The sequence below is a fragment of the Hyla sarda genome, chromosome 5 (assembly GCF_029499605.1).
Source record: "Hyla sarda isolate aHylSar1 chromosome 5, aHylSar1.hap1, whole genome shotgun sequence".
NCBI classification, from domain to species: Eukaryota; Metazoa; Chordata; class Amphibia; order Anura; family Hylidae; genus Hyla; species Hyla sarda.
In genome coordinates, this window is record NC_079193.1 from 263,842,084 (window position 1) to 263,986,262 (window position 144,179).

General features: G+C 42.3%; 1 protein-coding gene across 5 annotated transcripts; it reads left to right on the plus strand.

Annotated features, from left to right (window-relative positions):
• The first annotated feature begins 11,617 nt into the window (after positions 1-11,617).
• On the plus strand, positions 11,618-110,759 carry LPIN2 (lipin 2). Of its 5 annotated transcripts, none has more exons than XM_056521650.1 (20): positions 11,618-11,791; positions 54,772-54,972; positions 55,058-55,153; positions 58,195-58,481; positions 71,984-72,094; positions 72,320-72,443; positions 72,809-73,130; positions 77,851-77,950; positions 80,346-80,533; positions 81,151-81,244; positions 84,753-84,822; positions 85,083-85,172; positions 85,311-85,390; positions 87,764-87,905; positions 96,474-96,622; positions 101,538-101,624; positions 103,907-104,059; positions 104,445-104,559; positions 108,008-108,111; positions 109,091-110,758. In XM_056521650.1, exons 2-20 carry the CDS (start codon positions 54,781-54,783, stop codon positions 109,233-109,235), a joined length of 2,649 nt encoding a protein of 882 aa, XP_056377625.1. In that variant the 5' UTR covers positions 11,618-11,791; positions 54,772-54,780; the 3' UTR covers positions 109,236-110,758. The 5 variants fall into 5 exon arrangements, with proteins under 5 accessions (XP_056377625.1, XP_056377626.1, XP_056377627.1 ...); XM_056521651.1 differs by lacking the exon at positions 11,618-11,791 and adding an exon at positions 11,935-12,074 and having other exon boundaries at positions 109,091-110,759; XM_056521652.1 differs by lacking the exon at positions 11,618-11,791 and adding an exon at positions 12,217-12,236 and having other exon boundaries at positions 109,091-110,759.
• The last annotated feature ends 33,420 nt before the right edge of the window (positions 110,760-144,179 follow it).

The following is a 144,179-nucleotide window of genomic DNA, read 5'->3' on the forward strand; positions in this document are numbered from 1 at the left end:
GTGGGGCCAGACAACTGCCAAAACTGTGTGCCTGCCTCCTGAGGGTCTATTCACAGGGCAGAATTTCCCCTTGCCGAATTCCGCCTCAAATTAAAGCCCATAGACTTCTATGGGATTCCGCACTCTCATTCACACTTCTAAATTTCCACTTGCGGAATTCTATGGGCTTTAATTTAAGGCGTAATTCCGCCATGTAAATAGACCCTGACAAGATGACGTTGGGGGTGAGACGGGTTAGGCCATGTTCACACAGCATTCTCCACAGACATTCTGCAAAATTAATTGGACATTAGCATCAATAGGGATTCCACTGTCCCATTTACACAGCAGAAATTCCGCATTATAAACCTCATTGAAGTTAATGGGACTTTGAATACGAGCCGAATCTGTGTTTTTAAAGCATAAAATTTCCTCCTGAATTTTCCGCCCAAATTCCCCAAAACTGTGAAAAATCTGCTGTCTGCTTTTCTGAGCGGAATAGCTGAAATTTCACTGTGAAAACATAACCTAAGGGTACGTTCACACGAGCGGATTTACAGCGTATCTTATGCTTCGGATCCGCTGGTGAAGGCCCGCTCTATGCTGTCTTCACATGTGCCTGCTCGTAGCGGCGTATTGCAGTATAGTATAGTCGCAGTATACTCGCACATCACGGGAGCTCTCTGCCTAGCTCAGAGCAGGGAGAGTGGCCGCGCACATCGCTGCAGTGTGTCTGATCGTTGTGGCATATTGCCGCTATGAGCAGGCACATGTAAAGACAGCATAGAGCGATCCTTCACCAGCGGATCCGCAGCGTAAAATACGCTGTAAATCCGCTCATGTGAACGTACCCCTAAGACATGTTTTACTGCCTGACCCTATTGTTCTGGGAGAGATGGCTGCCACCATAGTCATCTGACTGAGGCTTTCCTCTCCCCTTTCTATAGAGGACACTTGAACGATCTGCCATGCCAATTGTTCATGTGAATGGAGAAGTCGGGAAAGATAGACGTTGGCTGAACAAACATTTGGCCAACCGCTGATAAGCCGAATTGGCTGGTTGGTTGTTTATTGGTTTCAATGGGATTTTGCTGTATTTTTTACATGGCAGAATTATCGTGGCAGACGTTTCTGTCGTTGTAATCCTGATTCCAGCATCTGCAGAAAGAATAGAACAGACATTCTTGCTGCGGAATCTGCTTGGAAACACATTACTGTCTATGAGAATGAGCATTTCCGAGCGGTTCTAGCGCCCGCCAGATTATACAAATGTGTGGAATGTCCGCCTGTGTTTTCCAGGTGGACATTCCACCAGGTGAACCTGGCCTTAGGGTATGTAGACACACCTACAAAAAGCCCTAAACATATCCCCCCAACCCCGTAAAATGTCAGAAAGCTTCAAAAAAAAAGTCCTAATAACGCGTGGTCTTCAGGTTCTGTTGACTTTCTCAAAAAGGAGGTGCTAAATCAATGCTAATGCATAGCTGGTTTATGAAAAAAGCTTTTTTTAAACCATGTGAATATACCCTTAGGCTACGTTCACACGCCAGAATGTCCAAACGGAAAATCTCTGTGTGGACATTCTGCAGACTGCAGGCTCGGGAATGCACCGTCTCTCAGATGGCAAAGTAATCCGTGCAGAGTCCACAGAAAGAATGGACATGTTCAGTTTGAATTTCCACACCAGATGTTTCTGCTATGTGCATAACACAGAAGAATCCAATTGAAATCAATGGGACTCTGCTGCTGCGGAATCTCCGTCCGGTATTCCGCATGGAAATACTGGCATGTGACCATAGCCTAACATGTGCACTTTGCCAAGCCAGGTGTGCAGGTGCATCGAGGGATCTGGAGAGAGAGCTTGTTCAGCAGACAGATATCTTATTAATATAACCTCCAGCTCTGAGAGACACAGAGGGAACGGCTTAAAGGGGTATTCTGCCCCTAGACATCTTATCTTCTATCCAAAGTACAGGGGATAAGATGTCTGAGTGAAGGTGCCCCGCCGCTGGGGACCCCTCGATCAGACATCTTATTCCCTATCCTTTGGATAGGAGATAAGATGTCGAGGGGCTGAGTACCCCTTTAAGGGGAACCTGTCTTTCATGCTGCCTGAACCATTAGTCATTGGGCGGCCCCTGGTGGCTTCCAGCCACCCTTCCAGTTTCATAGATTTCTCCCTATACCTAAGCAAAAAATGATCTTTCAATAAATGCTGGAGAGAATCCACCGGGGACCACCACAATGACTAATGGCTCTGGCAGTATAAAAGGGATGACAGGTTCCCTTTAATTCAGCAATTGCGGACAGAAACTGACAATTAAAACCCGATGATCGTGGAGAACGTTTTACAGATTATATGAACATGGTTGGATTTTTTTCCAGCATGGGCTCATTCACACCTCATTTAGTAAAAATAGATCGATATTAATTCAGTTTTTGTCTCTAGAAAAAACATGGGCAATGCATTAAATTTATTGACATTTCCATTTTTATAGGCACTGCTTTAAGCGGTACATATCAAAGCCTGTGTAGGGGAAGAGTGGTGCAGTAACCCATAGCCAGGGCTGGAATAAGAGCATTATGAGCCTGATGCTGAAGATTTTGGTGGGCCTAAAGTTAACATGACCCGACAGTTGGGTTGTGGCCATTTGTGGGTCACAGTGTGACACCATTTACTTACATTATGTGCGGACAGCATGTTACACAGAGTGTGATGTAGGAAGGTAACCAAATAGGTTGTTAGCTAGCTAGGTAGGCATCTAGGTAGGTTGAATGCTTGCTGGGTAAGTAATCAGGTAGGTAGGTAGCTAGTTAGGTATGAAGATAGGTAGGTAGATAGCCAAGGAGTTAGCTAGCCAGGTACGTAGATAGGTAGGTAGATATAGGTAGCTATAGTCCCTATCAGGGACATTTTTACATATTGGTGGGCTCAGTGCAAGACTGTGTAGAGGAAAAGTGGTGCAGTTGCCCATAGCAACCATCAGATTTCTTCTTTCATTTTTCAGAGGCCTGTTGAAAAGGACCAATCTGATTGGTTGCTATGGACAACTACACCCCTCTTCCTCTACACAGGTTTTGAGAAATCTTCTCCAGAGTGTTGTGGAATAGGTTTTATACCCATTCAAGAGGCATGTAAAATGTTTGCATCTTGATCAATGATAATGATTAGCAATGTTCAAGCAATGTGTTTTCTGAAAAACACACACATTTATACATGCATGCTACAAAGATGCTACATGTAAAAGCTCCCACATTGGGAAAGGTTTGGACTCACAGGAGACGTCTTCTCTGATCAGAGTCGTCCTCTTTTCTTTTCCATCTGGCTCAGACCGCTATGGGGATTTCTTCCAGCCATGACTTCTTTCTGCAGAATTGGCAGGCAAACATTTTAAAAGCAGCAGTTTTTCAGCAACCTTGGCATCTCCATAGAAAAACTCCATCTATAGTGCCCAGAATAGTAATAATGCCCCCTTTTGTACCTCCATACAGTAGGTAGGCAGACCACCACATAGTAAATAGACCCCCATTGGGTAGGCAAGTAGGAAAAGCCTTAATTATTGATCCCATTGTGCCAATAATTCTTCCATTAAGTATTTCCTTCCTCCACCTTGATAGTGCCCCCTTTGCAATACCACTTTTCCCCACAATAGACAGATAGGTAGATCTACACAATGGGGGACATTTATCAAAGTTTGCGTGAAGTAGAAAAGATTTTACCTGTGTTAGCTTGGTGTAAAAATATGCATACAAAAGCTGCACTTTTGGCAATTGCGCAAAATTTAGCGCTGAGTTAACTCCTTCCTGATTCATAACGTACTGGTGCATTATGGGTTAGGTGAAGGGAATATGGCACAGTCCCACATCGTAAGCAACATCCAAACCAGATGGCTTAGGATAACCAGTAGGAACAAAAAATAAAACACTGTATAAAATTATTAAACATATGTATAAAATATTGTATATGTATAAAACACTAGGTTGCAGTTGCCCCACATTAAGTAGTCAGTATAGTTCCCCCATACTAGGTTGTAGTTCCCCCACATTAGGTAGGCAGTATAGTTCCCCCACATTAGGTTGGCAGTATAGTTCCCCCACATTAGGTTGGCAGAAAGTTCCCCCAGATTAGGTTGTAGTTCTCCCACATTAGGTTGACAGTATGTTCCCCCACATTAGGTTGCAGTTCCCCCACATTAGGTTGGCAGTATAGTTCCCCCACATTAGGTTGGCAGTATGTTCCCCCACATTAGGTTGGCAGTATAGTTCCCTCCACATTAGGTTGGCAGTATAGTTCCCCCACATTAGGTTGGCAGTATAGTTCCCCCACATTAGGTTGGCAGTATAGTTGCCCCCACATTAGGTTGGCAGTATGTTCCCCCACATTAGGTTGGCAGTATAGTTCCCCCACATTAGGTTGTAGTTCCTCCACATTAGGTTGGCAGTATAGTTCCCCCACATTAGGTTGGCAGTATGTTCCCCCACATTAGGTTGGCAGTATAGTTCCCCCCACATTAGGTTGGCAGTATGTTCCCCCACATTAGGTTGGCAGTATGTTCCCCCACATTAGGTTGCAGTTCCCCCACATTAGGTTGTAGTTCCCCCACATTAGGTTGGCAGTATAGTCCCCCCACATTAGGTTGGCATTATAGTTCCCCCCACATTAGGTTGGCAGTATGTTCCCCCACATTAGGTTGGCAGTATAGTTCCCCCCACATTAGTTTGGCAGTATGTTTCCCCACATTAGGTTGGCAGTATGTTCCCCCACACTAGGTTGACAGTATTTTCCCCCACATTAGGTTGGCAGTATGTTCCTCCACATTAGCCACAGACATACAGCCTTCAGCCATGTACAGTGTATGGCTGGAGGCTGTATGTCTGTGTATTGCCTCAGAGTGCTCCTTCCATCGCTCCTCTGGTTAGGGGTCACGAACTACTGTAGCAGTAGGTCCCGGGACCAAAGGAGCGGTGGTCGGAGCACTGAAGATGACATGCAGGTAACTTACCATGCCTGTGCGTCCTCCTCCTCGATGCTCTGATGCTCCGCTCCTCCATTCCTATGGGCGCACGCAGGGACGTCAGTGAGGTCCCTGCTTGCGCTACCTACCGGCGGCCCCTGTGTTTTTAAAGTTAACGCGGGGCCGCAAAAAGGTAACCTGACATTCTTGTGTCACGAAAAGATCTTTCGGGACAGAGGGATGTCCCGGTTTGCCCCCCCCCCTGGCGAATTATGGCCACATGCCCACAGAGGGGGATCAGTGTTCCACCTGTGGCACGCGTGCCATAGGTTCGCCATCACTGTTATAGGGGTCAGAACATGGCATTGAACATTTGTTTTCTTTTCTATGTTTTCAATTTTCTTTTACCATATAGAAAACTAAAATTACTCAAGTTTGGTAATATTTGAATGGTACTGAATCGTACCATAGTGGCACTGCTATAAAGAAGATATGGCATTCAGGAGCATGTAATTCCCACCTAGCTTCACACCCTGCTTTCCCATGCTCCTGAATTACATATATTTTTTTCAATCTTTTTATTTGTTTATAATAGCTGATCTTTTACAAGCAGATATGCCATTCAGGAACTTGGAAAGGCTAGGTGAGAAATTTTTGCCTAGTTTCTCTATGCTCATGAATGACATATTGTTAGGATTCGGCTAGCTGGATGTGGATCCTCTGTGTCAGCGAGGGATTGGCGTGGACCGCGTCGGTGGGCCGGTTCTAGGGTTGCTACTAGTATTCACCAGAGCCCGCCGCAAAGCGGGATGGTCTTGCTGCGGCGGTAGCAACCAGGTCGTATCCACCGGCAACGGCTCAACCTCGCTGACTGCTGAGAAGGCGTGGGACAGAAGGACTAGGCAGAGGCAAGGTCAGACGTAGCAGAAGGTCGGGGCAGGCGGCAAGGTTCGTAGTCAAAGAGGATAGCAGGAGATCTGGAACACAGGCTTTGGACAACACTAAACGCTTTCTCTGGCACAAGGCAACAAGATCCGGCCAGGAAGTGCAGGGGAAGTGAGGTAATATACACAGGGAGCAGGTGGAAGCTAATTAGACTGATTGGGCCAGGCACCAATCACTGGTGCACTGGCCCTTTAAATCTTAGAGAGCTGGCGCGCGCGCGCGCCCTAGAGAGCGGAGCCGCACGCCAGAACATGACAGCCGGGGACCGGGACGGGCAAGTGGCTTGGGATACGATTCGCGGGCGAGTCCCGCTATGCGAATCGCATCCCCATCGCGAATGTCAGTGCAGCGCTCCCGGTCAGCGGGTCTGACCGGGGCGCTGCAGAGAGGAGAACGCCGCGAGCGCTCCGGGGAGGAGCAGGGACCCGGAGCGCTCGGCGTAACACATATCTGTTAATAGAAACTTAAATAAGCAGATGTGCCATTAAGAAGTGTGGGTGCATATCTGCCTATAGGCATATGTTTATAATAGCTGATTTATTATAAGTTATAATAGATCAGCTATTGTAAATATTTGCCTATAAGCAAATATGCCATTCAGGAGCATGGAAAAGCTAGATGAGAAACCATCACCTAGCTTTTCCATACTCCTGGATGGCGGCAAGTTAATATCAGCTGAGCTGACTAACCTCTTTAGGAGTTTTTTGGGCAGTATCCTGTATCACAGAAGCAGGCACGTTCAAGGCTCACCGCCGGCAGCACCGCACCTCTCCCAGTAACCATTTGAATTTCCGTGCGGCAGCAGATGTAAAGGGCCAGCCTCTGAGATCTCTTCTTGAGGCGTTGTCCCTTTTGTGATGTGACCATCAGATCTCTGTTCGGGGGTGCTGCACTGAGGCGGCCTATGCTGGGCTGGCGTTGGCCTATTTTCACGTAGGGGCCTGGAGCCGTAGCTCCATCCGCCCCTACGTTAATCTGGCCCTGCCCATAGCAACCAATTAGATTGCTTCTTTAATTTAAAAAGGCCTCTTAAAAAAAAAAGCGATCTGCCCCACTCTTCCTCTATACGGGTTTTGATAAATTTCCCCTAGTGTTGTTGTAAAGTGTTCTTGTTGGTGCAGTTTTTAGCTCATAGACATCAATGGATTTATTTTAAAAATGCACGTTTGTTTTTTGTATCGTTCACATGGACGGGGCTTCATGCAGTGGATGACACAGCTATGTGCACTGAGCAGTGCATGAGAAGAGCCAAGTCGTCAGGCAGGAGATAGCTTGGGGGTCCCAGTGGTCAAACCCCCCACCATCAGACACTTATCTCCTATCGTGTGGATAGGGGGATAAATACAGTACTGTACATGTTTATTAAAGAATCTTAAAATCGCTGAAAGATCTGATATTAAAAAAGAAAAGAATGCACAGCTCCAGATACAAGACTGGGATATTAAGAAACTAGGATCTATAGGGTCCATTCAGTTCCACTTGGCATATTCTTCCGGATGATGAATTTCATAACCAGCACGATTCCTTATTAGAATAAGGATCTGCAGGGCCCTATACGTTTTATGTTAGCGGTTCACATGTCCTTTTACAGAATAAACCCTCAGTTAGTAGTAGAGCAGCCTGTAAAGGGAGACTTATTAAATACAATGCACATTCAATGCACAGATGGTTCAAAGTAAATAAACTATCTGCAAACAAAAGTGAACTTTCACCCTAGCCCCGCCAGTGCGCCAGAAGCACAAACAATAGTCAGCTCATGTGTTTTAATAAGGTTTAGTCCAGACTAACAAAATAAAAAAATAATTGTCTATGGTATGTGCAGTGGCGTAGTGGGTTGTCCTGAGTGCAAAATTCTTATGGTCTATTTACACGTATAGTATTCTGCGCAGATTTGATGCGCAGGATTTTCTGCTCCAGATTTCAATGTAAACTGAATGACTGAATACAGCTTCTAATCCTGCACATCAAATCTGCGCAGAATACTATACGTGTGAATAGACCCTTTTTACCCTTAAAGGGGTACTCCGCTGTTCCGAACGCTGGAGCTGTCCCCGCCCCATCATGACGTCACGCCCCACCCCCTCAATTCAAGTCTATGGTAGGGGGTGTCACGCCCCCTTCCATAGACTTGCATTGAGGGGGCGGGGCTATGACGTCACGAGCTCCCGTCAATGGCTCCAGCGTTTGGAACAGTTTGTTCCAAACGCTGAGCAGCAGAATACCCCTTTAAGCTATGTTCAGACAGGCGAATGTCTGCACGGAAAATTGAAATTGGGATTTTCACAGCTGACACAATTGCTGCGGAAATTCTGCCATGTGCACAGTGCAGCAGGATGGCATTGAAATCAGAAGGACTCTGATTCCCATGCAGAATTCAACACGGAAATTCTAGAAAACCCCTCTAGGCAATAATAGCCCACAATATAGTGCCTTTACAATGGTGCCATAATACCACCATGCTGGGAACAAAGCTTGAGTCACACAGGTGCGCACGGCTACATTATTCCAATATTAGGATTCGATCACATGCTCTTTGTTTTTGCGGGTTTTCTGCTGCGTATTTGAAAGTGGGCGGGCTCTTCTCGGCTGTCCGCAGCAGATTTTCCACGGAGGAATTTATGCTGCGGAAAATCCGCCGCAAGCCCCATTGAAGTCAGTAGGGACTGCGGCGGATTTTCAGCTATGGATAGAAGAGAAGAGCCCGCCCCTTTCAAATACGCAGCGGAAAACCCGCAAAAACAAAGTGCGTGTGAACTCACCCTTAATCCCAGTTACAGATCTCTAGTGATCTGCAACCAATAATGCTTTGTCCAACAAATTGCTATATAAAGGTATAAAGACCTCTGATCTTTCACTGAAAATTACTTTTTTAAGCATTGATACCTCTGCCAGCTTCATATGGGTGTTCACAAGCAATGTTCTGCGACTATGACTAATGTGTCATTTATTTATTTACAAATGACTTCATAGGAGTCAATGACAATACGTGCAATAGCTCAGCGCCGTTCAGTGTGACAAAACACTAGGTCATGTGTAATATCCCTAACCCTACCACATACCAGCATTTTCTTTTTTTACTGATCTTCTTTCTCCATATCTTTGGTGTCTGTATTTCCAGCTAATAAAATAGCCCGGCACCATAGCTTCCTGTCTGTATCATGGATTCATTCTCTGTGATACAAGGAATAACTATAAGCAGCCATGAAAAACACTGATATTGTCTATTGTAATGGGGGTAGACTTATTAAAGGAAATCTGTCACCAGTGTCACCTGCACTTACCTATTGGTACAGACAGGTAGTGCATGTGACACTGATGACAACCATACGTACCTGATCTGGTTCCGTATAGAGATGAGCGAACTTACAGTAAATTCGATTCGGCACGAACTTCTCGGCTCGGCAGTTGATGACTTTTCCTGCATAAATTAGTTCAGCTTTCCGGTGCTCCGGTGGGCTGGAAAAGGTGGATACATTCCTAGGAAAGAGTCTCCGAGGACTGTATCCACCTTTTCCAGCCCACCGGAGCACCTGAAAGCTGAACTAATTTATGCAGGAAAAGTCATCGACTGCCGAGCCGAGAAGTTCGTGACGAATCGAATTTACTGTAAGTTCGCTCATCTCTAGTTCCCCCTATAAGGGTATGTTCAGACTGCGGAATCTGCACTCGCAGAACACCACGAGCGTAGATTCCGTCTGGCGGCTGCTGCTGAAAATACTTTGGCGGTAGGACCACACGGCACTGCGCTGTCACCATTAACAGCTATGCAGTGCTCGCAGGGCTCCACGCAATGAATGGACATGTTAATTCTCTGTGCAGAACAATTTCAGCTGTGGAATTGTTCGCCACTGAAATTCCTCAGTGTGAACGGATCTCGCGCAAAACCCATTCACACTGATGGTAATGTTCACTCGCTGAGTTCCCCTCACAGAATTCCACGGGAATTCTGCAGTGTAAATGTACCCTAATGGGAATAACATTTAGAATTGGAAATATACCTTAAAGGGGTACTCCACTGGAAAACATTTTTTACCTAACTCAACTGGTGCCAGAAAGTTAGGGTATGTTCACACTGAGGAATTTCCATGAGTAATTCTGCTCGCTTTTTCCTCTCCAACTTCCTCAAAACCTGACAAAACTGTATCAAAACGTGTACAAATTTCAACCCGTATACAGTTAAAAACCGTATACTGTTTGAAAAATAATGTCCGGTTGCATCCGTTTTTTAAGGAAAAACATATAGGTTTTTACTTTTCACTCCATTTTGAATAAAGTTTCACTTGTTTGAATTTCCAAGAAAAAAAAACTGTGCAAAGTCAAAAACCGTATGGTGAAAACTAGATGGAACCGTACGCACATACGGTTCTGTACTGTTCCCATTGACTCCCATGTTAAAAAAAACGTATACGGTTTAATACGGTTTTTCACCCGGACCAAAAAACGTGGTAGACTACGGTTTTGGGTACGGGAAAAAAAAACGGACAAAACAGTATAAGACGGAAAACGGACTAAACCGGATGATGCGTTTGACATACGGTTTACAATGTTAAGTCAATGCATATGGTTTTCTATACGGTTCCCTTATGGTTTTTAACTTGAAACCGTATACGGGAACTGTATAGCAAAAACGTGGTGTGCATGCACCCTAACTTTCTGGCACCAGGTGATTTAAAAAAAAAAATCCCCTGGGGAGTACCCCTTTAAAGGTAGGGTCACACGATTTCATGCTGCGGATTCGCCAGTCACTATAGCGAGCTCCCTGTGGTGCCCGGGTAGCCCTGTGTGTCTGCTCGTAGCAGATCTACAGTGCGAAATCCACTGCTACATGCAGACACACAGGGCTACCCGGGCACCGCAGGGAGCTCGCTATAGTGACTGGCGTTGGGTCAACCGCCATGTGAAATATGCTGCAGATGCGCTACGTGCAAACCTGCTGCCCCCATAAAAGGGGGTTTGCCATCACGAACACTTATTCCCTGTCTACAGGATTGGGCATACCTGTATTATCATGGGACTCCTATAATCTTGAGAACTGGACAGATCTCTATGAGAAAATTCTGCCGCTTGTTGAATCGCCCTAATAGGGTGTATACAGTGCAGAGCAGTGGCTATGGCCCTGCCGGGGTCCAATGCTCTATGGGGGAGATTTATCAAAACCTGCGCAGAGGAAAACTTACCCAGTTGCCCATAGCAACCAATCAGCTTGCTTCTTTCATTTTCATGAAGCCCTGTGGAAAATGAAAGAAGCGATCTGATTGGTTGCTATGGGCAACTGGACAACTTTTCCTCTGCACAGGTTTTGATAAATCTCCCCATATATCTGCAACAGCTGGAGGCACACTGGTTGAGAAACACTGCTCTATACATATATATATATATATATATATATATATATATATATATATATATATGACTGACATCACTGCAAACGTCACTGCCCTCATCAACCAATCAGCTCACGTGTGACATTTCACAACTGACCCAGGTTAATTACAGCTAAATTCTGATTGGTTGCTATGGGCGACTGCTCCCTTTCCTGCCCGCTCTGGTTACATTAGGCCCCGCCTTCTCCTAAAATAGTCGTCTCTTTATTTCACAGAAATAACCGTCCGACACCTGACGTGTGACGTCACCGCAGCTCCGTCAGCCAACTTCCCCCCTCCCCCGGCTTCTGTGTGAGCACGTAAGGAGGGGGCAGGCTCCCCGGGCACAAGTAGAAGGGGCGTGGCCTTGATGTCATTCAGCGGCTGCCCCGCCCCCTCCAGTCCTGGATCACGGCTGCTCCTCGGTAATAAGGCAGCTCCGGGCTGAGGATACCGGGTGTGAGGAGGAAGCGGGGAGACTGCGAGCACGTCCCGTTCATTCACCGAGCGCTGCGGAAGCCTGTCCGTCCCGAAGAGACGTGTGACTAGGTGAGAGGTCACCGGCGTGTGCTGTGGTGGCAGCAGACTGGTACTGTGACTGCGCCTGCTCATAGCGTCATTCCTATGGGCATAGTAGAGCAGCGGGCACTGTCACATTGCCAGGCATAGGGTCCTGCTGGGGGGTTGTATACAGGTGATGATGGCTGATAAGGCTGGGCTCACTGTACATGCCCCTTGGCACCCTCTATGAAGATCAGGGCAAAGTACATCTGGCATCTCACCCCTGGATGGCACCGACAGCTGCTGGTGTGGGGACTGTCTCTTTCTTTAGGTTGGCACATATTGGTGTGAGGCCATTATTATCCTGCCCATTGGGATTAGTCGTGGCGGCTGGTCTGTATGGCACTGTCTGTGTGGCGATGATCTGATGGGGGTTGTAGTCCTACCAGATGTGGGAAGTGACAACACAATTCCCTGAGAGGTTCTGATCCTGGTAAAACCGTTTTGTTTACTTTTATTTATGTGAAATTTTATTTTACTGTTCTTTTTATAAGGGAATTATGTGAGCGACGATTCCCCAGTACAGATTGTACACTAGGATCCCTTTTATCAACCTGCGGACCTCCAGATGTTTCAAAACTACAACTCCCAGCATGCCCGGACAGCCGTTGGCTGTCCTGGCATGCTGGGTGTTGTAGTTTTGCAACATCTGGAGGTTCGCAGGTTGAAGATAACCGCTTTAGGGTGCGTTCACACGCTCTTTGATTTTTGCCGGTTTTTCGCTGCGCATTTGAAAGTGGGTGGGCTCTTCTCGGCTGTCCGCAGCAGACTTTCCACGGAGGAATTTACGCTGCGGAAAATCCGCCGCAAGCCCCATTGAAGTCAGTAGGGACTGCTGTATGTATTTCTTTCTGGAGTTCTTTCCAGTCTGACCACAGTGCTCTCTGCTGACACCTCTGTCCATGTCAGGAACTGTCTGGAGCAGGATAGGTTTTCTATGGGGATTTTCTCCTGCTCTGGACAGTTCCTGACACTGACAGAGGTGTCAGCAGAGAGCACTGTGGTCAGACTGGAAAGAACTACACAACTTCCTCTGGAGCATACAGCAGCTGATAAGTACTGGAAGGATTAAGATTTTTTGTATAGAAGTAATTTACAAATCTGTTTAACTTTCTGCCACCAGTTGATTAAAAAAAAAAAATGTTTTCCACTGGATTACCCCTTTAAAGTAATGGTAGATTCTCCAGGAGATGGCCCCTGTCACATTGTAAGCCTGTGTTCTCCAAACAACTACAACTCTCAGCATGCAGCCTGCAGGAGATTGCATGACTAGAGGGCAAACCATGTTGTAGTGTCCCGGGCACCACTCTCAAAAGTGCCCAGAAGGCGGAGACTTCTTGCCGCCGAGTGGAGGGTTTTTGCCCATTGGTTGTGGTCTCGGCACACAGACCCCACTAATTTGACAATAATAATAACCACATCACTGTGATATGACCGAAAAGTTTTTAGAACTCTAGGTGCCCTTTAAAGAGAATCTGTCATTTGTCACCCGCACTTACCTGTTGGTACAGACTTGTAGTGCAGGCCACGCTAATGAAAATGGTACTTACCTGTGTCACCAATCTTCGGTACTCCCTAGTTATACAGTAACCCCCCGACCTGCGATGGCCCCGACATATGATAAAATCGACATACGATGCTTTTATATGTCGGGGCCATTGCATTAACTGTTATCCGACAGCGCCAAATGCTTAAGCTGCTGTCGGATAGCAGTTTAAGCATCCCTGTCAGGTTCGCTCACCTATTCCCGCTGCTCCGGGTCCACTTCGCGATCCTCTGGTGTCTTGCGCATCTTCTCCAGGGTCCGGGCCTCGCTTTCCGGCGTCGTTATTACGTCACTACGCACGCCGCTCCGGCACAGCAGCGTAATAACGTCACCAGAAAGCGAGGCCCGGACCCTGCAGAAGATGCGGAAGAAGCCGGAGGATCGCGAAGAAGACACCGGAGCAGCGGGACAGCATCGGGAGCCCCTGGGACAGGATCGGGAGCGGTGAGGACCTGGTCTGGAGCGGCGGGGACAGGTGAGTATAACTTCCTATACTTTACATTGCACAGATCCCTCAACATACGATGGATTCGACAAATGTTGGGTCGTTTGGAACGAATTACCATCGTATGTTGAGGGACCACTGTATTAATGATCGTTCTTGGTGTACGAGGCGATAAACTATGACATCCATCTTCATTGTGATGCCTCCTCCCGTGGAGTGGAGAAGGCTCAGCACATTGGAGGAGGCGTCACAATGAAGATGCCTACCGGATGTCACGGTTCATCCCGGGCATGGGAATGCACCAAGCAGGATCAAAAGCATCTCCAGAACACATGGAGCGAGGCACATTAAAGGGGTACTCCACTGGAAAACTTTTTTTTTTTTTATCAACTGGTGCCAGAAAGTCAAACAGACTTGTAAATTACTTCTATTAAAAAATCTTAATCCTTCCAGTACTAATCAGCTGCTGTATGCTCCACAGGAAGTTCTTTTCTTTTGAATTTCTTTTCTGTCTGACCACAGTGCCCTCTTCTGACGTTTTAGGAACTGTCCAGAGCAGGACAGGTTTGCTATGGGGCTTTGCTCCTACTCTGGACAGTTCCTAAAATGGACAAAGTCGTCAGACAGAAAAGAACAACTCAACTTTCTCTGGAGCATACAGCATCTGATAAGTACTGGAAGGATTAAGATTTTTTAATAGAAGTAATTTACAAATTACAGATTAAGCCCTGTAAAGGGCGAAACGAGTCAGACATCTTTATCTGTATGTATCCTGCAGTGGAATAAATAAAGACAAGCCTTTTTTACCTCATACCTTGGTGCCGAACGGAGTTCTTTCTAGCATAAGGAGTTGCCAGAGGCGGTGCCGACAGTCCGCAGCACAGGTGTAAGAGGTGTCCGGCGCTGGTGAGAGCGGTATCCACATTCCTTTAATTTACAAATCTGTTTAACTTTCTGGTACCAGTTGATTTAAAATATATATTCCAGCGGCGTACCCTTTTTAAGTGAATTTTATTAGTGTCATCCGCACTACAAGGCTGTACAGGGGCGTGCAGGTGGTACATATGGGAGTCCCTTTTAAACAATAGGAAATAGTGACCTGTCTAATGGATTAGGGATGCAGTTACGTGGCATCACATAGGCATGCTGTTGGATACCTTTAGGCCGCAATCATGTCATCTATAGGGATGTAATGATCTTTTGTCAATCTTGGGCATCATACACACAGGGAGTCCTAATGTGCCAGGGCCGTCATTCCAGTCAATGTGCTGTCTGTTACATAAAGGTTTTTCTCTATAGGTTCTGTATTTATCCAGTAGAACATAAAGGTTGTGTCTTCATCAGGTGTTAATTCTCCTCTTTAAAAGGGGTACTCCACTGGAAAACATTTTAAACAGATTTGTAAATGACTTCTGTTAAAAAATCTTAATCCTTCCAGTACTTATCAGCTGCTGCATGCTCCACAGGAAGTTCTTTTCTTTTATAGTGTGCGTTCGCATTCAGTAATTCAAGAGGAATTTACTCGAGTAATTCCTCTTGAATTCTCCGCTTAGAAATAATTAACATCTGCTTTGCCATTGACTTCAATGTATTTTACTCTGCGCTGTTCACACTGCATAAATTCCGCCATGGAATTCCGTTCCGCTAGAAGAAAGTACATGTTCATTCTTCTTGCGAAATACGTGAGAAGAAGTCCATTGAGGTCAATGGTAAAAATTCTGCACGAAAAAAAATAAAATAAAAAGGGAAATTCCAATTGGTGGTTGTAGTCCAGCAAAAAAAACAAAAAACTGTTTCCTCCTATATTCCGCACGGAATTCCGTGCGGGAAAAAAAAAGTAAATTCTGCAACGGAATTTTTACGCGAGGATTCCTCTCCTATTCCTCAGTGTGAATCTCTTTTCTGTCTGACTACAGTGCTCTCTGCTGACACCTCTGTCCATGTCAGGAACTGTCCAGAGCAGGAGAGGTTTGCTATGGGGATTTGCTCAGTTGTTGGACAGTTCCTGACATGGACAGAGGTGTCAGCAGAGAGCATTGTGATCAGACTGAAAATAAATTAATAAAAGAAAATAACGTCCTGTGGAGTATACAGCAGCTGATACGTACTGGAAGGATTAAGATTTTTTTTAACAGAAGTAATTTACAAATCTGTGTAACTTTCTGGCGCCAGTTGATTTAAAAACATATTTTGTTCAGCGGAGTACCTCTTCAAAGCTCTGGTTCAATCCCTGTTGCTGTCTGGGTATGTCAACAGAATTCTGTCTGCCATTTATGCCCTTGTGTACTGTGCCCATGGAGCAGCGGGCGCTGGTAGTCTTAAGAGACTGTGATTCCAGAAGTAATAAATAAGGAACTAGAGGGGATCTCCAGTGTTATGTAAGTCCAGCTTGGTGGTTGGATACATGGAAACCTTCTAGTCTGATGTCTGTTTCACTCCATCACCATTGCCCTAATGTTTGTTAGAGATTGAGAACATCCCTGTGTACCATTATTTTCCAAACAGTGTGTCTCCAGCTGTTGCAAAACTACAAGGCTGTCCGGACATGCTGGGAGTTGTAGTTTTGCAACAGCTGGAGACACACTGTTTGAAAAACACTGCTGCAAATATTTAACCTGTTCTCTGCTAAGGTTAGCTTCACAATATATGCCCCTGAGGCAGGGATATGACTTGGATGCATTCGGAAAATGACCTGAATGTAGTCACTAGCTGACTACACTCGGGCCATTGAACTTAGGCTAGGCTCACACGGCCATTTGCATCCGACCCATTAAGGGTCCGATCGGCTCAGATGCAAACGGCTACTACCGGTTCATGACGGACCCCATTCACTTTCATGGGGTCTGTCGGTTACCCGGTAATTTTTACAGGACTTTAGCGGAGAAAAAAATAAATAGAACTTGCACTATTTTTTTTCTCTGCTAAACTCCAGTCTTTCTGGCCAGATTGCCGACTGAACTCCAAATAGCAGAGTCCAACAGCGATGTGAACGAGGCCTTAAAGGGGTACTTAGGTGAAATTATTATTATTATTTTTTTAATCAACTGGTACCAGAAAGTTATACAGATTTGTAAATGACTTCTATTTAAAAATCTTAACCCTTCCAGTACTTATCAGCTGCTGTATACTACAGAGGAAGTTCTTTTCTTTTAAAATTTCTTTTCAGTCTGGCCCTCAGTGCTCTCTGCTGACACCTCTGTCTGTCTCAGGAACTGTCCCGAGCAGGAGAGGTTTGCTATTAGCATTTGCTCCTACTCTGGACAGTTCCTGACATGGACAGAGATGTCAGCAGAAAGCACTGTGATCAGACAGAAAGGAAATTTAAAAAGAAAAGAACTTCCTCTGTAGCATGCAACAGCTGATAAGTTCTGGAAGGATTAAGATTTTTAAATAGAAGTAATTTACAAATCTGTATAACTTTCTGGCACCAGTTGATTTAAGAAAAATGTTCCACCGAAGTACCCATTTAATGGGACCCGTCCCTGTCCAAGCACCGAGACGTCTACATGTCATTTTGACAATTTTTCGGCGCATTCCTGCCTCGGATGCACAAATTGTAATGTGAACAAAGCCTGAGATGCACGTACCATTATCTCAGCAGTAGTGTTCTGTGGTCCACGTTGTTTAGCTCACAGAGCATTATCTCATCTATCTACCTGTTCGTGGTGCCATGCATCAGCAAACTTGCCAAATGGTATGCCAGTGTATACCACAATGTACCCATTCTGGATCTATTGATTCCATTGGACTGAATCTTGTCTAAAAAGTGACTGGTTCAAATCTAAACTTTTGAGCCTCGGCGCAAAAAAAAAAAAAAAAAAAAAAAGCAATAAACCAAACAGTCACTTTTAGACAATGTTTAGTCCACTGAAATAAATATTGGAATATCTGGAGTAGCTATATTGTGGGATATGTTGTTAAGCCAGTTTGCTGCTGTATATGTGACCGTACCCAAAGAACAGGCCCAGATCTGTACGTGTTCCCCATTGAGTGTTCCCATTCACTGACAATACACAAAAATAACTTGAAGCCTGGAAACCTAATGTATATTAGAAAATGTTTCATGTATTCAGTTAATACATTTTGTTTGCATAGGACTGAAAACCCTCCCTGCAGTGTAATGGCTGGCTGTAGGAGTGAATGAGCACGTCATCCGGAATACTATACAGGACAAATACACTGCCCAAAAAAATAAAGGGAACACTTAAAGGGGTACTCCGGTGGAAAACATATTTTTTATTTTAATTTTTTTTATCAACTAGTGACAGAAAGTTAAACAAATTTGTAAATTACTTCTATTAAAAAAAAATCTTAATCCTTCCAGTACTTATTAACTGCTGAATACTACAGAGGAAATTCTTTTCTTTTTGGAACCCAGAGCTCTCTGCTGACATCATGACCACAGTGCTCTCTGCTGACATCTCTGTCCATTATAGGAACTATGGGGATTTCTCCTACTCAGACAGTTCTTAAAATGGACAGAGGTGTCAGCAGAGAGCTCTGGGTTCCAAAATGAAAATAATTTTCCTCTGTAGTATTCAGCAGCTAATAAGTACTGGAAGGATTAAAACATTTTTAATAGAAGTAATTTATAAATCTGTTTTTAACTTTCTGGCACCAGTTGATAAAAAAATAATAAAAATAAAAAAGTTTTCCACCAGAGTACCCCTTTAAACAACACAACCATGTGCTTGCCAGAGTTAGCCTGACTGCCATTAGGCACCGAGATGAGATCCTCAGACCCCTTGTGAGACCATATGCTTGTGCGGTTGGCCCTGGGTTCCTCCTAATACAAGACAATACCAGACCTCATGTGGCTGGAGTGTCAGCAGTTACTGTAAGAGGAAGGCATTGATGCTATGGACTGGCCCGCCCGTTCCCCAGACCTGAATCCGATTGAGCACATCTGGGACTTCATGTCTCGCTCCATCCAACAACACCATGTTGCACCACAGACTGTCCAGGAGTTGGCGGATGCTTTAGTCCAGGTCTGGGACATCCCTCAGGAGACCATCCGCCCCCTCATCAGGAGCATGCCCAGGCATTGTAGGGAGGTCATACGGGCCCGTGGAGGCCACACACACTACTGAGCCTCATTGTGACTTGTTTTGAGGACATTACATAAAGTTGGATCAGCCTGTAGTGTGGTTTTCCACTTTGATTTTGAGTGTGACTCCATATCCAGACCTCCATGGGTTGATACATTAGATTTCCTTTGATAATTTTTGTGTGGTTTTCTTGTCAGCACATTCAATGTGAAGACGAAAGTATTTCATACGATTAGTTCATTCATTCAGATCTAGCATGTGTTATCTTAGTGTTCCCTTTATTTTTTCAGCAGTGTATAAACCTTAGGCACACAGCACATAGTCCTGTGAATCACTGTAGGAGTCTGTATGCTGCCATAGTGTTCCTCAGGCTGGGTTCACACAAAACATAGAATATCTGGAATGCCTGGACCTCTGCGTGTAATGGACAGAACTTAGGTGGCTGTAGAATTGGCTTGTAAATCTTCCCCCATTTCCTTTGTGTCTTGCCGCTGTGATGTCTTACCACGTAGGTTACATTGTAGTGCAGTGTTTCCCAACCAGGGTGCCTCCAGCTGTTGCAAAACTACAACTCCCAGCATACCCGGACAGCCGAAGGCTGGGGAAGATTCACAAGCCAAGTTATGCAACAGCTGGAGGCACCCTGTTTGGGAAACACTGTTGTAGTGAATAGAGAAGACGTTTGGTAGGTTCTCTGATAGCGGGTATTATACACATTCTTCCCATTATAATAAATGTACAATGTGACTGGGATTTAATTTAATTAGTGCTGTGCCCGTGGTGCCAAATCCTTCACAGTCCTAGAGTGGCAGCCAAGGTCTTTACCACATGCTGGCACAGGAGGGCCGAGTCTGGCAGGATCACTCTGGAGCAGGATCAGGTCAGATGAATGGGTTTCTCTTCTACCAACTGCGATTATACCCATTTTGTTTTGCAAGGAAAGTGTCGGGAAAGCTCCTTGGCTGCAGCCATTCTATCCTGTGGGCTCTGTTAAGCCCTATAAAGCAACACTGGCTCACTACAATGGGCTGGGGATATAGAACAGCATTGGTAGCCTCTATCTGTAACAAAGCAGGAAATTCTGGCTTGCCATTTTATTTATCACCTTCTTGTTGCTGGGGTATCGGTCAGATACTGTGACACAGCCAAATCCGGTATGAGAAAATTCTATTTAAGTTAAACTTTTACCCCAAGATGTATAACTTCCTATATAGTGTTATCCCAAATTGTACTGACTTCAGCATGATTTTGTTTAATTCACCACAAAGGCTGCGTTCACACGGCCATCAAGACCCGTCCCGTTCTTCTCCCATAAAAAAACAAAACGGACTTTAAAAAAAAACAGTAACTAATGCAAAGGCATGTTATCCGTTTGTATCTGTTATTGTTCAGTTAATAAACCAAAATATATATATATATTTTTTTTTTGTTCTGAGCATGCTCAAAAGTAAAAATAGATCAAAAAAAGGATTGAAAAAAACGGATGCAAATGGATGACATTAAAGGCTCATCTGTTTTACATAGACTTCAATGTTAAATTTACTGTATCCGTTTTCTCTTCCTTTCTTTTGACGGAAGAAAAAAATGCAGCATGTTCCGTTTTTTCTGCCGTTAAAAAAAAAAAACGGAAATGATTGGCAGATGGGTACAAACAGATGAAACGGATTGTGAAAAAATCCCATGAACATAAATGGGATTTTTGTAAATCCGTTTTCAGTCTGAAAGAACGGAACTGAAACAGGAATAAAAAAAAAGCGGGGACAGATGGGCGTGTGAATGCACCCTTACAAGAAGTTGTGTAGTCCTGTCATTGCCAGGAGTGTGGTGTTTTCCCTGGGCTGGTTAGATGTGATGTCGCCACCTCTTACCAGACCCTACTGCCTACATCACCATCTCCTTGTCATATACACATATACATCTATATTGGGGCATTTACGGAAGAATGAAGTGTGTTTTACAGAATGTTGCCTTGAGCTGAACACTCCCACAGGCAGAGGAGCTGACGGAATGAATGCAGCAGTTTCTTCAAATTTACTGACTGCCAATAAATAGTCTGCTGTGTACTGAAATGTTTTGAAACGGCTTGAGACAAAGGAACTGGCAGGAGTGCTGTAGGAGCAGAGTAGGCAGGGTGTGAGGCCTGTGATGGACAGCTGAGAAAAAGCAATGCATTCTGGGACAAATGAGAGGATTACATAACTTTCTGCCAGGGGTGAATAACACAAAAGCACCCTTTAAAGGAAAGGAAACTTTTATTTATTTTTATTTATTTATTATTATTTTTTTTTATAAACTGGTGCCAGAAAGTTAAACAAATTTGTAAACTACTTTTTATTAAAAAATCTTAATCCTTCTAGTACTTATCAGCTGCTATATTCTCCACAGGAAGTTCTTTTTCTTTTTGAATTTCCTTTCTGTCTGACCACATTGCTCTCTGCTGACACCTCTGTCCATGTCAGGAACTGTCCAGACTAAGAGCAAATCCCCATAGCAAACCTATCCTGCTCTGGACAGTTCCTGACACGGACAGAGGTGTCGGCAGAGAGCACTGTGGTCAGACTGAAAAGAAATTAAAAGAGGGGAAAAGAACGTCTTGTGAAGCATACAGCAGCTGCTAAGTACTGGAAGGATTAAGATTTTAATAGAAGTAATTTACGTGGAGTACCCCTTTAAGCCGGTACAATTTTTCATAACACACTATTAGAGTGATGTATGTTTCTTGGGGTGATTTATTTAAATCCAGTTTTTGGATACATGAATACTGGATATTGCAGTACCGCTGATATAAGAATCCTCACTTCAGGTCGATTTCTGTGCGGAAATTATTGGTTTATACCCCATCCACATGGCCTCTGTAATACAAATGTGCACAAAGGATCTCAAGCATTGCTGCTCTGTATGTCTTTACCCTAAATGTCAAACCACTTTCCCCACCTACTGTTGTTACACATAGACAGTGTTAGTTCCTTATTCTGGTTGTGGATGGTCAGGTCAGATGGTTTTGTTTGTTTTCCTCCTAGGACTGCAATTGTGTAGTGAGACTGTGTGTCTTATTTCACAAGATTTTCTGTAAGGTTGTTTTGTTCCTCTACAGCAATGTTTTCCAACCAGGGTGCCTCCAGCTGTTGCAAAACTACAACTCCCAGCATGCCTGGACAGCCTTCGGCTGTCCAGGCATGCTGGGAGTTGTAGTTTTGCAACAGCTGGAGGCACCCTGGTTGGAAAACACTGCTGTAGAGCATTGTTTTTCCAAGTGTGGTCCTCAAGTACCCCCAACAGGTCATATTTTTATTATTCCCTTCGTCTTTCAGAGGTGATATGATTGTGGTCAGTGCATCACGTATCTGTATGGGATATCCTTATACCAGTCTTTCCCAACCAGGGTGCCTCCAGGTGTTGCAAAACTACAACTCCCAGCATGCCTGGACAGCCTTTGGCAGTCCAGGCATTCTGGGAGTTGTAGTTTTGCAACATCTGGAGGCACCCTGGTTGGGAAACACAGCCTTATACAGTATGACCTATTTGGGACAGCAGGTACAGTGTTTATAGGCCAGGATACCAAGGTAAAACCGATGATAAATTCCCCCCCATTGTGTCTATTTAAAACTGAAGCTTTGTCAAAAATAAGAAGAAAAAAAAATTATATATATATATATATATATATATATATATGTGGAAGTAGCCCTCTTATCTGCTATACACAAGGTAGAGGAAGTTGCGTTTATTTTTACAGCATGTGTCCAGTTCAGGTCTGGTGGATTTCATTATCACACAAGTGTGTGATCTACCCCAGTGTCCCTACTGATGTGGGCCGGATCATTCTTCAATGTAACACTGACCACAGTGCTGCTCCATGTGGCTGTATCTGGTACTACAGCCCAGCACCAAAAGTGCCTCTAAGGTCTACTGATCAGCCAGGCCCCTTATTCATAATGATTAAAGGGGTATTCCGCCCCTAGACATCTTATCCCCTATCCAAAGGGGGATAAGATGTTTGATCGCGGGGGGTCCCGCCACTGGAGACCCTCATGATCTCAGCTGTGGCACTCTAAACATCCTGTGCATTGAGCGAACGTCGCTCCATGCTGGATGACTGGGGTTGCGGGGCACAGGCTCATGACGTCACGGTCACGGCCGGTGGACACCTCAATGCAAATCTATGGTAGGGGGCGTGATGTGACGAGCCTCCGACGCTCTAAATGAATGCCGGGTGCAGCAGGGAGATCCCCAGTGATGGGACCCCCACGATCAGACATCTTTTCCCCTTTCCTTTGGATCGGGGATAAGATGTCTAGGGGCGGAGTACCCCTTTATGCAGGGGCTGTATATGAAGCTGCTTGAATGAGCATCATTGTCTGAAATAACTCTCCCAAATAACATCTAATACAACATTGCTGCCTAAGTGTGTGGTTGCCCACAGTTCTGCCAGTGATACCAGTAGGTCGCTGTGGAGGTCACCAGTCTGACCCATCCAGGGCAATGTACGGACGCACTTGTGTCATTCCAGATTACCACTCGGCCATTGAGGTTTAGTTAGGTCACATTTGTTGTTCGCGTTACATCCCGTCCAGACAGGAATGGTTTCTATCATTTACATGGATGTATGTTGTGAATAAGAATCTGCCCCCGACATTGGTATTACCAGCGCCAGCAGCATGCACTGCACTTGGCAGACGGATTACTGTACTGGTTATGGACACTTGTCTAACACCCGGTTCACACATTCCCTCACTGCTCATATAGCGCCTATTTCTATTCCATGGTTACAGTCGCTCTCATCTAGGGCTGGGCGGTATGACCAAATGTGTGTATCACGGTATTTTTTAAACTTTTGGTGGTTCTGCAGTATATAACGGCTTCTTACACAACAGTGGGCTCAGCCTGTCGCCGAGGCGGAACATCGCTGCGGCCGGTGATAGGCTGACGACTGTCCGACGTTCCCCAGGAAACAAGTGAGGCCGGTACCGAACCAACGGGAGGTGAGTTAAAGTTTATTTTTTGCTGCCCGGGCATAGGGATACCGCACAGTATAGAGCAGTGGTCTCCAACCTGCGGACCTCCAGATGTTGCAAAACTACAACTCCCAGCATGCCCGGACAGCCAACGGCTGTCCGGGCATGCTGGGAGTTGTAGTTTTGCAACATCTGGAGGTCCGCAGGTTGGAGACCACTGGTATAGAGTGTCAGCGGCGGCGGCCGCAACAAGCAGGACGAGGAGGGCAGCGCATGCGGGTGACGTGTGAGTAGTACCCTGATGGGGACAGCACTGGGCTGATAATTAATTGGGGGGCAGAACAGCGCTGGGCTGATTCATTCATTCATTCCCGAGGGGTAGGGGCCAAACCGGTATTGCGGTATGGATTAAAATTCATATCGTGCAGCACAAAAATTTCGGTATTCAGTATGAACTGGTATACCGCCCAGCCCTACTCTCATCTGTCTTGTCTGTGGTGGAGCTTACAGTCTGATTTACCTTAAAGGGGTACTCTGCCCCAAGACATCTTATCCCCTATCCAAAGGATAGGGAATAAGATGTCTGATCACTGGGGTCCCACCGCTGGAGACCCCCACAATCTTAGCTGTGGCACCCCAGATATCCGGTGCATGGAGCAAACTTCGCTCCATGCCGGATGACTGGCAGTTCAGGTAATTCTTATTACATTTTCAAATAAACAAACACAGATATTAGGCGTGTCGATGCGGGGCAGATGCTCATGACGTCGTCTTGGTGTGTGGTCGCCAGTGACAGGATGACGGTAATTACCTCATATAACAGGTGAGGCCTCGCAGCCATAGCTGCACTTTCTGCACTACTTCTAGTTCTCTTCATTGCTTTTATGGTGTGTGAGTTGTCAGGAGATTTAGAATGTCTGTGCTGTGAGAACAGATCTCTTGCCAGAGCAGCAGCCGTCCTTTCTTGTAGTAGTTTCTTACAATAGTAACAAAGACTTGCTTGTTGTAGCGTGGAGGATCCATGTGTAGTGTCCAGTGTTCAGCAGCAGTGGGAAATGTAAACGAAGAAATCCCACCACACCAAGATAGCAACAGACAACCCCCCCGAAAGTTCATATGTCCTGTAAATGTCACCACAGAGCCCAGGAAATGGCATAGACAGCTCTGTGTGACAAGACTGGGGAGGGCAATGCGTCCTTATATTTAGACGTCTCTTCTCTTTATGGCAAAGATTAAGGGTCTATTCACACGTACAGTATTCTGCGCAGATTTGATGCGCAGATTTTCTGCTGCAGATCTCAATGTAGACTGAACACAGCTTGAAATCCTGCGCATCAAATCTGTGCAGAATACTGTACGTGTGAATAGACCCTAAGGGGGAGATTTATCAAACCCCCCAAGAGTTTCCTTTTCTGCATCAGACTGTGATTTCTTATATCACAACTAATAAAAGTGAATGTGGTGACATGGAGGTCTGGAGGTGATCACCACCTGAAATGCGTCCTGGATGGATTCTCTGGGGACTAGGTCGTTGCAGTTCACAGAGCAATCATTCACTTTTATTGGCTGTGATTCATTCACAATTCAGGTGGTGTGATGTCCACCTTTTAAAGGGCTATTCCGCCCCTAGACATTTTTTTTTTCCCTTATCCAAAGCACAGGGGATAAGATGTGGCAGGACCCCGCGATCTCTCCTGCAGCACCCTGTGTCATCTGCTGCTTGGAGCGAACTTCGCTCTGTGCCTGATGACGGGCGATTCAGGGGCCTGTATCAAGTATCGTGACATCACAGCCTGCCCCCTCAATGCAAATCTATGGGAGGGGGCGTGGTGTTTCATAGACTTGCATTGAGGGAGCGTGACGTCACAAGGGGTGGGAGGAGGCCAGGTTGAGCTGACATCACGGTACTCTAGCCCCTGTATCGCCCGTCATCATCCACAGAGCGAAGTTTGCTCCGTGCAGCAGATGACGGGGTGCTGCAGGATACGGGCATCAGGTGTCAGCAGAGAGCACTGTGGACAAGACAAAAAAAAAAAAAAAAAATTTAAAAAAAGTGAATTTCTTCTGTAGCATAGAGCTGCTAAAAAGTACTGGAAGGGTAAATATTTTTAATAGAAGTAATTTACAAATCTGTTTAAGACTGGGTTCACATCACATTTTGTCCCCCACGGGACTGCATACGGCAGGGGCAGCTGAAAACATGCGCTCCCGTATGCCTTCGTATGCAGTCCCGTATGTAATTCATTTCAATGAGCCGACCGTAGTGAAACGCTGACTCCGGTTGGCTCATTTTTGCCCCGTATGCAGTTTTCCACCGGACCTAAAATCGTAGTAGACCACGATTTTAGGTGCGGTGGGAAAACCGCATAAGGGGCAAAAATGAGCCAACCGGAGTCAGCGTTTCACTACGGTCGGCTCATTGAAATGAATTACATACGGGACCGCATACAAAGGCATACGGGAGCGCAAGTCTTCAGCTGCCCCTGCCGTATGCAGTCCCGTATGGGACAAAACGTGATGTGAACCCAGCCTAACTTTCTGGAGCCAGTTGATTAAAAAAAAAAAAACACTTTTCCACCTGAGTACCAGTTTTGCAGTCTGTCACTGTGTAGCCCTAGCTATCTTTTAATAGTGTGTTTTTTAAAAGCACTCCTGCATTTTCCCCCCCTAAATAAAGCAGTATTGGTTAGGCTATGGTTGTCTCCGGCAGTTTAAAGTGCTTGCACTGTCTTTTTCTCCGGCTTTTCTCTCCGAAAATAATGGCGGCTATTGAATACAATGGGGGTATTTGCTGGTATGCTCCGGCAAACTGCAAAAAAAAGTTTCACGCCCAAATTTGCTGGAGCATACCGGCAGATTGAAAGGGGCCTTAAAGGGGTACAAATAGATATCAGGGAGCTCTGGTCTCTGCAACACTGCTGGGTTTATAGATGTGACATAATGTGCCCACTTAGCCAAGTAGCCTCCTCAGGCACGACATCATGTCTACAGAACAGAAGGCATTGCAAACACTGGAGCTCCAGGATGGTGGATTAGCAAGAAAGCTAAGTAAGGTGACATTGGCAGCAGAGAGCTCCATTCTGGCTTTTACCACTGTCACTCAGGCGGTAACAAGCTGGCGTTATTTTTGGGGAGGACCGGTAGCAATGGTCCTCGCCCATCCTGGTAATGTCAGGCTGTTGCTGCTTGGTTGGTATCTGGCTGATACTGAAAATAGGGGGAACCCTATGCATTTTTTTTTATTATTTATTTAAAATTCAAATAGGAATCCCCCTATTTTCAGTATCAGCCAGATACCACCCAAGCAGCAACAGCCTGACATTACCAGGGTGGGCGAGGTCCATTGTTACTGGCCCTCCCCAGCCTAAATAAATGCAGCCTGTTACTGCCTAGGCCCAGGAGTGCCAATTTTAGACGCTCAGGGCCTGTTGGTAGCGGCTCTTCCTGACACCCCTGGGGCGGTGGGTACTGGGGTAATAATTGGAGGTTAGCGTTAGCTGATTTGGGGGTTAACGCTAAGCCCCCGCTTAGTAGTGGATTCGGTCTACAAGACGGCTTCCACTACTAAGCCTGAAAATTCAATTATAAAAAACATGACACATTGAAAAAAAATTTATAAAACAAAAAACACTACGCGCGCACCCCCCCCCCCGCCAGCCCTCGTAAACCATTTTATTGAAATAAAAAAATAAAAAAAACCCTGGTCATCGTCGCAGTCCACCGAATCTGACTTAGTCCTCTTCATTCAGGTATCTGAAATGAGAGGAAAAGAAAAACAAGAAATATGGGTTAGTACATTTTTTACGCTCTCCTCCTCGTGCATCAGTGAGCCTTGGGTCTTTGGTTCTGCAGTTGTTCTTTCTATGACTGCACTCCATCAATATCCTCCGGTCTGGGGGTGCATTCACACCATGTTTCCAAGATCCAGCTGGGAAATCTCAAAACCGGGTGCTCCCGTATACCAGCCGAACCAGCACTGAATCTCATTCATTTAAATGCGCCGGTCCGCTCATTTTTACCCTGTATCCAGTTTTGTGGCCGGACTGAAAACAGTAGCATACCATAAAAACTATCTGACTGCGTTTGGCGCATTTGTAAATGAATGTGATTCGGCGCAGGACCAGCTTGAATACGGGAGCACCTGGTTTTGAAATTTCACAGCCAGATCCGACAGCCAAATCTCGGAAATGTGGTGTGAATGCACCCTAAGGCCTCTTTTACACTACCGTTGTCACACGGTAGTGTAACAGCGTCGGGGCCGCCGAGGAAAATTGTGGGAGAAAAAAAAAAAACAGCTTGTGCTGTCTTTTTCTCACACTACTCACGCTTAAAAACAGCACCCTATGACTATATAATGGGGTCCATCAGCACCCACCGTTGCGCCCTGTTCTTGACGGGGCACAACGGCAGTATGAAAGAAGCCTAACAAATGTTCTCACCCAGTCATATCAGAAATGTAAATTTGCCCATTTCTTTTTTCTTCCTTCTATAGACGTGTGTGTGTGTATGTATGTATGTATGTATGTGTATATGTATATGTATATATATATATATATATATATATATATATATATATATATATATATATCTATCTATATATATATATCACTATTTATTTATTCATTCTCTCTCTAATAAATGATATATATATTTATTAGAGAGAGAATGACTAAATAAATAGTGAGCAGTAAATTCTTGTCTGTTATCACTGCATTTTTCATATATCTGAAGCACCCCACATTGTCATAGTGATTTTTCCACAACACTATATATACTGCATTTGTTCTGTGACTTCTTAGTGTGTAGCCTGAAGGCTTTGTCTTCTTCATTAGGCCTGTAAGTGGATCTCCGTGGATCTCCCTGAGTCTCCGGTTACTGCCCAGACATTCCACCTGTCTTCATTTATCAGGGTCTCAGGGGAAACCGCTGCAGTAGGAAATCCTTGGGGAAATGGAGTTCTTGCTTTTTAGATGAAGTAACAATTCCGATTATTATACACTGTAAGATCTTGCCTTGTAGAGTTTTGGCTAGAAGATCTACATGTAGCTAAATATAGGAATTGACTGTGAAATCTAGTGCCAGGGGGTGATGAGAACTAGCCTTATGCATAGGGCACCATTGAGAGGGGGCAGAGTACCGGCAGGACATTTTTTTAATTTTTTTTTTTAAAGATTTTCAGCTTTTTTTTTTCATTCAGTTCTTGCACTGCCACAGTACAAAATTGGGTGGGGGGGTGGGGGGTGGGGGGTGGAGGGACACAGTTCCCACACCACCCTGTACTATTATGCTGTGCAGATAGCATGGGCTTCAAGGGCTGTGCCCTTGTCACCTCTACTCCTTGCTGTTTAACTCCTCAGATGCTGTGACCAATACTGACAGGAGCTCATATACTGTCCTTTAGCTCATACCATGGTGGAATGGTTCACACTGTAACCAGATGGTATACTAAGAACCTTTTTTATTTTTCTCTATAGCAGTATTGCAATTTATGTCTTCTGTTACATATACCTAGCAGTGTGCCGCTGTCATTTTCTTGTTTACATTTGTGTTTTAGCCACAGCGGCGTGCACCTGTATACGTATAACATCTATAATAGTTGTGTGGGATGTGCTGACCAGCTTTTGACATGTCTGGGCAACATGTCAATCCAATGGAGGGCGTCCAATTCCAACTTTCATTTTTCTGAGGCCTTTTTAAAAAGGAAAGCTGGAATCTGGTTGCTATGGGCAACTGTTCCCCTGTTCGTTTGCATGAGGTTTGTTCCCCAAGAATCCCCAAGTTTGGAGTAGTGACACTCTTCTGCAGTAACTTGGTTCTGAGCTCTTCTATATAGTGAGTGTAATGTGTATCAGGCATTTTTGATGAGGTGGTGAGGTGTGACATACCAGAATATCCCTTCCTCCTCTCGTCTGACATCACAGCGTGTTATTAGTCCCCGATACATATACTACTTCCTCTCCTGAGTAATGTCACTTGTTTATGTACCATTCCTGCAAGAAAACAGGTGACTCAGTGCTGGATGTGCTGTGAATCAGCAGGAGCGGCCACAGCCAGGTAGATTCCTGCGTGTGTCATCCATTCATTTATAGGAATGGTACATTTTATCGTGGGCCAATGATATCCAGTCCCATATTACACAAACACCCAAAGGCAACATGCTGTGTGGAGGTTAAAGGGGTACTCCGCTGCTCAGGTTTGGAACAAACTGTTCTGAATGCTGGAGTTGGCGCCGGGAGCTCGTAAAGTCATAGCCCTGCCCCCTCATGATGTCCTGCCCCGCTCCCTCAATGCAAATCTATGGGAGGGGGTGTGACTGATTTCACGCCCCCTCCCATAGACTTGCATTGAGGAAGCGGGGCTATGACATTACGAGCTCCCGGCTCCAGCGTTCAGAACAGTTTGTGCCAAACCTGAGCAGTGGAGTACCCCTTTAAGATAGATGGTGGATAATAAAAGCTAGCCAAGCATGGGATAGAATAATGTGCATTGCCATGTGGGGAACAGTCACCTTAATAAAAGTGAGATAGGAACAAGCAGCCCTGTTGGCGGTAGTCTTATTTGTATTCTGTACAGTATAGCATTTGCTTTGGATGAAAATCTTTTGACTACCAAGGGTTGACAGTGTATTTCCCCTTGTGGCCAAAGCTGGAAAAAGTTTATCATCATATATTACATTTTATTTAGGTATATTAGAAAATTGTAGGACTAAATATTTCCTTATACAGTTACAAAATGAATTGGTTCCAGGATGACCTTTGTATGTTGAAGATATTGTAACCTGAGGCCATTATAAGTTGAGGGACCACTTTATATATAAAAAGTTTTTGCAAATGTCTGGGACCACTTAAGGTGACCATTCACTTTCAATGTTCACCCTTCTCTCCATCAACCTCATATGGGACCTTAGAGACTTGAGTATAAGGTACATGGGCACCTTCACGTTTATACACAGAACCCAGACGAAGGGGGAGAGCTGCAGCCTGAAACCATGATGAGGTAGGAGGTGTACCTCAGACTACCACAGACTCCCTGTAGATATTTCATCTAAACAGTAGTCACAGATCACAGCTCTGCCCTAACAAAGCTGAGCTAAAATGCAGCCAAGTAGAATGATCCGATGGCAACAAATAGCAGATAACTATACTATGGACTGACTGTAGACAATGGCCAAAAAAAGTCTGCAGTAACAGAGGGAGCTTGGCATTCAGAGGGGTCTATGCACAGCAGAAGATACATTGATTTACTACTCGAACAAGTGCTGCACTTTGGTGAGTAAACAGTAGGGGGCGCTAACAGAGCATCAGTGATCCTAACAGATAACTCGTGGAACATATGGATGATGGACCATACACGCCATTTGTGGATATTGACAACCTTGTTAAAGTACCGTTCCCGAATGAATGGGAAATGACCTCTCCTCCTCATATTGCTTGAAGCACATTTACCTCACTTGCAAAGTACATATTCACTCTGTGATGATTATGACAAGACGCCATAGATGCACTTTAAAGCCCAGTATTGTGTTATTGATAGCAGTGGTTCCTAGAAAGCTTAAGTGCTTCACTGATCTTATAAAATGTGGTTAATAGTGGGACACTAAAAAAAAATTGATATTGGTTGTTTGGCTAAAATCGCACATTTGAAAAAAATGAAGACCAAAACCAATGAAAAAGACCCCCACATGTGACACCTGCTCAGCTACAGGAGCACAGGTCTTAGAACATCACCACACATGTTTGGATAGTGCTCCATCACTTAAGCAGCTGGGCCACGTCTCCTTGACACTTAGTCCGCTCAGATAAAGGACTTTTTGTAAGTTGGCAATTCACCTAGCGCGGCAGTGCCGTATATGGTACACTTGTACTGTTGTCTATGGGGGAGATCTGCCAGTATGGTGTACATGAGTGCCATACCCTACATGAGAACTACAGTAAGGGCTCCTGCACACTATGGAAATTCCACGTAGATTCCGCTTGCAGCAAAAAGTATTTCAATCTTCTGGTAGAATCCACCAGAGAAGTCCTGTCTGTTAATAGAACAGAGATTATGTCTGCAGCATGTTGCACCAAGTCTGGATCATTTCTGCCCTGTTCAGAAGATTGCGGGTCCACAGACCCCCAAGACCTACATAAGCAAAGCAATGGAGGAGACCTTTTTTGGGGGCAATAACTGTGTATAACCGTCCAGGCTTGTCTGTTCCTCAGGATTTGTTGCAGGCGGGTTGTGGACCCCTTTAGAAAAACATACCAATTACTTTTTTAGAAGTATCTAAATGATTTTGGTGATCGCAGGACTTCATGGTAGACAACAGTTCAAGGATTTTATTGATACATATATTTACATAGTTATTTAGGTTGAAACAAGACAGGAGTGCTATGTGTTTCTGGGAGTACAATAGACTGTTCCTAAATAAGTTGTGTCTGATATTTTCCTGGCACTGTTAGGCTACATTCGCACTACTGTTGCGCCCCGTCAATTATGGCCGTCAAACTTTTTTTACATATTTTTTGAGTTTGGAGGCTGTCATTTTGACGGGACGCAACTGGCAATAACTGGTCCCGATGGACCCCATTATAGTCAATGGGGACTGGAGGGTGCCACTATTTTCAGAGAGAATAGCAGGAGAAAAAGACTGTGCGAACACAATTTTCTCTCCCACTATTCCCCCCCCCCCCCCCCCCCCAAGCGGTCCTGACCTGGTCATAACGGTAGTGTGAAAGGGGCCTTTAGATATTATAAAGCATTTTTGTCTATAGTTATTGTTTTACATCATTGCACTTTTGAATCCTTCATCTTGACTATTTGGGCTTTGCTGTGACTTGTCGGATGCATCATGCCAATAATATACCTTGTAGTAACCCAGCAGCTGAGGATAGTATACCAGTGACCATACTAAATAATAGTGCAATGACTTTGTTTGTTGTGTCATTGTATTAGTAGGGAAACAAATAGTGCCAAGAAGTATGAAAGAATCATTAACCTAATCTGAGGCTTTCATAGAAGTGCAAGAACACAGCGTGTGACTGAGTACAAGGCCGTGCCCTTTACCTAAGAGAGCACGTTCAGGTTATTGTATCTACATACATGAAGGAGGATCTGCTGTAAACTGAAACTATTGGTCTCTTTGTCTCTGATAATAATGTGCTTAAATACGAAAGTTCTTTCCTTCACAAGCCACAGTGAGAGCTCACAGGGCTGTATCCGCAGAGTTCAGAGCAGAACAAGTGTATGGGGGAGTGAGAGAGCCCCTCCAATACAGATATACATAGAAGTGTATAGTACTCCAGTCTAGTGCTGGCTAGTATGTACCATGCTACGGTTAGATAGTGACCTTGAGTCGGAAGATACCGAGCTTTCTGAGGATGATCAAGATGACCAAGTGGGGAACTCCTCTAGTTTGCTGGTAAGTTCTGTGTCTGTTACCTATTCAGCAGCAGCCGGGTAGCCTCTCCGCCTATAGGTTTCCTAGTGATGCATATTGGATTTATTTGTATTGATGTCTGTGAAAGTTCAGCCGGTATAAGTTTCTCTACAGAAAATCTCAGAATAATCCTAGAAAATCTGGCTCCTATCCTACGGTATATTGTTTACTTCTATTCCACGAGTGGGCACTACATATACAAGCTATAATACAATTATGGAGAAATGCTTCTCTTAACCTGTATAATATAGCAAGTATGTGGATTACAAAACTTCCTATGGGCTCGGTCTGGCATTTGTGGAGGTCACAGACACTTCTGTGACTTGACAACACCTCTTTTACTCCTCATGTTGGCAATAAAACATATTTTTTTTGAGGATAGCATAGACAAGCTAAAGGTGATGTTACTCTTACTGTTACCATACCTTTTATTATCCTGTCCTCTTCCAAGAAACAGGCTCCCAATACACATTTGATTAAAGTTGGTGGATCTTGTATTAATCTAACGTGTATGGGAGTATCTTGACTATACCCTTATGATAAGGGCTATGGGCACAAGATTAGACATGTTGGATTTTTAGGGCAGAAACAACTAAATCATTTTAATAATTGTCAATGTTTGGTAGGTTGAGTAGTAGGTCCACCCTTAATGGAATGTTGGTCGACCCGTTGACATTTTCACAACAACCCATGACATTTCTTTTTATCATGGTGCTCTTAGGGGAATGTGGAGAGGGCTTGTAATTCAGGCATCTGTTGGCTATTAACAATTTGGATGCTACTGTTAAAGTTGACAGCGGCATCTAAATGGTCATTAGAAAAAAAAATCCTTCCCATAATTTCTACTATTGGTACCAATAAAAACTACAGATCACAACACAAAAATTTTATAATAAAATAAACCCTGTCACTCAATATGCTCAAACCTTTAATTCTCCCTTGTAGAGACATGAGTGGACTGACCAGACCTCTTTATGTAGAAGCTGGTGGGAGATAGCTGTCAGACAAAGGAGTGCTTTGCAGGTGGACAACTTATGATGTCCAGTTTACTACTTTTATAATGAAAGGTTAGGTTATGTAACTTTGTTTACCTCAGTGCAATATAATCCACTTATGATGGAACCAAGGTGTATTTCCATATCTATCATATCATAGATACCAACCAGACCCGACAAATCCAAAACCTACAGAGGTGTTTCAGGGTTCTGAGGTTTTAAGAACCAGTAGATTTCTAAATGCTGCACTATATAGTCATGGCCGTAAATGTTGGCCTGAAATTTTTCAAGAAAATTAAGTATTTCTCACAGAAATGGATTGCAGTAACACATGTTTTGCTATAAACATGTTCATTCATCCCCCAAAAAAAGGAGGAAAAAAAAGCAAAATGGACACCAAACTCCAAAAATGGACTGGACAAAATTATTGGCACCCTTTCAAAATTGTGGAAAAATTAGATTGTTTCAAGCATGTGATGCTCCTTTAAACTCACCTGGGGCAAGTAACAGTTATGGGCAATAAAAAAAAACTCACACCTGAAAGTAGGGGGGAAAAAGTGAGAGAAGTTCACTTAGTCTTTGCATTGTGTGTTTATGTATGCCACACTAAGCATGGACAACAGACAGAGGAGAAGAGAACTGTCTGAGGACTTGAGAATAAAAATTCTGGGAAAATATCAACAATCTCAAGGTTACAAGTCCATCTCCAGAGATCTAGATTTGCCTTTGTCCACAGTGCGCAACATTATCAAGAAGTTTGCAACCCATGGCACTGTAGCTAATTTTTCCGGGGGCGTGGATGGAAGAGAGAAATTTTATGAAAGGTGTCAATGCAGGATAGTCCGGATGGCGGATAAGCAGCCCCAAACAAGTTCCAAAGATATTCAAGCTCTCCTGCAGGCTCAGGGACCATTAGTGTTAGCTCAAACTATCTGTCGACATTTAAATGAAATGAAACGCTATGGCAGGAGACTCAGGAGGACCCCACTGCTGACACAGAGACATAAAAAGCAAGACTACATTTTGCCGAGATGACCTTGAGTAAGCCAAAATCCTTCTGGGAAAAAGTCTTGTGGACAGATGAGACCAAGATAGAGCATTTTGGTAAAGCACATCATTCTACTGTTTACAAAAAATGGAATGAGGCCTACAAAGAAAAGAACACGGGTTATTTATCAATAATGGTCTTGGCTAGATCATTTCTGTGGTTTGTCTAGATGCGTTGTTTTTTTGGTGGTGCTGCACCAAATTTATCATATTGTCGCAGTGACCATGATAAATTTTGCGCAGATCTGCACCCAGATCATTTTCTACCCTGCTTTCAGATCATGTCTATCCTGCTTCTAAAGAGCTTGTTTGTCAGTGTGTTTTGACTTTGTTTTAGTTTTAATGTGTGTGTCTTAGGCAAAATTTCTACTTTTTATTTATTTATTTATTTTTTTTGTGGCCCAAAAAAAAAAAAAAAAAAAAAAAAAAGCCACAGCATTTTCTTCTGTTTGGCGTTTTTTTTTTTCTTGCGGTTTTTTTCTGGGGTTTTTGTCTTTTTGAGTGGAAATTGCATTTTTGGCCCCTTTTTGACATTGTTCCATGATGGGAGTAGTAGTTCCTGTACCAATAGACAGATTGCCCCGGGTGTCACTCCTGACACCCGTGGCGATCGTCCATAATAAAGCAGAGATGTGGAGTGGCTCTATACAGTGCTCGCATCTCTGCACTATACTCCGGGACGGCCAGTGATGTGAATAGAAATTTGCATCACTCATTCATATATTCTGCCCAGAGTGGGGATTGGCCGGATGGTGGAAGCCAATCACAGCTCTCAGCGGGAAATATGAATGGTGAGTGGCCGGACGGAGTACAGAGCAGAGATAGGAGTGCAGGAGAAAGCCGCTCCGCATCTCAGGGATGAAGGATGATCGCAGCGGGTGTCAGGAGTGATACCTGCTATGATCTGTCCTTAACTGCAGGTACTACTGCTCCCAAAATGGAGCACACTCTTCTCCATGCTGGGAGCTATAGTACCTGCATTAAAAGACAGATCGCAGCGAGTGTCACTTCTGGCACCCGCTGTGATCCTCCTGTATAATGTATAGATGCAGCCGGCCGCTCTTCTATGGTCCCCTGCACTGATATATAGATATATACACATATTCATATTTCCCACAAAGAGCTTTGATTGGCTGGAACCATCTGTACAATTACAGCTCTCTGCGGGAAATATGAATAGGTGTGTATATATAGGTCAGTGCAGGGGACCATAGAAGAGCGGCCGGCCACATCTATAAATTTATACAGAAGGATCGCAACAGACCTGGGTGATCTGTCAATTAGTACAGGTACTACTACTCCCATCATGGAACAGTGTGTTCCATGCTGGGAGTAGTAGTACTACCTAAAAATGTAAAAAATTAAGAAAAAAGTGAAAAACACATGCCCACTACATTTTTTTTATTATTGTCGGCTACATTTTTAGTGCCCTGCCCGCACACACAAATTGATTCCTTTTTAAAAATTAATACACATTTTGTTGTAAAAAAAGATACATTTCGTTAAATACAATTTTTTTTTCCATCACTACTGTATCTTTTATTATTTTTAAATGGTGCCCTACGAAATGTTATTAAAAAAAGGGATCTCCATCACTTTTTTTGGGGATAAAAAAAAAAAACACCTGCAAAAATGCCAAAGGAGTAGTAATTTATTTTAATTTTTTCGACCTGGTCAGGAGGTGGTCTAGATTTACGGGTTTTTATGCACAATTTGCGGAAAAATTAAACGCATGCAGATAATTTGTGACCACTGCATCCGTTACTTAAAAAAATGCTCTAGCAACACCAAAACATCAAAACGCAATTAGCGCGAAATTGAATAAAATCTGCAGATTTAGACCATAAAAAGGAATAGAACACACTGATAAATAACCCCCACAGTACCTACAGTGAAATATGTTGGAGGTATAATTATGTTTTGGGGTTGTTTTGCTGCTTCTGGCACTGGGTGCTTTGAATGTGTGCAAGGAATCATGAAATCTGAGGATTACCAACGGATTTTGGGTCGCACTGTACAGCCCAGTGTCAGAAAACTGGGTTTGCTTCCGGGATCTTGGGTCTTCCAGTAGGAAAATGACCACAAACAAAGCCCCCAGAAATGGATGGCAACAAAGCACTGGAGAGTTCTGAAGTGGCAGCAATGAGTCCAGATCTAAATCCCATTGATCACCTGTGGAGAGATCTTAAAATTGCTGTTGGGAAAAGGCGCCCTTCCAATAAGAGACCTGGAGCAGTTTGCAAAGGAAGAGTGGTCCAACATTCCGTCTGAGAGGTGTAAGAAGCTTATTGATGGTTATAGGAAGCGACTGATTTCAGTTTTTTTCCAAAGGGTGTGCAACCAAGTATTAAATTAGGGGTGCCAATAACTTTGTCCAGCCCATTTTTTGGAGTTTGGTGTGACATTATGTCCAATTTACTTTTTTCCCCCTCCCTTTTCTGGTTTAGTTCCAATACACACAAAGGGAATAAACATGTGTATAGCAAAACATGTGTTACTGCAATCCTTTTCTGTGAGAAATACTAAATTTTCTTGAAAAATTTCAGGGGTGCGAACTAGAGATGAGCGAACTTGCAGTAAATTCGATTTGTCACGAACTTCTCGGCTCGGCAGTTGATGACTTATCCTGCATAAATTCAGCCTTCATGTGCTCCGGTGGGCTGGAAAAGGTGGATACATTCCTAGGAAAGAGTCTCCTAGGACTGTATCCACCTTTTCCAGCCCATTGGAGCACCTGAAAGCTGAACTAATTTATGCAGGAAAAGTCATCAACTGCCGAGCCGAGAAGTTTGTGACTAATCGAATTTACTGTAAGTTCGCTCATCTCTAGTGCCACATTTACGGCCATGACTGTATTGCACTACAAAGTGTAGGAATGAAGCCTCTGGTAGTGGTGTGTGTATACACAATACAGTTTGCGGTTGGTGAATAAAAAAACGTAATTTCTTTGTGTTTACGGACGTAAAAAAATGCATTTCCTGTCCTAAAAGCAGCTGCCTTTTTTTTTTTTTCCCTAATGGATCTGTATTTTTATCAAACAGTTGGTCACTAGAGCACTGTTTCCCAACCGGGGTGCCTCCAGCTGTTGCAAAACTACAACTCCCAGCATGCCCGGACAGCCAAAGGCTGTCCGGGCATGCTGGGAGTTGTAGTTTTGCAACAGCTGGAGGCACCCCGGTTGGGAAACAGTGCCCTAGAAATTAGTGGCCCCGGTAGCAAATCCTGCTTTTATACATGCATACATACACAATATGCTGCATACAGTTATCAGTATTCCCTACAGATATCCCTCGGGAACAGTAAAAGGCAGTAAAAAATAAATAAATAAATAAATCCATATACTGTAGAATATTAACGTAAGGCGGCAGAGTTGCCATAAATCTTCACAGAGAAGGGCAGGGTTCACTTTATTCTGTAGTGAAGGAATGGAAGAGTTCATCTCTCCTGTTATGTAGTATGACACTGCTTATTGGACATGAATAGGGTTAATCCTCTAGGGTCACGTAGCCCTGGCCACCATACTCATTCCGAAACTAAGCACATGTCTACTTTTACTTTCACATTATCATGCAGCAGTCTGGGTTGTTTTTGTAATTCTTCGACCATAGGGCTGCACGCTGGAAGCTTTGGGAAAACCACAAATACGGATAAAATACTGGTGGTATTTCATCTATAGTACATCTGTATAACAGATCTGTATTATGGACTTATTTCCATGCATTTTTTTTGAAGCCGGCCTTTTGGGTCATGTTTTTTTTCTAAGGCTGCATAATATATTGTAAATGCAAACAAATTGCAATAATAGCCCATGGTGAATACTTTATTACCTTGCCTTGCAGTGGCCCAGCTCCGTTCCCCTGCATGTCCTTTGCCATTGAAATTTAAAGGGGAATTCTAGGAAAAAAACTTCTTCTTTTTTTTTTTATATCAACTGGCTCCAGAAAGCTACAGATTTGTAAATTATTTCTATAAAAAAAAATCTTAATCCTTTCAATAATTATCAGCTGCTGAAGTTGAGTTGTTTTTCTCTGTCTGGCAACAGTGCTCTCTGCTGACATCTCTGCTTGTCTCGGGAACTGCACAGAGTAGAATAGGTTTGCTATGGGGATTTGCTTCTAAACTGGGCGGTTCCCGAGACAGGTGTCGTCAGAGAGCACTTAGACGGAAAAGAACAACTCAACTTCAGCAGCTCATAAGTACTGAAAGATTAAAGGGGTAGTCTAGTGGTGAAAAACGTATCCCCTATCCTAAGGATAGGGGATAAGTTTGAGATCGCGGGGGGTTCTACCGCTGGGGCCCCCTGCGATCTCTCTGTACGGGGCCCAGGCTCTCCAGCCAGATAGCGGGTGCCGACCTCCGCACGAAGCGGCGGCCGACACGCCCCCTCAATATACCTCTATGGCAGAGCCGGAGATTGCGGAAGGCAGCGCTTCGGCTCTGCCATAGAGTTGTATTGAGGGGGCATGTCAGCCGCCGCTTCGTGTGGAGGTCGACACGCCCCCTTCCCGCGGGCTGTCGGGGCTCCGTACAGGAGATCGCAGGGGGCCCCAGCGGTCGGACCCCCCACGATCTCAAACTTATCCCCTATCCTTAGGATAGGGGATAAGTTGTTCACCACTGGACTACTCCTTTTAAGATTTTTTTTATAGAAGTAATTTACAAATCTGTTTAACTTTCTGGAGCCAGTTGATATATAAAAAAAAGTTTTTTTCCTGGATAACCCCTTTAACTTGCAGTCACTTCCTTCCAGCCTTCTATGGCAGGGTTTTCCAAACAGTGTGTCTCCAGCTGTTGCCTTTGGCTGTCTAGGCATGCTGGGAGTTGAAGTTTTGCAACAGCTGGAGACACACTGTTTGGAAAACACAGCTCTAATGTATATGCAGCGCAGGGAACAACACTGCAGAGAAGCTCCTGGAATTAATTGGACATGAACTAGGGAGGAATACAGTTTATTCCTCTCCATTTTATATCCAATCCCCTTTTTCATGTTCATTCAGTGAACACGAAATGGAGTTGATCGGATATGAAATGGGGGGGGGGGGGGGGGAATTTACCCATAATTTTTTTTGTTCTATCAAACTTGCAATATTTACCTCCATAATCCCAATATGATAGTTTTCCCAAATCTTGCAGCCCTAATATTTAACCACAACCTGCAACCTGTTTTTTGGGAAACAGTGGCCCAGATTTATCAGTCTCTCGGAGGCTGGGTTCACAGCACGTTTTTGCAATACAGTTCCTGTATACGTTCTCAATTTGAAAACCATATGGAAATGCAGTGAAAACTTTATGCCAAAAGATGCATCCGGTCGTGGCCGTTTTGCATCTTCTACGGTTTTGTCTTTTTTTTTTTTTTCCCTGTACCCAAAACCGTAGCCTACCACAGTTTTTGGTCTGGGTGAAAAACCGTATTGAAATGTATCCTTTTGAGTCAATGGGATCTGTGTGTGCGTATGGTTCCATCTGGTTTTTGACTTTGCACAGTTTTTTTTTCTTGGAATTTCAATCAAACAAGTGAAACTTTATTCATAATGGAATGAAAAGTTAAAAACGTATACGCTTTTTTCTTAAACGGATGCAACTGGAAATCATTTTTCGAATCCTGTAAGGTTTTGAGGAATCAGTTTTTTTAATATCAAAAACCTGATGCGGGAACTGTAGTGCAAAAATGTGGTGTGAACCCAGCCTGAGATAAAAACTCTGGTTTTCCAACATCAACCAATTTATAGCTCAGCTTTAAAGGGAAAGTTATTCCCTATCCACAGGACAGGTCAAAGTGTCTGATTGTGGGGGATCCGATTGCGTGGATTCCCTGCAATCTTCTGCCCGGCACCCTGGCTCTCTTCATGCAAGGAGCAACCTCTGCTGAAAGTGAGGATTGCTATTGACCATGGCATGAAGCGTTGGCCGACACCCTCTTTGTTTCTCTATGAAAAAGCTGAAGATACACGAGAGCTACATGGAGAGACGTGTTGGCCACCGCTTTCTGCTATGGTTGACAGTAATCTGTGCCCAGAGCGGAGGTCGCTCTCTGCATGAGCAGAGCAAGGAGATCACGGGGTCTGATCAGACACTTATCACCTATGCTGTGGATAGGGGATAAGAACTTATGTACCGGTGTTTCCCTTTAATATATTAATCAGCTCTGGTAAAATGAAAGATGATCCTTGATTGGTTGTTATGGACAAAACCAGATAGTTTTTGTCAGAAAGATTGATAAATGTGCCATCCCAACCTTACTGTATATAGTCTATAATAAGACACATTCTTATGGTAGAGACATCCTATGGATCTCTATTGTATATGTGCATACAGAGTCTGGGTGCACCTTTGCCTCATTATCTTATCTTATGCCTAGCTTTCCCTTTTCTCCATTAATAACACTTTATCAGCAAACTGCGTATTATTACTGCTGGGTCTATTATACCTGTATCACTTGTCCGTGTCTCAGTACATCACTGTTTGGTTTCCCTAGGAGCGTTTTATATATGTTATAAGGAGTTTGTTTTATAGAGTCTTAAAGGAGTAGTCCAGTGGTGAACAACTTATCCCCTATCGGAAGGATAGGGCATAAGTTTGAGATCGCAAGGGGTCCGACCACTGGGGCCCCCTGCGATCTCCTGTACGGAGCCCCGACAGCCCGCGGGAAGGGGGCGTGTCGACCTCCACACGAAGCGGCGGCCGACACTCCCCCTCAATACAACTCTATGGCAGAGCCGAAGCGCTGCCTTCGGCAATCTCCGGCTCTGCCATAAAGATGTATTGAGGGGGTGTGCCGGCCGCAGCTTCGTGCGGAGGTCAACACCCGCTATCTGGCTGGAGAGCCTGGCCCCCGTACAGAGAGATCGCAGGGGGCCCCAGCGGTCGGACCCCCCGCGATCTCAAACTTATCCCCTATCCTTAGGATAGGGAATAAGGTTTTTCACCACTGGACTACACCTTTTTTAAAGGGGTACTCCAGTGGAAAACAAATGTTTTCAAATCAACTGGTGCCAGAATGTTAAACATACTTGTTACTTCTATAGAAAAATCCTAATCCTTCCAGTATTTATCAGCTGCTGTATGACTTAGAAGAAGTGGTGTGCCGAACGGACCCTGAACAGTCAGAGCATGAATAACACGCTGGATCCCAACAATTCCTATTGACTTGAATCAAGTCTGTAGGGTGTCTGTTATTTTAGGGGAGTTGAGCGAGAAAGTGCTCCCTTCAGCAGAGCTTGGCAGTGATGTGAATGGCGGCTTACTTTGATTTTAAGCTGATACTGGAATGTAGAAATACAGCTGTATAGTAGAAAATGTACAGATCCATGGCTTTCAGTTGTCATTGTGTTACTGACGGGAGTGTGTGGTCATTGGGTTCATGTTTATCCATTGTGTTACTGACTGGAGTGTGGTCATTGGGTTCATGTTCATTCATTGTGTTACTGACGGGAGTATGTGGTCATTGGGTTCATGTTTATTCATTGTGTTACTGACTGGAGTATGTGGTCATTGGGTTCATGTTTATTCATTGTGTTACTGACTGGAGTGTGGTCATTGGGTTCATGTTCATTCATTGTTGACATATGCCGAGCTGAGATATTTTGCAGCACTCCAAGGAGCCTCAGGGCAGTGTTCATAGATCAGTTATCATCATTACACTAATATATAGGTAGTGACAAATCACTGAGAGAACTTCCTTAAAGGTTTTAGCATAAACACATACCTAAATAGTCTCAAATATTTTAGGCTGGAAATTCCACCTGTGAGCAGTCCACAGGCTGGACTTCAATGACTACAATACTAGTCATAAGGTAGGTTCTTGTAGTTGTTTAACCTCTTGCTTTTTCTATTGTGCTAATGGTTTGGGGAGTCAGATCTATATAAATACATACAGTATGTTCTGTGGCAGGGCTGTTCAAATAACTGTAGCACTGTGGCGCTGCCTAGACAACAATTTTACGGTATATCCTTTTTTTTTTTTTTTTTTTTTAGTGGCTTTTCACCTGGCTTTGATCTATTTTTTTTTTCTCCATCAAAGTCAATAGAATACAACCCAAACAAGTTGGAAGCCAGCTGCATCTTTCTATGCACATTCATGGGGATAAACCAAAACAGTCTGGTTTTTCCATAACAACCAATCACAGCTCAGATTTTATACCTTTTAAAAAGAGCTGTGGTAAAGTGAAAGTTGATTGGTTTTCCCATAGAGACCAATCAGCTTTCACTTTACCACAGCTCTTTTTAAGGTATAAAATCTGAGCTGTGATTGGCTATGAAAAGACCAGACTGTTTTGGTTGTCACATTTTTTATTTGTTCCCACCATTAACTACCAGTTTCCAGAGATTTGACCAGCCTCTTGTTGCTGTTGAAAATAATACGCAATGATAAATCTATGAGAATCTATTTGTTTGATCCGATACATTCTGGGATATGCTTTATAGTATATTGAAATATCATCAATGTACCTCCCCCAAAACAAAATGTGCTGCGTGAACAAACCAAATTCATCACCTAAAACAACTCTGCTCTCCCACCACCCTGAAAAAAAGATTTGCATAAGTTGGTGCACAGGAGGTCCCCATGGCGGTGCCCTTCACCTGATGGTAAAAGGCACCGCCAAAGAGAAAGTAGTTTGAGTGACAAAGGAATTGTGCTTCGTAAAGTGTCTACTCTTAGTTTCAAGAATGTTAATCGCTGTCAAACCAAATTTGTATTGATTGCTATAAAGACTCTCAACGTAAAGACTCATGAGTGAAGTGTTCTCTGTAACTAATAAATCATTTTAGAAACAGTGCCCTTAGTGTCTTTTAAATAAGAATAAAAGGAAGGTTCAAAGGGGGCCAAAAGTTCTATGTACTGACTAGTTCCTTGGGTCAAATTGTTGTTCCCTGAGACTATGGGATGCCCCTTAGCCAACCTTCTTTTTTTTGGGGGGGGGGGGGGGGGATGGGCCACTTACATTATTTGAAGAATTTGCTATAGTATATTGAGAATAGAACATAATACAGTAGTGAATATTTACGCTCCTCTTCCCATGCATATACATTTATTGAGGGGCTCAAAAGGGATTGCTGCACTTCTGAGTCCTTCAAAGGAAATCTATCCTTGTGGGAAATGGAGTCACTAGGCTATGACTATATTTAGTGGACCCACTGCCAGTGTACCATGGTATATGTTGGCATAATTTATTGACAGGTTATTGCCAATGTATACCTCCAGCCTACCAGAGAACACAATGTAATTCCAGCCTCAGTACATTATATTACCAAATGTAGGTGCACACTTTTTTAGTTATTGAATTCAAGGCTTTCAGTCTGACACATTGCAAATAGTCATGCACATAGCTATACAATTTCCATAGATAACTGTGTAGTTACCAGTTAGGGTTGTGGGTAGTAATTAGAGATGAGCAAACTTACAGTAAATTCGATTCGTCACGAACTTCTCAGCTCGGCGGTTGATGCCTTTTCCTGCATAAATTAGTTCAGCTTTCTGGTGCTCCGGTGGGCTGGAAAAGGTGGATACAGTCCTAGGAAAGAGTCTCCTAGGACTATATCCACCTTTTCCAGCCTACGGGAGCACCGGAAAGCTGAAAAAATTTATGCAGGAAAAGTAATCAACTGCCGAGCTGAGAAGTTCGTGACGAATCGAATTTACTGTAAGTTCGCTCATCCCTAGTAGTAATGAAGGGCTCCGTGGCTTTAAAGGCCTTTAAAGTGAAAGACAATACTGGATATCTAATACAATATAAATGTAAAATACACCTTTCCTGGAGCTGATAATTGTTGGAAAACAAAACCAAAAAATATATATAAATATATTATATAAACAATAAAAAAAAAAGGAGCAGAACATCCAATATGTCATATGTAGGGGGTGCACAAACGTGGTGAGTCAATCCTAGGCAATATAAGTCACAAAAATGTGCTGCGTTTATCTGACTTATATAATAATTCTATATATAATTTATTAAAAAAAATAAAATTCTCAGCTAAGTGTCAGGGAGGCGGGCCAAGTTGTTCAAGTGCCACAGCCTGGCATGCCTCCCTGCTTACTGTCCAGTCCCGGCCCCTCTCAGATTGATGTACAGGGCTCTGTATGCCAATCAAGAAGGAGCAAAGGAGGAGATGTGGCAGGCTGTGACACTTGAGAAACATAGCATTGCATCCTTGAGAAAATGAGATTTTATAAGCTTGACAACGTCCATCTGATCCATGAACAGGTACAGTTTTCTTTTATACCTTAAGAGGTATCTTGTGTTGTCTGCAGCTCTTAGTGACAAATAGTGTACATTAAAATCTGCAGCATAAAATGTGCAGCTTAAAATCCTGAACATAGAAACATGCGCAACATCTGAATATACCCTTAGGGTCGATTAGTGGATATGTATGTGATCTTCTAGGTCTCCCCTGGTCAAGAATGTTACCATTTTTATTATGAACAGGAAGTGTCTAGGAGTGACACCAACTCAGCCAGGAAGCGGTAGACCACTTGACCTCACAGAGCAGGGCCACCTGTCTGCTGCTGTATTACTCACTACAGAGTTGTTTGCTTCCAGAAGTAACCTAAGCACAAGAACTTGCGTTAGAAGGTTTCTCATACAGGTTTCCTGAGCAGTTATAGATGACCCAAGATCATGACGTACAATGCTTGGTGTTGACTATGGTGATGTGAACACATTTCACTATCTGGTGTATTCTTGGCGAAACATACCTACCTGAATGTTTGATGGAGGATGGGCAAGGGTATAGGTCTGGTCTATGCCCTTAGTTACAGTAAAATGTTAATGCAACAAGAGATTTTAAACAATTGTTTGCTTCCAACTTCATGATAACAGTTTGGGAAAGGTCCTCTCCTGTTCAGTTATGACTGTATGTGTGTATGTATATACTGTATATATTGTATATAATATAGCATAAGCATGGTCTACACAGTATTATGAGCTTGTTTTGGTGTTCAGTCTAAATGCTTTTTATACAGTTTCTTTGTATCCACTTCTGTGTTTGTCATATACACAACACAAGTGATTCTAGCTTAAGTGTTGACTGTTTTCATACTGGTCCTTGTCAATATCGTAGAAGGAAATTATTTGCTATAGCTGTGATTGCCGTTTACATAGGATAATCTGATAAAAAAAGAGCTGACCTTTGTGTTTACTGAATAATGCACGCTAAGAGGTGGGGCGTTGTGTAACTTAAAGATAATGTAGCACATGCTTGACTTGTATGACCTGCCGGTGTACCGGCACATATCCCAGGTTCCTTGACTGATCGTTTGACACTCTTCTACGGTCAGTAATAATTCTATGTGGCTAAAATGGCATTCATTGTAGTCACAATCTGACATGGCCCACTGTAACTTAGCTGGTTCTACACTGCGTAAAAAATAAATAAAGAGAACACTAAGATAACACATCCTAGATCTGAATGAATGAACTAATCGTATGAAATATTTTCGTCTTTACATGGTTGAATGTGCTGACAACAAAATCACACAAAAATTATCAATGGAAATCAAATTTATCAACCCATGGAGGTCTGGATATGGAGTTACACTCAAAATAAAAGTGTAAAACCACACTACAGGCTGATCCAACTTTGATATAATGTCCTTTAAAACAAGTCAAAATAAGGCTCAGTAGTGTGTGTGTGTGTGTGTGTGTGTCCTCCACGTGCCCGTATGACCACCCTACAATGCCTGGGCATGCTCCTGATGAGGTGGCGGATGGTCTCCTGAGGGATGTCCTCCCAGACCTGGACTAAAGCATCCGCCAACTCCTGGACAGTCTGTGGTGCAACGTGGTTTTGGTGGATGGAGCGAGACATGATGTCCCAGATGTGCTCAATCTGATTCAGGTCTGGGGAACGGGCGGGCCAGTCCATAGCATCAATGCCTTCCTCTTGCAGGAACTGCTGACACACTCCAGCCACATGAGGTCTAGCATTGTCTTGCATTAGGAGCAACCCAGGGCCAACCGCACAAGCATATAGTCTCACAAGGGGTCTGAGGATCTCATCTCGGTACCTAATGGCAGTCAGGCTACCTCTGGCAAGCACATGGAGGGCTGAGCGGCCCCCCAAAGAAATGCCACCCCACACCATTACTGACCCACCGCCAAACCGGTCATGCTGGAGGAAGTTGCAGGCAGCAGAACGTTCTCCACGGCATCTCCAGACTCTGTCATGTCTGTCACATGTGCTCAGTGTGAACCTGCTTTCATCTGTGAAGAGCACAGGGCACCAGTAGCGAATTTGCCAATCTCTGTGTTCTCTGGCAAATGTCAAACATCCTGCACGGTGTTGTAAGCACAACCCCAACCTGTGGATGTCTGGCCCTCATACCACCCTCATGGAGTCTGTTTCTGACCGTTGGACACATGCACATTTGTGGCCTGCTGGAGGTTATTTTGCAGAGCTCTGGCAATGCTCCTCCTGTTCCTCCTGCTCCTCCTTGCACAAAGGCAGAGGTTGCGGTCCTGCTGCTGGGTTGTTGCCCTCCTACGGCCTCCTCCACTTCTCCTGATGTACTGGCCTGTCTCCTGGTAGTGCCTCCATGCTCTGGACACTACACTGACAGACACAGCAAACCACCTTGCCACAGCTCGCATTGATGTGCCATCCTGGATGAGCTGCTCTACCTGAGCCACTTGGGTGGGTTGTAGACTCAGTCTCATGTTACCACTAGAGTGAAAGCACTGCCAGCATTCAAATGTGACCAAAACATCAGTCAGGAAGCATAGGAACTGAGAAGTGGTCTGTGGTCACCGCCTGCAGAACCACTCCTTTATTGGGGGTATTTTGCTAATTGCCTATTGTCTGTTCCATTTGCACAACAGCATGTGAAATTGATTGTCAATCAGTGTTGCTTCCTGAGTGGACAGTGTGATTTCACAGAAGTGTGATTGACTTGGAGTTACATTGTGTTGTAAGTGTTCCCTTTTATTTTATTTTTGAGCAGTATATATATCCCGTACATTTTGTATGGGCTGGCAGCACTCGTGCTCTATCAACTTGTGATTGTGTAAGAAAATGCCTTTAAAACTATTTTTTATAAGGAAGGTGTAAAATAAATGCTGTAGTTATTTTGTCTTCATTCCAAAATTTTTTTTTTCAAGTGTCAAATGACCTATTTAAAGGGGTTATCCATGTTTAAATAATATATTACAATAATAAACAGATACTTTCCACACAGATCCCATGCTGGCCCCCTGTTCAGCCCCCATTCTTACTTTCATCACAGCCGATCAGCAGCCTCGGCAGTCAGGCTTCTACTCCTGGCATCATCACTTAGTAATGGTAGCGTGATCGCTGAGGTCGGTGATGCTGTCTGCTCCTAAAGTAAGACAGGATCCTGATCAGGGGACCAGCATGGGAGCAGAGAGGTAAGTATCGGTTAGCTTGGACATTTAATGCGTTTGAGGCCTTTAGAAAAGAAAAAACATTTAAAACATGCATAGCCCTTTTGAAGGCAACGTCCAACAGGTCCTGTTCTCTTTGGATACTAAAACCAAAAGCCTTAAGATATTATCGACTGTCCAGGAGAAAGATTATAGGTCGCACTCACCATGCTTTTCAAATGTGCTTTATTCCATCAGGAACACGTGTTTCACTCTAGTTAGCTCTATAGAGCCAAACGATGCGCGACTGAAACGCGTGTCGCTCCACTACTGCAACTGCTTGTACATACCCCCCTGTTCCTGATGGAATAAAGCACATTTGAGCAGCATGGGGAGTGCAACCTTTTCTTTCTCCTGGATTTTTCTGCAACGAAGTTGGACATTATTAGGTCAGCACCTCCATATAGAATGGTGAAGGGAAGGCCTGCTGTCTTGTTTTCTTATTTATGGATGCACGTACATGTTTGCGTAATGCCATTATCTCTTGCATAACCATTTTGTACCTCACTACACTTTCCTGTGTTTTTCCACACTACAGATCTATTGATATATATATTTTCTTGTACCCGTATCATAATGTCAAGGGCTACAAAAAAGCTGCTGCAAAAAAAATGTTCAGAATTGTGAGATATTTCTGCTCCCTACCTCTACAGCTTCTGGGAATGGTTCTACACTTTCTAGACTTTCAAGCTATGTAGTAAATGAAGAAAAGTTAAAGGGGTACTCCACCCCTAGACATGTTATCCCATATCCAAAGGATAGTACACAGTCATCACTCCCATAGACTTGAATGGAGGGGCATGTTGGCTATTATTTCCAGTCATCCGTCACGGAGCGGAGTTTGCTCCATACACCGGATTACTTGGGTGCCACATTGGAGATCGAATCGGGGTAACCTGTCTAGTGGCAGAGTACCCCTTTAATGAGTTGTGATGAAGATATTGTAAGCCAAAAAAAGAAGAGAACGCGCTTTTGGAGTAGTGGGCGTGATTTTCAAGTCAGACCAATGCACAAAAAAGGGTAGAAAATAAAAGGGGTGTGGCCTAAAGGGTGGATGTGTCTTTGTAAGATGGGTGTGTCATGTGGGAAGGGTGTGGCTTGCAAGCTGGACTGACTCATTCACCAGGAGATGCAGAGCGGAGCTTGTGGAGTAGGGTACAGGAACCCCATCCTTCACATAAGGGGGGATATGTTAGGTTTAATTTAACTATCCTATATTTTTATTTGACATAAAATGAAGATGAGTCCAGATCTAAATCCCATTGAACACCTGTGGAGAGATCTTAAAATTGCTGTTGGGAAAAGGCACCTTCCAATAAGAGAGACATGGAGCATTTTGCAAAGGAAGAGTGGCCCAACATTCCAGCTGAGAGGTGTAAGAAGCTTATTGATGGTTATAGGAAGCAACTGATTTCAGTTTTTTTCCAAATGGTGTGCAACCAAATATTAAGTTAAGGGTGCCAATAATTTTGTCCAGACCATTTTTGGAGTTTGGGGTGACATTATGTCCAATTTGCTTTTTTTTTCCTCCCTTTTTTTGTTTAGTTCCAATACACACAAAGGGAATAAACAAGTGTATAGCAAAACATGTGTTACTGCAATCCTTTTCTGTGAGAAATACCGTATTTATTGGCGTATAACACGCACTTTTTAAACTTAAATTTAAGGCAAAAAGCCTGCCTGCGTGTTATACGCCGATAAATCTTCTGGTCTGGTATTAGCAGCACGGCAGCGGCCACTTTAAATCAGTGACCAGCGGCGTCTCCTCCCCGCTCTGTAAAACTGTCACTTGTTTTCTCCCGCACTATCCACAGGTACTGAATGAGCCCTACCTTGTCCGAATCTGCCCGGCCTTTTAATCAGCGTCTCCCGCACTATCCACCAGTACCTGTGGATAGAGCGGGAGAAAACAAGTGACAGTTACCTCCCCCCTCCCTCATCATTCCCACTTTTCCCTGCTTTTCATAGATTTGTTTATTTTCCTTACCTGGCTGCGCTTCAGCAGGTCAGGCGGCGGGTCTTGCGGGCTGCGGTCAGTGAAGCAGATGAGTGACGTCCTCTGCCGGCTTCATTTCCTGTAGTCGCCGCCGAAAAGTGACAACCCTGATGCCGCGCAAAGAGCCGGGAGAGGACGTCACTCATCTGCTCACTGACCGCAGCCTGCAAGACAGCGGAAGCGCAGCCAGGTAAGGAAAGTGGAAGAGTAATCTTCAACCTGCGGACCTCCAGATGTTGCTAAACTACAACTCCCAGCATGCCCGGACAGCAGTTGGCTGTCCGGGCATGCTGGGAGTTGTAGTTTTGCAACATCTGGAGGTCCGCAGGTTAAAGACCACTCATAGGAGGAACATGATGGGGGGGATGATGGGGGGGATGATGAGACTGGTTGGGGGGATGATGAGGGGGACATGATGAGACAGGGTGGGAGGATGATGAGACAGGGGGAAATGATGGTTGGGGGGGGAGGCACTAAATGCTTAACCCCTTAAGGACTCAGCCCATTTTGGCCTTAAGGACTCAGACAATTTAATTTTTACGTTTTCATTTTTTCCTCCTAAAAATCATAACTCTTTTATATTTTCATCCACAGACTAGTATGAGGGCTTATTTTTTGCGCGACCAGTTGTCCTTTGTAATGACATAACTCATTATATCATAAAATGTATGGCGCAACAAAAAAACACTATTTTTGTGGGGAAATTAAAACGAAAAACGCAATTTTGCTAATTTTGGAAGGTTTCGTTTTCACGCCGTACAATTTATGGTAAAAATGATGTGTGTTCTTTATTCTGAGGGTCAATACGATTAAAATGATACCAATTATTACATACTTTTCTATTGTTGCGGTTAAAAAAAAAAAATCACAAACTTTTTAACCAAATTAGTACGTTTATAATCCCTTTATTTTGATGACCTCTAACTTTTTTATTTTTCCGTATAAGCGGCGGTATGGGGGCTCATTTTTTGTGCCATGATCTGTACTTTTTTTTGATACCACATTTGCATATAAAAAACTTTTAATACATTTTTTTTATTTTTTTTAAATAAAGTGTATTAAAGTAGCAATTTTGGACTTTTTTTTTTCCGCTCACGCCGTTCACCGTACGGGATTATTAAAATTTTATTTTAATAGTTCGGACATTTACGCACGCGGCGATACCAAATATGTCTATAAAATAAATTTTTTACGCTTTTTGGGGGTAAAATAGGAAAAAACGGACGTTTTACTTTTTTATTGGGGGAGGGGAGTTTTCACTTTTTTTTTTACTTTTACTTTTACATTTTTTTACATTTTTTTTTTTACATTTGAATAGTCCCCATAGGGGACTATTCATAGCAATACCATGATTGCTAATACTGATCTGTTCTATGTATAGGACATAGAACAGATCAGTGTTTTCAGTCATCTTCTGCTCTGGTCTGCTCGATCTCAGACCAGAGCAGGAGACGCCGGGAGCCGGACGGAGGAAGGAGAGGGGACCTCCGTGCGGCGTTATGAATGATCGGATCCCCGCAGCAGCGCTGTGGGCGATCCGATCATTCATTCAAATCGCGCACTGCCGCAGATGCCGGGATCTGTATTGATCCCGGCACCTGAGGGGTTAATGGCGGACGCCCGCGAGATCGCGGGCGTCGGCCATTGCCGGCGGGTCCCTGGCTGCGATCAGCAGCCGGGATCAGCCGCGCATGACACGGGCATCGCTCCGATGCCCGCGGTTATGCACAGGACGTAAATGTACGTCCTGGTGCGTTAAGTACCACCGCACCAGGACGTACATTTACGTCCTGCGTCCTTAAGGAGTTAATGTCTGTATGGCTAGTGGTGGTCTATGTTAGGGGGAAATGATGAGACATGGGGGGGGATGATGAGACATGGGGGGTGGCGATGAGAGGGGTAAATGTGGCACAGGGACTGATAAAAGGGAAGGAATGATGTGGCACTGGAGGGGACAGGACCAAACTGAGGTGCAGAAGAAAACGAAGTTGGGTAGATGATGTGGCATTTTACTTAAATTTCCCTATTAAAATGGGGGTGCGTGTTATACGCCGATAAATACGGTACTTCATTTTCTAGAAAAATGTCAGGGGTGCCAACATTTATGGCCATGACTGTATAACATTGCATACACTGATCTTTTACATAGATCATTGTTATCCCATAGGATAACATTGATCAATGATTCTGCCGCTTGACTGCTCCTGCCTGGATCTCAGGCATGGAGCAGTCATTCGGCAATCTGACATGCAGGCGGAAGGTTGGGGACCCTCCTCGTGTCCTCTGATTAGCTTTCACTTCAGACACTGCACTGATTAGCTTTCACTTCAGACACGGCAATGAACTTTGAACGCCGCATCTATAGGATTAATAGTGCGCGGCACTATTAGCAACGGGTTCCGGACGTTGCTAGGTCCTGTGCCCAACCCGCTATGACGCGGGGCCACGGCTTGGCCCAGAGTTATAGGAAGGGAGTCGGCCGAGGGTGTACCCTCCCTCCTCAACAGGGTATACACTCGCCGGTATTGCCGTATATAAAAAATTCAGATCATAAAAAAAAACACACTGGTAATCGGTATGAAGTGGTATACCGCCCAACACGAACACTGCAACTTGCGAGTTGCCATGCGCATGCGCAGTATGCTCACACATCGTGGCTGACACAAATGCAGCAGTGTGTCTGCTCATAGCGGCGTAGGGCCGCTCTGAGCAGGCACATCTAAAAATAAAATTATAAGAATTTAAGATAAAGTTTGTCTAAAACATGTTTTTAATGGTGTTATTCTCTGGTGATACATTTCCTTTATGATCCATGTCTCTGGGTTTTTGTTTTTGAGCATGTTGTCGGTGGAGCCTCACTTTCTCCAGCTGTCTTGTCTTGGTCAGGAACTGGAGTTTTAAGATAAGCAGCTAAAAATTTGTGGCTCCACGATGAGATGGCGCACAGGAAATGTCTGATGGGTGAAGTCCCGGAGGAGCTGCTCCTGAGTTAGCACTTACTGTACTTTATCTGAAAACCCAGAGAGGGCAGGATGTGAACTGCAGATGGAGAAAGTCCTTTTTTTCATATTCAAAATCGTTTATGAATTATCAACCTGTATTTTTACAGAACCAGTTGTAAAGGAAACCAAATATATAAAAATGTCATATGAAAAAGTGGTGAGGGGGTTTAGCGGTGTCTGCTAGTAAAAGCATGTCTAAGCTTTCTGTCCTATAACACCTTAAAGGGATACTCCACTGGCCAGCGTTCGGAAGTAAATGTCCCGAACACTGTTTTCACGGTGCGGGGGTCAGCCACACCCCTTGTGACATCACCACCACACCACCTCAATGTAAGTCTATGGGAGGGAACGTGACGGCCGTCACGCCCCCTCCCATAGACTTGCATTGAGGGGACGTGGCCGTGATTTCACAAGGGGCTTGGTCGACCCCCGCAGCGTGAAAACAGTGTTCGGGACATTTACTTCCGAACGCTGGCCAGTGGAGTACCCCTTTTAAAGGGGTATTCCAATGGAGCAGCGTCTCACTTGCATGTGTTCAGCTATCTTCGGCAGCTCCACACGTGCAGGTGAGACTCCTTTCTCGAGATTGCAGGGTCCCAGCAGTTGATGCGCCTGCGAACTGATACTAATCCTAACTAAGGAAATGGGGATATGTATGTTAAGTTGGAAAACCCCTTTAAGTGTAAATTCATATGTACAACAGGATCTGCTGCAGCTATTAATGTGTCTGCATAATTAATGGATAGCAGTCACTTGTATATGGTGTGCACTGTTCAGTTATAATTTTTATATACTATATATATAATTTTTTTTTTTTTTTTTTAAGCTCTGTGCAGGAATTAATAGGGTATAGGAGATCAGTGTCAGAACATTGTTTTTCTCATCTGCCAGGTCCTTAGGACAGTGTTTGGGGCACCATGGACCTAACAGATTCTCTTGGTTATAGGGCTGAGATTTCTTCAGTGGAATAGCATCACTTGTGAACCTTTCCTACTACACACCAGATAAATGAGAAAAAGGTTGTCTTTATTAGAAATGCATGTTGTACATCCAGCCACAATTTTACAAAACTGCAGAGTCTGATATTTCACCTACTTTAGCCATTAATATTCTAATATATTGCCTTCTTCTTCGTAGTCTCAAACAATGAACTATGTTGGACAGCTTGCTGGGCAGGTCCTGGTTACTGTAAAGGAGCTCTACAAGGGGATCAACCAGGCTACACTCTCTGGCTGCATCGATGTCATTGTTGTCCGTCAGCAAGATGGCACTTACCTGTGCTCACCTTTCCATGTCCGCTTTGGGAAACTGGGAGTCCTTCGGTCAAAAGAAAAAGTGGTATGTTAACATAGGAAAAGCCCAGTTTGAATCCTTAATAAATGGTTTTACAATCTATAAAGTGTCAATTTCCTTTCTTCTGTAGATCGACATTGAAATCAATGGAGAACCTGTAGATTTGCACATGAAACTTGGTGACAACGGTGAAGCTTTTTTTGTACAAGAAACTGAAGAAGAAAATGTAAGTAGCTATTAATGTTGTCAGAAAGATCCCATAATGATGCTTGCCGTCATTGCCATAAATGTAAAGGTTTGTAGTTTTTATAGGATTCTACTTATTGGTCTGTTTTATTGTTATGTGGTGTACGTTTTATGGTTATGTTTAAAGAGTACCTGTCACCAAACTAAACTTTTAATATATTGCTCCTTATGTAATTATAAGAATCTTTGCTATTTTCTTGCTGTTAAAATTCTCAACCTTTTTTATGTTTTTAATGTGATTTGAAAGACAGCCACTAGGTGGCTCTGTTCTGTTCCCTGTCGCAAGTCAAACAGTTAGTTTTGTCTCCTCCTGGCCTGGCAGGAGACCAAGATCAGGAAGTGCATGCGGGGTATGGCGAGTCACAGCTCTCGCTTCCTTCAGTGACCTCACGCCTGCTGGGGAATGCCCACTTTCTCCTGCCAGGAGCTCACACAATATGAGCAAGGGGAAAGGTATGATACAGAGCTTTTTAAAGCTCAGAATTTTTTTTAAGGGCAGGAAGGGTGTTAGGAGTAGTAGTTAGGGAATATAATCTGAGTTACTGTGTATACTCGAGTATAAACTGAGTTTTCAGCACGATTTTTCATGCTGAAAACGCCCACACGAGCTGGGCCATCCGTCTTCGCTGCAGGGACCGTCCACATTCTGGTGGAAAAGGTGAGCTGGTCCGGGCTGTCCATCTTCACCAGGAGGCCCTCTTCTCCGCTCTGGGCCGGCCCCGGACTAGTGATGCTGCATTGATGCCACTGCGCAGGGACGTCCGTGTGCAGCAGACATCTGTGACGTCGGGCGTCCCTGCGCTCGGACGTCTGCTGCACAGCGGTTTCAATGCAGCATCACTAGTACGGGGCCGGTCTGGAGAGGAGAAAAGGGCCTCCCAGTGAAGATGGACAGCCCGAACCAGCTCACCCTCCTCACCGGTATGTGAACGGTCCCTGCAGCGTAGATGGGTGGAGATGGAAGTCAACAGGAAAGGACCGAGAGAGCAACAACTGAGGAGGTGAGTAGACAACAAGATAGGGGGGTCTGTATGATGACGGGGGGGGGGGTGTCCTGGATGATAAGGGCGGCCTGGATGATGACAGGGGAAATTGACTGGATAATGATTGGGGAAATTGACCGGGGGTGATGATGACTGGGGGGGGGGGGAATGGGAGATGATGGATGAAGACAGCAGGGGGGGGGGGGGGGGGGTTGTTATTTCCCGCCCTGGCCTTATAGTCAAGTCAGTAAGTTTTCTCAGATTTTTGGGGTGAAATTAGGGGCCTCTGCTTATATTCAGGACGGCTAATGCTCGATTATATACAGTAGTTTAGAAAATATGGTTTGATGACAGGTACTCTTTAACCCCTTAAGGACCAGGGAGCTTTCCGTTTTTGCACTTTCATTTTTTCCTCCTTACCTTTAAAAAATCATAACCTTTTAAATTTTGCACCTAAAAATCCATATTATAGCTTATTTTTTGCGCCACCAATTCTACTTTGCAGTGACATCAGTCATTTTACCCAAAAATCTACGGCGAAACGGAAAAAAAATCATTGTGAGACAAAATTGGAAAAAAAAAACGCCATTTTGGGGGCTTCTGTTTCTACGCAGTAAATTTTTCGGTAAAAATTCTCTTTATTCTGTAGGTCCATACGATTAAAATGATATCCTACTTATATAGGTTTGATTTTGTCGTACTTCTGAAAAAAAGCATAACTACATTCAGTAAAATTTATAAGTTTAAAATTGTCATCTTCTGACCTCTATAACTTTTTTATTTTACCGCGTATGGGTCGGTATGAGGACTCATTTTTTGCGTCGTAATCTGAAGTTTTTGGCGGTACCATTTTTGTATTGATCGGACTTGTTGATCACTTTTTATTCATTTTTTCATGATATAAAAAGTGACCAAAAATACACTATTTTGGACTTGACGATATATTTTTATAATTTCCGCACGCGACGATACACATATTTTTATTTACAGGTTTTTTTTTTTTAAATGGGAAAAGGGGGGTGATTCAAACTTTTAATAGGGGAGGTGTTAAATGATCTTTATTCACTTTTTTTTCTTTTCACTTTTTTTTTTTGCAGTGTTATAGCTCCCATAGGGAGCTTTTACATTGATCACTGGTTTCTCATAGGAAACCAGTGATCGATGATTCTGCCGCTTGACTGCTCATGCCTGGATCTCAGGCACTAAGCAGTCATTCGGCGATCGGACACCAGGAGGCAAGGTAGGAGATCCTCCTCGTGTCTAACAGCTGTTCGGGACGCCGCGATTTCGCTGTGGCGATCCCGAACAGCTCCCTGAGCTAACCGGCATGGTTTCACTTTCACTTTAGACGCAGCGTTCAACTTTGAACACCACGTCTAAAGGGTTAATAGCGCGCGGCACCGCAATCACTACCGTGCGCTATTAGCCACGGGTCCCGACCGTTGTTAGAGGCCGGGCCCGACCCGCTATGACGCGGGACCACGTCGTGGCCCCGCGTTATAGAAAGGGAAAGGACTCAGGACGTACCAGTACGTCCTTAGTCCTTAAGGGGTTAATATTAAATCTGACCAGTGGTGTGCAGACTGTAAAAGCTTCAAGTTCATAAAAAGCTGCAAGTTTTAAGGAACATTGGGGAGATTTAACAAAACCTGTGCAGGGGAGACATTGACCAGTTGTCCATAGCAACCAATCAGATCATTTGTTTTATTTTTCAGAGGCCTTGTTAAAAATGAAAGAAGCAATCTGATTGGTTGTTATGGGCAACTTTGTGCTCTGCACAGGTTTTGATAAATCCTCTCCTCTGTTCTTAAGAAATGAAAGCTGTGCTGCCATTGGTTGCTATGGGGAACAAAGGCAGCCTTTCAATGTCTTTTTACAACGGATTAGGTCTTAAATTATGAGTGAGTGTTATCATCCTTCAGGCTGTATTCACATTCATTCAGAGCCTCTGTTGCAGATTCTCTGGTGTTTGACAGGGGAAATGTAAACATGGCTGTAGCTGTCTGTCTATGTAATCCATTTGTTCTTATGTCTTCAGGATCCAGTCCCCGCATACTTGGCTACCTCACCTATTCCTACAGAGACTCACTTTTTTAAGAATGTACACAGCCACGTGCCAAACTCTGCAGAAGAGCTGAAGGCTACCCCCCCAGGTTATGCTTTTGAGATGGAGAATGTTCCAACTGGATCTGTAAAGAAGAAAAAAAGGAAGAGGCGGCGAATAAAACATGAAAAAAAGGAAGATGTTCCCACGCCTTCAGGAATAGAGGAAGTCTTTGAAATTGAAATAAGCTCTGATGAAGAAAGTCCAGTTCATCCTCAGAGGTACAGATCCAATTCTATTACATACCTGCACATAACACATTAACCTTAGTAGAACAGTGGGGGCTTTTGGCTGCCAAGCCGTAGGGTTGGGTCATCTATGTATGGCAGTGTCTCCCAACCAGGGTGCCTCCAGCTATTGCAAAACTACAACTCCCAGCATGCTCGGACAGCCGTTGGCTGTCCGGGCATGCTGGGAGTTGTAGTTTTGCAATAGCTGGAGGCACCCTGATTGGGAAACACTGATGTATGGTATGGTCCATTTGATTTTCATGCAGTCTATTTGAGCCAGAACCAGGAGTGGATTCAAAAATGTAAATGTAAAGTAAGGACATTATTTTAAAGGAGATGTCCGGCGCAGACTTTTTCTATTCCATCCTGCCCAAGCTGCCAAAAAAAAAGGTTACACAAACTTTCACTTACCTCCATATGTTACCCCGGAGCTCAGCAACAGCTGATCGGTCGGCCGGGCTGTCTGCTTCCTACTTCCTTTAGCCCGGTACGTCACACGGCGCTTCAGCCTATCACCGGCCGCAGCGATGTCCCGCCTTGGCCGGTGATAGGCTGAAGCGCAGTGTGACGTACCGGGCTAAAGGGAGTAGGAAGCAGACAGCCCGGCCGACCGATCAGCTGTTGTGGAGCTCCAGGGAAACATATGGAGGTAAGTGGAAGTTTGTTTCGTCTTTTTTTGCAGCCCGGGCAGGATTGAATAGAAAGTCTGCGCCGGACATCTCCTTTAACTCTGTTTAGATCCTTGGGTTATACCATATAACCCATACTCTCTCAAAATGAAACCGCATCTTCTGTGTGGACTGAACATCAGTCATTTTTATGAGATGCTAAATGTGAGTCTAAGAATCATCCAGAAGTCAGTCTCTATGTACTCCAAGAGTCCGAGTGCAAGTCACGTGGTTTATGGTGACTCAGGCGGAGCTAATGCTTCAGGAATAGTCCTCACTGTCTACCTGATTTACATTAGAAATGTGGCAGAAGCCAACAACTCTGCTATGTAAGTTCTATCCGTATCAGTCCCATAACAGTGAATGGAGTAATTCCAACCCACTACTAGTCACTTTACAAGGAGCACTGGGGTACTACCATTCACATAATCATGGTGGTCGGTATCTCCCCCCCCCCCCCCTTTCCCCCAGCAATCACACCTTTATTACCTACCCTGGTGACAAATGCCATCAGTCAGACAACCCTTCTGAGCACCAACACTATATCAACAAATGATAAAGGGGAAGGTGCCTAAAATTTAACTTTTTAATAACACCAAATATGACCACTTGACTTCGCACTCCGTCTGTTCTTAAAATGTGGGAAGCAGAGGCTACCAGTACATCTCTAAAATTTCTACACATCCTGTTAGAGGAGGAAAAGGGTAATCTTGCTATTGCTGAAACTAAATTGAAAGAACAGAAGGAGATTGTCCTCAGATTTAAAGGGGTACTCCGGTGCTTACACATCTTATCCCCTATCCAAAGGATATGGGATAAGATTCCTGATCGCGGGAGTCCCGCAGCTGGGGACGTCCGTGATCTTGCACGCGGCACCCCGATTGTAATCAGTCCCCGGAACGTGTTGGCTCCGGGTCTGATTACGGTCGACCGCAGGGTCGGCGGCGTGTGACGTCACACGCCGCCGACCCTGTGGTCGCCGGTAATCAGTCCCGGAGCGAACACGCTCCGGGGGGACTGATTACAAACGGGGTTCTGCATGCATGATCATGGGCGTCCCCAGCGGCGGGACTCCCGCGATCAGGCATCTTTTCCCCTATCCTTTGGATAGGGGATAAGATGTGTAAGCACCGGAGAACCCCTTTAAGGATGACCCTGATTTTGCAGCAAAAGAGACTCAGGCCCATAACTCCATAGAGAGGTTTCAGTATCAACTGAAGGAGCGCAAGCACTCTCAGTTTATTAGAGATCTCCTGGACTTTCATGAGAACAGGGCATACAACGTGCTGACCAGAGTTCCCCAGCCGCGGGATACCGAAACGGAAATCTCAGACACTGAGCCCGGTGACGGTGACAGAGTTAGTTTACAGAGTAAACGAGGAAGGGGGAACTACCATGGGTTATAGAGGATGGGGTTCAAATAGTGGTCGAGGAGATACAAGGAAATATCCCACAACAAACCTTTAGGAGAGGTCGGAACATTGGAGATATCGTTACCCATAGCCAGCGATCACCTGACAAATTCTTGGGTCAAACTTAGCTCGTTCGAGTCCCACTATCTAAGGGGTGTTTTCCTTGTGGGCGCTGTAGAGCGTGCCCTAACATCTGGAGAACCAAGTTTTTCCTGAGTGATGTTACAGACAAAAGGTATCATATAAGAGTTTATCAATAGTTACACCTCTTCTGTAATCTATATGGCTGAATGCTCCTGCCAAATGAGAGATATTGGCAAGACCCTCAGGGCGTTCAAGAAAGGCATGGTAGAACATTTGGGGGACATCAGAAATAATCATGACACGTCACTTGCTAGGCACATTAATGAGACACGGCGGGAACCTGAGAGAAAAGATTATATCCTTCAGCAAGAGGAGGGCACTTTGACCGCCTTTTGTTAACAAAAGAATGTCGCTGGATACATGATATGGGTACTATGTCCCCCAAAGGACTTAATGATCAACTTAATTTTTCATGTGCCCTTTAAATAGGTGTCTCTCCCCATCCACATCCCACCTAATCTAGATGCCCCCTTTGTTGATGTGGCTCCCTATTACGGTGGTGTTGGAGGTAGGGAGTGGAGACCATGGGTTGTCTGGAGTAAGATCCACCACCTAGTGTAGTCTCATATAAGCCAAGTAGGAGGTTGGCGAACAGGACGGGTACCCCCCCAACCCCCCCCCCCCCCCCCCCCGCCTAGGGTCCAGAGATAGTTTAGGGTAAGGAGTAGGTTCTGTAGGCCCATGCTAAACCTCCCCTCTCTTCCCCTGTTAGTTTATCTCCCTGGGGAGTCACACCTTTAGGACATCGTCTAGTGTATCCACAGTATATGCTATAACTGTCTGACTGATTCGAGTGTCCCCTCTGGGACCTGCACCTCTCTAAAGATCGAGTGCTCCTGTTCCTATCTGGGCTGCAGTAGCAGAAAGTGGTCAGAAAGCAGCAGTGGGAAGTGGTTGAGCCGGCTGTTTTATGAAGTTTGTGTAACTCACTGGCATGAGCTACATACACTATTTCTGTAACTTCCAAGTGTTACTCGCATCTGTCAGATATATATCCACATTAACCTGTGGATATGCCATAAATGTCTCAGCTGGGAATATCCCTTTAAAAAAAACAAAAACAAACAAACACACACGGTACATATATTTTTAAATACATAATAAGTAGACCATTTAAAGGGGTACTCCTGCATTTGAGACCTTATCCCCCATCTAACCCCCACGGTCTGCAGAATGGGGCCTGAACATTTTTACGAGTACCGATACTTTCTTTGAAGTACTCGCCGATACCAATTACCGATACTTTTTTTCTATGACATGTGACGTTTTTTTTTTTTTTTTTATTGGGGAAAGGGTGTTTATTGTTTACATTTTTTTTTTTTTTGTTTTTATTAGAGGAAGGGCTTTTTTTAATAATTAAAAAAAATATTTTATTTAATTTAAAAGTGTTTGTGTGGGGGGGGGTCCATTCAGATTTTTAATAGGGAAGAGGATGTTTTCACATTTAATATTTACTTTTTTATTTTATTTTTTACAGTTTTTTGTTAATTTTTTTTTACTGTTTTTTAGTCCCCATAGGGCAGTATTACATGCAATCTGTAGATTGCATACGCTGATCAATAATATGCCATAGCATAGCATTGATCAATGTTATTGGCGCTCCTTTACCTGCCATGGCTAGCAGGAGTAAAGGAGGGACAATTGGACATCGCAGAGCACAGTAACGGACCACCGACCGTCCTCACAGCTGATAGGGACACCTCGATTTCACTGCGGTGATCCCGATCAGCATCCCTGGTCTAACCGGCAGTTAACATCAGGACTTTTAGATGCCGTGATCAACTTTGGACATTACCGCGATCGGCGATGTTTGGCATTAGCCACAGGTCCCTGCAATGACGCTCAGTACGCTCAGCTGCGGGGCATGCTGCATAGTTAGGCACTTCCGTGATACCTGCAGACGGGGTCCTGCTTGCGAGTATTGGATTAGTTATTGAGGACATTTGCACCAGTACAAGTACTCATGCAAATGTCCAGTATCGATACAGATACCAGTGTTTGTATCCGGACATCCCTACCCCAAATGCATCTTAAGGTTAACACCAGCGATACACGAGTACAGCCTTGTGTATCTCCAGTGATCGCATTGAGATGCATTAGGTGGCGTGTCGACCCAGTCCATGGAAACATTTGGCCCGTCGTTCTGGAGATCGCCTGTGACTAAGGTGTCGAATGCTGGAGTACCTCTTTCACGGTTCATGTCATTTAATCTTACACGTCATTTTGTAGGTGTAAAAAGAGACCTGATTCTGATTTTTGTGTATTGTAAGTAGGGATCGACTGATTATTGGTTTGACCGATATTATTGGCCGATATTCACGATTTTGGACGTTATCGGTATCTGCAATTACCTTGCCGAATATCGGTATAAGTTATCGGCTATCGGCCTGAAAGGTCACAGATTATTGGTATCGGCCCTAAAAAATCGATATCGGTCGATCCCTAATTGTAAGTATCAGTCTGCAAATCACTCTAAAAACACAAACCTAAGCTTACAAATGAAAAAAAACACGCAAATCACGTGTATTTTAAGTGTTTTGCGCCTTTAACTACACCTTTTATGATGCTGCTTTAGCATAGCGTTAAATACATATGTGTAAATGAGATCATCTTAGGTTATTGCCTAAATCCTGGATTATCTATTCGTTTCTTTTAGAACACTGCAGCTTCAGTTCAACTGTTTGCCCACATGAGGGCGCTCTCTCCATATTTATAAGCACAGTTCTAGCCAAGCTGTGTGCTGGGTCTTCTTTCTGCAATCATATTTTTCGTGATGAAACTTTTACACAGAAGACTTTTTATATTCAAGTCTTCCATTGTAATTTCTCACTTTAAATAAAAAAAAAAATTTAAATAAAATTTAAGGATGCTAGTACATAGCCCCTCTCCATTACTGTCAGTGTTGGATTCTGCAATGTAGATTCATTCTGTATGAACAGCAATCAAAATTGTGCATAGGCTTTCATACACTTTCCCTATCTATAGGACTGGTTTTAGTTGTGCACATCTGGTCTCATTGGATTAGTGTTGTGTGTGTGTGTGTGTGTGTGTGTGTGTGTGTGTGTGTGTGTGTGTGTATGTATATATATATATATATATATAATATATATATATATATATATATATATATATATATATATATATATATATATATATATAATGTATGTGTGTGTGTGTAATAGGGATGTCCTGATACCATTTTCTTAACCCCATTAGTCAGTTTACCCAAAAATCCACGAAGAAATGTAAAAAAAATTAATTGTGCAACAAAATTGAAGAAAAAATTTAATTTTGTAACTTTTGGGGGCTTCCGTTTCTATGCAGTGCATTCTTTGGTAAAAATTACACCATATCTTTATTCTGTAGGTCCATACGATTAATATGATACCCTACTTATATAGGTTGGATATTGTCGTACTTCGGAAAAAAATCATAACTACATGCAGGAAAATTTCTATGTTAAAAATTCTCATCTTCTAACCCCTATAACTTTTTTTATTTTTCCGCATATGGGGCGATATGAGGGCTCATTTTTTGCGCCACGTTCTGAAGTTTTTATCGGTACCATTTTTGTATTGATTGGACCTTTTGATCGCTTTTTATTAATTTTTTCATGATATAAAAAGTGACCAAAAATATGCTATTTTGGACTTTGGAATTTTTTTTGCACGTACGTGAGACTGCATCAGGGTTCGACCTCTGTGCCTGTGTTTACCCAGGCCGCCAGCCCAGGAAAATTGTACACAAAATCCAAGGAACACAGCACCAGTCAGGTCACGGATCTTTAAAAAGCTGGGTTGTCTTTATTATCCCAAAATCAGAGCAACGTTTCGGCAGTAGTAGCCTTTATCAACCATGCTTGATAAAGGCTACTACTGCTGAAACGTTGCTCTGATTTTGGGATAATAAAGACAACCCAGCTTTTTAAAGATCCGTGACCTGACTGGTGCTGTGTTCCTTGGATTTTGTGTGTGTATATATATATATTACAAAAAGGAAGGCAGCACATCCAAAATGAAAGTAGGTGCAAGCTGGTCCAAGGGGCCCCGGTCCCAGGGTCCAAGTAAGGTTATCAACAAAAAGTTGACCGCAGCACACAAGGGTATTAAAGCATTATTTTGCTTTAATACCCTTGTGTGCTGCGGTCAACTTTTTGTGATATATGTATATATTATAAATAATATATTATATACTTTATTATATATAGTAAGGAGTAGCCGTATTAGTCATAGGATGCTGCAGTACCTTGTAATACCTTTTTTATGGCACGAACAGTATTTTGTAGGGGCAAGCTTTTAGGATTCCAATTCCTTAGATAGGATGAGAAGGGGGGGCGGGCGGTCAGGGGTGAGAATGGTGATTAGGCTGGACATGGGGAGAAAAGACAATCCAGCTACAGAACTATAGACTACATAGATAAGGGGGAGACAGGGAAGCAGGGGTGAGATGGGGATACAGCAGGACATGCAGGGGTGAGATGGGGATACAGCAGGACATGCAGGGGTGAGATGGGGATACAGCAGGACATGCAGGGGTGAGATGGTGATATAGCAGGACATGCAGGGGTGAGATGGGGATACAGCAGGACATGCAGGGGTGAGATGGGGATACAGCAGGACATGCAGGGGTGAGATGGGGATACAGCAGGACATGCAGGGGCGAGATGGGGATACAGCAGGACATGCAGGGGTGAGATGGGGATACAGCAGGACATGCAGGGGTGAGATGGGGATACAGCAGGACATGCAGGGGTGAGATGGGGATACAGCAGGACATGCAGGGGTGAGATGGGGATACAGCAGGACATGCAGGGGTGAGATGGGGATACAGCACGACATGCAGGGGTGAGATGGGGATACAGCAGGACATGCAGGGGTGAGATGGTGATATAGCAGGACATGCAGGGGTGAGATGGGGATACAGCAGGACATGCAGGGGTGAGATGGGGATACAGCAGGACATGCAGGGGTGAGATGGGGATACAGCAGGACATGCAGGGGTGAGATGGGGATACAGCAGGACATGCAGGGGTGAGATGGGGATACAGCAGGACATGCAGGGGTGAGATGGGGATACAGCAGGACATGCAGGGGTGAGATGGGGATACAGCAGGACATGCAGGGGTGAGATGGGGATACAGCAGGACATGCAGGGGTGAGATGGGGATACAGCAGGACATGCAGGGGTGAGATGGGGATACAGCAGGACATGCAGGGGTGAGATGGGGATACAGCAGGACATGCAGGGGTGAGATGGGGATACAGCAGGACATGCAGGGGTGAGATGGGGATACAGCAGGACATGCAGGGGTGAGATGGGGATACAGCAGGACATGCAGGGGTGAGATGGGGATACAGCAGGACATGCAGGGGTGAGATGGGGATACAGCAGGACATGCAGGGGTGAGATGGGGATACAGCAGGACATGCAGGGGTGAGATGGGGATACAGCAGGACATGCAGGGGTGAGATGGGGATACAGCAGGACATGCAGGGGTGAGATGGGGATACAGCAGGACATGCAGGGGTGAGATGGGGATACAGCAGGACATGCAGGGGTGAGATGGGGATACAGCAGGACATGCAGGGGTGAGATGGGGATACAGCAGGACATGCAGGGGTGAGATGGGGATACAGCAGGACATGCAGGGGTGAGATGGGGATACAGCAGGACATGCAGGGGTGAGATGGGGATACAGCACAGTTTATATGAACTTCAAAACTTCTTATAAACTGTGCTGTATTATTTTAACTCTGTATGTCCTGCTGTATCACCATCTCCCCCCTTCTCATCCTTATCTATGTAGTCTATCGTCCTATAGCTATACAATTTATGGCCCAACTTAGTGTGAATTCTCCACATATGATGTTTTAACCCCTGCATATTTGTGAGATGGAACCTATGTGTTTTCTTCTTGCGAGCTCAGAAATGCTTTTGACTTGATAAAGGGAGGAATCCCGAAAGCTTGTCCCTACAAAATAGAGAGAAAAGAGTATAATAGAAAATAGTCCAATAAAAAAGATATTACAAGATACGGCAGCATCATAGAGAGAGATATATATGCCTCACTTTCCTTTTGTTTCCCTACAGCAGTGGTTTTCAATCTGTGGACTTCCAGATGTTGCAAAACTACAACTCCCAGCATGCCCGGACAGCCAACGGCTGTCCGGGCATGCTGGGAGATGTAGTTTTGCCACATCTGGAGGTCCGCAGGTTGAAAATCACTGCCCTACAGTATTTCTTGCTCACTAGCTTCTGCCTCGGCTGCGTCTGTCTGTTACAGACAAGGCCAAGGATGTGCAGTATGGCGGAGCTGCTGTTATCTAGGGCAGGGAGACTGCCAGGAGCCTAGGAAATGCTGTCTGCTGGTGGCTGTGAACCGCCATGTGTATCAGCACTGCTCCCCACCCACATCAAGCAGATTGCCATAAACAAAATGGAAAATTTTGGTTTCTTTAGGAATTGCTTGTACAGAAATACCATTTGTGGCCTTCACCATGTTCTTTAATAATTTCACCTCTCCCCCAAACTGGAGGACCTCTGATATGGTCTTAGTGGGGGTATTCTATCCCCTAACCCTTGCTTATGGGCAATGCTCTAGTAGTGCAGGGTTTCCCAAATAGTGTGTCTCCAGCTGTTGCAAAACTACAACTGCCAGCATGTTTTTGCAACAGTCTGTGACACCCTGGTTAGGAAACGCTGCTCTAGTTCTATTCAGGAGCATTAGAACATTGTGTAAAAGTGTCTGTTCTTATTTATTTGACTGTTTTAGGGGCTTGAATATTTTTCCCACAGTAATAACTGATATCTTGGAATAAGCCACTTAAATAGACTTGGCAAGTGATTGCAAAAGATTTCTTTTCAAGATTTTATTTTTTTATTGGCTTTGTCTTTTTATACCAATCTCCCTATGAGTCAAACATGTTTTAGCTGTTTTTAATACATCTGTTGAATATTAGAAGATGATTAGAATGGGAATAAATTTTTGCGCAATACACACTGGCCGCAGAATTTAGGGGAAGCACAACTTAATCCCCTTTCACACTATAAAGTTGCTCCGTTAAAAGACCTGTTATAATCTTCCCTAAGAAAAGCCTTAAAAAACGGATGTTAAACGTCCGTTGCAAAATCCTATTAGTCTATGGGATTTTTTGATTATCTGTTAAGACCCGTTATAGCCCGTCATGAATAGCGGACGTTATTTGTGACGGAAGAAAAAACAGCACATGCACTAATTTTTCTTCAGCCAAAAATAACGGTGGCATAACGGCTGTTAAAATTTTAACATTGAATTCCATGGTAAACGGAGGAGACTTTAATGTCATCCGTTTGCACCCTGTTTATATTATCCGTTATTACTTCTGAGCATGCTCAGAAGAGGTGACATCAGCAGGCTCCTGCAGTACTGAGGGACTACTACTACTCTCATCATGGAACAGACTTGTTTCCATGATGGGAGTAGTAGTTCCCCAGCTGCGGGAGTCTGCAGGCGGCTGGGGAGGCTACATTAGTGTTTGTAATACTACCCCCATCATGGAACATACACTGTTCCATGATGGGGGTTGTATTACAGGGGCTGAGGGATTGATCGCATCGGGTCTCACTTCTGAGACCCGATGCGATCAGAAGTTATTAAACAGTTATTTACAGTTTGCTTAATTACTGTATAATCACATTCCCCCTGACTTAAGTATATTCATTTTATTCCCCCCATGTGTACCATGTGTATATGTATGATTCCCTCCCACTGCCTGATTTGCTCCTACTCTGGACAGTTCCTAAAATGGACAGAGGTGTCAGCAGAGAGCACTGTGGTCAAACAGAAAGGAAGTTCAAAAAGAAAAGAACTTCCTCTGTAGTATACAGCAGCTGATAAGTACTGGAAGGATTAAGATTTTTAAATAGAAGTCATTTACAAATCTGTTTAACTTTCTGGCACCAGTTGATAAAATAAAAAATGTTTTCCAGGGGAGTACCCCTTTAAAGCACCATTGTGAGACAATGCAGGGAGGCTGGCTGGCTTTGACATATTGGCGCCTGTAGCAGCCAGTTGTCTGTCCATCTAAAACGGCGGTCTCAAAGTGTGTCCCTCCAGATGTTACAAAACTTCAACTCCCAGCATGCCCGGACAGCCGTTGGCTGTCCGGGCATGCTGGGAGTTAAAGTTTTGCAACATCTGGAGGGCCACAGTTTAAGACCACTGATCTAAAAGGACCCTTACTTTTTACATTTCAACTATCAGCACTTAACTGTAAATAGAAACTTTTGAATAGTTTGAAACACATTTAAGACAGTTGAAGACATGTAATTTTTTTTTTTAATAACCTAAAATCTGTATACAGATCTATATACTTGGTTGAGACATTACTACCATGTACTAATGCTAAGTTGCTGTGGATATTATAGTTCAAAGCTGCATTAACAGATCTTTATGCTTCAGAGCAGAAATCCCCCAATATGCATTACTGACTAAATGACTATGCGGAGAATTGCTTTTTCCATTTACATTCTTGGAAATGTTCTCTTTACACTAGGGGCTGTGCAGTAATACGTAAGCTTTCTTCCAGCACTAGGGGAGCTTGATTAGCTGCTGAGAATGTATTTTGACATAACTAATAGAAGAATTGTCACTGCAGCTCTGTGGCTGGTAACATGTACTGGGGGCATGGGATGCGGGACAAGCTCGGGGCCCAAAAAAAAGTGGTGGTATCTAGTTTGTATTATATTGGTGTATATATTATTATTATTATTATTATTTTATTTTGGGTATTTGATTTTTGATATTGCAACTAGAGATGAGCGAACTTACAGTAAATTCGATTCGTCACAAACTTCTCGGCTCGGCAGTTGATGTCTTATCCTGCATAAATTAGTTCAGCTTTCAGGTGCTCTGGTGGGCTGGAAAAGGTGGATACAGTCCTAGGAAAGAGTCTCCTAGGACTGTATCCACCTTTTCCAGCCCACGGGAGCACCTGAAAGCTGAACTAATTTAGGCAGGATAATTCATAAACTGCCAAGCCGAGAAGTTTGTGACTAATCGAATTTACTGTAAGTTCGCTCATCTCTAATTGCAACTGGGCCAGAGAATTCACATTTAATATTAGTGTATGTAGTTCATTAGTATGTTATGGGTATTATACAGGGCTGTGGAGTGGGTAGATAAATGTTCAGACTCCGCAGTTTTTTGTAGTTCCAACTCCTCTGTATTAATATGCGAATGTATTTATAAACACTTACAGTTGAATCCAAGAAGCTGTTCCATCAAGGTCTTCTAAATTCTTCTAGCAGAGAGAGGTAGTTGGGCAGAAGCTGCTGCCTATTCCTCTTTGTGTGCTGATCTGCTGCTGAAGATAGGGCAGTGGGAAGATCCTGGAAGGGGCATTTATTATAAACCATGATTTCCCTAGTAGAATCCCATAGTCATGTTTAAAGTTTAAGCTAACAATCAGAGTTTACAAGTTTTTATAGCCTTAGCTGAATGGCAGCAGTTTTTCCAAATGGTTTTCAGCTTCAGTCTTGAACTATGGACCCTCCATTCCCTTCACTTATACAAGTGTCTCTAGCCCTGCAAAAAACATATTTACTTAATCCCTTATCAGTGAGAGGCTAGGTTACCCATGGGTTCCCTTTAACAGCAGAACACAACACTATGGAAAGTAGAAGTATTGCCGCTACTAATTGTGCGTTACGTGACATATAGTGAAGCACATGAAAAGCTTCTTCACGGTCACTTAACGTGTTCGTTTTGCGATTACGTGAGGCACTGCATGCATTGGTCTTTATTCTTACAGTAGAGAAATCATTAATTATAACTTTTTGTGAATTGGGACATTTAAACTTGCTTTTTTTTTATTTTATTTTTTTATTCCAATCTAAATTTACAAAGAGTCTGAGTCGGTGCCTTGTTTGCCGACTCAGACTCCAGGTACCCAAAAATTTTGTCCGACTCCTCGACTTCACAGCACTGGTATTATAGGAAAATGTCTTGTAAATATTGTATATATTTGTTAGTGTGGGGTGGACCAGTGTTGTATTGTATACTATGGTGTTGGTTTTATTATTCATTATATTATGTTCTGTCAGATATGGTATGTTTATGTCTGTAATTATTTATTATGTTTAAAATTTTTATAAAAGATTTTTTCAGGCGTAGCCTTAGCATCAGTACAAAATAACTAATGAAGTGCTACTTAAAAGAGGTACTCTGGTGCAAAACATTTTTTTACTTTTTTTTTTTTTTAAATCAACTGGTGCCAGAAAGTTAAACAGATTTGTAAATTACTTTTATTAAAAAATATTTACCCTTCCAGTACTTTTGAGCAGCTGTATGCTACAGAGGAAATTCTTTCCTTTTTTAATTTCCTTTTTGTCTTGTTCACAGTGCTCTCTGCTGACACCTGATGCCCGTATCAGGAACTGTCCAGAGCAGGAGAAAATCCCCATTGCAAACCTATGCTGTTCTGGACAGTTCCTGACACGGACAGAGATGTCAGCAGAGAGCACTGGGGACAAGACAAAAAAGAAATTCAAAAAGAAAAGAATGTCCCCTGTAGCATACAGCTGCTAAAAAGTCCTGGAAGGGTAAAGATTTTCTGGCACCAGTTGATTTAAAAAAAATATATATGTTTTCCACCGTTGTACCCCTTGATGTATCTAACTTCTTCAAGGCTACATTGACATCTGAAAAGTAGCCTACTGTTGGGTACACATCAGTGAACTGACAAGACAGTACGTTAATGTATACTGCAGTGTACACGTGTTAGGTCCATTGCCTTCAATAGACCATTTATAGCATGCTACTGACCTTTCTATCCAGTTTGAAGTGTATACTCTTGTTTTTGTTTTTTGTTTTGTTTGTTTTTGTTTTGCAGGACTCTAAAGCTCAGATGAGTCCCTCTGTAAAATGGGTTATAGACTGAATATAGAACTAGTAAACTGTGATTGGTTCATTAAACTCAAGGCATTTGGCATGGGTATATGGGTATATGGGTGTGTAGGTGTATTCTTCTGCCGGGATGCCAATTCATACCCCAATGGAAGGCTGCTATGCTGAAGTGAACATAGCTTCATGTATCTAATCTAATAAAGATGTATAGCATAGTCACAGATAACCTTACTTTTTACCAGTTCTTGTACTACTTCTGAGTCATGTATATGGTATTATACTTGGCCTACAATGAAGTGGGCACCTCTATAGCTGTCCTGTCTCCTTAATTCCAACCCCAGATATTATGATGTGAATGCTGAAACACTACTCTTTTTTTTTCAGGTCATCCTCAAATTCTGCCCTGAAGGAGGAGGAGGAGTACAGAGAGTCTTTTGCCTGCCATTCAGCTGATCACTATGCGCTGTCTGATGGAGACTGGTCCCCACAAGAGAGGTATCATGTAAAACATGTAACTCCATAGCAGAGCTCACCACTGGTGAATACCTGTTCTGTGTCCACCATTTGTAAAGTTATGAGATCTAGAAGTTATTCTCTGAATACATTATATATTAAAGTGCAGGATTGAGGGGACTGGATCATTATGAACATATCTGGAGTCAGTGGGATCGATTCTGTATTCTTGACCAACTCTTTTTCTGTAATTCTTTTTCCACTCAGTGGCTTTTGCCAGTCTGTGGGTCCAAAGAGCGATTCAGAGCTGGAAGTGAAACCTACAGAGACCCTGCTCAGAATGGAGCCCCAGATGGAGTGGACATGGGGTGGTTTCCCAGAGTCGGCCAAGGTTGGTAGTGGTCTCTACTCCTTATTCGTTGACTGTATTTGTTTAATTTTTTATGAATTAGGTTTAATCATTGTCTTGCAAAAGTTTGGCAACTATTAATACACTACACATGGATACACTCAAGTGCAATACACTCACAGAAAACATGTTGCTTTGTGGGATTTACAACTCAGGCTTTAGTTGCTCAGGCTGATCTGGACATGGAATAATGAAATGGTTAACAGAAACAGTATCTTGCTACTCGCTGGTGAAGCAGTTTGTTGACCATAGTACTTTGGTTAGCTTCCATATTATAGCTTGGCGAGATGTAGATGAATGTAAATATGGGTTTTGAGAATTAATGGCACACTTGGTTATTTTTCTAGGTCAGCAGAAAGGAAAGGACAGACCACCCACGGACAGCCACAATAACACCCTCTGACAACACGCACTTCAGGGTGATAAGTTCTGAGGCGCTAGCTGGGTCAGCTGAGGAAGAAGAATCTATCCAGGACTCTATTTGCACTGTATTCAGACCAGAACCACGACCTCATTCCATCACTGTTCAGGTAGATTCTAGCCAGCCGCCATCACCTGACACTGCTCTAAGCTCCCCAAATGAGGACGAGATCCTTTCCCTGGAGGCTGGGGATACAGTCTCTGATGTCAAGACTTCTCTTAGAACAGACTCTCCAAGCAAGAAGAAAGGTATAGATCACTTAAATCTGCCAACAGCAGGTCACATGTTGCTTATTACTGCTATAGCTGTAAACACATTAATACAACGTTTTAATCTCTGATCTCAGTATCTTTGGCCAGTAATTATTTTATGTATGGCAGCCTGAGAGGTAACTATTGTGGATGCATTCTCCCACAGAAGCTGCTTTATTTGTCTAACCCTGGAGATAAGGCATTTATTCTGCTGTAAATGCAAAAAACAGTCTGCCTGAATGATGTGGGTAAGTTCACATGCAGCAGAAAATTCTGTGACTGTCTTTCTGTTCATGGAACTAATTTTTACAGTAGCAGAAATTTCTATACAAATCTACCGCTTGTGAACATACCCTTGAAGATCCCCATCCCACCCCACTTCATACACATGACTGGGTTCACACCACGTTTTTGCAGTACAGTTCCCGTATACGTTTTCAATTTGAAAACCGTACGGAACCGTATTGAAAACCGTATGCATTGACTCTCCATTGAAAACCGTACGCCAAAAGATGCATCAGGTTGTCTCCGTTTTGCATCCTGTACGGTTTTGTCAGTTTTTTTTTTCCCATACCCAAAACCGTAGCCTACGGCTGGGTTCACACCACGTTTTTGCAATACAGTTTTTTTTCCTCAAAGCCTGACTAAACTGTATCAAAACGTGTGTACAAAGTTTTATCTGTATACGGTTGAAAACCGTATACGGTTTGAAAAGTGATGTCCGTACACACATACAAAAAAAGCATATGTTTTGAACTTTTCACTCCATTATGAATAAAGTTTCACTTGTTTGATTGAAATTCCAAGAAAAAAAACTGTGCAAAGTCAAAAACCGTATGGTAAAAACTGGATGGAACCGTACACACATACAGTTCTGTACGGTTCCCATTGACTCCCATGTTAAAAAAAAAAAAAAAAAAGCGTATACGGGTCTATACGGTTTTTCACCTGGACCAAAAACTTTTTTTTTTAAACGTATCCAAAAACTGTATAGAAAAACGTGGTGTGAACCCACACCACAGTTTTTTTTCCCGGGTGAAAACTGTATTGAAACATATACTTTTTTTTAACATGGGAGTCAATGGGAACCGTACAGAACCGTATATGGGTACGGTTCCATCCGGTTTTTGACTTTGCACAGTTTTTTTCTTGGAATTTCAATCAAACAAGTGAAACTTTATTCATAATGGAGTGAAAGTAAAAAAATGTATAGTTTTTTTTTTTCTTAAAAAAACAGATGCAACCGGACATCTTTTTTCAAACTATATGATTTTCAACCTTTTACGGGTTGAAATTTGTACACACGTTTTGATACGGTTTAGTCAGGTTTGGAGGCATCTGTTTTTTTTTTAATCAAAAACAGATATGTTAACTGTATTGCAAAAAAACATGGTTCTTGTGCAACAGAAAATTCTGCGTCTGTCTTTCAGTTCATGGAACTGATTTTACAGTTGCAGAAATTTCTATACAAATCTACCGCATGTGAACATACCCTTGAAGCTTCCCAAAACACACCCCATACGCATTAGAAAAAAAGTTGTCTGAAATTGATAATTGTTTAATGTGTACAGGGGCCTCACAACTTATCTGTCATGAGTAGACAAGCGTGGGACATGATGGATTTCAACTGTCCTATCCTTTTGTTGTGTCCTCTCCTCTCTCCATTCAGGATACACGGATGCTCGGCTGAGCCAAATGTTCATATGTATGAATTGAGAAGGAATAGCTGTTTGGCTGACAGCTTTCCCATAAATATGGGTGCCTTTTATATGCTCAAACAACTTTTTAGTTTTTTTTTTAGATATTTAAAAAAATATATATAACAAGACAGACTGTCACACAGGGCCAAAAATAACCACAAACATGGAACAGGAACCATGTCGGTATAAGATGGCAGTGAAGTCCCCTCCCTTAGCATACGTGGGCAATAGGTACATAGGCAGACAATAACCTACAATATAAGGAGTATCAGGACAGCACAAGGAGAAAAATAAGATATGTAATATCCCATGATGCAGGGTTTTTCAACCAGGGTGCCTCCAGCTGTTGCAAAACTACTACAACTCCTAGCATGCCCGGACAGCCAAAGGCTGTCCGGGCATGCTGGGAGTTGTAGTTTTGCAACTGCTGAAGGCACCCTGGTTGGGAAACACTGCCCTGATGTGATCCGTCATATAAAACTGCTTCAAAGAGAACTACCTTTTTTAGGTACCTTTTTAAATATCTTAAAGAGTAGCTCCCACATCCCCTATTTTTTTTTTATGTCCCTGCCTATTACCCATCTATCCCTAACCCCCTATTACCCATCTATCCCTAACCCCCTCCCTGCCTTAATTTTTTTTTTACTATATTAAAAAAGCCTTTTTGTCTGCCTGGTAGTGTGCTCACTACCAGGCAGACTTCCCCAGCAGGCTCGACATCACTGATGCCTGCTGGGGCCGACACTTCCGCCCTTAGTTCATCTACACAGGGTGCCTCCAGTTGTTTCACCACTACAACTCCCAGCTTGCCCTGACATCTATTGGCTGTCAGGGTATGCTGGGAGTTGTAGTGGTGAAACAACTGGAGGCACCCTGTGTTGAAACCAAGATCTTTTGTTACGGCCGCTACCCCTCCCCCTGCCGTGCAACCTGCTCTACCCACGAAGCTGCCCTCCCCCAGTCGCCGCCGCTCAAGCCACTTTACCCACCCCACCCCAAAAATCCATTACCAAAATGCAAGGGTTCAGGGTCATGAGACGAGCGCAGGCTGATTGACTGACTGAATTAGGACCGATTGCCCGGCCGGCATCGGTCCTAATTCAGTCGTGACGTCACGGCAGGCTGCAGCTGGCCACTAGTAGGGAGACCCCCTAGTGGCTCGTTTTCAAATATAAAATAAACTCTTTTAATTAAAAAAAAATAATTATTAAAGTATATTAGAGATATGTTGTAGTACATAAGTACTACAACATATCCCCAAAAAATGGTTGGTGACAGTGCCCGTTTAAAAATTTTTCCAAGTAAGATTCCTTCCATGCAAGTATTCTGGTGAATCGTGCACATTAGCATTAACTTATTCAAGCTCTCCCTGTAGGTCTGTTTGATATTAACCTTGTGATATTGGGTAATGCTTTGAGAGGCTTTCAGCCCGCATGTGTGCTTTATTTATGGAGATGACTTTTTCTTGGAAGATTTCCAGCGATTGATTTTTTTTCTTTTTTTCCATTTCATAATGTCTTATACCAATGAAATGACTATATGCTATACTGACTCATGAGTTCTGTTTGTCCTGAGGGCATCCCTGTGTCATGCTAAGGAAAGCCGCTTGATGTACCAATAGGTGCAGGGGGTGATGAAGTTGCATGGGTTGCAGTAAGATTTTGGGGAAGTTTTTTTTTTTTGTTTTTTTTCTTTTTTGTTTACTTTTTTTTATTTTGTTTGTTTTTGTTTTTTGTTTACTTTTTTTTATTTTGTTTGTTTTTGTTTTTACAACAACCATTTTTTCTTCTTCTAAAATATCAAAATAAAGCAACTTTGTCTTTGTTTAACGTCTACATCTTGTAGCATATGTTCTCACTGCTGTCAGGTGAACACATTTGGTGCACGTGTCGGGAAAGCTCTCCTGTCATGTACACTGAACGTAGTCATAAGGCCCCATTGACCTCATGGAGATTAAAGAGCGTACTTTTGGCCTCCATCAGGGTAATACGTATCAGCATACATTCTTTTTTACTGTATTGTAAAGCGGTGAAGACATTTATTTGCATTGCAGCCAGTGGTTATACAACCATATATCTGGGGTAAATGATGGAATATACACCAGGTAACATTCCCTATGTATACCTTCATCATAGAGCATAAACCTGCTGTGAGCATAGTCTTATACTGACATCTGAAATCTATACTTTTCTCTCATTGGACGTACGGCTAGTGTTAGCAAAAGCACATAACCCATTTAAGAAAAATATGTAATATGAATGGTGCATTATACATAGTTAAAGGGGTACTCCGTTAGGGAAAAAGTAAAAAAAAAAAATATATATATATATATCATTTTTTTTTTTTTAAATCAACTGGTGCCAGAAATTTAAACAGATTTGTAAATTACTTCTATTTAAAAATCTTAATTCTTCCAGTACTTATCAGCTGCTGTATGCTCCACAGCTGATTTTTTTTTTTTCTCTTTCTGTCTGACCACAGTGCTCTCTGCTGACACCTCTGTCCATGTCAGGAACTGTCAAGAGCAGGAGATGTTTGCTATAGGGATTTGCTCCTACTCTGGACAGTTCCTAAAATGGACAGAGGTGTCAGCAGAGAGCACTGTGGTCAGAAAGGAAATTCAAAAATCAGCTCTGGAGCATACAGCAGCTAAGTACTGAAAGGGTTCAGATTTTTAAATAGAAGTAATTTACAAATCTGTTTAACTTTCTTGCACCAGTTGATTTAAAAAATAAATAAATAATAATAATTTCCAGCTGTGCATTTGGCTTATGATAACTCTATATAGGACCTGTCTTTCACTCTTTTTATAAATCCCCCTATGGGTAAGAAAAAATAATGAATGTGAAAATGTCTAGGTGTAGTGTTTTAAAAAAAAAAAAAATCTGGATGTTCCAGGAAAGCAACGGTTATTAACTACTTTTCACCAAAATATTTATTCTTTTATTTTAAAAAAAAGTTGTAAATTGTAGTGTAGAAAAGATGGTTCTTACATATTACTCTTGCAATCCACATAGGTGTACGGAAGAGAAGCCAACATCAGGGCCCAGGGGACATTTATCTGGATGATCTAAATTGTTTGGAGCCTGAGGTGGCAGCACTTTATTTCCCCAAGAGGTATGGTTTTATATTTCCCGATACTTACAATGGGCATTGTCATATTATTTTTGATTTGTCAGAGAGATGTACCAAAGGTTTTATAGTTAGAGCTGGACGAGGTGCTGGCTCTGTGTCATGGGACTGAGACGGTCACATATTGTAGGTCTATGGGGCTGCCTCAGTCGCATTGCCATGTTCTAGTGATCGGTCGGGGTCTTAACACTCAAACCCCAATGATCAAAACTTTTGACATGTCCAGATGCAGCCCAACAGTTATTAGCCAATTGCAGGCGTTACTTACCTGTGACTGTAATTGCCTTTGTATACTTACACCACTGTTACCTAAACAGGGTGCCTCCAGCTGTTGCAAAACTAAAACTCCCAGCATGCTTGGACAGCCTTCGGCTGTCCGGGCATGCTGGGAGTTGTAGTTTTGCAACAGCTGGAGGCACCCTAGTTGGGAAACACTGATTTACACTATGTTAGCCAACAGTTATAGGCAGAAGTAAGGTAAAAATTCAAGAACTAGTGGACACAGTACAGCAACAAATTGGGCTGACATGTGGTTTGCAAATGCTTGTTAAAGGGGTACACCGGTGGAAATGTTTTATTTATTTATTTAATCAACTGGTGCCGGAAAGTTAAACAGATTTGTATATTACTTCTATTAAAAAATCTTAATCCTTCCAGTACTTATTGGCTGCTGAATACTACATAGGAAATTATTTTCTTTTTGGAACACAGAGCTGTCTGCTGAATCACGAGCACACTGCTCTCTGCTGACATCTCTGTCCATTTTAGGAACTGTCCAGAGTAGGAGAAAATCCCCATAGCAAACATATGCTGCTCTGGACAGTTCCTAAAATGGACAGAGATGTCAGCAGAGAGCACTGTGCTTGTGATGTCTGCAGAGAGCTCTGTGTTCCAAAAAGAAAAGAATTTCCTCCTGTAGTATTCAGCAGCTAATAAATATTGGAAGGATTAAGATTCTTTAATAGAAGTAATTTACAAATCTGTTTAACTTTCTGGCACCAATTGATGACAAAAAAAAAGTTTTCCACCAGAGTACCCCTTTAATGTTTTCATACTTTGCAGGTAAATGTCTCCACATGTTGCCTTTCACATATTGAAACTAGTGCTATAGAAAGTGATAGCAACAATCAAAATCTCTCTCATCCTTTACAGACATTATGGGAAATTAAAGTTGAAATATCATCCTGCTTCTTCATTTGTTTTTTTTATAAGCCTTCCCCCATATACTGAAGCAATTTTAACCATTCTCCTTATGGTCTCAATAAATGTGACTCTTGAACACACGTTCTTTACACACCATGGAATGTGCTGGTAGCAGAAATGACATCAAAGGGAGAAAGAAACTGACCGGGAGGGCTCAGCAAGAAAAGTAATACAAAGAAGCAATGCAAAAGTCTCCTCTTTTACTGGGTTCACACATCATTTAGTTTTGCAACAGCTGGAGGCACACTTTTTGGAAAACACTGTTGTAGTTCATCTGCATCATGCCGGATTTGTCTTGTGTGTTAAGCATTGTCTAAACTTAGAGTACCTGTCATGTTCCACAAAAAAGGGTATGTTGCTCAATACTCAGAACCCAATCCTTATTTTGCACATATAATATTTGCGTCTAGCACCTATATTTCTCTCACAAAGACCTTCTATCTGTTGCTCACTTGGTTTGTCATTCTGTGCTTTGGAGGGGTTATGTCCTGACTCTGCATGACTCAACTGAATCTCTGAGTCTGCTGTTCTGTATCTCCTCATCCAATTACTGCTGACTGCTCAGTAACCCCATTCCCCTTTTCATACTGCAGTCTGATAGGACAGGTGTGAGCACAGAGGCGTGCTAGTCCCGCCGCCCCCACTTACTGGACTTTATGGGGACCCCTAGTGGTGGTTTATTTTTTATAAGGCATGATTTCTATAAAAAGGAAATATTTTCATATGAAGTATATTAGAAAGGTTAAAGGGGTATTTTTTATATCAACTGGCTCTTCTATTAAAAAATCTTAATTGTTCCAATAATTAGCAGCTGCTGAAGTTGAGTTGTTCTTTTCTGTCTGACAACAGTGCTCTCTGCTGACATCTCTGCTTGTCTCGAGAACTTCACAGAGTAGAAGAGATTTGCTATGGGGATTTGCTTCTACTCTGGACAGTTCCCAAGACAGGTGTCATCAGAGAGCACTTGGACAGAAAAGAACTCAACTTCAGCAGCTCATAAGTACTGAAAGGATTAAGATTTTTTTTAATAGAAGTAATTTACAATTTTTTTTTACTTTCTGGAGCAGGTTTTTTATTCTGACAGTGCCCATTTAATATAATGTACTGTATAATAAATCGGAGTATATTTACAATCATATGCTTATCTATATTATGTAAATAACTTTCTGTGTTACAGTGATTCAGATCCTGGTTCCAGGCAGTGGATGGAGTCTGAAATGCTGTCAGGATCTCAGTCCCCTCAGTCTGTTGGTAGTGCTGCAGCAGACAGTGGTACCGAGTGCCTGTCTGATTCTCCCATGGACTTGCCAGACGTCACACTTTCTCTTTGTGGTGGTCTGAATGAGAATGGAGAGATCTCCAAAGGTGAGCCTCCTGCTCGATGGTCAGCCAGTAATGGGCAATTCTTCCTTACACTTTCCACTTACTCCTTATTCATTATTAAAAAGCCTGCACTGGCTATTAGGGGAATAATTACCTAAGAGGGACTAAGGAGCGAAAATGTATTTGTCTTCTGAAGTGCAGCAGCCGGCTAGCCTGAAGTGTAGTAATAATATCATTTTTCCTGGGTGCAATGCTAAGAGATTAAGTCTATGGATTGGTAGGTGAATGCAAGCGGGTACAGAGACCACGAATAAGAGGAGAAAGGCTGGCCTTACCTGAGCTCGAACCTCATTTACGTATTGACAAAAATACTAATATTATGATGCTGGAAAGGACTATGAAGATAAAAAAAGCCCGAATCCTGATGACTATCCCAGTCTAGCAATGTGTTTTTCATCCCTGCTGACAGATCCGCTTTGTTGACTGTGTCCCTTATCTGCAATGAACTCTATGAATCCTTCATGCACTTGATGGCCCATAATGGCCTTAGTCAACTTTTTGTGACTTATCAATGATTATTAAGTAACACACATATTAAGTGTAATGTTCTAGTGGTAACTTCTATTATATTTATAATACATATTTTTTATTTAATATAGAGAAATTCAAGGAACATATTATTACCTATCAGCAGTTTGCCGAAAACCCAGGAATCATTGACAATCCTAACCTTGTTGTAAGAATCTATAATAGGTAAGTAATAATTACTTGGAAGTAATTGTCCTTCTTATAAAATGATGCCTTTAAGACTAACATTTCCAGACCAGTGATTAAATCAGAAAAAGGAAAAACCTCTTAGGCCATGTTCACATGAATTTCTGAGCAGAATCTGGCAGAAAAATTCAGCCCTGAAATTCCATTGCAGCAGAGTCCCATTGTTCTCAATAGGATTTTGCAGCACCGTGTACACGACAGAAACATCTGCTGCAGAAATCCTGATTCCCACCTCCACAGAAAGAATGGACCTGTCATTTCATCTGCTCAGAAATGCATTGCTGTCTGTGTAGATCAGTGTTTCCCAACCAGGGTGCCTCCAGGTGTTGCCAAACTACAACTCCCAGCATGCCTGGACAGCTACTTGCCCTGCTGCCCTGGACAAAGCACTTAGTAAGATCAGGTATATTCTATGTGTGCCTTCTATGTGTGTGTGTATATAGAGATAAGTATAAGAACATCACAGTAGACTGTATGGGGGAGATTTATCAAGGGATTTAGAGCTTTTTTTTTTTCTTTCAAAAGTCGTACAAAAAGTCGCATCTGCACCTAAGCAATTTTTTGTGCGACTATAGGCTGTATGCAAAAATCTACAAAAGAACTTACCAAAGCAAATTTCAGTTTTCACTTTGCAGTGGTCAGGGATTTTTGCGAAAGTCGCATAAAAAGTCGCAACTGCCTCCAAAGCAGCGTAAATGTAAGGACCTGACTTGCAAAACTTGCTTTGGTAAGTGGGATTTCATATTTCCTGCTGGGAACCGAGACCACGGCTTCTGCGGGAAATAGGAAATCACAGCCGTACAAAGGAGTACACTTTGCAGCCGCCCGAGCACTCCATTTTATCTCTGCTACTCATCCCCCCCCCTTTCATCTCGCTCATCTATCCCCCCCCCCCCCCCCCCGCCTGATCATCTCCCTCCTGTTGCTACCCCCAGAGCCCCCCAACCACCAATGCTCGCCTCTGTGTGTTACGTCCTACCCACCGCCGCTCGCAGCAGCCCCTGCTCCACATCTCCCCGCTGGCTACAGGACTACAACTCCCAGAGGTCCTGCTGGGAGTTATAGTTGCAATGGCTGGAAGTTGCTGGTGGGAGATGTGGAGCGGTGGCTACTGCGAGCGACGGCAAGGCAAAGATAGGCGGCAATGGGGGTTATGTTATTCACGGGAAGAGAGCGGACAGGGGGGGGGGGGGAGGGTAACAATGGTCCTTGCCCACCCTGGTAATGTCAGGCTGTTGCTGCTTGGTTGGTATCTGGCTGATACTGAATATACAGGGGACCCTATGCATTTTCTTTTTATTATTTTTATTTAAAAATACGAACAAAAAAACACATAGGGTTCCCTGTATATGCAGAATCAGCCAGATACCAACCAAGCAGTAACAGCCTGACATTACCAGATACTGAATATACAGGGAACCCTTAGTTTTTTGTATTTTTTTTTTCAAAAATAAAATAATAAAAAGAAAATGCATAGGGTTCCCTGTATTTTCATTCCCAGCCAGATACCAACCGAACAGCAACAGCCTAACATTACCAGGGTGGGCGAGGACCATTGTTACTGGCCCTCCCCAGCCTAAATAACGCCAGCCTGTTACCGCCTAGGCCCAGGAGCGCCATTTTTGATGCTCTGGGCCTGTTGGTACCGGCTCTTCCTGGTACCCCTGTGGCGGTGGGTACCGGGGTAATAATTGGGGGTTAGCGCTAGCTGGTTTTGGGGCGAACGCTAAGCCTGGCTTAGTAATGGACTCTGTCTATAAGATGGCTTCCACTACTAAACCTGTAAAGGAAATAAAATAAAAATAAAACACTTTTAAAAAATACTTTTATTCCCCACAAGTCCCCGTTAAACATTTTATTAATATTAAACCAAAAAAAGTAGGTCATCGTAGTCTACCGAATCTGAAGTCCACAGGATACACAGATCTGATATGAGAAAAAAAAAAAAAGGTTAGTACATTTAGGGGGAAGAAAGTGGTAAACAATTTAATAAACACACACATACACACACACATACACACACACACACACACACACACACACACACACGTGTGTATATATATATATACATATGTGTGTGTGTATATGTATGTGTGTGTGTATATATATATATATATATATATATATACATACATACACACACACATATGTGTATATATATATATATATATATATATATATATATATATATATATGTGTGTGTATATATATAATATGTGTGTGTGTATGTATATCGCACATTTTTTTCACAGCTGCGACTAAAGTCATTTATTGGTTTTTGGTTATTTAAGCCAAATTTATCAAACCCCTGTGATAGTATATCATATAATGTCACACATCAGCAAAACCAAAGGCAAAAGAAAATGCCTACGGAACTCGCTTACCAAAACAACAATGATAAATGTCCCTCTATATGTGTACATATGGATATTCTAGGTGTATGGGTGTTGCTATAGATATATATGCTGTGTATGCAGGAGTCTCTATATGTACATATACTAGTGGTCAAATGCTGAATGGGGCTTTGGTAGTAAGTGTAGATCCAGAAGATTAGGTAGCATCAGGATCTGGGTATATATTGTACTGTATATACATACACATTATTGGCCACATGTGCTTGGTGTCCAGGGGGTAGGGAAGGGAGCTGCTGTGTGTGGTTCTGTTCTTTAGGAAATGTATTGTATCTTGGTGTAATGTATAGTGCTTTGTCATCTGTGTTATCAGTAAAGTAGTTCTATACATATATATATAGAATGTATGTGTGTGTGTATATGTATGTGTGTATCTGTGAGGGTTGTACATATATTACAGAATAAGTGGATTGTATGGAAAAAAGTACCAGACTAGGAGTAGACTACAGGACTAAATATGTAAGACATACATGTGCTGCGGAATCTGTTGGCACTATATAAATAAAATGATTAGCTAGTGCAAGTGCCCAGTGGGCAGAATCATCTTGTTGGGTGCCCAGAGCACAATGTAGTGATAGCATCCATCCCCCCTTCAGCTGAGACTGATCGCTCGTTCCTCCATTCTGGCCGAGCCTTCACTGATAGATGAGGAGCCAGGGATGTTCTCAACAGAAAGTTCTGTCTCCACATAAATTGTCCCTGTCATTACACACAACTTTTGATGTGTCACAAGAACATGTGAAAAGTTGTGATCAGCCTGTGCATCTGTTTAGACCCTTACCCATCTATATAGAACAGGTTAATGCTGTGTACTTCTCTCCCCGGCTGGCTGTGATCTCTATCCAGATGCAGCAGACGACCCATAACTTATAATAGAGCTGAAGAGAAATACTGGTTAGCTGGAGAGTGAAATGCACGGGTAGGCATGATAGAATATAATTCAGACTTGAAGTAGTTCATAATTGTCTGCCATCAGTGGACATATATAAGTATGTACTGTATATAGAGACATTCATATTGCATAAAGATCTATGACATTTTGTATGGTATGTGAACTTACGGACTATATTTTCCAGGTATTATAACTGGGTGCTGGCAGCTCCTATGATATTAAGTATACAAGTGTTCCAGAAGAGCTTACCCAAGGTAACAGTCATACTATTCTATCTATCTATCACAGTGATTCCCAACCAGGGTGCCTCCAGCTGTTGCAAAACTACAACTCCCAGCATGCACAGACAGCTTTTGGCTGTCCAGGAATACTGTGAGTTTTTTTTTTAGTTTTGCAACAGCTGGAGACACCCTGCTTGAGAAACACTAATCTATCTAAATCCAGCATATCTATTGGACTTTGACTGACTGTCTTATCTTTTGAACAGCTTTCTTATGAATTTTGTTTCTTGTAGAACACTATTGAATCATGGGTGAAGGAAAAGATGCCGAAACAATCAAGAAGATGGTGGTTCTGGAGAAAACGAGAGAGTATGGTTAAGCAGGTAATGATGCTGAACAGTTGGCTGATGATATACCCTGTATAAAAGATTGGAGTGTAAACCCTTCTGTGCAGTGAGTTGATCGTTCAGTTTATCATAAATGACCAACATCCAATATGTTTCTTTATTTTTCCTTTACAGCCTGATTCAAAGGAAGAAAAGCTGGATACAGAACTGAGCAATGAGCAGACTTCCGAAGTAAAAGAGCCACCAAAAATCCGGTATATATCTTTCTTTTGGTCCACAACCAACATTCCTCATCTACAGGGTAGATAATAAATGTTTGATCACTGGGGGTTCAATCACTGGGACCCACATTAAAGGGGTATTCCAGGATTTTTTATTTGACTATGCTACAGCGGCTGTAAAGTTAGTGTAGTTCATAATATAGTGTCTGTACCTGTGTGTGACGGTTTTCTCACAATTCTTCTGTGATTATCGCCCCAATATTTATTTTTAACAGCATAACCGGGTAACTGATACATCATTTTAATCCGCACTATAACCCTGTGTATTGGGTTTAGTGTGGGCGAACCAGCTGTCAGTTTCCCTTTAAATCAAAAGTTGCCCAAAATGTACTAGTACTAATGCAATTTTTCCATTGATTTCTTCAGCGCTGAGTGTCATTGATTTCACATTCTCACTTTAACTGACTATGGTTATGGCTTCCCTGTTTGAAGCCATAAATAAGTCCGACGTAAGAATTTTATTGGCTCCTATTATACATTGACTCACTTACACTTCATGCCTGGCCAGGTTCCATACACCTGATAGAAGACGGTTGTTAGAAGAATTAAACAGTGGAGAATCGCTCGCACTTGCTGTTTACAGCTGCTTTTTGTTACCGCTTGGCATACGGTGTTTTTTTAAAACCTTATAAGGTGAATGCATGTTTCCACGCGCGGTTATGACCATACATGACTTATACTGTAATATGTGGTAATAGGGCCAGAGATCTGGTAGCGGTATTCAGCATTGGTCAGAACAGACACTTGCTTTATTAGAAGAGACACTGTCATCCAATAAGGGTCACTCACAGAAAGCAAAGGAAAGGTTAAACCTGTGTTTCCCAGTCAGGGTGCCTCCAGCTGTTGCAAATCTACAACTCCCAGCATGCCCGGACAGCCTTTGGCTGTCCGGGCATGCTGGGAGTTGTAGTTTTGCAACAGCTGGAGGCACCCTGGTTGGGAAACACTGGGTTAAACAGTTGTAATGGATGCCATTTACCTGTATGGGAAAAATCAATGTCTGTTACTTGTGTTTTTCTTCAAAATGGGCGAGGTACCATAGCAGACTGCGCTATTCTGCCAGCCAAAAACAAGGGAAATAAGACAGACTGGAGACTATTTTACCAATTAATGGTTTATGCATTAAGAAAATCAACTTGACCAATGAGCATGTTAACAGAAATGTTTTGGGAACATAGTGGCTGCTGGCTATTGAACCCGGTGGTTCCTTCATGGGCAGCCTATGGGGATGCTGGCTTTGCTGCATTGCCCAATTGAACTTTGTGCTCAGTTTTTACTTTCCGTACTATGCGTATTTCTTGACGTCTCATTCTGGATAACATCTGTAACACATCATTGTACAGGGGGTAAACAATAAGGAGAGGGCGTTCCAGATTATTATTTTTCTTTTTTGTTTTCCAATAAAATTACTTTTTACAATGTTTGATAAATTTGACTAAATTTGTACAGCATGACAGGTTTTTCTTTTTCTTTTTTTCTTTTTTTTTTTTTTTTTAAGAATAGGCAATCTCATTGAACAAAATCATGCTGACTGAAGTTCCATGGTGAATGTAGGATTTTGGGAACTGGATATTGGCACCTGGCTGTGGGTGGGATGGCTTCAGTTCAGAGTGTATGAACAGAGGATTGGGGTGCCACTACAGTAGCTGCGGCTATTTCTGACAGTGGGAACGCCCACACCACAAAAGATGGCAAAGTACAAGACCAGACTGCGTAGGAGAATTTACATCCAGACATGCTTGCCCTTTGCCATGCCTTGTTTGCTTCTTAAGGAAGTTCTTAAAGAGGTTATCCAGGAAAAAACTTTATATATATATATATATATATATATATATATATAATCAACTGGCTCCAGAAAGTTAAACAGATTTGTAAATTACTTCTATTAAAAAATCTTAATTCTTTCAGTACTTTTTAGCTGCTCAAGTTGAGTTGTTCTTTTCTGATGTGCTCTCTGATGACACGTGTCTCGGGAACTGTCCAAAGTAGAAGCAAATCCCCAGAGCAAACATCTTCTACTCTGTGCAGTTCCCGAGACAAGCAGAGATGTCAGCAGAGAGCACTGTTGGCAGACAGAAAAGAACAACTCAACTTCAGTAGCTGATAATTATTGGAAGGATTAGGTTTTTTTATAGAAGTAATTTACAAATCTGAAAGTTTTTTCCTGGAATACCCCTTTAAATGCCTAGTGGGTCACTTAGGAATAGCTGTGCAGGTACCCATAGTTGACTTGAAACTAAATGTTTTTCTAGCCCCAAAGGCAGGGCATTATATGGTCATTATTCATTGGAGGCTATAGAGGTCACTTCTCCTGAATTCTAATCTCTATATCATTACATTTACAAGGCCGTCAGCAGAGGACAACTCATCGAGTGATGAAGAATCCTTGGAACTGAAGCAGATAGCTATTGAGGCTGCTCCTGTGGAGTATCATACTGGGGGAACAACATCTTATCGGAAGACTCTGCGTCTGACCTCGGAGCAAATTGTACGTAATAATTATTTTATCACTCTTCTATTGTTGTTTTCTATTCGGTTCACTTTATCATTATGATCGGGAGGTAGTGAAGGGGTTGGTATGGTTGCTGTTACCGGACATCCATCTTTCAGACAACCAGTCACTCTGCTTTTCTTCTATTTGTACTTAATTCATTATAATATTGTTATCTTGGTTTATACTGCAGACATTTTTTCGAGCTCTTTCATTTTCTAATACATATACCTGGTACCCTGGCTATTGCACCCTGTAATGACCAGCTGATTTGTAAGTTGGTCATCCTATTTTATTCGCACACTTCAACAGTGTTTACACTAGAGATGAGCGAACTTACAGTAAATTCAATTCGTCACGAACTTCTCGGCTCGGCAGTTGATGACTTTTCCTGCGTAAATTAGTTCAGCCTTCAGGTGCTCCGGTGGGCTGGAAAAGGTGGATACATTCCTAGGAAAGAGTCTCCTAGGACTGTATCCACCTTTTCCAGCCCACCGGAACACCGGAAAGCTGAACTAATTTATGCAGGAAAAGTCATTAACTGCCGAGCCGAGAAGTTTGTGACGAATCGAATTTACTGTAAGTTCGCTCATCTCTAGTTTACACGTACATAAACCCCTGCGGAAAGTCTACAGTAGAATTTGCCCAGGCGGATTATTGGGGGTATTTATCAAAGGATTTATGTGGTTTTTTTTTTCACGTAACTTTGGCGCAATACTTTGGCGCAGTGTCTTTTTGCGCCAAAGTTTGGTGCATCTTCTCCACTGTCATTTTTACAACTTTCTCAAAATCACACGGTCCTGTGTGTGATTTTAACTTTAGTCAGTAATTCATCATTTGCCCCAATCGATCTTTTTCCAAAATCCCGTTTTTTTGGCGCAAATCCCCGCCAAGAAATTTTGCACATGGAAAACACACTTAGCAATGTCAGAAAATGTAAAGGCTTCAAAATGCATTTAAAACATTTTTTTAGTGAAAGCAGCGACGCCTCCGGGGCTGCTCAATACTATCCTGCGACAATGTTGTCTCTGAGGAACCTTCACCCTCCGTTGAGCCAGCATTGGACATGGCTGCACAGGTTCAGGGAAGGTAAGCACTAAAGCAGTGGTCTCCAACCTGCGGACCTCCAGATGTTGCAAAACTACAACTCCCAGCATGCCCGGACAGCCGTTGGCTGTCCGGGCATGCTGGGAGTTGTAGTTTTGCAACATCTGGAGGTCCGCAGGTTGGAGACCACTGCATTAAAGTAACAAAACAAAAGAAAAACCTCAAGTTGAAAATAAAATCCATTTCACATGGTGGCTATAAACCCCACAAAAAAAAATAACTCACGTCGCTTGCTGATATTCTGCAGGAGGGACTCCGAAATGGCTGCTCTACAGGGTAAAATACGCGTCCTCTGTGGAGGTAAGTTCTGTGTAAAAGGCGCTGTGAACAGATGATTTCAACATTTCAACATGTCCACGAAAACCAAAGTGAAAAAAAAAGGGTAAAAAGAAACTTTCAACAGGCAAAATTGATAAATCCCCCCCTGTGTGCGTGTGAACATACTGTAAGGGGGATTCTACACAATGCATTCCCCACATGCAGTAAACATACGTTAGCTTTGTAGTTTATTTCTATTTTATCTGGATTGTATTTGTTGTTGCTGCAACTTCTCAGCAGTTTTCGGCAAACTGGTTTGCCATGAATTACCTCAAGTTGCTGGGTATGATTTCCCTAAAGGGTAAAACTGATTTGGCAGGGCACTAGCTGATTTATTAAGTTGTTCTTAAACTTTCAAAGAACTTCTGACAAGTCACAAAGAGATGTCAAAAGTTGTGATCAGATGTCCAAACACAGTGAAAGTCTATGAGACTCTCAGTCATGGCTCCAATTTTCGAGGCAAGCAGAGTGCAGAAACGAAGGGATAACGGCGTTCAGAGGAGCCCTTCGTTCTAGCAATGGGGGCCTCCGCAGACAAACCTCACCCATCACAATGTCAGAAGTTGCTTGAAAGTTTCTGTACACTTCAAGGAATTACTTTACCTATGAGAATGTGTAAAGAATCTGTAATTGGTTACATTGTATCTATTCACTTATCTCTTTTGATCACTCACTCTACAACAGGAGGACTTCTGCTCCAAAAGATGCCTATAAAGACTACCCCCGTAAAGACCACTTTTCAATTTAACTTGGGTTGTCAGAGGTTTTAGTGTATATATCAGTAACTTTACTGAAAGTGCTGTTTAATCTGGGGTGTAGGAATATGAAATATGTTACGTCCCCCCTATTACTTATACATTAAATAGAAAAAAGTATTGGTCCCCAGCTCGTAATCATTGAATTTAGGTCCTTTATTCAGTCTTATTGCCTTAGGTGTATACAAGCAAGATCTTACCAATGAAGTCAGCCTTTACAAACATTTGTGAAAGAATGGGTTGTTGTAAAGAGGTGAGAGTGAGATGGTAATAGGATGCCACCATTGCAGCAAACCAGTTCCTAAAAATGACTTCCCTCCTAGATCTTCTAGAGCTGAATGGTGTAATGGAAAAGAGGAAGTGCTTAGAAACCATTCTTCATTATGCCGGGACATTTTGGAGAAATATGTTTCCAACTTTGTGGAAACTGTTTGAAGGCTGTTTTCTGTTCTAGCATGACTGTGCCCTAGTGCACAAAGCAAGGTCCCCATAAAGGCATGGTTGGGTAAGTTTGGTGAGGAAGAACGTGACTGGCTGCACAGGGCTCTCATCTCAATCCCATCCAACACTTTTGGGATGAACTAGAATACAGGCTGTGAACCAGGTCCTGTCTTCCAGTATCAGTGTCTGACTTCACCAATGCTGTTCTAGATGAATAGCCAAAAATCCCCACAAGCACCTCAAATATCTTATAAAAAGTCTTCCCGGGAGAGTGGAAACTGCAAAAAGGACCAACTCCATATTAATACCTACAGATTTAGAATTGGATGTCCTAAAAAGCTTTTGTAGGTATAATGTTTAGGGAGCCCCAATGCTTCTGTCAAAATAATGTATTAAATTAATGGTCCGAGAAGAATGTTTCCATTTAAATTCAAAAACTGAAACTTTGAAATACAGATAAATGATACTTTCAAAAATATTACACTGCTCAAAAAAATAAAGGGAACACTTAAACAACACAATGTAACTCCAAGTCAGTTACACTTCTGTGAAATCACACTGTCCACTCAATAAAGGAGTGGTTCTGCAGGTGGTGACCACAGACACCAAGGTCACTTTTGAATGCTGATGATGCTTTCACTCTAGTGGTAGCATGAGATGGAGTCTACAACCCCCACAAGTGGCTCAGGTAGTGCAGCTCATCCAGGATGGCACATCAACGAGAGCGGCCAGGAGACGTGGAGGAGGCCGGAGGAGGACAACAACCCAGCAGCAGGACCGCTACCTCCGCCTTTGTGTAAAGAGGAGCACTGCCAGAGCCCTGCAAAATGACCTCCAGCAGGCCACAAATGTGCATCTGTCCACTCAAACGGTCAGAAACAGGCTCCATGAGGGTGGTATGAGGGTCCGACATCCACTGATGGGGGTTGTGCGTACTGCCCAATACCTTGCAGGACGTTTGGCATTTGCCAGAGAACACAAAGATTGGCAAACTTGACACTGGCACCCTGTGCTCTTCACAAATGAAAGCAGGGTCACACTGAGCACATGTGATGGATGGGACAGAGTCTGGAGACACCGTGGAGAATGTTCTGCTGCCTGCAACATCCTCCAGCACGACCAGTTTGGCACTGGGTCAGTAATGGTGTGGGGTGGCATTTCTTTGGGGGGCCGCACAGCCCTCCATGTGCTTGCCAGAGGTAGCCTGGCTGCCATTAGTTACCGTGATGAGATCCTCAGACCCCTTGTGAGACCATATGCTGGTGCTGTTGGCCCTGGGTTCCTCCTAATGCTAGACCTTATGTGGATGGAGTGTGTCAGCAGTTCCTGCAAGAGGAAGGTATTGATGCTATGGACTGGCCCGCCCGTTCCCCAGACCTGAATCCAATTGAGCACATCTGGGACATCATGTCTCGCGCCATCCACCAACAGAATGTCCAGGAATTGGCGGATGCTTTAGTCCAGGTCTGGGAGGACATCCCTCAGGAGACCATCCGACACCTCATCAGGAGCATGCCCAGGCATTGTAGGGAGGTCATACGGGCACATGGAGGCCACACACACTACTGAGCCTCATTTTGACTTGTTTTAAGGACATTACATAAAGTTGGATCAGCCTGTAGTGTGGTTTTCCACTTTGATTTTGAGTGTGACTCCATATCCAGACCTCCATGGGTTGATACATTTGATTTCCATTGATAATTTTTGTGTGATTTTGTTATCAGCACATTCAACTATTTTAAGACGAAAGTATTTCATACAATTAGTTCATTCATTCAGATCTAGGATGTGTTATCTTAGTGTTCCCTTTATTTTTTTTGAGCAGTGTATACATAATGTTCAATTTTGAGGACATAGAACATACTGTATACATGTTCATTTCATATGTAACTGGGCTTCTGTTACCGATACCTCTTAAATAACATATGTACATGGTTCATTTGTAGGTTTCTTTTGTGAGACAGCAGTATGAGAGCAGACAGGAACGTAATAGGCCATAAAAGTGAATTATCTCTTATAACATCAGAGGCTGTGTCCTTCCATTGATGTCTATGTTGCAGCTATTTTGGTTCTTCGAAAATGCATGAAATATCTTGTGAAATCTTTTCCTCTCCCTTATTTTCTCGCATTGTATTTTGCCCTAGTTTTACTCTCGAGCAGACAAATAATATTGCAGTGCTTATACAATTAGGATGGTAAGTGTGATAGAGAATAGCTTATCCAAACTAAGCCAGGCATTATCAGAATAGCAGTCTGTGACCTACCAAGACAAAGAGTTCTCTGAGAAACTCTGTAATCTGATTGGTTTCTATGGGCTTTAAATTTCCTTTTTAGAACTCCCCTCCCATGGACTTGATTTGGCTTCTATGGGGGGAAGAGGGGCCCTTTACTAATATCTCCATAGTTATGATGCCCTTATGGGCCGGCTAGTAGTGATCCTCTGGGGGCTTTGTTCTTCTTCTGTTTTGTTTTGTTTTTCAATCTCCTCAACAAAGTTCATGTTTTTGTAACTCCGAGGCAGTGATGCAGCATAGAGGTATGTGATAACCCGAACAGCTGTTCTAGTGTCTGCATCAAACAGCAGATGATTTATTCATCATCCAGGAATACTGTACACAGCAGCGTATATGACTGTTCTATAAAACCACCAACAGCTGCTCAGCTACAAAATTACCAGGTGTGTTACTGTACAAAGAGAAAAGCAACCACTAGTGTACGAACCTCTGGTACAGAGGGATTGAAGTGGGTGAGAAGAGTGTAACCACAGAGAGCAGTCAGTCACAACAGCGTGGTCTTATCTGGATAATGATTGGCTGCATGACTGAAAAGGGCAGATATTTACGACTGACCTGTCATACACCTGAGTGAACTGCACCAAATGTATTGCACTCATCTCAGTGTAAATCAGTAACAAAAACAGAACCAAAATTATGGAGTCCCTTCGAGAGAGTATTAAAAGGTATATATTTATTAAATCACAATTGTAAAAACATGAAGGAAAGGAGGAATACGAACATCAAAAAAGACGCCTAAACCAGGACTTTACGTACATAGCAAAAAAAATAAAGATGGTAATATAGTTGGATTTAGTAGAAAATTACAAGGGACTGTATATATGACAACCAGTATATGCAGCAGTAATATCTGCTAACTTATCATTGCACATGTCATACCCCGGCCCCTAAGCAAAAGTGCCTAACAACATAACATTGTCCAAACTGACCAAACAATGTGAAAGTGTAAATCAGTGTAAAAATGTACACGGTACATCGTGATAAATCACAGGACTAGGATGTTCACAGGAATAGGATGTTTTTAGAAGTGTTTCATAAAAAGACACTTGCTTGTGGTAGGAACTTTTAAATGGGTTATCCAGCAAAAAGTTTTTTTCAGTAAAAGTGCACAGGCTGTGAGATAACACAAAAAATCCTGTACTTACCTCCCTCGCTCCCCCATAGCCTTTGGCTCTACTGCGCCTGGTCTTTGCTGAACTTCACTTCACATTGCATTTCAGCCAATCACTGTTAAGACAGGACATCCGTGCAGCCAGTCATTCGCTGAGCAGCAACGTGATGTATTGTCTTCAGCTCCGAGAAGCTAAGTTCAGCTGAGAACAGGCATCAGGATACCAGAGGCTAAGTGGGAGCAAGGGAGGTAATATAAAAAAAAAAATCCTGTACTTATCTCACAGCCTGAGCTTTTTTATTTTGCTGGATAACCCCTTTAAGGATACATACTGAGAAATTATCATTCCATATAGTGAAAACTGCAAAACAGCTTTGTGGTTCATGTGTATTTATCAGAATATTGGCTTCTGCGTTTTTCCTTTTTATTGTCTGGATGTTCTTTTAGTGACTGTACGAAATGCATATAATAACTTGTAAAGATGAAGCAGCATGACAGAGCAGGAGAGGCTTGGCACGTGAAGTAGACTCTTACACTGGCCAACTGGCCTTGATTTCTGCTTAGTCCGTATATACTGCTGTGAAGAGACTGGAATATACTGCGCTAGCTGAGACTACTCTAGGGATGACTGACAAAATAGAAGGCTTTATTTCTTCTACGATTACTTCACTTTATCAGACCACAGCTTTCTCAGGGGAAGTTGTGCAAGCACTGATATGACTTTTTCTTAGACGTTGAAAAATAACATTTGTACCTCTGCCGAGTAGAAAGCAGAAGTATGTTAACTTGCGTGTTAGGAGTGCCTTTACGTGATCTCACTGGGGAATTTCCTTACTTTTTTTTTTTCTTCTCCAAAGTGAAAATGTTCTGTACTTTTTACATGACTTCTTTCCCTGTATTTGGAGATTTGAAGACTATGCTTCTTTTTCTATTATTGTTCATTTGTGTCCTGAGTGTATTATGAAGGCACTTTCTTAATATAGCTGCTACTCCGGGAAAAGATATATCTGGCAGACAGACTTTTTGTTCTGTCAGTTAGGCTGGTTTTACACTGTGTTAAAGGGGTACTCCACCCCTAGACATCTTATCCCCTATCCAAACAATAGGGGATAAGATGTCTGATTGTGGGGGTCTCGCAGCTGGGAACCCCGCGATCACTGTGCAGCACTTGGCGTCACGGCCACGCCCCTTGTGATGCCATGCCCCCTCAATGCAAATCTATGGGAGGAGGCGTGGTGTGATGTCACAAGGGGGCGTGACTGTGATGTCATGACCCCGTTCCAAGTGTTCGGAACAAAATGGTCTAAATGCTGTGGCAGCAGAGTACCCCTTTAAGCATTGTGCAGCTATTTCAGTGACAGGTTTTGGTTCCATAAACCTGCACAATGTAATAACTGGGACCTCCATGCTACTCCATCATTCTGGTCCCCCACAAAAATAAAAAATTTAAAAAAAAGCATACCGTGCAGTTTACTTTCTTTATTTTTTTTGACTTATGACTTATGCCACGATATGTATGCCCGACATACACTGATAAACGCAGTGTAACATGAGAGCTCAGATTTGGCTGGGGGGGAGTGAATATTTGGAGGACAGCTTACACAGGTTGTAGATAGAGAAGAAAGCACACAAAGGCATTTTGCAGGAAAGAATCACTGTGGCTGTATAAAAGTTTAAAGATAAAACGCACACAGCCAACTGTAGACGGGTGTAGAAGGGAAACAAAGTAAAACTTAAAGACCTATGGAGAAACTATAGCATTTTACTTTCTATCAATGTCTTTTACATGTTTTTATTGTTTAGCCACAAGGATGGTCCTACTTTTCTAAACTTTAGAACACTAGAAGAAACCATCAGGTCCAACATCATGAAAGTAGTCCAAATCATTTACCGATACAACCTGTAGTCATGGCTGGGTTCACATTGCATTTGCGTTTACGTTTAACATATAGGTTTTATACTCTGAAGGTAGGGTCACACATAGCTTATACGCATCAAATTTCACACTGCTCAGCTGGAAATACAATGCATATTCTTCTAAACGCAGACACTCAGGACAAACCGGCAGCAGCCCTGTGTGTGCAGTGAGGTTTGGAGGCGGGCCCGCGCATCAGTCACGTCTGTGTGCCGACCCCACCTTCAACCCTTGCTGCGCATAGAGGGCTACAGCCCTGTGTCTGCCTGCTCATAGGAGAAAACGCAGTGTATTTCCTGCTGCTCAGCTTGAAATACGCTGCGTATTCGCTACGTGTAACCCTACCCATAAAGAAAGTAAAATGTATACGTTAACTAATGCTACAAATGGATGCTGCTTCATATTTTTCCCCTTAACACTATATAAAAGAAAGCTTTGTAACAAATACGTTTTATTTTGCTGTATACATTAGCGTAGTCTACTGCGCTTTTGTATACAGCAAAATTAAACGTATTGAAACGAAATCACAGTGGGAACCTTATGTTATGAAGAAATATTTATAGGAGAATAAAATGCAGAACCATTTCCAACCTTAACGCATAATGCTTATATTGTTCATTTTAGGAAAAACTCAACCTCCGAGATGGTCCGAATGATATAGTGTTTAGTATAACCACACAATATCAAGGTACGTGCCGATGTGAAGGCACCATTTATCTGTGGAGCTGGGACGACAAGATCATCATTTCTGACATTGACGGAACAATAACAAAGTAAGCCTTTTATTGAATCTGAAAAGCCGCATTCTCAATGTTCCCCATCTTCCAACTATATATACGAGTCCATGTATGTGCTGTTTGTAGACGTGGTCTTTATAACACTCTGCTCTCGTGGAGTCTACTCATCACTTCCCACACACTTTTTTTCACTGTGGGAACGGTTACTACAATGAGGTCATGTGGTTTGGAAAAGCCGGGAATTCTACGCACACATTCATCCTGTCATTTGACCCCTGTGACTCGTCTGCAGCATTAGTTTAGGATTTCTCCAGGGTTTCTACAGATCTCTGGAGGACTCTGGGAATTGTATTAGTTTGGTATTAAATTCTTATAATTGGGATATATTTAGTTTCTGATACTTTTATAGTTAGAATGAAATTGTCTTCAGATTAAATTTCCCATCTTTCAGCACTTTTCCCAAACTATATAATTTGCGTTCTCTCTGCTGCCGTGTCCAATTCTGTTTGGACTGAGGACAGAACACATCAGAAGTGTTTCCATTATCATGAATCCTACAAGGCATTGCTAAAAGTGGCATTTTCATGGGTGCAATAAATATCATTTTTTATTTTTATACAATATATAGAAACGTATCTGCAGGGGAAAATGTTTCCACTTAAAGACAATAAAATGTCAACTATTCTAAAGCCTTTAATTTAGCCTTGTTGTTCAGTTTGAAGATATTATTTTCCTAGGTCAGTTGCAATAATTGAATCCACTTCTCGGTAACTGACATCTAGATAACTTATGTAGGGACGCTTTTCTTTTTTGGGTAGAAATCCACTTTAAAGGGGTTATCCAGGAATCGAAAAACAGACGTATTTTCTTTCAAAGACCACTCCCTGTTTGTCTCTACTCTGTTTGTGGTATTACAACTTGGCTCCATTCACTTCAATGGAACTGAGCTGCAAAACCCAACCTGGGGACAGACAGGGAGCGGTTTTTGAAAGAAATTAGCTGTTTTTTTGATTCCTGGATAACCCCTTTAATGTCTATCAAAGACCACTCCCTGTTTGTCTCTACTTTGTTTGTGGTATTACAACTTGGCTCCATTTACTTCAGTTTTTGAAAGAAATTATCTCCTCTGTTTTTTCGATTTCTGGATAACCCCTTTAATCTCTTGGTACTATTCCCTGTACATTGATGATGCTGGCATTGTGAAGTTAACACCAGTCAATCAGTGGTCTCAAACTGTGGCCCTCCAGATGTTGCAAAACGTCAACTCCCTGCATGCCCGGACAGCCAACGGCTGTCCGGGCATGCTGGGAATTGAAGTTTTGCAACATCTTGAGGGCCACAGTTTGCCCTGTACATTTACAGCAATGGTCTCATACGTGCATGGCTCTTGTGCCTGTAACATGTCATCCACAGCACATCAGCTGTATATTACAGGTAAGGCCGTATACACTTGGAGCAAATCACATGGCCCCTGTGACTGTTAGGGTGAGCATAGAACAGTAAAATTATAACAAAAGATATAAATTATGTCCACCTATGTACAAAGTAAATCCGAGGCCATAGAAATAGTGAAGCATAGAATTATTATTTTTACAGCTCATAAAATAAATATAAATCCATAGGAGATATATCCATATCTCCTGTGAAAAGAAATACTTTCAATGCCGTTTTTACTGAGAAAAAAAAAAAAAAGCATGTGTGGCACCATAGTATCTTTTCATATCGTTTGCAACATGCCGCAATAATGTGATGATGTATCTCCTCTATGGAAAAAAAGATTACTCAGCTTCAGTGCGTCCTATAGGAAGAGAGAGAAATATTTGTGGTGCTGTGCACCGCTCACCAGTCCCGCAATGTGGACTGTTTTTTTCTTTTCATACTTACTTATCCAAGCCAGTCAACTCACATACATAGTCATCTCACGTTCTATACCTAGTGCACATACGTAATCAAATTTTATCATATGATACGTTCAACATATTACACATAAAATTTATTTTAAAAAAGTAACACTTTTAGTATAATTAAAAGATTGAACATTTCATAATTGATATCAATTATCCAATATTTTTTGGTATAGCTATCTCCCTTTATCTTCTTTCACTGCTTTAAAGGGGTAGTCTGGTGGAAAACAATATTTTTTTTTTTTTTTTTTAAGGTGCCAGATTAGTAAATTACTTCTGTTTAAAAATCTTAACCCTTCCAGTACTTGCTCTACCGGAAGTGCTTTTCTTTTTGAATTTCTTTTCAGTCTGACCACAGTGCTGCCTGCTGACACCTCTGTCCATGTCAGGAACTGTCCAGAACAGGAGAGGCTTGCTATGGGGATTTGCTCCTGTACTGGACAGTTCCTGACATGGACAGCGGTGTCAGCAGAGAGCACTGTGGTAAGACTGAAAAGAAATGTGAAAAGATAGGAACTTCCTGTGGAGCATACAGCAGCCGATAAGTACTGAAAGGATTAAGATTTTCTAATAGAAGTAATTTACAAATCTGTTTAACTTTCTGGCACCAGTTGATTTAAAAAAAAAAAAAATTTCTACCGGAGCTAAAGGACAGTAACTACTTGTTTGTTCATTTATCCCCCAGGTTGTATTGGGTACACCACCTCATTTACTACCAGTACTCATTTAGTCATACCTAATTTTCCTGATTTTGTTGAGCTACATATTTTTCTATAGATTTTTTTGTATTTGATAGTGACACTTTAAGGATTGATTTTAGTCAAAGGTTGTATTAGGAATTTCTGTTGCAAATGCCACGGTTTGCATGGTTTTATCTGGTAAAATGCTAGACACCAAGTAAGTAGGATCCATTGGGTCTAGCACCACTGTTTTCTTTGTTCTGCTACTAGAAATGGAACAGAATGGGAAAAAAACTGTGGTGGGAACCTTGCTTAAAGGGGTACTCTGCCCCTAGACATCTTATCCCCTATCCAAAGGATAAGATGTCTGATCGCAGAGGTCCCACCGATGGTGACCCCTGCGATCTCCCTGTCCCCAGCGGCGGGACCCCTCGATCTCCCTGCTTCACCCGGCGTTTGTTTAGAGTGTCGGGTGCAGCGCTGGAGGCTTATGATGTCACGGCCACGTCCCCTCAATGCAAGTCTATGGGAGGGGGCGTGACAGCACGAGCCTCCGCCCTGCATCGCCAGTCATCCAGCACGGAGCGCAGTTCGCTCTGTGCATCGGATATCTGGGGTGCTGCAGCCAGGTTCGCGTGGGTCCCCAGCAGTGTGACCCTCATGATGTCACTCTTGTGATGATGTTATATGTTTATATTCCTGAAAAACTTAAATTACTTGAAACAGACATCTGATGCCCTTTGGATAGGGGATAAGATGTCTAGGGGCAGAGTACCGCTTTAAGTGCATAGACAAAAATACAGGGGGGGTCATTACATTAGGACCCCCCAACATGATCGCAGGGAACCAGTGGTTTTCTGTTATTTTAGGTCTGTCTTTGTGAAGGTTTTTAGTTAAATGCAGTTGTTGGTGCAGATCCTATTCTTAGAATGTGATTTGGATACATGACTGATATGTCAAGCACATGTGCCATTCCAGAGATATTATTAACAGTCTGGCTTCTCCTGTGAGGGGCTCTACCTTGGCTTACTTGTTTGAAGATCCAACTTGTTGATGTATTGGCTTCTACATTTTGCTTGTGGTGATGTGCACTAATGCTAGCTATGCTTTTAATGTGGTTCTGACTTGTTCTAATCATTGTTGTCTCTGCTCCTGTCAGTCCATGTATACTCGGAACACTTAAACAGCAGGGTAGGGTGACCGTCTACTTGTAGTCATGTCTTCAGAAAAGGTCATGTTGAGTTTAAGGCCTGTAGGCCATGTTATTATGTATCACACCTCTATATTTAGTGTACTGAAACCTAAATCTATGATTTTCTCTTCCTATAGAAGCATTGTACTAGCTATTACAAAGTGTAATGGGAATAGGCAAATGGAATAAGACGAATACAAGGCCTGGGAAAGTTACGGAGCTGTGTAACAAAACACACAAAAAAATGTTGGTCATATGCATATTTTTGTGTACGTTTTTATACATACAGGAATTTAGGTGCACTACTGTGGTAGATGTAAACAATGCCATTGGCTAACCCTCAACTCTGATGTTAAAATTGAGACATTCGCCAGTATATCCTTATATGAAGGACATACCTGAGCCCGCACACCAACGCCAAGGTTTCTCAAATGGCACTGGACCTAACACCAACCTACCTGTGCATGATAAGCAAAACCAGGGGCCAGTGGGCAATTACGGCAGCATTAGGCCGACTCACAGCGTCCTCCCAGGTTACCTCCAGTGTGGCTGGGCACACATACAATGGGATGAGGGAGGCAGACTAGAAGACCCACTCACTGCCTCCCTCCTCCCATTGTATGTCTGCCCAGCCACATTGGAGGTAACCTGGGAGGAGGCTGTGAGTCGGCCTAATGCTGCCGTAATTGCCCACTGACCCCTGGTTTTGCTTATCACACACAGGTAGGTTTAGTTTTAGGTCCCGTGCCACTTGAAAAACCTTGGCGTGGTGTGTGTGGGCTGAGGTATGTCCTTCATACAAGGATATACTGGCTAATGTCTCAATTTTAACATCATTGTTGAGGGTTAGCCAATGTAATTGTTTACATCTACCACAGTAGTGCACCTAAATTTCTGTATTATTCTAATTGGTGCACATCCACACTGTTTATCTCGTGTAGGATTCTATTGTGGCACTTGTGGTCTGCTGCAGGCATCCCCCCTTTGTATGCATTTTTATGCTGAGGATCACCCCTAGCAACAGACCACAAGGGCAGGATCTGCTCCCCCAGCATAAATGCACAACTGCATTTGGGGTTGAGCATCTCCAGCCATTTGAGACCACGTCTTTGTTGTTGTTTAAGTTTTTATACAGCCACCATTTTTAAGCTTTTTCTGCTTTTGTATTATTTAAGGTCAGATGCCTTAGGCCAGATCCTTCCTCAGCTTGGAAAGGATTGGACACATCAGGGCATTGCCAAGCTCTACCATTCCATACATGAGTAAGTATCTGGGTTCCTGTACTAAACAAATTCCTTTATTTGGAAGCAATAAAGGCACTGTTAAAGGGGATAAGATGTCCTATGACCCCCGTAATCTCTGCTGTGGTGAACTTTGCTCCGTGCTGGATGACTGGTGATGCAGGGTGAAGGCTCTTGACGTCACAGTCACGCCCCCCGCTTGCAATGTCACGGCCATGCCCCCTCAATGCAAGTCTATGGGAGGGGGTGTTACGCCCCCTCCCATTGACTTACATTGAGGGGGCATGGCCATGATGTCACAAGTGGGGCGTGACCGTGATGTCACGAGCCTCCGGTACTGCACTCGATGCTCTAAACAAACGCCAGGAGCAGCAGGGAGATCGCAGGGGGCCCCAGTGACGGGACCCCCGTGATCAGACATCTCCTCTCCTATCCTTTAGATAGGGGATAAGATGTCTAGGGGCGGAGTACCCCTTTAAGGCTTCCATGGATACTATAGTATTTATTTCTGCTCTAGGTGTCTGACACACTTGAAAATGTGAGAGAATATCCATTAACAGTCTGATATCCACATCTGTCGACTGAGTCTCATATCATTACTCAGATGTCTGAAGCGGCTCTGATGAATCATATAGTGTCAGGTCAAGTCTCACATGAGATCACATTACTTCATCTCCTTGCTTTTCAAGAATCAGAAATGTCTGTATCCATATAGTTGTGATCATTTCTGGGGTGTGAGGTCATATTACTTTGTGTCTTGCTTATGGAGAATCATTTGAGAAAACCTGCAATGGCTCCTTTGCCAATATCTGTACAGATATGGTCAGTTCTGTATTTAAATTGTATATAAAAAATGTGGACTCATTTTGAGAAGTCACAATAGGTTTTTATTAAATATTTCTAATGACATGCTTTCATCAAAAGGATGCTACACGTGTAGTCAGCAAATGGAGAAGGAAATTACATTAAAAAAAGCAGGATAATTGTAGTGTCCCTCAGCATATGAAATCCATATGAAAGAAACCCTAAATGTGATGGAGCAAACCTAAAGCCACAAGTTCCCCTGTTATCATAAGTTAGAGGGGTACTCCGGTGGAAAACATTTTTTTTTTTAATCAACTGGTGCCAGAAAGTTAAACAGATTTGTAAATGACTTCTATAAAAAAAAATTGTTACCCTTCCAGTACTTTTAAGCAGCTGTATGCTAAAGAGGACATTCTTTTTTATTTATTTATTTTGTCTTGTCCACAGTGCTCTCTGCTGACACCTTATGCCCGTATCAGGAACTGTCCAGGGCAGGAGAAAATCCCCATAGCAAACCTATGCTGCTCTGGACTGTTCCTGATATAGGCATCAGGTGTCAGCAGAGAGCACTGTGGACAAGTCAAAAAAAAAAAAAAAAAAGTTTCCTCTGTAGCATACAGCTGCATAAAAGTACTGTGGAGAAAAAAGGAAAAAGACCGACGGACGGTGCCTCATGTATTACCCAAGGGTAAGAGCGTGGTGAGTGGGGGGCAACCCCGCGGAGCTTATAGATGGCTGCTCACCTTGTAATAGTATCAAATGCGCATGTAACCCACAACCAAAGTTGGGGTGCTAGGTGTACGAGCTGCTGCTGAGCCAAAGGGTTGCAGGAGCAGACAAGGTCGTCCTGGAGTGGGTAGTAGAAGCAAGGCAGGAAAAAACCCTTGAAGTTGGGGCTGCTGACTCAGGTGTAAAGGATAAGGCGAAGCCAGAGGTATTGTAAAAGTCCTCAGCAGGACATTTTATTGATAGAAAATAAAAAAAAGGACAAATGACGCCTTTCGGGAGGATCCCTCCCTTCCTCAGATCAGGGTGTCCTGCTGAGGACCTTTTGAATACCTCTGGCTTCACCTTATCCTGTACACCTGAGTCAGCAGCACCAACTTCAAGGGTTTTTTCCTGCCTTGCTTCTACATAAAAGTACTGGAAGGGTTAAAAAAAAATTTTTTATAGTAGAAAATACCACTAGACCATTCTGCTAGCACAGTGTTTCCCAACCAGGGTGCCTCCAGCTGTTGCAAAACTACAACTCCCAACATGCCTGGACAGCCTTCGGCTGTCCTGGCATGCTGGGAGTTGTAGTTTTGCAACAGCTGGAGGCACCCTGGTTGGGAAACACTGTGCTAGAAGCTTACCACTAGATAGGTTAAAGTAAGATGTTAGCTGAATGAGTATTTTATATCGGAGAAAGAACGGACATTTTGGTTGATCTGTTGCCTGATTTTTGTTACATTACTGTTCCTCTGTTTTATTATTTTTTTTTAACCTTCTAATTTCAGGAATGGATACAAATTTCTGTATTGCTCGGCCCGTGCTATTGGCATGGCAGACATGACCAGAGGCTACTTGCATTGGGTCAATGACAAAGGCACTATACTTCCTAGAGGACCTTTAATGTTGTCTCCAAGCAGCCTTTTCTCTGCATTCCACAGGTATATATTTATATGCAACTATGCATCGTCTGTTAATTTTATTTATATGACTTAGTCACTTATTATACAGAAGAAATGCTAGTGAACTATATCGATGTGTCTCTTTCTTTTTTCCTTTTTACAGCATGAGTTTGAAGTATGCATATTCATGGTATAGTGCCCCTTGTTAGAGGAGAAACCAGTCACCCTAAGCTTGTTATTAAAAACCACTTAGTAGTGCCCCTTCAGCGGCACCCCACTAAGTAAATTTATCGAAAAGGGTGATCCTGATTCTACAATGCTCACCACCATTATAAATATATACCAGCTACTTTAGAGTTTGTTAAAAGCATGTGTATTCTTATTTTATTGTTCATTCTTTGACGTGCCTTGTCATTTGTTTTAGGGAAGTCATAGAAAAGAAACCCGAAAAGTTTAAGATTGCATGCCTCAATGATATTAAAAACCTGTTTGGTCCACATCAACAACCCTTTTATGCTGCTTTTGGAAACCGTCCTAATGTAAGTACTTCTTTTTTGTGAGACGGTAGGGATGGGTTCAGCTACTGTACTCTGTATAGAGGATATAAAGAGTAACATTGTGATGTACATTTATAAAAGGAGTGCGGTCACTCTGGACTACAAAGATCTAAATGGATATGCCCTGATGGCCAGTCATCAGGAGACCCCTTTATGCAGCTGTTTTTTGGTGAAGTTGAGTCTTCAATGGTAGTTTTGACCAATACCTTCTTACATATCCCCAGTGTATATTCATTTCCTCTTGAAACATTTATTTGCAGCCTGAGGGTAAAATTAGACATGCCGGTTTTAAAGCGTGACTGTCATTTATAAAAAAAAAAAAAAAAAAAAATTGACATGTCAAGTGTGCCGCACGCTTTAGCCGGCTATTACTGATGATGGCAATGGATCTCAGGACTCTGACCCAAAGCAATCTAAACAATTTAGTGGGGTTTTTTGTGTGTGTGTTTTTTCCACACTTTTAATGGTGTGGGGGTTTTGCTGATGTTGTGATGTTTTTCCTCACATAGAACTGTAAAATCTAAAAAAAATAAATAAATAAAATAAAATAAAAAAAAACAGAGAAAATGTGTACATGTATTTGGCGCTTCCACCCACATTTTTTTTAAAAAAAGAAATCCCTTAATTACGTGACTTATAAAGAAAGAAACTCCGAGTAAAAATGTCACAAAAATGCCTATACTAGTACTCACTATTTGGGAGGGGACGCCTTTAACCTCCCTGGCGGTATGATTCTTTCTGGAAATTTGTACCAAAAGCGGTACAATTTTTTGCACTGAATCTCACATCTCCCCCCCCCCCCCCCCCCCCCCCCACTTCACATCTCCCCTATCACATTCCCCCTCCCTTGTCACATCCCCCCGTCACATTCTCCCCCCTCCTTGTCACATTCTTCCCCCCTTGTCACATTCTCCCCCTTCATGTTACATTCCCCTCCCCCTGTCAAATCCCCCCCCTTGTCACATCCCCCCCCCCTTCATGTCACATTCCCCCTCCCCTGTCACATTCCCCCCTCTTGTCACATTTCCCCCCCCCCCCCCCCCTTTGTCACATTCTCCCCCCCCTTTGTCACCTTGTCCTGCAGCAGGATACACTGGGTTTGCCGGGCAGATTTCAAACCTAGTGTATTTGCTGCAGAACAAGCCGTTTCCCCTTCAGCCAATCACAGGCTTTACACCACTGCGGCCTGTGATTGGCTGAAAGTTGAAAGGTCCTGTAAGATGAATAGAGCAGGGACCAGAGCGCACGGAGGGGAACGACATCTTCAGGGACCAGGATTAGGTGAGCAAAAGGTTTTTTTATTTTACTACTTTTTCCTTTTACATTTAGCTCAGTGTTTTTCTGACAGGGTGCCTCCAGCTGTTGTGAAACTACTACTCCCAGCATGCCCGGACAGCCTTTGGCTGTTCGGGCATGCTGAGAGTTGTAGTTTTGCAACAGCTGGAGGCCCCCTGGTAGGGAAACACTAACTTTTAGTATTTTTCTTTACCTGCTCTGGCCGGCCCCCGCAACGGGAGCCGACCAGAGCAGATAATCGCATGTTTTCCCGGGGGGCCGCATCGCTATATCGCATTGCTTTTGCGATATATCGTGCAGCCCGGCCGGGAACTCTGTAATTCTACCCCGAGCGTGACTCGGGGTTACCGATCCTGGCAGGGAAAATTAACCCCGAGTCACGCTCGGGAATACCGCTCAGGAGGTTAAACTGCATTATTGGGGAAATAACAACATGGGGTAGTTTTTTTTTATTTTATTTTTTTTTTTTTGTAGCTTTTTTTTTTTTTTAAGCAAAAAATTTGCTGACCAAAAAGGGGTACTACGCCCCAATACATCTTTTCCCCTATCCAAAGGATAGAGGATAAGATGTCTTATCGCGGGGGTCCGGCCGCTGGGGCCCCCGCAATCTCCCTGCTGCACCCGGCATTCGTATAGAGTGTCGGATGCAGCACCAGAGGCTCGTGACATCAGTCACACCCCGCTTGTGACGTCACGGCCACGCCCTCTCAATGAAAGTCTATGGGAGGGGGCGTGACGCACCCTCCCATAGACTTGCATTGAGGGGGTGTGGCCATGATGTCACAAGTGGGGCGTGACTGTGACGTCATGAGCCTCCACCCCCCCATCAACAGTCATCCAGCATGGAGCAAACCCCCGCAATCTCTGCTGCAGCACCCCAGACATCCGGTGCACATAGCAAACTTCGCTCCGTGCCGGATGACTTGCAATGCCCCCTCCCATAGACTTGCATTGAGGGGGCGTGGCCGTGACATCACGAACCTCCAGCACTGCACCTGCCGCTCTATACAAACACAGAGTGCAGCAGGGAGACCGCGGGGGTGCCCAGCACCGGGATCCCCGCGATCAGACATCTTATCCCCTATCTGGATTACCCCTTTAAACCTTTGCACTTTAAGCATTTAATTTTAGCTTAATTTTAGCTTCAATGCTTTTTGAAAGGGCACAATAGTGGACATCTTACTTCTCTGGATCCATATGAGTTTGCACTGGAAGGAAATGTTGGACCTTGAAGACTCTATTATGATGCTGTACAACTAAAATATATTTCCCATATTCTATGTTTTTTCCTTTGAGCTATAAATAAAGCCGCCTGTCCTTAGCCCTGTATATTGGAAAGTTGTTTTTTTTTCTTCTTTCATACTAGCAGTTTTACTTTCCATGGAGTATATAGCAGCAGCTCTATTGACCTTTTTATATCTGTCCAATAAACAGAAACAAAATTCTAGTCCTAGAGAAGCTTTATATAAAGTACCTACTTTCTCTCCTGTGTTTTAGGTGAACTGTAAACTACATTATCTGCCGCTATCTTATAAAACACAACTGAAATCTTAGTTATCTTCTTGGCTTTTAGGAATGTGTGTATGACATCTGTAAAGCTGTCACTTATATGAGGTTTGGTGTGTGATGATGCCTTCCATATAGAGTCCATTATATTTACTGTTATGTATATCTTCATGTCACTCTCCCAAGTGCAAACATTTTATCGCCACCCATGTACATTTTCCAAATTAGAGAAGAAAAAAATCTTAAAAAGGTTTAATATAGGAGACAACAAGAAAGGAAGAAAAACAAACAGGATTCTTTTCTGATTGTCATATCTTAAACAAAAGTGGAACAAAGCCAAAGGTTGTCAAACAAAGGGGATCCCCTGGAAGTGTGTGTAGTCTTCCAGCATCTTGTCATTTCCCTATGACTCAATGTTTCCTGCGGCCGTCTACATGGGAATAGAAGTGATGTGTCTGGCGCACTGTCCAGCTTTTGTGTTGAAATGTTTATATCTGATGCTTTTTAAAACCCTTTACTTTGTCACTATTAACTCTAGCTGTGCTGCTGTCTTTTCAGAATAGTTGTTCAGATAAATTCTTATTGTGTTTTACAATGCAAATCTGATCCTTAATTTTATCTCTTGCAGGATGTTTTTGCCTATATGAAAGTTGGAGTCCAAGACTGTCGAATTTTCACTGTCAATCCTAAAGGAGAATTGATACAAGAGAGGACAAAAGGAAACAAGACCACGTAAGTATCGTGTGTGTGTGTGTGTGTGTGTGTGTGTGTGTGTGTGTGTGTGTGTGTGTGTGTGTGGGCAGCATGTGTGTGTATTGGATATGTGTAGTTTAAAGGGAATCTGTTAGCTCCAACTCTCGTTCTTCTAAATTGCTGACACGGTTGGGTGGCTGTTAGGACAAAGAAAACACATGGTGCCTTCATATATTTGTCTTGGCTTCCATAACATAAAAAAAATGCTTTTATTATCTGGTGCCAAGATTTAGTCAAAGGCCCAAACGTGCTAAGGTCAGGAACACCTCCTCGTTCCTCTACTATTTCCGCTTGATTGACAGTCTCTGATCATGTAATCCAGCTGACTAACTTAATACTGTAGGTCCCTAAGTACCCTGATTCACAAGGCTGTAGGTATCAAATAGGCCATTGGGATTGTATATTGCATAGCACATTAAAAAAAGGGCACATGTGAACTGTCCCCTGAACAATTTCAGTAAAGAATATTATTCTAGTTCAGCCTTTTTCTGATGTAAGATGATGGAATTTATATTGCTTGTAATATAAATTGGAAATTTTTTATTTGTTTTATTGAAACAATAAAAAAAGAAAAAACACCGGTTAGGTGGTCAGTCAATACAAAATAGACAATTACATGTTAAAAACATACCTTGTACATCAGTATGTATGAGAAATCCGTCTAACTGCTTAGGTGCAGATACTACACAGATGAGACTGTAAATAGCAGTAATATATAAAACATAACAAAGCAAACATACATAAACATAAAGAACAAAAATCTCCGTCCGTCCAGACATGCAAATAGTACAAAACAGTAATGACTAATCATGAATGATGTCACTAAGTAGCCCGTAAAGCTTAGAGAGGGGACAAACAAGTTAAAAAAAAAACGAATAGAAGCATTAAATTTGGACATTTTAATATTTCAGTTTTAAACCTTTACATGACCATATGTTCTCTCCCACTTTTTCTCCAGGTACACCCGCCTAAGTGAGCTGGTCGAACACGTGTTTCCATTGCTGGACAAAGAGCAGAATTGTGCTTTTGTTTGCCCGGAATTTAGTTCTTTTTGCTATTGGAGAGACCCATTGCCAGAATTAGACCTGGCAGACTTGACGTAAATCACTCACGAGCGTGTCTGGAACTATTAGTGGACGTGAAATCATTTCGGTTCGGCAGTCACTTACCTGGAGTATTACTGACACAAGGAGCTTGCATTATTGTCCATTTGTTTCTAATGCCTTTATCTCACATTGTCTTACAGTCAGTTCGTAATTTGTAGCCAGTAAAGATATTGTATCCTATCGATATATTCAGGGAAAATGTTAGAGAAAAGTGATTTTATTTTATCACAATATCTTAATTCACTGTAATTTACCTTTGTTCTTGTGAAGGCATTGCAGATTTTATCTTGTGTTCAAGCATACCTTGAAGTGTAATGGTCTTTCTCAATCATGTTGTGCCTCCTTGAAATTTTCATCTTTAAAGCCATTGGGGAGTAGCGTCTATTGCAGGGCAATACGCTTCAGGACCCACAAGCAATGGAGACTTTTTAAGTAGTGGAAATCGCACAGTGTGCAAGTATTATTTCCTAGAAAACAATTTAGTTCTTCATCATCTGTGAAAATGCTTAATCCAAATAAGTTTAACAGTGCAATTATTTATTTTACCTGCATTTCAAGCCACTAAAACGTGCAGTGTTGAAGGCATTTGTCTGTAATTTTGTTTTAGGATTGCCATTGTTTATGGCTTGTAGGACGTCCACTTTTGTTTTAATTTGTAAAAAAGTTAAATGTTATGGTTTAAAATAACATTTCATCCTCATGGTTCACCCTCTTTTACTAAATGGATAGGTGTCTGCCAGAGAGTGCCGAAATTGCTAATGGTATCTCTAGGGGATATTGTCAGGCAGTAAGATCTATAAAGAAAACTCAAGGAGTGAAGAATTACACTGCCAGTAAAAGGAAGAACTGTGTAAGATTGTATGCAGGATCCAATGGCAACCAATCAGCTTCTGCGTTTCATTTGTTTGGTGCAAGTTTGACAGTGGCCGTAAATGTCTGATCAGCTGCTGTGATTTAGTGCTTACCTTCCGGCCATTTTGGTAAGTGATTCTCTATGGTCCATCATCTTTAGGACTATTTTAGTAACAAATTATATTTGATATTTATGAGTTGACCCGATCTCCGTGACCTTTCAAACTCGTCTGTAGAGAAAAAAAAAATTTGCTTATTTTTTTTATAGTACTTTAAAGAAATTTATTGGTGAGTTAGAAGAATAAAGCTGCTTATTCTGCAAATATCAGAATCGTGGAATGGTAGCAACGTAACCTAATGCCAAATACTGGATTAATATAAAAGAAAGCATTTTGGAAGGTTCTGTTTCATAATTACAGGGTACAAGCCAACATTGCCTGACCAATCTCCACTTCACTGATGCTGGCTGTGGGGTTTTTGCAGAAAGTGTGCAATAAATCTTCCTTACAGTCAGTAAAGAGCTCATTGTGCACATTTATTTTCTTTCTGAATGTCCTACCTTTACTTAAGGTATGAGTCTACTTTTACGTAGTGAAAAATTGTGAAAAGGATTTAATTGTGGTAGGTATCCTGTTCAATTCTATCCAAATAAAGTGTTCAAATATTTTATATATTTTATTTGTGTTTTATGCTTGATTTATTATGTGACCAAGTGACCAAGTGAGTGTATGTTGGGTGAAGGCATGAGTGCATTGTTGTGTAGCTTAGATAAATATGTGGTCTCATCCACATGACCATGAAAGATGAACAGTGGTGAACAAAATGATGGTTTACAATACTGATCCCTAGCCAGTGCCCACAGACATCTTATCCCAAAGGATAGGGGATAAGATGTCTGATAGTGGGGGTCCTGCCGCTGGGCCCCCAGCGATCTTCGTGCAGCACCCAGCATTCTAAACATACTGTTTAGAATGCTGGGTGCTGCACGCAGATTGCGGGGGGTCCCAGCCCCAGGAAGATTAATATGTTACTTAGAACCTAATCCTGACCATGTATATATATTTTTGCCTATATCACCTATATATTTTTTATTTTTTTTTTTATTTTCATTAGCTCACAGTGTTAGAAATCCTCTCAGGGGAAGGGGCGTGTCCCTCCTTCTTGTGATTGGTGTGCCTGCTCATGCAGCCTTGTCCATGAGTCATCTCTTGTCCATGACTCATAGACAAGCTGATGCTGATGCAGGACTGGTTATTGTTCCAGTAGGTATGGGGACCCCTAATGGTGCATTTTCAGAAGCCATATTCTTTATTAAATATTCCAAAAATTTTAAACAGCCATAATACAAAAGGTCTTTCATTTTCATCAGTAACAACATTATAAAAAGTTTTCGTACCTGACAGTGCCCATTTAAATGTTACTTTCGTATCTGACATTGCCCATTTAAATGTTACTACAGGCTTCCCTTTTCAGTGATTTATGGATGTTTTATAACATACAGGCTCCTTAATTTCATATTGAGAACTAAACTTGTCAGATTTAAAATTTTTGTCGAAAATTTTGGAAAATCGGTGTAAACTTTTATAAATCTTCTGATGTCCTAAAACAGTAAATAGATGTTAACAAGTGTCGGAAATATGAAGAAAATTTATTGTAGATGTGAATAATTAATTTATGTGGCAAGATTATTTCTCTCACCAAAGGGGGAAAAAAAAAGCTGAATGTATTAACCAAGTTTTACCACTAACATAGTTACAATATGTCATGAAAAAAACAATCTCAGAATCACTCACTCAGATAAGTAAAAGCATTCCACCGTTATTACAACATAAAGACTCAAGTCAGATTTGAACAATGGGGCTCTCGGTCATTAGGGCCAAAATTGGCTGCGTCCTTAAGGTTTTATAAGGTTTTATAAAGTCACTTTCTCCACATCCCTCTCTATAAATGGAAGAAGTGATCAGACATTTAGCTATGGTACTACATATTGCTTGCTTCCTTCTGACTATGACAGTTGTAATATAGTCATATAGGGGAAGATTTATCAAAACCTGTGCAGAGGAAACGTTGCCCATAGCAACCAATCAGATCGCTTCTTTCATTGTTCACTTCCTAAATGCACAGGGTTTGATAAATCTCCCCCATATATATAGTGTTGTCCCCTTTATGTTAGAGTAGAGCAGTTCCCCATAGCAACCAGATTGCTGCTTTAATTTTTAGGGTACGTTTCCAAGTACAGGATTTGGAACTGCATATTAAAATCTGTGCCCAGTCATTCAGTTTACATTGAAATCTGCAGCAGAAAATCCTGTGCATCAAATCTGCGTATGTGTGAACGTACCCATAGGGTCTATTTACACGTATAGTATTCTGTGCAGATTTGATGAGCAGGATTTTTTGCTGCAGATTTCAATGTAAACTGAATGTCTTGAAATCCTGCGCATCAAATCTGCGCACAATACTGTACGTGTGAATAGACCCTTAAGAGGCTTTTTTTTTTTTTTTTTTTTTTTTTTTTTTTAATGAAAGAAGCAATCTTGTTGCTATGGGGAACTGCACCACTTCTCCTTTACACTGGTTTTGATAAAGCTCCCCCATAATGTCGATCCAAACAATGTTGCAGCATGTACATCTCAATAAACGCTAAATTGTATTTAAAAAAAAAAAAAAAAAAACCTCTGAGGACACCACTGGTGGCAGTGGTGTCTCACCCTAGTCCATGATTGGATAAGCAGGGCAGTTCCTGTTGGGTCGACACGTTACAGGAACCTGGAAGAAGCGGGGACAGATAGAGTCCGGATGGGAGCTGTTAGGGCATTTTGATAGGTGAGTATAATTATTATAATTTTTTTCGTGTTGTGTGAAGGCATGAGTGCTTTATTGTGTAGCTTAAATAAAGCCATAGATGGCCCCTTTAATGCATTGACTGTAACTATTGCTTAGTGTTTTGTTTCTCAGTTCCAGTCCTAAATACCATCAACAGATCATGGTATGTCATGTCATGGTCGAATCTGTGATGTCAGTGTCCTGTTATAGGGCATATGGACAAAGGTTCTTTACATTTGATAGTTGTGTTAAGGAAATCGTGAACATGTGACCTGTTGGGGGTATTTGAGGACAGGGAAAATTTGCTTAAGAGGACCCTGGATCACTTTAGGGCACATTTCAAGGGGTTTAACTCGAGATATTTGTAGCATTAAACCTTGATGGCTCATTTTAGCATCTGGTGACCATGCTTTACTGGGGTATTTAGAGGTCTAAGCTTCAAAGGAAAGAGATTATTCCATATACTTGCATCCTGAAATACAGTGCCTTTATCACTATACATTATTTTACTTACACATCTGTGCTTTTTTTTAAAATTTATTCCATTTAAGATAGGGATAATGGGGGAGATTTATCAATAACTGAGCCGAGGAAAAGTGGTGCAGTTGCCCATGACAACTAATCAGATCGCTTCTTTCATTTTTAAAGAGATCTGTGGAAAATGAAAGAAACAATCTGATTGGTTGCCATGGGCAACTGCACCACTCTTCCTCTACAAAGGTTTTGATAAATCTCCCCCAATCTGTATTACTTTAATCCACGATGTGATCTATTTTAAACCTTAGTTTACTCAATGTCTGAGAGGAATTTAGTTCTCTTACCATTTTTTCCATCTTTTTTGTAGCCTTTCAATCAGCAATTGTAACTTTATCGACCAATTGTCTTTTTGACCAATTAGGTATTTTTCTGTAGTGACATTGGGTGACTGAACCCTTTATTTATCTTATGTTTTTACAGGGCTTCTGTTTCTCTTCCTGATCTTAATAACATAAAGGAAAAATGTGAAACAGTGCAAACATTTGGTAGTTATCCAGCAAAGTGATCCTCCAAGCGTGGCTGTAAGAACATGACCTTAAAAGAACTCCTGTAATCACATGGAATGTTCTGGGTGATCAGTATATGAAGATGTAATAGTGATGACATACAGGCCAGGCCCGTTCCAAGATTAAAGTACTCTACATAACTATTAGACTTAAGTAGGGGCTCATTCACATCTCTGTTGGAGGTGTTGGAGCTCCGTTAGGGAACACCAACAAATCCTGACTAATCCAATTGACTTTAATGGGGTCCGTTCGTTTTTCTGTCTGGTGTCCACTGTTTTGCTGGATATAGAGAAACAATTGCTACTTGCCAAATTTTTCCAAGTATCAGACATCACCAACAGAGGTGTACTTAGGCATGCTTAAAATTGTGGATGTTGGATATAGGTCTGAGGGTTTGGGGTAATGCATTCCAAAGAACTGGTTCAGCACAAGCAAAGTCTTAGAGATGGTAGAAAACCGTACGGATTATGGAAGATGTTCGTTTCAGATCATTAGCAGCGCCGTAATGTATAGGATGGTAGATGGAGATGAGGGTGGTGCAGCACTGTGGAGAGCTTTGTGGGTCAGATTGAGTAGTTTATATTGTATTCTAAATTGGTAACCGGGGGGGGGGGGGGGGGGAGCAGGATTATTAGGAGAGGAAGACTAGTCTGGCTGCTACATTTAGAATGGCCTGTAGAGTTTAGAAAAATGAGGGCTTATTAGTAAAGCGTTAAAGGGGTACTCCACCCCTAGACATCTTATCCCCTATCCAAAGGGCATCAGATGTCTGTTTCAAGTAATTTTTAAGTTTTTCAGGAATATAAACATATAACATCATCACAAGAGTGACATCATGAGGGTCACACTGCTGGGGACCCCCGCGAACCTGGCTGCAGCACCCCATATATCCGGTGCACAGAGCGAACCTTGGTCCGTGCTGGATGACTAACAATGCGCGATAGAGGCTTGTGATGTCACGGCCATGCCCCTCAATGCAAGTCTATGGGAGGGGGCTTGATGGCTGTCACACCCCCTCCCGTAGACTTGCATTGAGGGGGTGTGTCCAGGGCCGTTTGAAGGAATTTGGGGGCCCCAAGCAAAATGGACATGGAGGTCCCGTCCCCCCCCCCCCCCCCCTTGATGTTCACGCACGTCATGCTCTAGGGCCGGCGTCAGGATGTAGTAACACCGGCCCTTGAATTCTGGGAGTGCGATGTGAGCGAATGTCGATACGAGGCCCCCACATTAGGTGCGGCACAGTTCCCCCCACGCTAGGTGCGGCACAGTTCTCCCCACATTAGGTGCAGCAGAGTTCTCCCCACATTAGGCTAGCAGTGTTCCCCCACATTAGGTGCAGTATAGTCCCTCACATTATGTGCAGTATAGTTTCCCACATTAGGTGCAGTATAGCTCCCCAAATTAGGTGCAGTATAGTCCCCCACATTAGGTGCAGTATAGTTCCCACACATTAGGCAGTATAGTTCCCAACATTAGGTGCTGTACATTTCCCCCACATTAGGCTGTAGTTCCCCCACATTAGGTCCAGTATAGTCCCCCAACATTAGGTGCAGTATAGTCCCCCAACATTAGGTGCAGTATAGTTCCCCACATTAGGTGCAGTATAGTTCCCCACATTAGGTGCAGTATAGTTCCCCACATTAGGTGCAGTATAGTTCCCCACATTAGGTGCAGTATAGTTCCCCCCACAATAGGTGCAGTATAGTTCCCCCCACATTAGGTGCAGTATAGTTCCCCCCACATTAGGTGCAGTATAGTTCTCCACATTAGGTTGGCAGTATAGTTTACCCCACATTAGGTTGGCAGTATAGTTTACCCCACATTAGGTTGGCAGTATAGTTTACCCCACATTAGGTTGGCAGTATAGTTCTCCACATTAGGTTGGCAGTATAGTTTACCCAACATTAGGTACATTAGTTCCCCAACAATTGCCCCGTTCCCCGACACCCCCCCCCAGATCCGCCACTGCATGCATTATATACACACAACACACTGTACACATTACATACTGTACATGCATGCTTCATACACACACATACTGTACATGCATCATATATACACAACACACTACGCATTACATTACATACTGTACATGCATGCTTCATACACACATACTGTACACATTACATACTGTACATGCATCACACACACACTGTACACATTACATACTGTACATGCATCACACATTACATACTGTACATGCATCATACACACACTACACATTACTGTACATGCATCATACACACACACTGTACACATTACATACTGTACATGCATCATACACACATACGGTACACATTACATACTGTACATGCATCATACACACATACGGTACACATTACATACTGTACATGCATCATACACACACACGGTACACATTACATACTGTACATGCATCATACACACACACTGCACACATTACATACTGTACATGCATGATTCATACAAACACATACTGTACACATTACATACATGCATGCTTCATACACATACTGTACACATTACATACTGTACATGCATCATACACACACTGTACACATTACATACTGTACATGCATCATACACACACTGTACACATTACATACTGTACATGCATCATACACACACTGTACACATTACATACTGTACATGCATCATACACACACACTGTACACATTACATACTGCAAATACACACACACACACTGTACACATTATACTGTACATGCATCATACACATACACTGTACACATTATACTGTACATGCATCATACACACACACTGTACACATTATACTGTACATGCATCATACACACACACTGTACACATTACATACTGTGCATGCATCATACACACACATAGGGGGAGATTTATCAAAACCTGTCCAGAGGAAAAGTTGTCCAGTTGCCCATAGCAACCAATCAGATTGCTTCTTTCATTTTGCAGAGGCCTTATTAAAAATGAAAGAAGTGAGCTGATTGGTTGCTATGGGCAACTGGACAACTTTTCCTCTGGACAGATTTTGATAAATCTCCCCCCATACTGTACACATTACATACTATACATGCACCATACACACAGAATAGATCAGTGTTTCCCAACCATGATGCCTACAGAGGTTGCAAAACTACAGCCTTTGGCTGTCCGGGCATGCTGGGAGTTGTAGTTTTGCAACAACTGGAGGCACCCTGGTTGGGAAACACTGATATGGATACACACATGCAATTTACATATAGTCATACACAGTAGTAACACACACAGGCACAGTACATAGACATACACATATGTACACATATATATATATATCCACACACCTGCTTCTACACATATATATCTATATATTCACACACACACACACACGCTTATACACATATATACACACACAGCAGGGACACCTACTGTAGTCAGGCCCCATGTTGTATAGCCTCTGCGGTCTCCTCACTCCTCACAGCTCTCTCCTCCCCCCTCCTCCTGCTCAGACGGCTGAAGGCTGAGGGAAGATACCAAGTGCAGCGGTGGTGGGGGGAGTGGGATTGTGGTGAGGTGAGAAGAACTCCAAAGCTGCAAGTGAGTTTATTTTATTTTTTTTTTTAAATGTCAGGCATTTGGGGGCCCTCTTGTTTGACTGGGTGCCTGGGGCCCGGAGCACAAGCTCCAAGAGCACGATTGTTAATCCGGCCCTGGTGATGGGTGCAATTGCCTGTCGCTACAGGACGGGCAAGCACTGGCTCTGCTCGGTGCCCCCAGCCAGCTCGGGGCCCCAAGCAATTTCTTGGTTTGCCTGTCCTGTAGCGACGGGCCTGGGTGTGTCCATGACATTACGAGCCTCCACCGCTGCACCCGACGTTCGAAACGAATAGGGATAAGGGGATAACGGATAGGGGATTAGATGTCCAGGGGCGGAGTATCCTTTTAAAATAGTTAAGCAAAAATAAATCAGAGCAGCAACAAGAGTTTGAGCTGTTTCAACAGTAAGAAAAATCCGATATTTTTTCTCCCGCTATTCTCCCCTGTTTCCCTGACGGGCGTTGCACTGCCGCGTTTAAACGGCAGTGTGAAAGAAGCCTTAGAGTGACTAAGAGAAAATGTGGCAGTGAATGGAATCAGTAATACTAGGAGAACTTGTGACTGATATATTCTTTACTCTTAAATCAAAGCTAAAATAGAAGTAAGGAGCTTGTAGGGATGGAAAAGAATATATTTGTGTAGCTGCTGAGATAAATGTATGGATAGCAGACACCTATACATGGTACGGAAGCAGATGGGGATCATCGGGCAGGCCTGGTGGATTCCTTGCAGAATATTGAAGGGGTTATCCAGAACATTTTTTTTATTTATATTCAACTGGCTCCAGAAAGTTAAACAGATTTGTAAACTACTTCTAAAATCTTAATCCTTTCAGTACTTATGAGCTTCTGAAGTTAAGGTTGTTCTTTTCTTTCTAAGTGCTCTCTGATCACACCTGTCTCGGGAACTGCCCAGTTTAGAAGCAAATCCCCCATAGCAAACCTCTTCTACTCTGTGCAGTTCCCGAGACACGTGTCATCAGAGAGCACTTAGACAGAAAAGAACAACCTTAACTTCAGAAGCTCATAAGTACTGAAAGGATTAAGATTTGTTTAACTTTCTGGAGCCAGGTGATATATAAAAAAAAGTTTTTTCCTGGAACAGACAGAATGCCAAGGCAGGTTAAAGGAGTACTCCGGCGTGCACTTTTTTCCTTTTATCCCGTCCGGGCTGCAAAATAGAAGAAAACACACTTTCTCTTACCTGCCAACGAGCCCCCGGAGCTCCGGTACAGGTGTCGGTCCCCGACACCTGTATTCTTCTAACTTCCTGTTAGCCCGGCACGTCACACGGAGCTTCAGCCTATCACCGGCCGCAGCGAAGCTCCGTGTGACGTGCCGGGCTAACAGGAAGTAAGAAGAATACAGCCCGGGGACCGAACACCTGTACCGGAGCTCCGGGGGCTCGTTGGCAGGTAAGAGAAAGTGTGTTTTATTTTATTTTGCAGCCCTGTCGGGATAAAAAGGAAGAAAGTGCGTGGAGTACTCCTTTAAGACAGGCAGAAGATCACAGTTAGGTAGCAGACAGCCGAACTTGGTTAATAAACAAGCTGGGTCATTTAGAAGAAAGTCAAAACCTAGCCTTAATTAACTTTTTGCTCAAAATAACATGATAAAAGCATAAACATTTCCCTATACTGGAAATAAAGCAACTAGACCAAACCCCACAGTATTACCCCCCAGCATACGTTTCAGTTGGTACAATGCAGTTATACAGGTGATGTTCTCTTGGCATTTGTCAAACCTAGATTTGCCCACTAGATTGCAAAATAGAGCAGTGTGATATAGTCCACACTTCCAGGGCTCCAATGTCTGTATGCTTTACTCCATCCAATATTGGTCATTGTGCTTAGTGATGTAAGGCTTGTATTAGGCTGCTTCACCATTGGAATGACCCATGCTATGAATCTCCTTGTCAGCAGAGTGTTGGGGATTTTCATCCACCTTGCACCTACACACTTGACACCACTCAGTAACTTTATGTGGATAACTTCGTTTGCATAGTTGCTGTGGTTTCCAACTGTATGTCCATATCCTAGATCACTTCAAAATTTTGCAATTTTTCTCATAAAAGTCTGCCAAATTTGATACGTGTATAAGATTAACTTTTTGTAATGAATAGTCCATCCGTATTAAAGAGCCAGAAATTCGCTGAAGTTGTATAAGTGAGTGGCATGTTTGTGCCCCTGCCTCCAGCGCAGCAAGCTGGTAGTCATAGAAAACTTGTGTGTCTAGTGTCATGAAAGTTGACGTAGAAAACAATCATCTTTAAAGTTCAAGGTCTGATGCTATATTTGAGCAATAACTAATACAAAGATCAGCGAAGAGATTAAAACCACCTGCCTAATATTCTGAAGGTCTCCCTCATGTTGCCATAACAACTCTGACCTTTCAATATATGAACTCCATAAGACCCTTAAAGGTGTCCTAATGTATCTGGCACCAAGATGTTAGCAGATCATTGAAGTTTTATTAGTTTTAAAGTGATCAGATTGAGATCTGGAGAATTTAGAGGACAAGTAACACCTATGAAATTTATGCTTCGCTAACTGAATAATTTTGCAGCTTTGCAAGGCACATTACCCTTCTGAAAGTTGCCAATGGCATTAGGGAATACCATTGCCGTGAAGATATCTTCTTGATCTGCAACAAAATTTAGGTTGTTGGTACCCCAGGTAAGTGACGCACATACGACTAGGCATTCACATGTGATAGGAAACATGATTCATTAGACCAGGCAACATTTTTTCCATTGCTCAGAGGTCCAGTTCTGATGCTCATGCGCCCATTGTAGGGGCCTTTGATGGTGGACAGGGGTGTGACTATGCAGCTTCTTATATAAGCTGTGATGCACTATGTGTTCTGGCACTTCACTTTTAAAGCTAGCATTAACTTTTTCAGCTATTTATTGTTACAATAGCAATGGGACCATTCTAGACAGGCTAACCCATCCCATGCGCATCAACAAACCTTGGGCACCCATGACCCTGCCTGTCACAGTTTACCCTGGACCATTGTTGGAATGTGTTAACAGCTGCATATTGGGAATACCCCATATGTCCTGCTGTTTTGGAAATCTTCTGACCCAGTAGTTTAGCCATTACAATTGACCCTTGCCAAAATTTTCACCTGGTTTCAACACATCACCTTGAGGAACTGACTCTTCCCAGAGCCAGCTTCAGCAGCACTGAATAGATGTAACATCATGGGGAATAAATGGACAAAGAAAAAAAATCATAGTGTGATACACCCTCTTTTCAGTATCCTCTCCCGGAATATTACTTTATCATGAAACCTATACCTATATATAAGTCACCAGTGCCCCCCAAATAATTTCTGTATATAACAGCATACATTTACATTATACAATCCTGCACTTCCTAACAGCACTATACAAGGGTCATATAATCCCTCCACATCACATATAATGTATCTACTGCTTAAAAACAATATAACCAATACCCACCATACTGTGCCCATATAGCAGTACATATTAGTCTTATATAGGAGCTCTGCAGCCTGTGTAAGTGGTTTCTATGTTACATCTTCTCTTTTCTTCTAGAGACAGCCTTAAAAAGTATGGTTCCCCTTATTAGTGTACCATATGGTAATAATGTCCTTAGTTATAAGGCCCAACTGTGCCCTGCACTAAAAAAATATTGCACCTATTGTAATCCCATTGACAAGTAAGGCCCTATTGTTATCCGGACTCTGTGCCCTGCATGTAATGCCCCCATATGGTAATTATACCCTTTTTTCTCCTAAACAGAAATAATGCCCCTGTGGCCCATACAGTAATAGTGCCCCCAAAGCAGATGTAGTTAGGGGTGGCAGTCTCTTCGAAATCTGAGGCACCAGGCTTAATATTTGGGGCTTGTGTCTGGGTGTTCAGGGCTATGACACCAGAAAAAGGTTTTCAAGGTTTTTCCAGCCTGCAGACTGTCTCTGGTATTGCAAGTAAATGGCACTGAGCTGAAAAACCCGACCCAACACATGATCAAGAATGAGGCTGTTTCAGGAAAAAAGGAGAGATTTTTTGTGACAATTCCTTTAAATACATGTCATGGCATTGCCCAAAACGCCAGTATGCTCAAAAAGACATATATTTATTTCTAATAAGCAAGACTTGGAATAATACTGTTTAACTGCTTAGATTCCTTCAGCATTTTCTTGGAACATATACCTTTCATTATACAATGGTCTAATGTGGAGCTGATTTATGGTATTTAAAAAATGCGTTGCAATTTATGCAGGGCTGATAATTGAAGAGAGAGAGACTTACATTTTTTGCGGTATATTAGTACCAGATGTGAAATGTTGATTCTTGGAAGACCAGCCACTATTCTTTTGTACTCTGCTTGCAGAAAATATAGAAATGAGTGTTTCCTAGAAACCAGAGGACACATTTGGGGTGAGTTATTTTATAGGGAAAAAAAGCCCCCCACAAAGAAGAAAAAAGCTGTAGTGGTCACAGTGAGGTAGTGAGAAGAGATAGGAAAATAAGACTATATAGAAAGAATCATATTCACAATTTTCTAATGAGAAGATTATATTAGGTAAAACAGACAAAACAAAGCATAACAAATCATAAATACTCAGATGAAAAATAATGGAAATCAGCTGTACAGTACTGTATTAGCACCCATCTACTTCTCCAGTTGTGTCTACTGTCCTCTCACCAGATTCATTCACACTTCTATGTGGTTGCCATGAAGGGTAAAACACCTCTACTGAGGGGTCTCTTGCAAGGATCCGGTTGAGTAGTTAAAAGATTAATGTCCTTTTCCTCCCCAGTTAGGCCTGCTTCCTCTGGAGTTCTGTGTGTGCAAAAACAGCTTCTGGCAGGTGGTGAGTGACGCAGCCTTTGGCATTGTAAGCTCTGACCTAGGCACCCTTTGGAACTAGGCGGCCATTGGCCTTGTGCTACCGCCACAGTCTGCCATGCAAATATAGTCTTTGACCATGCTTGTGGCCTTTGGGTGATTGCTCTCACATCATAAGGGAGAAATAACCTTGTAATTAAAACCCATGAAAGTTTTCCCTCTTGTACAATCATCAGTATGGTGTCCATGGTATCCAAGCTTGTTACTGTCATTTCAGAAAACTTCTGAAATCTTATAAGGCATGTTAAACAATTTTGTTTGGTGGAGGTCTGTGTGTGGAAGAAAAACAGGAGGCTGAGTGCAACAGTGGAAAGAAATAGCTATTTTCCCCCCTTGTTCTAGCGGTGGAAATCTCAGCACACAGACCCTCCATTAAATGTTACCATAGGGGCCATGCATGGCCTGCCTCCTAAAAAGCCTGTGCAAGTTCCTGATATCATTCCCCTTACAATCCCTGTCAGCAGCATCTATATAAGGTTGCTGTGCGCATCCCATGGTGCCTGAGCAAAAGTGTAGTTTCTACAAGTAAATGTGTTTTTTTCCTGTATACTTGTAGCTTCTCTGGCCCTGTGTCTGCCTGACCCCTCTGTATCTTACTTATTCTCCAGTGCATGACCCGGAATGTTGACCAGGCCTGTGTAATACATCAGGCTTGCTGCACCAGAGCCCACTCGGCACTGCTACATAAACTACGCAATCTCCACCTACATCGTCAGCTTACCACACCTGACTGTATCCCCGCTGCTGGCACTTGAAAGTTCTGGCCTGCCAGACCAGCTGCCACCTAATCTGGACCACTCTTGTGGTAGCAACCTAGTATCTCCCTTGCAGCAAAAGTCAAGCTTCTGCATTTTGAAGTGGGATAAATGGTAAAAACCGGGTTAGTATGTAAAGTTCGTCCCATGTTTGGCCAAAGTCCAACCATAGTGAGTCCACATCTAATTGGGCATTACAGAGGTTCTGATTATGAAAGATAAGGGTTAACACATCCATGTACAGGCCAGGGTAGAGTATTTATGAGGGAGTCTCCATGGCAATCGGTCATACAGCCATCATACATGAGTGACTGATGTACAGTATCCCTATGTATGATGGATGTATGACTGATTTACAGTATCTATGTATGATGGATGTATGTCTGATGTGCAGTATTTGAATGCATGTATGATAGATGTGTGTATGACTTGTGTATGTTAGATATGTGTATGTATGATAGATGTGTGTATCACATCTATCATACAAGCATACATATACTGTACATCAGTAATACATCCATCATCATACCACTTTTTTTTCGCCTTCATCCCTCAATTCACAGGACAATTGGCATACTATACATACAGCTAAGGTTGCGTTCACTCGGCCGTCTGTCCCCGTTTTTTTATCCCCATTTCGGTTCCGTTCTTGCAAGCTGTAAACGGATTAAAAACGTAAAAAAAAAATCCCATTTAGGTCAATGGGATTTTTTTTTTTTTTACAATTCGTTTATACATCCTTTTGTACCCGTCTGCACTCATCTCCGTTTTTTTGACTGCAGAAAAAAAGGGCACATGCAGTATTTTTTCTTCCTTCAAAAAAAAAAAAATTGAAGAAAAAACAGATATAGTAAATTTAACATTGAAGTCTATGGAAAACGGATGAGCCTTTAATGTCATCCATTTGCATCTGTTTTTTCAATCCGTTTTTCAATCCGTTTTTACTTCTAGACATAACCCCTGGTTAAATACCTTGATCTATACAGATCACGGCATTTAAACACTAAATGCCACTACTCCCTGCTGTCTAGTGGTCCCATGGCCCCCTCATGATGTAATCCCGGGGGGGCTATGGGTTGCTAGGGAAGTTTGAGGTCTTAACAAGAAGAAGGGATGATCCAGCGTGGGTCAATAGAAATCCAGACTTTATTAGAACTCGCAGTAAAAGCAACCAGCAGATCAGACGCGTTTCAGGCGCATGCGCCCTTCGTCAGTGATGTCATCCATCTGCACAGGTGTCAGTTAAATACCGACCAGGTAGTGGGTGGAGAGTTAACCACCAATTAAACTACACTTGGACCGCTGACAACGGTGCAGAGGAGGATACTAATACAAAACATAGAGAGAATGTTAGTAAAAGTACAAGAAGCTAAAAACAATACACTAATATGCAATTTTGCACAAATGGCTTGTACAACACAGGAAAATAACATGGTGATAATAAAATGTACACCAGTTATAATCCGCTGTGAAAGTGGACCAAGCGTGTGTGTGTGACTGCGGCGCTAATAATGGAACAGCAATTCTCTCTTTAAATTCAGACCCTTCGGTGCACTAGTGCCCAAAGTGAATTGCCAGAATGCCTCACGTTCCAACAATTTTCGCCGCACACAACCACCACAGGGTCCTATGTGAACACGTTGTATAGCATAAATTTGAAAATAATTAATGTGGCCACCATGTACAGTTTTAAAATGTAAAGATGCTGCCGATCGGTTTCTTACGGCATTGCTGGTTATGTCATTGAGATGTTCCAGCGCTCTGACCCTAAGTTTCCTGGAAGTGGAGCCTACGTATTTAAGTTGGCACTGCGAACACTCAATGACATAGACTACATTATGGTGGTTACAGTTAATATAATCTTTTATCTGAAAATTTTTGGTTTGCTCTGCATTGGAGAATTGTGTGCATAATTTAGCATAATTACAAGTTCTACAAATCCTACCGCCACATTTGAAAAATCCTCTATTACTCAACCAGTTATTTCTATTAACCGTGTTGGACAATACCAAGCTAGGGGAAAGAATATCTCCCAGGGTTTTTGCCTTTTTTGGGACTATGTGACAACCTTTAGATAATATTTTTGCTACAATTTCATCCTGTCTCAGGAAATGGAGGTGTCTATTGATAATGTTCTTGACCTGTGTAAATTGGGGAGAATAAGTGAGTGCTATGACCGGTTTGTTCTGAAAATTAGAGCGACTGTGTTGTGAACAGTTAATAGGTGGAGAAATTAGACGAGAACGGTCCTTTTTAGCAACAATAGTTTTAGCTCTGGATAAAGTATGTTTAGTGTAGCCTCTATTTGCGAGCCTACGTGAAGCCTCATTGATTTGAGACTCGCAAGTAGAGGGACCACTACAATTTCTTTTTATCCGTGTGAATTCTCCTACTGGAATAGCCCTGATGGTATGTGGCGGATGATTACTATCAGCTCTAAGAATAGTGTTACCTGCAGTGGGTTTGCGGAACGTTGAAACAGAAATGATATGATCTGGTACTGAGCTGAATTCAAGGTCAAGGAAAGAAATGCTGGATGAGTGTGAATGGTGAGTGAATTTAAGATTGTAGGAATTGTCATTAATGTATTCCAGGAACAGTGGTATGGCAGACATATCACCCCTCCAAATCAGGAGGAGATCATCTATGAATCTGCCATACCACTGCACGTGGGAAACAAATGGATTGGATGTGGAAAAAGAGGTACTTGGATTCCCAATATGACATAGTCAGATTGGCTAAAGAAGGTGAATGTCTAGCGCCCATGGAAACGCCACTAGTTTGAATGAAGAACATGCGGTCAAAAGAAAAAAAGTTATGTGTCATGAGATACCATGTGCTCACTTTAATAAATTCTTTTAAATCAGAGGTATAGTCACTGTGGTTGTCCAAATGGTACATCAGTGCCTCCATGGCAACATGCCAGGGAATACTGGTGTACAATGAGACAACATCACAAGTTAACCAACTATGCTCTGGCCTCCATGTTAGGTGTTCGAAAGCTCTAAGAACATCTCTAGAATCTTTAAGATACCCAGGGACCCTTTGGACCATGGGTTGAAGCATTTGATCAGTCCATATGGATAGTTTTTCTGAAAGGAACCGCAAGAAGATACAATCGGTCTCATAGGGGGGGGTGAGATTAGTTTGTGGGTTTTGGGTAGGCCGTACATGATGGGGATGATCGGTTCATCCACCAGCATGTATTCCCTATCCCTGTTAGAAATGACACCCAAACTAACCCCCTCACTCAGTAGTTTATCCAACTCATTTCTAAACTTTGCGGTAGGATCAAGATCCAATTTTTTGTACACATTTGTATCCAAAAGTAGATCATTAATTTGTTGCATATAAATCGCCTTATCCATCACAGTGACTGTGCCGCCCTTATCAGACATTTTAATGACTATATCATCTGCAATACTAAGTTCATTGAGAGCGGCATTTTCACTGTGCGAAAGATTGTGATGTTTGTTGGGCAGTCCTGATCGACTGTTACCCAATGCAATTAAATCCACCTCCACTGCATTTTGGAATAAATCCATACCATTGGTTCTAGATTGAAGAGGATAAAAATAAGGGTTAGCATTTCTATGAGCAGGGTTGCTATTGGTAACTGCATCTGATTGTTCTCTAGCTAAGTCTTGTAATGTGCATAAGGCCACCTGCTCCGAGAAATGTAATCCACAAAATTCGTTAACATAATTATTACGAGAGATAGGTACATCATAATCCATAACAACATCTGCGAAAAAATGTTTTTTGATTGTCAAATTTCGTACAAACTTGTTAATTTCACATAACATTTTAAAAATTTGCAGATCGTTAGATGGGGAGAAATTCATTCCCCTACTAAGGACACTGATTTGGTCAGGAGTAAGTGTCCTATTAGATAAGTTTAACACTGTTAATTTCTCGTCACTTGGCTCCTCAATCTGGGAGTGGCCACGTCTGTTGTGTTTTCTTCCCCCCCCCTCCGGGAGGGTTTCCTTTGCGCTTGGAGTTTTTTGAAAGATGACGCTGTTGAACAGCTGAAGACTGTGAAGTGTCCGATTCTGTGCTATCTCCATTGGCTTCCGTTTCATACTCAGATGAGCTGAATGTAACTTTCGGTTTACGGTTTTGATTCCTTCTTCTATAATTTTTATTTTTATTTTTAAGAATGGATTTGGGTTCACTTAATTCCCATTTGCCCCACGCATAGACTTGATTGGTTTCATAGTCCCGTATGTCCCGCTGTAACTTGATTTTTTTGGTTTCCATGATGTGGGTTTCCATTTTATTAATGCGCTCATTTATTTTATCCAAGAAATCTTTATATTCAGGTAAATCCTTATACAATTCAGCTTCACTCTTAAATTTATCAATGTCCTCTGTGAGGGTCTCCAATCTGAGAGACTCGAATTTAGTAATAGTCCTCATGATACTTTTGGAGCAAATGGTAAGAGCCTCATTCCACTCATTCAGCATTTCATCACAATAGACAACATTAGGAATTTTCCGGATCCATAGACCTCTCGGAATAATTTCTTTAGTTATATAATTCGTAAGAGTGGTGTGATCCCACCATAACTTCATTTCCTGGAATTGCAGGCGTTCAAGATTATGCATGCATACTTTGAGGTTCACCAGATTAGGTTCCTGGGATCCTGTAGCAGCAAATAAATTGGCTGCTTTGGCAGAACGGTTCAAGTTAGCCATGACTGCAAAACGCAATAGTGAACTGGGTTGCACACAGTACCTTGCTTGTAATCCTGTGAAGTTCTCTGGAAGGTGGTGAGCACGGAATGGCTGTAGAACTTGGCAAGTATAGTTCAGAAAAATCCAGCTCGCTCCACCAATGCGCGCCCGACACGGATCCGCACCCAGCCCGGTGCACATAGATTCAAACAAGAAGAAGGGATGATCCAGCGTAGGTCAATAGAAATCCAGACTTTATTAGAACTCACAGTAAAAGCAGTAAAAGCAACCAGCAGATCAGACGCGTTTCAGGCGCATGCGCCCTTCGTCAGTGATGTCATCCATCTGCACAGGTGTCAGTTAAATACCGACCAGGTAGTGGGTGGAGAGTTAACCACCAATTAAACTACACTTGGACCGCTGACAATGGTGCAGAGGAGGATACTAATACAAAACATAGACAGAATGTTAGTAAAAGTACAAGAAGCTAAAAACAATACACTAATATGCAATTTTGCACAAATGGCTTGTACAACACAGGAGAATAACATGGTGATAATAAAATGTACACCAGTTATAATCCGCTGTGAAAGTGGAACAAGCGTGTGTGTGTGATTGCGGCGCTAATAATGGAACAGCAATTCTCTAATTCTCTCTGCATATTAGTGTATTGTTTTTAGCTTCTTGTACTTTTACTAACATTCTGTCTATGTTTTGTATTAGTATCCTCCTCTGCACCGTTGTCAGCGGTCCAAGTGTAGTTTAATTGGTGGTTAACTCTCCACCCACTACCTGGTCGGTATTTAACTGACACCTGTGCAGATGGATGACATCACTGACGAAGGGCGCATGCGCCTGAAACGCATCTGATCTGCTGGTTGCTTTTACTGCTTTTACTGTGAGTTCTAATAAAGCCTGGATTTCTATTGACCCACGCTGGATCATCCCTTCTTCTTGTTTGAATCTATGTGCACCGGGCTGGGTGCGGATCCGTGTTGGGGGCGCATTGGTGGAGCGAGCTGGATTTTTCTGAACTATACTTGCCAAGTTATACAGCCATTCCGTGCTCACCACCTTCCAGAGAACTTCACAGGATTACAAGCAAGGTACTGTGTGGAACCCAGTTCACTATTGCGTTTTGCAGTCATTGCTAACTTGAACCGTTCTGCCAAAGCAGCCAATTTATTTGCTGCTACAGGATCCCAGGAACCTAATCTGGTGAACCTCAAAGTATGCATGCATAATCTTGAACTCCTGCAATTCCAGGAAATGAAGTTATGGTGGGATCACACCACTCTTACGAATTATATAACTAAAGAAATTATTCCGAGAGGTCTACGGATCCGGAAAATTCCTAATGTTGTCTATTGTGATGAAATGCTGAATGAGTAGAATGAGGCTCTTACCATTTGCTCCAAAAGTATCATGAGGACTATTACTAAATTCGAGTCTCTCAGATTGGAGACCCTCACAGAGGACATTGATAAATTTAAGAGTGAAGCTGAATTGTATAAGGATTTACCTGAATATAAAGATTTCTTGGATAAAATAAATGAGCGCATTAATAAAATGGAAACCCACATCATGGAAACCAAAAAAATCAAGTTACAGCGGGACATACGGGACTATGAAACCAATCAAGTCTATGCGTGGGGCAAATGGGAATCAAGTGAACCCAAATCCATTCTTAAAAATAAAAATAAAAATTATAGAAGAAGGAATCGCAACCGTAAACCGAAAGTTACATTCAGCTCATCTGAGTATGAAACGGAAGCCAATGGAGATAGCACAGAATCGGACACTTCACAGTCTTCAGCTGTTCAACAGCGTCATCTTTCAAAAAACTCCAAGCGCAAAGGAAACCCTCCCGGAGGGGGGGAAGAAAACACAACAGACGTGGCCACTCCCAGATTGAGGAGCCAAGTGACGAGAAATTAACAGTGTTGAACTTATCTAATAGGACACTTACTCCTGACCAAATCAGTGTCCTTAGTAGGGGAATGAATTTCTCCCCATCTAACGATCTGCAAATTTTTAAAATGTTATGTGAAATTAACAAGTTTGTACGAAATTTGACAATCAAAAAACATTTTTTCGCAGATGTTGTTATGGATTATGATGTACCTATCTCTCGTAATAATTATGTTAACGAATTTTGTGGATTACATTTCTCGGAGCAGGTGGCCTTATGCACATTACAAGACTTAGCTAGAGAACAATCAGATGCAGTTACCAATAGCAACCCTGCTCATAGAAATGCTAACCCTTATTTTTATCCTCTTCAATCTAGAACCAATGGTATGGATTTATTCCAAAATGCAGTGGAGGTGGATTTAATTGCATTGGGTAACAGTCGATCAGGACTGCCCAACAAACATCGCAATCTTTCGCACAGTGAAAATGCCGCTCTCAATGAACTTAGTATTGCAGATGATATAGTCATTAAAATGTCTGATAAGGGCGGCACAGTCACTGTGATGGATAAGGCGATTTATATGCAACAAATTAATGATCTACTTTTGGATACAAATGTGTACAAAAAATTGGATCTTGATCCTACCGCAAAGTTTAGAAATGAGTTGGATAAACTACTGAGTGAGGGGGTTAGTTTGGGTGTCATTTCTAACAGGGATAGGGAATACATGCTGGTGGATGAACCGATTATCCCCATCATGTACGGCCTACCCAAAACCCACAAACTAATCTCACCCCCCCCCTATGAGACCGATTGTATCTTCTTGCGGTTCCTTTCAGAAAAACTATCCATATGGACTGATCAAATGCTTCAACCCATGGTCCAAAGGGTCCCTGGGTATCTTAAAGATTCTAGAGATGTTCTTAGAGCTTTCGAACACCTAACATGGAGGCCAGAGCATAGTTGGTTAACTTGTGATGTTGTCTCATTGTACACCAGTATTCCCTGGCATGTTGCCATGGAGGCACTGATGTACCATTTGGACAACCACAGTGACTATACCTCTGATTTAAAAGAATTTATTAAAGTGAGCACATGGTATCTCATGACACATAACTTTTTTTCTTTTGACCGCATGTTCTTCATTCAAACTAGTGGCGTTTCCATGGGCGCTAGACATTCACCTTCTTTAGCCAATCTGACTATGTCATATTGGGAATCCAAGTACCTCTTTTCCACATCCAATCCATTTGTTTCCCACGTGCAGTGGTATGGCAGATTCATAGATGATCTCCTCCTGATTTGGAGGGGTGATATGTCTGCCATACCACTGTTCCTGGAATACATTAATGACAATTCCTACAATCTTAAATTCACTCACCATTCACACTCATCCAGCATTTCTTTCCTTGACCTTGAATTCAGCTCAGTACCAGATCATATCATTTCTGTTTCAACGTTCCGCAAACCCACTGCAGGTAACACTATTCTTAGAGCTGATAGTAATCATCCGCCACATACCATCAGGGCTATTCCAGTAGGAGAATTCACACGGATAAAAAGAAATTGTAGTGGTCCCTCTACTTGGGAGTCTCAAATCAGTGAGGCTTCACGTAGGCTCGCAAATAGAGGCTACACTAAACATACTTTATCCATAGCTAAAACTATTGTTGCTAAAAAGGACCGTTCTCGTCTAATTTCTCCACCTATTAACTGTTCACAACACAGTCGCTCTAATTTTCAGAACAAACCGGTCATAGCACTCACTTATTCTCCCCAATTTACACAGGTCAAGAACATTATCAATAGACACCTCCATTTCCTGAGACAGGATGAAATTGTAGCAAAAATATTATCTAAAGGTTGTCACATAGTCCCAAAAAAGGCAAAAACCCTGGGAGATATTCTATCCCCTAGCTTGGTATTGTCCAACACTGTTAATAGAAATAACTGGTTGAGTAATAGAGGATTTTTCAAATGTGGCGGTAGGATTTGTAGAACTTGTAATTATGCTAAATTATGCACACAATTCTCCAATGCAGAGCAAACCAAAAATTTTCAGATAAAAGATTATATTAACTGTAACCACCATAATGTAGTCTATGTCATTGAGTGTTCGCAGTGCCAACTTAAATACGTAGGCTCCACTTCCAGGAAACTTAGGGTCAGAGCGCTGGAACATCTCAATGACATAACCAGCAATGCCGTAAGAAACCGATCGGCAGCATCTTTACATTTTAAAACTGTACATGGTGGCCACATTAATTATTTTCAAATTTATGCTATACAACGTGTTCACATAGGACCCTGTGGTGGTTGTGTGCGGCGAAAATTGTTGGAACGTGAGGCATTCTGGCAATTCACTTTGGGCACTAGTGCACCGAAGGGTCTGAATTTAAAGAGAGAATTGCTGTTCCATTATTAGCGCCGCAGTCACACACACGCTTGTTCCACTTTCACAGCGGATTATAACTGGTGTACATTTTATTATCACCATGTTATTTTCCTGTGTTGTACAAGCCATTTGTGCAAAATTGCATATTAGTGTATTGTTTTTAGCTTCTTGTACTTTTACTAACATTCTGTCTATGTTTTGTATTAGTATCCTCCTCTGCACCGTTGTCAGCGGTCCAAGTGTAGTTTAATTGGTGGTTAACTCTCCACCCACTACCTGGTCGGTATTTAACTGACACCTGTGCAGATGGATGACATCACTGACGAAGGGCGCATGCGCCTGAAACGCGTCTGATCTGCTGGTTGCTTTTACTGCTTTTACTGTGAGTTCTAATAAAGTCTGGATTTCTATTGACCCACACTGGATCATCCCTTCTTCTTGTTTGAATCTATGTGCACCGGGCTGGGTGCGGATCCGTGTCGGGGGCGCATTGGTGGAGCGAGCTGGATTTTTCTGAACTATACTTGCCAAGTTTGAGGTCTTACCTGCTCCTCGGCATCTTCCCTGGCTCTGTGATTGCTTAGGGCTCACTTAGACAGCCCTTAGCAATCGAGCACAGATTTCATAGATCAATGTAATGCAATAGCATTACATTGATCTATGTAAGCCATCTGATGATGGCTTATGATAGGCCCCTAGGGGGACCAAACAATGTGTATACAAAAAGTAAAAAAATATTTTAAAAAAAAATCCCTCCCCTAATAAAAATTCAAATCACCCCCCTTTTCCCATCTTTTAAATAAAACCCTGTACAAACAAAAAAAAAATATATACACATATTTGGTATCGCAGTGTGCGTAATTGTCTGAACTATTAAATTTTTATGTTTCTGATCCTGCAAGGTGAACGGTGTAAATGCAAGAAAAATCTAAACGCCAAAACTGCAGATTTTCGGTTATATTACATCCCAAAAAAAAAATTTTTATAAAAAGTGATCAAAAGCCAGAACTACACAAAAGTGGTACGGTTAAAAACTACAGATCATGGCGCAAAAAAGCAAACCCTAAAACAGCTCTGTATGGGGAAAAAATTTAATGTTCATTACGATGTTCTCAGCCCTATAACCAAGTTTATTATTTTATTTTTTTTTATATTTCAAGGTTTAAAGGGGTACTCCGCCCCTAGACATCTTATCCCCTATCCAAAGGATAGGGGATACGATGTCAGATCGCAGGGGTCCCACCGCTGGGGACCCCCGGAATCTCGACTGCAGTGCCTACCTATTGCGGCTTCCGGAAACGCTGGAGGCTTCGGCTCCCGACAGCGCTGGAGGCTCTCATCCTAATGCTTCACGACCACGGTGACGGGAGATCGTGACATCACGACTCCACCCCGTGTGATGTCATGCCCCCTCCCATATACTTGCATTTAGGCGGCGGGACCCCCGCGATCTGACATCTTATCCCCTATCCTTTCGATAGGGGATAAGATGTCTAGGGGCGGAGTACCCCTTAAAATATTTTTTTTACAATATAAGTAAACAAACATTATTTATGTTTGGCATCATTGGAATCGTACTGACCCATATAATAAATATGGAATGTCAGATTTACCTTATTTTGAACTCCGAAAAAATTATTGCCCTACAAAATTGTGCAATCCCATATTTTTTCATATTGTGCACTGCATATCATTTTTTTTCTGGCTTTGTAATAAATTGTATGATAGAAAAAAAAAAAAGTGAATCAATGGAAAGTCCAACTCGTCACGCAGAAAATAAGCCCTAATACAACTTTGTCAGTCGAAAAACAAAACAGTTATGGGTCTTAGAATGTAAGGAGGAAAAAACTTGAGCCAGAAATCTAAATTTGCTGGGTCATGCACTGCTGTCTGGTATCTAGTAAAATGCTGAATTTAGTGTTTTGTCAGCAAAGTTAGTCAATGGCCCTTATTTACTATTCTAAACCCGACTTCTTTTGTCGGGTTTTTTTGGCGCATCTTTGTCTGCGACATGTCGCAGACATCGTGCGCCAGTCTGCAACACAATGCGACATTTCCCGACGGACCCGATGTGGATTCTCCCAAACCCGAAAAAGGGGCGTAACCCGACATTTCTGAGCTTTCCCACGTAAAGGTTTCCAACCCGAATTTGTTGAATTGTTGTGGATTTTTTCCTCAGAGGAGTTGGAAACCAAAACCAACAAAACCCACGTGCGACAAACAGGATGCGACATAATAATAAATACCAGGGGAAAAAGGCAGTCGGTAAGAAAGCAAGATAGACTTACAACCCGATTTTCTAAGTAAATGAGGCCAATATGTTTTGTAGATTTAAATTGTGAATTTTTTTCAAAATATAATGTCAAAAGACCAATAAAGCTTAAGAGGTCATATCTGCCTCATTCTTGAACTCCTCTTAGGTATACTTGATAGCGTTGGGGATTGAAAGTTCACATACATGTTCAGTGCCTATTCTTGTCTGGATTTTCAATGTGTTTATTTAGTATACTTATATTGGTGTTAGCTCTTTTCTGTTAGATCATCATTATCTGGCATGCTACACTATTCTATGTAGAATAAATATTGAAAAACTTCCAAGCATTTTTCACACAGAGAAGAAAACATATTTCTAAGTAAAAATCTAAATAGTCTGAATACAGTGCTCCCTCAAGTTACAATATTAATTGGTTCCAGGACGACCATTGTATGTTTAAACCATTGTATGTTGAGACCAGAACTCTATGGAAACCTGGTAATTGGTTTTGAAGCCCTAAAATGTCTTCCAAAAATAGGAAAAAATGAGGACTAAAGAAAAATAAGTATATAACTAATAGAGATAAAGCAAGTCCTTACATATAAAAGTAAGAAAGATCTGCTGGGAGCTGTAAATCACTGTCTGTGTGTACTGAAGGTGCTCCTGTCCTCTACATAAGGTCCTAAAAAAGTAATGGAGCCACCCTTACCTGGTGTCCAAAGGAGCAGCTAACCCTGGCACAGGTAAAGAGTAGTACAGAACCTGTACTGTAGCGGGCGCTACCAGACACCAGTCAGTGCATGCACTTCAGTAATACAGGTGTTTTACCAGTGAAATGCCCATTCTGACTGGTCAGTTCTTCCAGCCATTGACATGTTTCACAGATCTGGACTGTCTGTACATTGTATGTTGAGTCTGGTTTCAAATTACAATGGTCCAGAAAAGACCGTTGTTTGTTGAAAATATTTTATGTTGAGGGATCACTGTATAAGTTAGGGGGAGATGGAACCAGCTCACCTGTTCTGTATTTGCTCCAGATTTTAGTGCACAGATCTCTCCTCCACCAGGTGCTATGAATTGTAATGGTCAAACATCAGACTAGTTCAGTGAAGAGAGTGCAATAAAACAAACTTTATTTGTAGAAAACTTTAAAACTTAAAAAAACAGATATAGAAACGGTACCCTACTGAAATCAACCGATTTCTTTCTTATATTGCACCCTTAGTCATGTGGATTATGTGTGCAGTAGGACTTCAGAAATGCATCAGTGGGTACTCTTAAATTATTTAAAAGTTTTCTACAAATTAAACAAAAAGAAGGTTGCAGCAGCACTCTTGGTCAAAAAAAATGGAGGCTCTTTTGATCAAAACATGTCCCCTATCCACCATGCTAGGTGGCCTCACTTTGAATGGGACCCTATCACGCTCATTCCACTCACCTCTGCTGGGCATATGGCCTCTGACTGGGTAACATGTAGGATCCACTATCAATTTAAAAAACCTCCTGTGAACAGGGAGGGGTGCACGGCTAGGGAGGGTGCCACTCTCCCTAACTTGCATAGCAAAAAAAATAACCAGCACAACTACCTAATACATGGTGCACGCTGCTGTGGCAAATACAAAGAATACAAAAAGAAATTAAAGCAGCACGGAGAAGTGGCCCCACTTCGGATCGGACCCTAACACGCTCATTCCACATATAACCCCTTAAATGGGCACTGTCATTTACATTTTTCTTTTTACATATGATACAGCAGGTAAAATAAATAGGATTTGTAATTTAATTTCTGTAAAAATGAATGTCTTTTTAAGTCACTTTCATGACCTTATAAATCTGGCCACTAGGGGGTCTCCCTTCTGGTACAGACCGCATTCCGTCTGATAAAAAGCACAAACTTTGGTCTCCAGCTGGACTGGCAGGAGACCAAACTCAGGAAGTGCGGTCTGGCCATAAGCAGTGAATAGAACTCGCTGTTTCATACACAGGCAGAGAGCGAGTGCTATTTACTGCCTATGGCCAGACAGCACTTCCTGAGTTTGGTCTCCTGCCAGTCCAGCAGGAGACCAAAGTCTGTGCTTTTTATCAGACGGAATGCGGTCTGGAACAGAAGGAAGATCCCTAGTGGCCAGATGTATAAGGCCATGAAAGTGACCTAAAAAATACATTTTTTACAGGGAGTAAATTACGAACCTTATTTATTTTACCTGCTGTATCATATGCAAAAAATTATTTTAATGACAGTGTCTATATAAGGACCAAGCCCATTTTGACCTTAAAGGGGTACTCCTGTGGAAATCTTTTTTTTTTTTTTTTTTAAATCAACTGGTGCCAGAAAGTTAAACAAATTTGTAAATCACAGCTGTCACCCCCCCCCCCCCCCCCCATAGGCTTGCATTGAGGGGCGGAGCGTGATGTCATACGGGGGCAGAGGCGTGATGTCACACGCCGCTGGCCCTGTGGTCACCGGTAATCAGACCCGTAGCGAACATGCTCCGGGGACTGATTTTAACTGGGGTGCTGCATGCAAGATCCCGGGGATCCCCAGCTGCGGGACCCCCGTAATCAGGCATCTTATCCCCTATCCTTTTGATAGGGAATAAGATGTCTAAACGCCAGAGTACCCCTTTAAGGACCAGGCCAAATTATCATTTTTGCACTTTTGTTTTTTCCTCCTCACCTTCTAAAAATCAAAACGTTTTCAGTTTTGCACCTACAGACAGATATAAGGGCTTGTTTTTTTGCGTCACCAATTGTACTTTGTAATGACATCAATCATTTCATAACAAAAACTGGGGAAAAAAACACACCATTTTGAAAATTTTCGGGACTTCCGTTTCTACACAGAGCACTTTTCAGTAAAAATTATACTTTATCTTTATTCTCTAGGTCCATATGGTTACAAGGATACCCAATTATGTAGGTTTTATTTTATTTTACTATAACATGCACCAAAATTAATATGCTCAAAATTGTCCTCTTCTGACCCCTATAACTTTTTTATATTTGCGCATATTGGGGCTATATGGGGCTCATTGTTTGCACCATGATCTGTAATTTTTATCGGTACCATTTTTGTTTCGATGGGACTTTTTGATTGCTTTTTATATGTTTATATATATATATTTTATGGTTTATGAAGTGACCAAAAATGCGCAATTTTGGACTTTGGTATTTTTTTTTTCGCATTTGCCATCAACCGTGCGGTTTAACTAACCTTGTATAACAACATATGATTATGTTTATTTTTAACATAGCATTATTTTAGTTAAAAAATGGGAAAAGGGGAGTGATATAAACTTTTATCAGGCTGTTTCCACTTGTTTTTTTTTCTGGCAGTTTTTGGAAAAGTCAGAAGTGGATCCATAAGGGAGGAGAAGTGTAAGTCCTTCCTTTATATGTCCTATTCCTTTTGAATACATTTCTGGCTTTGGCTCAAAAGCTGCAGTGGCAGTATTCCAAAAACTGCCAGAAAAAAAAAAAAAAAGTGGAAACTTAGCCCAAGGGAAGGAGATAATTCACTTTTATTAACTCTTTTTTTTTTTTTACACTTTTTACTTTACTTTACACTCAGATTATCGGGACATCACGATTACACTGCGATGGTCCTGATCAGCATCACTGAGCTTCCGGCACCATTAACCTGACATTTAGATGCTGCAATCAACTTTGATTGTGGCGTCTAAAGGGTTAATGCCAGTCATTGGCCCGATTAACAATGCCCGGCATTAACCCTGGGTCCTGTATGCTGATAGAAACTGGGACTCACTGGGCATGAAGTGCTCAGCTCGTGATAACGATTAAAACCCTGGTAACGGGCCCAGCGCGTATAGGTAGGCCCCAGGTCCTTAAGCACCTGTACACCCTTAGTCCTTAACATGATTAAAAGAAAGTTGCATCTGCACTCGTGGAATGAGCATGTTAGGGTCCCATCCGAAGTGAGGCCACCTCCGCTAGGTGGATGGGGGGGGGGGGGGGAATGGGGGCACGTTTTATCAAAAAGTATACTAAAAGCCTACATTTTTTGACCAAGACTGTGCTGCAACTTTCTTTTTGTATATTTTCTACAAATTAATTTAATTTTATTGCACCATCTTTGTTGGATCAGTCTGCTGTTTAATTATTACAATAAATAATCTGAATGTTTTTACTGTCAATGTGATGTTCTTACACAAAGCAACACACATAGGGGGAGAGGCCTTTTTAGAAAGTTATCTGACTGGTTGATATGGACAACTGCACCATGTTTTCTCTGCACAGGTTTTGATAAATCTCCCGCCAGTCCTTTGACCCAACTTCTTTGGTGAGGTCTTGCCAACTCTATGCAAACTTCCTGGAGGTAAGAAGGGCAGTCGAATTAAACACATAGGGGGAGATTTATCAACCTGTCCAGAAGAAAAAAAAATTCCAGTTGCCCATAGCAACCAATCAGATTGCCTCTTTCATTTTTAAAAATGGCTCTGAAAAATGAAAGAAGCAATCTGATTGGTTGCTGTGGGCAACTGGGCAACTTTTCCTCTGCACTAGTTTTGATAAATCTCCCCCTATGATAAACTGTCGGGCAGATTTACTCCAAATGTACCTAAATTTTGCAGCAATTTCCTCCCCAAAACTCCAAAAAGTGGTGTACATGCTTTGTAGCATATTTATTATGTGTAAGTTTCCACTTATTTATTTTTTATTTTTTTTTCTGGCAGTTTTTGGAAAACTACCACTGCAGTTTTTTAGCCAAAGTCAGAAGTGGATCCATAAGGGAGGAGAAGTGTAAGTCCTTCCTTTATATGTCCTATTCCTTTTGAATACATTTCTGGCTTTGGCTCAAAAACTGCAGTGGCAGATATCCAAAAGCTGCCAGAAAAAAAACAAGTGGAAACTTAGCCTTATGGATCCACTTCTGACTTTGGCTCAAAAACTACCAGAAAAAAAACCAAGTGGAAACTTAGCCTTAGATACACTGCCTTGTACATTTGGTATGGTTTAGCAATAATGGAGTGTCTCAAAGGGACATGGCTCGGGATACAGCACAATGCAAAGCTGCATTAATACTCTGACTCAAAATGTTGGCAAACAAATAGGTTTGCTAGGAGCAGTTAGTGTCTTTTTAGATGGAAAGATCTGTGTCCAGTATAAGCACCGAACTATTAGATTAGTGCTCACTTAAAGGGAATGTGTCATCAAAGTGAGGTTTTTATGTTAGGCTACTTTCACACCATAAACTAGACTCCATTACAAAAGGACATTAAGGGCTCTTTTTTTCTCACTTTGTCTGCCATTATCGTCCGTTTTTTTAATGGAGCCTAACAGAGCCATAATGGGCACAGAGGATCCCATTCACTTGAATGGGATTCTCTGACATCCGTTACGAATCCCGTTATTCCGCCGTCACACTGCCGGGGAACAAACGGCAGTGTGAAAGGAGCCTTAACCATATTTATTACAAATTTCTGGTGTTTTTTATATTTATTTTACATTTTCTTATTTTATATTTAAAAATTATCCTGAAATCTTGCGGTGTCCATTCTGGCCTCTAGACATAAAACAAAGCTGAGGCGTACTGTTCTGTACAGATCATTTTCCAGCAATGTCTTTCTTCTCAGAACAGGCAGGAGAACAGCAAAAGGTGACACCAGTAGAGAGAGAACACAGGATCCACCACCATTCACAACATAGCTCAGCCTCATCCTTATAGTATGACCTCTGAAAAGGTCACAGAGAATGCCCAGTAACATCTACAATTGATCTGAATGGAATAGGTCCTTTCCATTGCCGTCTATGTCCATAGGTCCTGGTGTAAAGAATATCACTAAATGCTGTTAAAAACAGCTCAGGCAGGAAGACAACCCCCTTAAAAATGCACAAAATGAAATAAAAAAATAACAATCAGAAAATAGAATCAGATAAGAAATAAAAAAACATGTTTTAGTATCTGTCTCTAATCTATATAAAACTCAATGGGGTAAATTTATCAAAACCTGTCCAGATGAAAAGTTGCCCAGTTGCCCATAGCAACCAATCAGCTTGCTTCTTTCATTTTTAACAAGGCCTCTGCAAAATGAAAGAAACAATCTGATTGGTTGCTATGGGCAACTTTCCCTTTGCACAGGTTTTGATAAATCTCCCCCAATGTGTGTATATGTATGTGTATGTGTGTGTATGTGTATGTTCCACAATCACATCCAAACCGCCAAAGATATTAACATGAAATTTGGCACACATGTTACTTATATGTCAACAACAAACATAGGATAGGTAATTTAACCCTTACTCACCCCCATTTGCCAGGGTCGGGTTTTTGTTAAAAGTCCCATACAAGTCAATGGGAAATATATGTTACTGCATAACTTCAAAACGGCTGGAGATATTTCGATAATACTTGGTCACATGTTACTTATATGTCCACTTAAAATATAGGATAGTTAATTTAATCCTTAACTACCCCCATTTGTGAGGGTCGGGGTTTTTGTTTAAAGTCCCATGCAAATCAATGGGAAATGTATGTTCTCACATAACTTCCATACGGCTGGAGATATTTCAATACCTGGTACACATATTACGGGACGGGATGGGAGGTCGAGATAGGAGGAAGGGATGGTCAAGATAGGAGGTCCAGATAGGAGGTCGAGATAGGAAGTCGGGATAGAAGGACGGGATAGGAAGTCGGGATAGGAGGACGGGATAGGAGGACGAGATAGGAGGACGGGGTATGAGGACGGTATAGGAGGAGGGGATATGGTGTTGGGATATGACAACATTATATGAGGACGGGATATGAAGTCAAAAGCTTCCTCTGTTGATTTTCCTCCACAACAAGGATTAGGAAGGAAAAACCAGGCAACGCTGAGTACTCAGCTAGTCTCTAATTAAAAAAAAAAAAAATAGGTGACACATTCCCTTTAAGGAGCCTGTTAAACAGATAAATTATTGTATAGTCATGGCCCTTACTTACATCATTTTTACACAGGAAGATATGCGGCCGACTACTGATTTTTAGGGTCATTTCTCATATGCGAAAATTTGCACGCCACTCTCACACAGTAGTATTAGAGCCTTCTTTACACCACACAAGCTGGAAGCAGAGAGGGATGATCACTGTGATGTGTACTGTAAAAAAAAAACAATATTCGTAATTACGAATATATAGTGCTATATTCGCGAATATTCACGAATATGCGATATTCGCAAATAAAATTCGCATTGCGAATATTCGCGAGCAACACTAGAACGGATTACCATCGTATGTTGAGGGACCACTGTATAATGTCTGTGCCTGTGTTTCATGGTGGTCTCGCTATTATTTTGTAATTTTTGCCCCAAGGTTTATTTTTAACAGCATACTAAATGAGTGTCATCTCAGGTTTTCCCAGGTTGCAGTGTGACCCCAGACATTACATCACTCATCAGGTGATCAGGGGGAGCCTGTCTTTGCTTCATCGGGTGAGGCAACCGCTGGGTGGGAGGGAGATCATTCTGCAAGAATTGTAGTTTTGCAGCAGCTGGAGGCACCCTGGTCAGAAAACACTGGTCTATTGCACTAAAGGGATCACAGATGTGTTTCAATGGGTGGGGTGGTGATGTGTGGGAGGAAGAAAAGTGATCTCATGCTTACAAACAAGGAATCATGGGACTTGTAGTTTGAGGGAACAAATTCCAACAGGAAATTTTACAGCCAGTTCACAAAAGGATAGCCACAGTGTTATGGTTGACTCAGAACATTTAGCCCCAAGACAAGCACAGATCCTTCCTAAGCATGTCCATTACTGTCTGGCAGGTAGTCAGGTACGTTCTAAAATTACCTTATGGTGGATAACCCCTTTTAAAGTTTTTGCTAGAAATAGACAACTAATGTTCACAACAGGAAAAAAAAAGTGGTACAAACATTTTTTCATTAAATATTTTAATAATTGCAGTTCACTATTTAATTGCCAATACAGGTCTACAAATGCTCTTCAGAAGGAAGAAACGGATGAAAGACTACAACCTCCAGGAGATATTCATTGATGCTCCCACTGGGTTCTCGGTCTCACTGATACTGTGCTGCACTGGCTACAGGTTTATAGGGTGACATTGATCACCTTTTTTTGTGTGCTGGTAATGTGTAGGTGCACCAAATTTATTAAATGGATTCATGGAATTTGATAATTTTGTACAGATACAAATTTCCTTGAATTTCTTTGGTTTATTCGTTGCACAAAATTTTGTGAGTTTTTTTTTATCCTGCTGAGTAAAAATTATCTAATTTTCTACACATACACAAAATTGCTAAGACAGGTCTGGGCTGAAAGTAAACCTTTTGGAAGTGTTTGCGCAAAAAGTTGATAAATACATGACCACTGCATTTTGGAAAGGATAAATTGTGTACCGCAAGTCAACATTGTGAAGAATGTTCACACTGCGCCTAAACTGCGCCAAATAAAGACAACAAAACAGCTCTAAATGCATTGATAAATGTCCCCTATAGTGTCTAAAATAGTTTTGCACCCAATAGAAGTAGTCACTGCTACTCATTTGTATGTTTTATTCTTAATTTTCATTGCTACTCTTACATTTTAGTCTAAATTTTGTGTCCTATAAGGGTACGTTCACACTTTGCAATTCCCGCAGAATTCCACGCAGTAAACTTTAACATCAGTGTGAATGGGTCTTCCGCAAAACCTGCTCACACTGAGAAATTTCGGCGGTGGACAATTCCGTCGCTAAAATTGTTAGGCTCAAAGAAGGAACATGTTCATTCTTTGCACAGAAGTCAGTGAGCTCTGCATAGCCGTCAGTGGTGACAGCACAGGGCTGCGCGGTCCTACCTCGGCAGCAGCTGCCAGACTGAATCGCCGCTCGCTGAATTCCGCTTGCTGAGATTCAGCTTCAATTGCCCAGTGTGAAAACCTGATAAGAAATGAACTAGGGCACAACCTTTACTTAACATGTACAAAAGGGAAAATCTGGTTTCTCCTTAGTAAAAGATGATCAATATGACGGTATTTTCTACTATGACTAAATTGAGCCACAAATACAATAAAAATAGAACATTTAAGATAAATCACATTAGAGGATGAGACATAAGCCACACAGCCTTTGACCTGGAGTCATTCATTCCATCTTACTAGTTTCATGTTTTCCAGGGTTCTTCTTCCAAAGTATAGCAATGAGTGGGCTCTACAGAGTTACGAGGAAGAAAATAATCTGCAAAGTAGGAGGAAAATTATCCTGTCGTGACACATTACTGACCTGCTCCTATTTTAAGAGTGACCATACTTCTACTATTGTTTCACTCAGAAGTCAATATACAAATCAGTTCTAAAGCATCTTGATCAGGTAGTCTTTGTACTCTTGTATGTTTTACGTGTTATTAAGACTAGTGACATTTTTCATCATTAATTTTAATAGCAGAAAAAAGAACTTGTAAAAATCTGTTTCTTGTGAAAAGACTAAATTTGGGATTACTGTCCGAAAGATGTATGGTATAAAGATGACTTCTCCTTACTTAAAATACTGTAATAAATCTTTTTATTGTAGACTCATTCAGTGAATCTAGAATTATATGTCTGAAAATTAAATTATTGAAATTTTCCTATTATACCTATTTACCAGAATCATTTCATTTATACTTGGCCAATTCCTATTTGGCAATTTATTATAATTGACCAAATTGGTCACATCTGGTTCTACTGCAAGGAAGGTTAAAGGAGTATTCCGGGACTGTTTTTTGATTTGACTATGCTACAGAGACTATACAATTAGTGTAGTTTATGATATAGCGTCTGTGCCTGTGTGTGATGGTGGTCTTGCAATTCTTATGTGAT

What these genes read in the sequence shown, in the direction of transcription:
- LPIN2 (XM_056521649.1), top strand. Translation starts at nt 33,105, where the DNA reads ATGCTACGGTTAGATAGTGACCTTGAGTCGGAAGATACCGAGCTTTCT. An exon ending in GTTTCCCAGAGTCGGCCAAG is followed by an intron (nt 72,444 to 72,808) that starts GTTGGTAGTGGT and finishes TTATTTTTCTAG; the next exon opens with GTCAGCAGAAAGGAAAGGAC. An exon ending in CTCTACCATTCCATACATGA is followed by an intron (nt 101,625 to 103,906) that starts GTAAGTATCTGG and finishes TTCTAATTTCAG; the next exon opens with GAATGGATACAAATTTCTGT.